This window comes from Oryctolagus cuniculus, chromosome 6 (genome assembly GCF_964237555.1).
Source record: "Oryctolagus cuniculus chromosome 6, mOryCun1.1, whole genome shotgun sequence".
NCBI lineage: Eukaryota > Metazoa > Chordata > Mammalia > Lagomorpha > Leporidae > Oryctolagus > Oryctolagus cuniculus.
Genome location: NC_091437.1, coordinates 31,106,126 through 31,250,304, shown reverse-complemented (window position 1 = coordinate 31,250,304; position 144,179 = coordinate 31,106,126). Strand labels below are relative to the sequence as shown.

The 144,179-nt window shown below is 42.8% G+C and overlaps 2 long non-coding RNA genes across 4 annotated transcripts; one reads left to right on the top strand and one right to left on the bottom strand.

The window, feature by feature from the left end:
• Positions 1–42,474: 42,474 nt before the first annotated feature.
• Positions 42,475–94,263, top strand: LOC103347907 (uncharacterized). Of its 3 annotated transcripts, none has more exons than XR_011389785.1 (3): positions 42,475–42,902; positions 80,229–80,364; positions 92,753–94,263. It is a non-coding gene; the product is annotated as an uncharacterized lncRNA (long non-coding RNA). The 3 variants fall into 3 exon arrangements; XR_007918496.2 differs by lacking the exon at positions 42,475–42,902 and adding an exon at positions 70,451–70,531; XR_007918495.2 differs by lacking the exon at positions 42,475–42,902 and adding an exon at positions 77,207–78,700.
• LOC138850175 (uncharacterized) lies at positions 90,742–112,053 on the bottom strand. Its single transcript, XR_011389786.1, has 2 exons — positions 111,799–112,053; positions 90,742–94,667 (listed from the first exon to the last, which is right to left on the bottom strand). It is a non-coding gene; the product is annotated as an uncharacterized lncRNA (long non-coding RNA).
• Positions 112,054–144,179: the final 32,126 nt, after the last annotated feature.

Below are 144,179 nucleotides of genomic sequence, written 5' to 3'. Positions count from 1 at the left end.
GGTGCACTTTGATATTCACGAAAGTGTTCTAGAGACATCTGTATGCTAAACAGCCACTTATTTTGCTTGTTGGTATTTTCTCTGTTTTACTTCTCTTTAAAACACAAAGAAAAAGAAGAAGAAAATCGTGTCTAGAAACCATGTCTCTCATCAAAGCACCTTGTTTCCTACCTGATCATCACTCAACTTCTGATGTAGAGAACTTCCCTTGCATCGTGATCAAGCATGATAGGAACATGCCAGTATGGTGCTGGTGTGGATGCAGAGGAGTCAGTTCTGTGCCAAACACAGCAAACATTTCATTAATACAGTTAAATGAGTGAATCAGTGAGTGGACAAAAAACAAGTTGAACCATATTTACAAAAAGAAAACACTGAAGAAGGAGTCATCCGGACTGTGTGCTCGGTCATAGGCTCATTTCATCATCAACAATTTACTGCATCAACAAATAGAACAGTAAAATGAATCCAAACTTGCAGATAGGCATGTCTCAACTTCAAAAAGGAGACAGAAATGTCAGGATTTATGCATGGGGATCCTAGTTTTTAAGAAATCAACAAAGCAAAACTAAAAGTACTACTCCAGTCTGTTGGGACACATGGTGAAAATTGAGAGGATGTTAGTTTGGATTCTTGCTCCATGGCTCCTAACCATTTGCTTCTGGGATGTCAGTTCACTCATTGGATCCTGCTTTCTTTTCTGTGAGATGGGATAATCATACTCACTTGGGAGTGTAATAAGTTAATATATAGACTCAGTTCATAAAGATAAAGGTTCTACAAGGCTTTTACATTTGATGAGGATTTTTTTACTTTGTTTCTTCTCTTGAAACAGGTTCATTAATGTTCCCTCAGCTGCTACAAAGTAAGGTGCTCAAGCTACTAAGAGAAACAAGAATTTATTAGATTGTTGATCAGAAAGTAGTGCAGTAAGAATATATTATGTATACTTACACTGAGAAAAGACTGCTTCCAGTCTCATCATGGATGTTGTTTTCCTTGGAGGATTCATCTCCGTGCTTACCTCACATTGATCATAGATCCTCATCCAGCTGTCCTTAGCAACATGGATGGAAGGAATGGCTACACAAATGCCTAAGGGAGTTAGACCACTTCTTTCCTCAGCCTGTGGTGCCAGATGGCTAGAAATTTCTCTCTGGGTCACTGTGAGTTTATATATATGTATACAGTTCAAGTCAAGGAAACCGCATTTCAGTTCAGACAACTGTGTCTTCCACTCTCTTGGGGCAGAAAGCCTTGGTTAGTGCCAAAATAATGCTAAGAGATGATAAGACCATGGAGAAGAGTTGTGGCTCTCTTTTCATTAGACCAGTAGGTCCAAAATCTCAGTCAATGTTGTTTTTCACACTACCACACCAAATCATATCATCCTTATAATTTTTAAAGATTCATTTATTTATTTGAAAGTTCCAGACATAAAAGGAGAGACAGAGAGAGAGATCTTCCATCATTTGGCTCATTCTCTAAATAGCTGCAATGCCCAGGGCTGGACCAGACCAAAGCCAGGAGTCAGGAGCTTTTCTAGGTCTCCCACATGGGTGGCAAAAGCCCAAGCACTTGGGCCATGTTTTGCTGCTTTTCTTAGGCAATTAGCAGGGAGCTGGATCGAAAGTGGAGCATCCAGAACATAAATGGATGCCCATATGGGATGCTGGCCTTGTAGGTAATCGCTTTACCCTCTATGCCACAATGCTGGCCCCTCATCCTCATATTTTTAGCATTGTTGCCTAATATTTACTTAATATTCTTATTTAACTCTTTTATTTTCAAATTTTTAACTAACTTGCAATGCTTGTACATTTTCATGACATACAGTGTAGTATTTTTTTATTTTTAAACTATTTTTAAGATTTATTTATTTATTTGAAAGTCAAAGTTACACACAGAGAGAAGGAAAAGCAGAGAGAGAGGTCTTCCACCCCCAACTGGTCACAATACAATTCGAAGCCAGGAGCTAGGAGCATCTTCCAGGTCTGCCAGGCAGGTGCAGGGGCCCAAAGACTTGGGCAATCTTTAACTGCTTTCCCAGGTCATAGCAGAGAGCTGGATCAGAAGTGGAGTAGCCAGGACTCAAACCAGCACCCATATGAGATGCTGGCACTGCAGACAGCAGCTTAACCCACTACGCCATGCACCAGCCCCAACAGTGCAGTATCACAGCCTATAGCCACAGCATAAACCAGTAAAATCAGGCAACATGGCTTTTCCATTTGTCTTTTTTTCTTGGATTTAGAGCCTACTAGCTCATTTATTCCAGTTCTTTCTACAGTATCTAATATAATACTGTGAACTATAGTTACCCAACTCTGCAATGGAACACTAGAGCTAACTATTTCTGCCTGACCATGTTTTCATACCCATTACCCAACCTCATTCTGTCTCCATCCCCCCAATATTCCCAACCTTTCATAATCAGTGTTATAAGTTCACATCAACTATTTTTTTTTAGCTTCCAGATATGGATAGAAATGCAATATTTGTCTTTGTGTGTCTGGCTTATTTCACTTAGCACAGTAATCTCAATTGCATTTTTTATTGGCCTCAAATGTCAGGAATTTATTCTTTCTATGATTTATATCTAGTTGTGTCTATACACAGCTCATCATCTTTATCCATCTAGTTGAGTCCATATTTTGGCTATTATGGATAGTGCTACAATGAACATTGAAGTACAGGGATCTCTTTCCATGCTTATTTAATTTCTTTTCTATATTTAACCAGAAATGAGAAAGCTGGGTCACAGTGTATATATATTTTTAGTTTTTGAGAAACCTCTGTCCTGTTTTCCACAGTGGTTATACTAATTTATATTCCCAGTGATACTATATAAGGGTTTCCTTCCTTCCATATCTTCATCAGCATTTGTTATTTTTTTCTTTTGATAATAATCATCCAACTGGAATGAAATGGTACCTCATTTTGATTTGAATTTTCCTGATGATTTCTGATGTTGAGCATTTTTTTTTCATTTTTTTAGCCATTTGCATTTCTTCTGAGAAATATTTATTTGATTTTTTTTGCCCATGTCTTAACTGGACGTTTCTATTGCTGAGTTTTTGAGCTTCTTTAGCATTCTGGATGTTAACGCTCTGTCAGATGCAGAGTTTGCAAACCCTGCCTCTCACTCTGTCAGTGGTCTCTTCACTGTATTGCTTCTTTTGCCATGCACAGGCCTCTCAGTCTGCTATAACCCCATTTGTCTATGTTTGCTTTTGTTGCCTATGCTATTGGAGTCTTGTCAAAAAAAAAAAAAAGTAAAAGAAAAAATGTTTGTCAGTGACTTCAAGCATTTGCTTTCTTCTAGTAGTTTCCTAGTTTAAGGTCTAACATTTATATTTGGATGCATTTTGAGTTGATTTTTGTATAACGTAGGAGACAAAAATCAAGTTAAAAATTTTCTGTATATTGATATTCAGTTTTCCCAGCACCATTTATTGAAAATATTTTCCTTTCTCCAGTATATGTTTTTAGCACCTTTGTCAAAAATCAGTTGGCAGTAGATGCTTAGATTCGTTTCTGGAATCTCTGTTTCATTCTATTGATCTGTGTGCTATTTGTATGTCAGTACCATGTTGTTTTGGTTATTATGTCTCTGCAGTAATGTCTAGAAATTAGGCATTACAGTGCCTCTAGCTTTGTTTTGTTGTTATTGTTGTTTAAGATTGATTTTGTAAGTCAGAGTCTTCTGAGCTTTATATGAATTTTAGGAGTGATTTTTCGGGTTCTGTAAAGAATGTTATTGATGGTTTGATGGTGACTAAGTTGAATCCAAAAATCACTTTGGGCATTATGTGCATCTTAACAACATTGATTTTTCCCATCCATGGACATGGGAGATCATCTCCGTTTTTATGTCTTTAATTTTTAAAATTTTTAAAAATGTCCATAGTAGAGGATATTTACTCACTGCTTAAATTTCTTTCAAGGTATTTTTGTAGCTACTGTGAAGGGGATTACTGCTATAATTTCTTTCTCACTGAGCTCATCGTTAGTATATGAATATGCTTTTTGTATCCTGAAACTTTACTGAGATTGTTTATCAATTCTGGTAGTCTGTTGGTGAAGTCTTTCTGTTTCTCTGGTTACAGAACTGTATCATTTGCAAACAGGCATAATTTGGTTTGTACCCCTTTCTCTGGTCTAAAATTTCCACTACTGTAATGAGTAAGAATAGTGAGAGTGGATGTCCTTGTCTGGTTCTGTAGGAATGACTGTCAACTTTTCCTCATTCCGTATGGCGACGGGGTGGTCTTATACAGACTTTATGATCTGAGGAATGTTCCTTCCATATCTAATTTGTTCAAAGTTTTTGTTATGCGTGGAGGTTGAATTTTATGAAATGCTTTTTCTATGTTTGCTGATTTGTATCCTCTACTCTTTGGTATGATATATTTATTGATCTAACTATCTAGAACCATCCCTGCTGCCCCATCTCTAGGACACACATCAGTTGTTCAAGATGAGGGATGTTCTTTGTGATTTATTTCTTTGAAAGACAAATGGACAGATAGAGCAAGAGACCTCCCATCTGCTGGTATACTCTCAAAATGTGCACAACACCTAGAATTTGGGTAGATTGAAGCCAGGAGCCTAGATCTCACACACAAATGACAGAGACTAAAGTATTTGAGTCATTTCTGGCTGCTCTCAGGGTATGAGTTAGCAAGAAGTTGGAACTGGAAGCAGAGCCAGGACTCAAAGCCAGGTACTAACATATAGAATACAAGTATCCCAGGAGGTATCCCAAGCACTACACTAAAAGGCTATCCCAAGATAAATGGTCTTTTTGATGCACTGTAGGACCTGCTTGGCTGGTATTTTGTTGAGAATTTTTGCATTTATGTTCTTTGAGGAGGCTGACCTGTGGCATTCTTTTCTGTTGTGTTCCTGTCTGGGTTTGGAATCAAGGTAATGCTGATTTCACAGAATGTGTTGGGAAGTCCGCTCCCTTTCATGTTTTTAATGAATACTTTGAGAAGAAGTCATATTAGTTCTTCCTTTAAAGTTTGGTAAAAGTCAGCAGTGAGGCCATCTGGTAGCGGGCTTTTCTTGCTGGAAAATGTTTGATTATCCATTCTATCAAATATTCATTACATATCTGTTTAGGTCTTCTTTGTCTTCATGGTTCAGTTTTGATAGGTGACATGATCTTAAAATCTATACATTTCTTTTAGATTTTTCCATTTGTTGGTATATAAATCATAATAGTCCCTAATGATCCTTTGTATTTCTGTGCTATCCTTTGTAAGAGCTCCCTTTGTACCTATGATTTTATTCATATGAAACTTTTTTCTCTTTGTTAGTTTAGGTAAAGATTTATCAGTTTTGCTTATCTTTCAAAAAGCTAAGTCTGCATTTCCTTGACCTTTTTCATTTTAGTTTCTCTTTCATTTGTCTCTTCTCTGATCATCATTTCTTTCCTTCCACTCACTTGGAGTTGGTTTGTTCTTGTTTTTTACTTGTTTTGCTTTTGTTTAGTTTCATTTTTAAGATTGTATTTTTTGGCCGCCGCCACGGCTCACTAGGCTAATCCTCCGCCTGCAGCGCCGGTACTCCAGGTTCTAGTCCCGGTCGGGGCGCCAGTTCTGTCCCAGTTGCTCCTCTTCCAGTCCAGCTCTCTGCTGTGGCCTGGGAATGCAGTGGAGGATGTTCCAAGTGCTTGGGCCCTGCACCTGCATGGGAGACCAGGAGGAAGCACCTGTCTCCTGGCTTTGGATTGGTGCAGCGCAATGGCTGTAGCAGCCATTTGGGGGCTGAACCAATGGAAGGAAGACCTTTCTCTCTCTCTCTCTCACTAACTCTGCCTGTCCAAAAAAAAAAAAAAAAAAGATTGTATTATTTATTTACTTGAAAAAGTTACAGAGAGAGAGAGAGAGAGCTATCCCCTTTATGCTGGTTCACTTTCCAAGTGGCCAAAGCCAGGAGGTTCATCTGGGCCTCCCACATGGGTAACAGGGGTGCAAAAACTTAGACCATCTTCTGCTGCTTTTCCCAGGCCATCACTAGGGAGCTGAATCAGAAGTGGATCAGCTGGGACAGGGACCAGAACCCACATGGGATGCTGACATTGCAGGTGGGGAGGGGGCCTGGATGATGTATCCATTGAGGAATGTGAGATGTTAAAGTCCACCCCCATTACTATATTGGAGTTTGTACATAAAATTGGGTGCTCCAGCATTAGCTGATTATAAAGTTATAATTGTCATACCTTCTGTTGAATTAACTCTTTAATCATTACACTCTGACATTCTTTGTCTCTCTTAAGGTAGTCATCTTAAGGTCTATTTTGTCCTGCTTGCTTTTTATTTGCATTTGCATGGAGTATATTTTTGCATGCTTTCATTTTCAGTCTATGTGGATTTTTTTTTAAAGATTTATTTATTTGAAAGGTAAGGTGACAGAAAGGGAGGGGAGAAACAGAGAGAGGGAATAACCTGCTGGTTCACTCCCAAAACTTGCATCTGCTGGCTCATTTGCCAGATCTGGCACAGGCAAAATCCAGGAGTTAGGAACTCCATCTAGATCTCCCACGTGAGAGCGGATGCCTAAGTCCCTGGGCCATCCTCACTGCCTTCCCAGGTACATGAGCAGGAAGCTGGTTTAGAAGCAGAGCAGCTAGGACAGGAACAGGCACTGCACTATGGGATGGGATTGCAAGTGGAGACTTAACTTGCTGTGCAAAAATTCTGGCCTGCAGTGTATGTGCTTACTGGTGAAGTAAGTTTCTTGTAGGCAGCGTGGATCTTGCTTTTTAATGCATTAATCAGTCTTCGTATTTTAATTGGGGAATTTAGTCCATTCGCATTCAAGATTGTTATTAAGAAATAATGATTTGTTCATTTTTTAAAAATTTCAATTTATTGTGAATACTCCTTTAAAATATTTATTGTTTTTATTTATTTATTTAAAAAGCAGTCTGTTTCTAATGGGCTTTACACTTTCACATGTTTTCAGGGTGTTTTTTTTTTTTTCTTTTACTTCTATTTGTAGAGCTCCCTGAATCACTTTTATGATTGGGTGGTGATGGGTTCCCTCAGTTTTTGCTTGTGTTGTAAAGTATTTTTTCTCCTTCACTTATGAAAGATAATTTTCTTCGTAAAATATTCATGGCTGGCTGGCTGTTATTTTATTTCAGAACTTGGAATTTATCAGTCTATTCCCTACCTGATCTGTAATGACTTTTAATCTAATGGGAAGTTCCTTAAAAGTGACCTGGCATTTTTCTCTTGCAAATTTTATAATTGTCTGTGTTCTACTTTTGAGAGTTTGAATATAATGTGTCATATCTTTTTGGGGTCTATCGTCCTCCTGTATACAAATGTCCATATCCATTTCAAAATTGAAGAACTTTACAGCTGTTATGTCATTGAATATTTTAAAGCTTCTATTCTTCTTTTCCTCTTCTGGAATACCCATAAATCTAGTATTTGTTACTTAACTGTGCTCTAAATGTCCTGGGAGTTGTTTTCCTTTCTATCTTCCTTCCTTCCTTCCCTCCTTTCTTCTTTCCTTCCTTCCTTCTTCCCTCCCTCCCTCCCTCCCTCTCTCTCTCTCTTTCCCTTCCTTCCTTCTTCCTTCCTTCCCTCTCCTTCTCTCCCTCCCTCCCTCCCTCTCTCTCTTTCTCTTCCTTCCTTCCCTCCCTCCTTCCTTCTCTCTCTTTCTCTCTTTATCTTCCTTCCTTCCCTCCCTCCTTCCTTCTCTCTCTTTCTCTCTTTATCTTCCTTCCTTTCTCCCTCCCTCCTTCTCTCTCTCTCTTTCTCTTCCTTCCTTCCTTCCTCCCTCCTTCTCTCTCTCTTTCTCTTCCTTCCTTCCTTATATATCTTGTATATTTTTAAAATACCCATCTTCAATTTCAGATAGTCTTTCTTCTGCTTGATGAAGCTTGCTGTTGAAATAATCCCGTGTGTGTGTTTTTTTAATGACTTCATTTCCTCCAAGATTCCTCTTTGTGTGTGTTTTTTTTTTTTTTTTTTTTTTTTTTTTTTTTTTTTTTTACAGGCAGAGCGGACAGTGAGAGAGAGAGACAGAGAGAAAGGTCTTCCTTTGCCGTTGGTTCACCTTCCAATGGCTGCCGCAGCCGGTGCACTGTGGCCGGCGTGCTGCGCTGATCTGATAGTAGGAGCCAGGTACTTATCCTGGTCTCCCATGGGGTGCAGGGCCCAAGCACTTGGGCCATCCTCCACTGCACTCCCTGGCCACAGCAGAGAGCTGGCCTGGAAGAGGGGCAACCGGGACAGAATCCGGCGCCCTGACTGGGACTAGAACCCGGTGTGCTGGCGCCACAAGGCGGAGGATTAGCCTAGTGAGCCACGGCACTGGCCTGTGGTTTGTTTTCAGAATCTCCATCTCTTTGCTGAATTTCTCACTGACATCATGCAATGTTTTCCTGACTTCATTCTGCATTCTGCTCTGAAGCTTCAAAGGAAAGCCCCAAGTTCACTTTCCCACCCTGCTTCTCAGTGGCTGGCAGAGCCTGGGGAGAGGAGGTGAAGGCAGACACTTAGCACAACTTCAGTCTGCAAGTTACGTCCCCTTGAGGCAGGGGACAGGGGGCCATGTCTAACTCCAGGTTTCACCAGGCAGATCTCATACTGGGTTTCCAAGTCTGAGATATGGTCTTCATTCCCTCTCTTCCCGGAGTGGGAGGCATCACTGTCCACAGTGTGCTAATTAAAGTCGGGCAAACGGTGATGCAACTCTTCTTTCCTTCTTGCACTCCTCAGTGCGCCTTTTCTTATGACTGCTGAAAGCAGGTACTGGGACCTTTTACCTTGATTTGCTGCCTTTTGTGAAGGTGATTTTGTGTGTGAATATCTGTTCAAATTGGTGTCTCTGTGGGGAGAAACCGCTGGAGTGGGTTATTAAGCTACCATCTTGCTCTACCTCTTCCTTAATATTCTTTTAGATCACATCCCCTGTTAGGAGAAATTATTTAAAAGGAAACTTTACTGTTTGAAAACTATTTATTTATTTGAAATACAGAATTAGAGAGAGAAAGAGAGAGAGAGAGAGAGATATCTCATCTGATGGTTTATTCCCTAAATGGCCATAATAGCCAACACTCGGATAGGCCAAAACCAGGAGCCTGGAACTCCATCCTGGTCTTCCACAGGGGTGGCAAGGGCTCAAGTGCTTGAGCTCTATTCCACTGCCCTCCCAGGCACATTAGCATACAGCTGGATCTGAAGTGGAACAGCTGGAACATAAACCAGTACTCATATGAGATGCTGGCTTTGCAGGTGGCAGTTCAACCTGTTATGCCACAATACTGGTCCCCACATTATTTTTAACTTATAAAATTTAATGCTTTCTCTTTTTAAATTTAACTTTAATATTCAACAATTTTAACATTTTGTCATATTCACTTGATATGTAGATATTATATGCATACACATATATATTACTTTTTCTTGAAAACAGGGATATTAATATCACATAACATAGAAGTCATGATAACTATTCTAAAGTGAGGATAGAAGGGTGTCATGTAGAAGATATAATTCAATGAAGACAATATTTGTAACTATATTCCAAATAATATGACATCCACATATTTATATATATTTTTTCTATATATATTAACTTCCACATATGAAAGAAAACATACACATTTGTCTTTCTGTGTTTGGCTTATTTCACTTAGCATAACAATCTCCAGATCCATAGATTTTGTTGTAAATGTCAAGATTCATTCTTTTTTATAGTTGAATAATATTCTTTCTGTGTATATATATGTCCCATTCTCTTTATCCAGTCATCAGTTTAGATTGACTCCATATCTTTGCTATAGTAAGTTGGGCTGTTACTAACATGGGAGTGCAGGTGTGTTTTTCATATGCTGACTTCATTTATTTTGGCTATATTCCCAGAAGTGGAATAGCTAGATCATATGGTGGATCCATTTTTAGTTTTTGACAAATCTCCATAGTATTTTCCATAATGATTATATTAATTTGCATTTCCAATAGCAGTTTGTTATGGTACCCTTTTCTCCACAACCTTACCATCATCTGTTATTTTTTGACTTCTGGATGATAGCCATTCCAACTGGAGTGAGATGATTCCTCATTTTGGTTTTTATTTGCATCTCCCTCATGGCTAGTGATCCTGAGATTTTTTTCATGTGTCTGTTGGCCATTTGTCTTTCTTCTTTTGAAAAATGTCTTTTCATATCCTTTGCCCATTTCTTAACTCTATTGTTTTTATGTTGTTGTTGAGTTTCCTGAGCTCCCTATATATTCTGGTTATTAATCCTTTAGCATATACATAGTTTGCATATATTTTCTCCTGTTCTATTGGTTGAACCTTCACTTTCTTAATTGCTTGTTTTACTGTGCAGAAGCTTCTTAGCTTGATAAAATCCTATTTGTCTATTTTTGTTTTTGTTGTCTGTACTATTGGGGTCTTTACCAAAAAGTCTTTGGCTAACCCAATGTATTGCAGAATTTCCTCTGTTTTCCTCTAGATGTCTGATTGTTTCACATCTTCAATTCAGAACATTGATCAATTTTTAGTTTATTTTTTCATAGGCCATAAGGTAGAGATCTTGTTTCAAACTTTCTTCTTGTGGAAATTTTCCTAAATAGAATTTTCTGAAGGGACTGTCCTTTCTCCAGGAGATGTTTTTTAGCACATTTATCAAAGATTAGTTGGTTGTAGATGTGTTTCTGAAGTGTTTATTCTGTTCAATTAGAGTACATTATCATTTTAATTGTAAAAACTCACTATAAAAATAAATCTAAAAATCTAAGTGTTTCCTAGACCATGCTCTGGCCAGGCTTCTGAGCTTGTGATTTCCTCTTTGTAGTTGAAGGTGGAGATTAGGAAGTGTACAGATGCATTAAAGGTTTAGTAAGCCAACAGAGACTTCCAGTTTCATGAAATCAGTATTGAGAAAGAGTTAAGAAGGCAATCACTTCCTCATCCTGTGGCTCATGTTGATTGAATGCTTGAAGGACTACAAGTAACCACAAGTGTATGTTGCAGATGTAATGCCGAGGGCAGCACAGTTTATTGCTACAGGTACCTGTGAATTCAGTGGGGCTCAAGGACTGTACCTTGATGTCACAGCCTGTGTGTGTGTGTGTGTGTGTGAGAGAGAGAGCTGTTTTGTAAACACCCTGGCACAGTGCAGATGTTGCCCTAGAAGCGACTCCCACCTTTCTTATCATTCTTGCCCATTCACCTCAAGTTCCACCATAATATCAATAACCATGAACTCTTACTGAGGGCTCCCTCTGTGCCCGCAACTCTGTGTATCAAAGCATTCTATATCCACAACATTTTTGTCATTTTAGAGTTGAGGGAGTCTATTTTATACTTGCAGCAACTTGTCCCAAATTACCCAGAGCAGGAATATCTCATGGTTTGGGGCTCCGTCACCATGATACTATTAGAAATAAAGATGGTACTCAGTTCATTAAGTGAAACAGACACAACGCACCATTTTTACCTAAATGAGCTGAATTTTGGTTCACCATGACTGAAGATTAGCTCAGAAATTATACTCTTCTCTCTAGCGCCAGTGTTTTGTTTTTGGCTTGGGTTATCTGGCTTCTTGCTTTGCTTGTCTCATCAGTGGCTACCGTAGTGCTGCCCGCAGAAGCATTTCATCAGTACGTATTGGGGGAGGAGGTGACGGAGAGAGGGACAGAAGAGAGGGGTGGGGTGGGAAAGATGCTTCTCTAAAAGCAAAGCCCTGGGAATATACACTGAGAACTGAGGCTCGAGCCGAACGATTGTGCACCAGCTCACCACTCTTCGTTCCTCTTTCCACTACACTGCTGCTGCCTGCGTTTCTGCTGCAGCCTCTGTCCCTGAAATGGAGGCCAGAGCACTGGTCGTACCCTTCCACCAGGGCTGTGTGACAGTCTATGAAAGACATATCCGCAGAAGCATTGCTTCTGATGGGTGTTGCTCATTCCCAGAGACCTAACTGGACACTCCACCCACCCCGGAAGCTGCAGCATTACAAGGCTCTTCAGAACTAGGGCCACATCCAGCTGTGGCCTTTGGAGGAAAGCTAAACCAGAAACATGTGATGCTGCCTGGTTTCTCCCTGCTCTGGATTTGGACATGTGAAAAATCCAGAAACATCCTTCCCAGCTTCCAGGACCTACTATTAATATTCTTTCAGTCCTCAAAGAATTTTGTCACTCTGAATGGAGTTAAGATACTTTTGCTCCATTATTCAAATTCAAACATTGCCTCCCTGAACAAAATTAAACAAGACAAATCTCCAAGAAGCAAAAAGATGCTTTAGCTTAAATATCTAATTTGGGTGTAATAATTAGGTAAAGGAATGTCAACTGTCTATTTCATTATGTTATGTGTGCAGGTACCCATGCTATACTTAAACACACACACACACACACACACACACACACACACCTTCTATATTTGTATCTGATTTTTAAAAATCTAGCGCCTTCTATAGTTCTGCAATATTTATAAACAAGAATGTTTGGCCCTAAGCATTTTTCCATTTAATTTAAAAGTCTCTGAGAAATTTAATCAGTATTGGGTCCATTTGGTTCTTATGTGTTTAAAGGCATATTATCATCACAATAATGCCTTTATTCTCTAGTTATAACACTGTCTGCAATTTCTATTTAAACCTCTGCTCAGAGCTGCTAGGATTTATGACAGTCTTTTGTTTAACCTGCATACTGAAGTACTGAGCCTGCAGAAGTCCTGAGCTGTCCTGGACTTGCTGAACATAGATTTTCTCAGCACCTACTGTCAGTGTCGAGTAAGCTCCACCACTTTGTGAAGATGCAGAGTTCTGCTGGCTGCAGGTTACCTGAATGTGTCCCAAAGACTGCAAGAGCCTAGGCAATCTATGGTTGTAAGAAACAACACATCAAACTTCCCATCCAGGAGGACGTGAATATGAAGCGTGGAAGGCGTATCCCCAGAGGCTTACAGACATACACCAAAGCCACTCAGAGTGGAGATAATTTAAAGACTGTTTACTGTATACATTGTGTGAATTTGCACTCAGAACTGGAGTTGTGCACCCAGTTCCTCAGATTCACATACCCATTTATTGGTCTCTTCCTCCCAGGTTGCCACCCTGGTCCAAACTCTCTCCTGGAGGGGAACCATAGCCTTGGATTTGGCCTCTCCACAGCACCCTGCCCTCCTGCATTTCACCATCTACACGGCAGCCACCGTGACCTTGGAAAGCACAGATCCAGGCAGGTCACCTAAGGAAAAGACAGGGGTTTCTCTGCACTCTTAGAAGTCAGTCCCACCACCTCAGCATCGGCCCTCCCACCCTCTGTGGTCTCACCACACGCTGCTCCCTTTCTCAATGTGTACTTCAGCCATGAAGCCGTGTGTCTGCCAAGGAGTGCTCCTAGCACCCTCCATGGGCAGCAGTGGGGTACTGGGGGGCAGTGGGGTACAAGTAAGGGCACAATTTCTGAGTCATACTAGGCACAGCTGGTCAAGGATTCAATGAGTTTCTCCATGAAATGTACCTGGTTCTGAGCCTGGCACCCATGGCATGCCCACGGTAAGCAAGAGCTGTTATTGGGGTCCACCCATCCTTCAGCTCAACTCAGACAGTACCTCCGTGCGGTGACCTCTCCGCGCAGTGACCTCTCCAGCTGCCCCAGATGAAGGGACAACTTCCTGCCCCTGTTCCTGGTCCTTGGCACAAGTCACACGCAGTCAGACTTTTGTGAGACTGCTTGATTAATTTTTCTCTCTCCCTGTAAACTATAAACTCAGTGAGGTCAGATACCGTGGTTGTTTTGTTCACAATTTCTTCCAAGCCAGTAACTCAGTGCCTGGGTGGTCAATTTATATTCATCACAGGATGTTGGAGGAAGGAAAGGATGGGTGGAGGGAGGGATGGAGGGATGGATGGATGGACAGAGGGATGGACAGAGGGATGGATGGTGTGTGTGACAACGTGTGAAGCTGATATGGATAAAGCACCAAAGAATAGTGGAGATCTAAGTACAGCCTGGAAGCTGTGAAAACACAGATGTCATGTGCTAACATATTGCCCTTTTTTTTTTAAAGGAAAGTTTTCTTAGATTTGTTTAACAAATATTTACTTCCTGTGGGAGAGAGCACTCAGCGAGTCTTGCATGGCCAGCAGGGTGACAGGAAGAGAGTGTTCCCAGAGCTGGGCCGCAGGGCATCCACCGTAGCATCTGTCAGACCTGACTCAAACTCGGCTCCCAGCCCCCCACAGCACAGACAGCACGCTCCCCACATCTCTAAAGTCCACTCCTCCGCCGGAGCAGGGGGCGATGCCGATGCCCCTCGCAATGTAGCCTGGAGTATGTATATAAGAAACTTCAGGGTCAGCATCGTGGTACAGCAGGTTAAGCCACCACCTGCCATGCTGGCATCCCATATAGACACTTGCAATCCAGCCCCATGCTAATATGCCTGGGAAAGCAGTGGAAGATGACCCAAGTATTTGTCCCTGCCACTCAAATTGGAGACCAGGAAGAAGCTCCTGGCTCCTGACTTCAGCCCAGCTCTGCCCTGGCTGTTGTGGTCATTTGGGGAGTGAACCAGCAGATGGAAGATCTCTCTCGCTCTGTAATTCTGCCTTACAAATAAAATAAATCTGTAGAAACTGCCACATCATGCCCGGGCCTGTACATTCAAAAGGGAAGCAGTGTGTACTGGTGCTTTGTAAGGGGCAGGCACGTGCCAGTGAATCACGGACCTGCACGTGACCTCCCGCTGCTCCTGCCAAAGTGGACGCAGAGTGCGTTGCTCTATCTGCTTCCTGCTGAATTTCTCCTCTGTCCACTTCTACCCTCTACGGGGACCCCTGGGTCCTTCAAGGTCTCAGCTGGCATTTTCCCCACTGACAGAATCATCTTTCTAATTCCTCAATTATTAGTATAACTTGACTTATTTCTTTTTCTTTTTTTAAAAAGATTTATTTATTTATTTATTTGACAGGTAGAGTTATAGACAGTGAGAGAGAGAGACAGAGAGAAAGGTCTTCCTTCCGTTGGTTCACCCCCCAAATGGCCACAACGACCGGAGCTGTGCTCATCTGAAGCCAGGAGCCAGGTGCCTCCTCCTGGTCTCCCATGCGGGTGCAGGGCCCAAGGACCTGGGCCATCCTCCACTGCCTTCCTGGGCCACAGCAGAGAGCTGGACTGGAAGAGGAGCAACCGGGACTAGAACCTGGCGTCCATATGGGATGCCAGCACCACAAGTGGAGGATTAACCAAGTGAGTCACTGCGCCAGCCCCTTTACTTTTTTCAAATCTAAATAAATCCAGAGAGACCAATGCATTTTCTCTTAATAAGATAAAATGTTGCAACAATCTGGCTCTACCCCTTCCCTCTCACACCTGCCACAAAGAATGGGGAACTTGTGCTTTTGAAATCATCTTGCGTCTATCAGATTTCCTCACTCACCAGCAGAAAATTCACTAACAGACCCAGTGCAGTTCCCAGGGAAAGGAGGAAATCTCCCACGCCAGTCCCCAGGGGCAGGGACACGAGCCTGATTGAGAAGTGAACACTTAATAGCTACCTGGCATTCTGAAGCGAAGGAGGCCTCCTGTACTGTTTGTGCTGCTGCAGACTTCACAAGTGGGTGATGGTGTCCTCCCTGCTGGCTCAAGGAAGCTTTTCACTCCTGTGCTCAACACAATGGCTGCAGGGACCCCGGGGGGCACAGCACCGTCAGCTTCCCGGGGCAGGCAAAGTGCACTTCTGCTTGGCGATGTGCTGTTTTGGCTGACAGACGCAATTAGCTATAACCTTGATAACTGCAGTTAGTGAGGGACCCAGTGCGGCTTTCTGTACTATGGATAGATCTTAGGTTTTGCTAGAAACAACCCTCGCTCCTATGGAGACACCCGGATTCCCTCCCGAAGGCTCAGATCCCGTCAGATCCGTCCCGGTTCTGTGCAGGAGAGACAAACGTCACTGAAGTCACATCTCTGGCTAAGACGATTTAACTGCTCAGACCCTTTTGACTTTCTCTTCCTTTTCTGCGCGGGGACTAGCAGTTGGCTTGCTTTCAGGAGTGATTTTACAGAAAGGAAGAAATGGGATTTCTCTTTACTGTTTCCCAAGAGTCAATGCTGCTGTTGTGTGGAAGGAATAACAAAACGCCGTGCTGAGGTGTGGGGATGGATGGAGGGCAGGAGGCAGGGTCGGGGGAAGAGACGCACGGAGTCTCAGTGGCGTCTCCATTGCCGGATGCGCCGAGCGTTCTGCTGTCATCCCGCGGTCTTACTCCAGAGGTTACATCCATACACACTGCCCTCTACAGCAACCCCAGGCTGGTTTCACCCTGTGCCCATTTAAAAACAAGATAATGGAGGCCTCAGGAAGGTTATCAAGGGATGTCTTTTAGCAATAAGCAGGATCCCTGTGGGGATTCTTGTTGGCAGACAGTGTGGAGAATGTGGCCACATTGCCCAGAGCAGTGGTCTCAACCAGAGATCTGCCTGAGAATCACTCAGATCTGAAAACAACACAGCGCCCACGCACTCTGTCTGATCTGCAGAGCTGGGATCCTCCATTGTGTGGTCTAGGGATCTGCATTGAGATGGTTACTCGGAGAGATGTTTGCCTTTTGGGCCAGGCAATGATTGCGTTCCATAGACAACCCTGCTAATTATGTGGCATAACCCACTTACCTCTTTTAATTTTGCAAGGGCCCTTAAAGGAGCCACTTTTTTTTTTTTTTTTTTTTTTTGCAGGCAGAGTGAACAGTGAGAGAGAGAGACAGGGAGAAAGGTCTTCCTTTTTTTGCCGTTGGTTCACCCTCCAATGGCCGCTGCAGCAGGCACGCTGCAGCCTGCACACCGCGCTGATCCGACGGCAGGAGCCAGGTACTTCTCCTGGTCTCCCATGGGGTGCAGGGCCCAAGCACTTGGGCCATCCTCCACTGCACTCCCTGGCCACAGCAGAGGGCTGGCCTGGAAGAGGGGCAACCGGGGCAGAATCCGGCGCCCTGACCAGGACTAGAACCCGGTGTGCCGGCACCGCAAGGCGGAGGATTAGCCTAGTGAGCCGCGGCGTCACCCGCGAAGGAGCCACTCTTAGGACTCCTGTTTTACTGGAGAGGAAACAATTACAGAACTATCTAGGAACTTGCCCAGGGTCCCGCAGAAAAGAATTGGTGAGGCCAGGGCTTCATCCGCAGGAGTTTGGTCCCCGAGTTTTTCCCAGCACAGTAATGTCTTCCCAACATTGCTACTTCATCCTCACAACAACCTGTGATGGGAATGCTGTCTTCCTTATTGCACAGGCAAGAAGCAGGTTACGAGGGACCATGGGACCTGCCTTGGATCCTGGAGTCATAAGTGACAGACGCCCGAGTCAAACCCATGTCCTCTGTGCAGCCCTCCCCCGCCTTCTGGGGCTCGCTGTCGGTTCTGAGACTTGAGAGCAACAGCTCGTTCGTCGTCCCCGCCTCTCCTGCCTTGCCACGCAGCCTTCGTGCGTCTCCGCGCTTGCTGATGGAAGACGCAAGCACAGGTAGGTAAGAGCCTGGGGCGATGCCAGACAATCTGATGCAATCATCTTTCTGACGGCAACCTCACCAAATAAATGGTAGGAGGCAGAGCTGCGGGGCTGCTTTTTGTTTTGCTTTAAAAAATCATAGATGTGCAAGTCGCTGATTTCCAATCAGCCAAAACTGTCTCCTTTGTTCTATGTACTGACCTTCTAGGCCAGTCAACCTGCATAATTATTGACTTCTGCAGAAGTTGGTGTTTGCATATTGTGCTGGGGACATAGTTCTGACACATCGGGAACAGCAAGTATGATAAATCATTACGGGGCAGGCTGGCTGGGAGAATGGCACTTGCAATTGTACCAGGCAAATGGCACACAGATGAGTTTATATCAAGGCTAGAAGTGAATGTAGGTTTGCTCTACACACTCAGCCTCCAGATCAAACCAGAAGAGCGATTTTTGTTTCCATCAATGAGAGGAGACAGTCTCAAAGAGGTCAAAGCTAGTTTGTTTGCTTTGTCTGTGACAGCAATTGCGCCGACAGAAGCTGGTGTACGTCACTCATTTAAATGAGAGCATACAGTCTAGGTTTTATTTGGTGAAACCTGCCATCAAACTAAAGTTAAAATCAATCAATTGCTTCTTCTTAGATGTCGTAGCAAACCAAGCAGCCCTTTCATTTTTTGCAGAATGACTTATCCTATCTATTAAACGTTACTTAACATACTCCCTGCTTTTAGCTTATTGATTTCAAAATATCAAGAACTGTGTTTGTACTGTGATAAATAACATAGAATAACGTAGGTGATGCCCCTGCCCTCATAGGGCTTACAGTGGAGGAAGGAAGAGAGGGAGGGAAGAGAGGGAGAGAGAGAGATGAGAAGCAAATTAGCAAAATTAAATATGACCTTGAATGTTCCAGGAAGAGTTCTCTAAAGAATGGTGTTTGGTCCCACACTGGATATGAAATGCCGATTAGGTGATGATCTTGGGAGGGGCGTGCCAAAGTCCCAGAGCAGCAGGTGAGCTACGGTTCTTAGGAAACTCACATTCTGAGAGGTTCAGTCACCCCTGGGACTACAGTCCTTCATCACTCTTTTCTTCCTTTTTCCTTCCTTCTCTCCCATAAGTATCTAAGGAAAACCTGTTATGCTCCAAGCTTTTGGTTGCCTTTGCAGATGGAGTGGTGAGCAGGACAGTCCCACACTCTATGGCTTATTTTGTACTCTAATACTTGGTGGGGGGAAGGAGAGGGAGAAAGAAGTAGATGGTCTGAGCTTGCATCGCCTAATTTATAACCACACTAGAAACTAAAGTTTGCATGAAATTATTTATCATCCTCATAAACAGAGTTGAGATCTGGTCCTAGCCCTTGAGAAGAATGGAGAAAATCACCAATGGCTATGGCACAGGCAGGCGGGCTGGTAATAACCCAAGATTTCATTAATCTTGCACAAGGCACTTTTAAAAGTTCGTCAAGCAAGTGGAGTTAAAAAATAAGTTAATTTTGATGCAAAAAATTTTGAAATCTATGCTTAGTTTTCTCACAGTACACGTTTTTCATGAACTTTTTGAAAACCCCTCCTATAGTTAGGGACCACAGAGGAAAGAAATTAGGAAATATCTTACATTTCTCCATTTATGCTAAGACGTAGAGAGAAAAAGCCAGCAAATGAACCTGCTCTCCACCGAGCTGTTTATACCTCCTAAGTGTCACACCACCTTTTGTCCATCTAAAACCATAACGCCCCACATGCTGTGAGGAGACAGTGGAATAAACACCCTGAACAAAACCAGGTCAGATTAGCTAATCACTGTAAGATCTCCCCTTCTGGGAGTCTTCATGAAATATGCAGATGTTGCAAAATCCTGAAGTGTTGTGCTCCTTAGCACCACCCAGGAGCTCTGCTGGAGCTGAGCTGAGTCACCCGGGGCCAAGAATCCCGAGCCAGCGCCTACTGAATGGATACCCAGCCCCACCGAGATCTCACAGCTAAGCTCCGGTTTTGTTTCCCAAAAGTTCCATGAGTTGCTCATCATCATCATATTATTTGTCATATCTAGTTGCCATTGGTTATTACTTAATATTTTCCTCAAAATTCACTTACTGCTTTACACTATAACCATTTACTTAAAGAGGAAAATTATGTTCTACATTTTAACTGAAAAATCAATATCAATTACCATAAATAGAAGGTAACCTTAAAAATAAATATTGGAAACAAAATAATGATGTGAATTCTAGCTATACATATTCTTCCAGTCATGATGAAGTCATTGGAACAAAGTCCACACTCGTACTCCAAACAACCAAAACATGGACACTAAACATCAGACAGCAAATGACAATGATCTCTGGGAGACAGAAACACGTGAAGCGAACCCTACAATTTCCTCAGCTTACTGTCCAGCATCCCCAAGCAGTAGACCAGAAGGAGGAATTCCGGTAAAGCCTATTAGGAGTCCTTAAATTGAGATGTTGCTGAGAGTCTAGGGGAAACAAGGTGTCTGTAATCCAGAGGACAGAGAACCAGAGAGGAGGAGCTGCATGGGGGGTGTACCCAGGAGATGGGCAGAAGGCGCCACTCTAGTCAGCACACTGCTAGCAGCATATTCGTGTGAGGCAACTACTAGAGAATGGAGCAAGAACCACCCAAAAGGATTAGAAGGAATGGTGTCTGGAGCTCACACAGGGCCAGGAGTAGACTGTTCCTGCCAGCCAGAAAGGAAGAGTTCAGGATTCACAAGTTACTGCATACACTACTCAGAGGAATATTGCCTTCAAGGTGATGAATAATAATCCCAACCCCGATCGCTGCTCTAGTACCACCTAATACATGAGAGGCAAAACTCAAAAATGTAAAACTATTTTCACATAGGTTAATTGTGACTCAGAACAAAAAGTTAGGAATGTTTATAGTCATACAAAAATATTCAACACCCAACAAGGTAAAATGCAAGATGTCTTATAATTAATAAAAAAAGTAGACATACAAAGAGGCAGGAAATCAATACCAATAATAAGGAGGAAAATTGATCACTTAAAAACAACCCAGAAGTAACACAGATGTTGCAATTATTCTATAAGGATAGGAAAAGATACTAGGACTATATTCCATAATTTCAAAATATTAAGTAGAAGCAAGGAAGATATGAAAAAGACCAAACTTAAATTTTTATAATGAAAGAGACAAGGTTTAATTTTTTTTTGTTTTTCATTTACTTGGAAGACAGAGAGACAGCAACAAACAACAGAGAGAAAATCAATAAGGCTTCACAGATTTGAACAATTCTACCAACCAACTTGACCTAACTGACGTTTATAAAACACTTCATCAACAATAGGAAAGCATATCTTATCAAGTGCACATGGCACCTTTTCCAAGATAGACCATATTGTAAACATATAATTATCAAACAATTTAAAAGGAATCCAGTTCATACAAAGTAATTCTCTGGACACAATGGAATTAAAACTGAAATCAGTAAGAGAGATCTCTGAAAAATGCCCCCAATATTTGAAAACTAATGGACACACTTCTAAATAACCTGTAAGTCAAAAAAGGAAATCAAAATGTAAATTGGAAAGTATCTTATGCTGAATGAAATTCATAGCACAGTATATTAAAGTATGCGAGATGGCTTTTAAGTACTATGGAGGGGAAATTTTTAGCACTTAATGTCTCTATTAGAGCAGAAATAAGGTCCAATGTCAATGACCTTGACTCCACCTTAAGACACTAGAAAAAGAACAGCAAATAAAACCTAAAATGATCAGGAGAAATAGAGATCAGTGCAGAAATTAATGAAATGGAAAACAGAAAAACATCAAAGAAAAATCTGTGCAACTAGAAGGTGACTCTTTGAGAAGATCATTATGATTTTTAAACTTCTGGACAGAATGGTCGGGGGAAAAATGCAAGACACAAACTATGAATATGAGGGACAAGAGAGGTAGTCATCACACACTCTACAGTTATTAAGAGGATGATTAGGGAACATTATAAACAACTTTATGCCAATAAATTTGACAACTTAGATGAAACAGAGTCCTTGAAACAAACTCTCAGAGTTCATTCAAGAAGTAGAAAATCTGCATAGTTTCATGTTTCTTAAAGGAATTGAATTTGTAATTATAACCCTTCTCACAAAACTACAGCCTCAGATGGCTTCACTGGTAAAGTTTACCAAACATTTAAACAAAAAGGAATGCTAATTCTACAAAAGCTTTTTCCAAAACTGAATAGAAGGAGATTTAACTTTTTTCCTGAAAGTAACATTAGAGTGGTTCCAAAACCAAAGACATTGTAAGCAAGGAAAACAAGGGGCAGGCATTGGTGCAGCAGTTAAGACCCTGCTTGGGATACTTGGATTCCTGGCTTGGAGTCCCAGCTCCACTTTCAACCTCAGTTCCTGCTAATGCACACACCCTGGGAGGCACCCAGTGATGGCTCAAGACCTAGATTCCTGCCAGCCACATGGGAGACCTAGATTGCTTTCAGATTCCTGGCTTTGGTCTGGCCCAGCCCTGACTGTTGGGTGCATTTGAAGAGTGAAGCAGTGGATAGACAATCGCTGTTTTTCTATCACTCTTTCTCTCTGTCTCTCTGCCTTTCAAATAAATAAAAATAAATTTAAAAAGAAAATAGACTTCAGAACAACAAATCTCAAGACTATAGATGCAAAAATTTTAAACAGTATTTTAGCAAATTGAATTCAACAATATATAAAAATGACCAAGTAGAGTTTATCTCAGGATTAAAAAGTTTACTTAACATTTGAAAATCAATGTAATTCACAAATATTAATGATTAAAAATTTTTTAAAAATCATACCACATCTCCATAGATCCAAAGAAAGCTTTTGCTAAGACCTTCATCCCTTCCTCACTTAAAAAAAAGTATTCTCAATAAATTAGTAAGGAAGCTTCCTCAGTCTGATAAAAAGTGACTCGAATGTGAAGATAACATCAAACTTTGTGGTGAAACTCTAATGCTTTCCACTTCACAGGCACAGGAATAGGATGTCTGCTCTTACTGCTTCTGTTCTACACAGGACAGATAGTGATGGCCAGGAAAACAGATGAGACGGGAAATCAGAAATCTTCCTCCTGTTCGGGGAAGAAATAAAAATGTTTTTACCTGCAGACATGATCATCTACCTAGAATAACTGATAGTCTCCAAATAACCTTCAAGAGCCAAAAAGTGTAGAAGGTTCTACTAAACAAGATGAACATATAAAACAAGTTTTATTTACACATTCTAGTGACAGGGGCAGGCATTTGGCATAGTGGTTAAGCCCACCCCCGATGCCTGTGTCCCATATTGGAGCGCAAGGCTTGAGTCCCTCCTCCGCTTCCCATTCCAGCTTCCTGCTAATGCATACCCTAGGAGGCAGCAGATGATGGTTCAAGTTCTAGTTCTGCCACCCACACAGTGTACCTATTCCTGGCTCCTGGCTTCAACCTGACCATGTCCCAACTGTTAAGGGCGTTGGGAAATGAATTGATGAATGTCTCTCTATATATATTTTTTTAAAAAATTAAGGTTTAAAAAATGTTCATGTCTTAAAGAGATTACAGGAAGTGTTGATGAGAATGTGAAAGAACTGGCACTCTCCTCCACTTCTAATAGGAAAACAGAATGGGACGACTACTTTTTAAAAGAAAAGATTTGTTTATTTTGATAGGGTTACAGGGGCGGGGAGGGAGAGAAAGAAAGAGAAAGAGAGCAAATCCTCCATCCACTGGTTCACTACCAAAATGGCCACAAGGCCAGGGCGGGGCCAGGCCAAAGCCAGGAGCCAGGAACTAGGAGCCAGGAACCAGGAGCCGGGAGCCAGGAGCAGGGAGCCAGGAGCTCAGTCCAGGCCATCCTCCACTGCCTTTCCCAGGCACACTAGCAGGGCCCATATGGGATGCCAACACCACAGATACTGCCTTAACCCACTGTACTACAGCGCCAGCCCCAGGTACAACTACTTTTGAAAACAGTTTGGCAGTTTCTTTACAAAGTAAGCATATACCTACCACATGATTCAGGCATTCCACTTTGGGATTTTATCCAACAGAACTGAGAGTACATGTCCTTATAAAACCTTGAACCTGAGTGTTCACAGGAGCTTTATTTGCAGTAGCCAAAAAATTGAAAACAATCCAAGTGTCCGTCAACAGGTGAATGGATAAACAAATTGTGGTATGTTCATGTCATGTAATACTAACCAGAAAGACACAACAATGTGTATAAATCTCAAAATAAATAAGTCAACTGAAAAAAGCTTGACCAACAAATCAGACTGGCACATTCTTCATTATTTTATTTATATCAAGTTGTCAAAAATGCAGAAAAGTCTAAACTCACCTTTCAATTCAATTTTCTGTGGACTTTTGAAATTCTCTTTGTGTCAAAACTTCTCAAATTATACTGTAAATATGTAATTTGTTGTTATCTCAAATATAAACATATTAATAGCTCAATAAAGCTGTTGCAAATATTCTGCTGCCTGACAGAGGCCTGCCTCCTTAAAATGAAAAAGTAGATTAGTGCAGTTTGGAAAGAGTTCATTCCTGTTAAAAGCACAGAGCATTTAGCTTTAACGCACAACAAGAGCCTGTAAGAGAATTTAAAAAGGAGTGAATTTCACCCTCCACGATTCAGCGTTATTGGGTTCTATCCATCAACTGCTTTTCATAGCTCATCTACCAGCAAGTGGGAACCATATGCATCTCACACTAAGGGGAATGCTTGGATCAAGAGAACACAGGATAAAGTTGTAAAAGTATAGCATGCAGTACCAGGTGATTTTATTTAATACATCTTTGATTGAAACTGGGGCCTGTGGTCTTGCTTCATTTTAGTGCAACAACTAAAGACCAACATTGCTTAAGTGAGGAATCCAAGATAGCCTTCCACCTGAGCCATCCTGACTAGCTGATTATGGCTTCTTGGATTTTCTTCATATCCTACACTTCTGCAGATTTCAACATCCCGTGGGATGCCATGGCCTCTTTCCCCAAACCAAGGCAGATGGAAGGCTTGGGTTCAAAGTAAGAGCTATAGAACACAGTTAAATGTGAACACAGATTTCAAAACAACTGTGAAGGGTGACTGAGCTGGCCAGGAGAAGGAAAGCAGCACTCTCTCAAACCATAAAGTTCAAATCTTCCCCTAGTCGGCTGATGCCCTCAAAGCACGTAAGATGTGCACTGACACAGAACCACACTGCCACATAGAACAGTGGCCTTCATTCCAGCTGCAGGAGAAAGGTGGTCTCCCCAGGCACCAGAAGCCAACATGTTCAAAAGCTGACTTGAAAACAGAAGTCACAATGCGTGTGGGAAAACATAGGTCAGCATAAAAGCAGAAACTGGCTGAGGCTGACAAGAGGTGCGATAAGGTGAGTCCCACAGACTTAGCTGGGCTTGATGCTCTGAATAGCATGCTTTTTTAAGAAGTTGGAAAACATCATGTGTAAGTTTTCTAGTGAAGCTGTCACAATTGACCGCAGAGAGTGGCTTAAAACAACACAAATGACTCATTCTGCTCTTCTGGAGGTCTGATGTCTAACACATGTCTCCTTGGGCCAGGACCTTGGTGTCAGTGGGACTGCATTGCTTCCTGGAGGCTTTAGGGGCGAATCTGTTTCCTTGTCTTTTCCAGCTTCTGGAGGCTGTCTGCATTCCTTGGCTAATGGCATCTTCCATCTTCAGAGCCAGTTAAGGTCCACTGAGTCCTCATATCCTCATGTCCTTACATGATGACGTCTCTGTCATCAAATTTCTCTGCCTCTCTTCTATGTCCGTCTCCACTTTTAAGGGTCTTGGTCATCCCATTGGACACATAATCCAGAATGACACACCTGCCTCACGACCTTAACTTAAATCATGGTTGTGTGCAAGATTCCTTTTGCCATGTCAGGTAACATTCTCATTGGAAAGGAAGAAAAGATGCTGTGGCATACATGTATTTTCAAAAGTTTTCCCCATAAACACCATAATGCTTAGGCCACCATAATCCTATTGCGTAAAAGCTGCAGAGGTCTGTTCATGGAGCGGTCCATGCTCTGTGCTTGAAGACAGTAAGGGTGAGGGGCAGCCGTAGAGCTGACTTAGGATGGATTCAGGCCAACCTTGTTCACAAGTCTGTGCTGAATGTCCCCCATCCTCACCATCCGACTTGCTCTAAACCAACAATGGAATGGCACAGGCATCTTGTCCCTTACTCAGTATTTGTGCTTTGGGTCCATGGAAATGCAGATCCCCCTGGATGTGACAGCATGTGAGCTGTCTCCGGTATGGAGACGTACTCTCTGCTTGGTTTTCACCAGCCCCAGGCCCGGCAACAAGAGCTTCCAAACCTCTCAGATTCCAAAACACCTCTTGGTTCACATTTATTCACCAGCAGGTCACTGTGAATTCAGTGGCTACACACCTGATGGACAAATTTCCTTCTCTGCAGAACTTGTAAGCTGATCCAGACTCCCTCTAGACTCTGAGGACTTGCTCTGTACTATGACTTCCTCAAGTGAGTCTGCCCATCTCCCTGCTTACTGTTCCAGTGCCTGGAGCCCAGTGGAACATGTAAGATCCAAGTATCCCGGCCACATGTTCCACCTCGGTTTTGTCAGGTACCCATAACCCCGCTTGTAACTTCTCACATGTCATTCAGTCTTTTCCTACCTGAACTCTTCCCTTCTTTGAGACTCCCCAAGAAAACTATCTCTGAATGCATGCATGCACACACACACAGTTGCACATGCACACTCACATGCACACTCACACACATGCACACCTGAATTTCCCTCCACACCAAGGAGCTGATTCTGAGGCCAGAGTGGTGTCAATAAACATTTTTTAATATGTTACAGCTCCTTCCTTTTTCTTCCTTAACTCCTTTCTCTATTGGTCCGTGGTCACATTTGTTGTTATCTGCTTGGGCATCTCTCTGCTCTATGGGCTATCGTTTCCTTGAGCACAAAAACTAGGTCACATCTCTCTTCTTCTCTTTGGCATTGAGTCAGTCCCTGACACTTAGGTACTCAGTGAATGTTGAGTGAATAAACAAAGCACTTAATGAGAAATATGTGTTCCGTCTGAGCTCAGAGATACCACTGGTAATGGGTGTGTAGAAAGTTTAAGGACAGCTTACCTGCTACACAAAAGAAAACAGAGTGAGAGGAATTACAGAAGATTGTTCAGTGTGCATATCCTTTGTAGGGAGATGAGACACAACTCATTTCTTCATTCTACTTTTATGTCTTCCTATAATGAGGGAGTGGATAGGGTCAGACTGGGCACACAGCAGGAATCATCTTGGTGAACATGGCACTATCTGCATTAGCAGATAAACTTGGAAATTCCACTATCTTAATGTGATAGAAATTTATTTCTTAGTCATGTGTGTAGAAAGGGCTGTGTTTTCATGTACTCCATGCAGTCACTCAAAGACCAAGCTCTGTAGTGGCACTGCCGTCAGCCCATGTTCCTGGGTCACTGTGGTGTCAGCACTTGACTGATGAGCTGAGGAAGAGAGGGTGCCTGGAGGCTCATGTAGGAGGTGACCCATGGTGTGCCTCACCTCTGCCCACATTTCCCTGGAGGTGAGGCTGGGAAATGTAGTCTAGTTGTGGATCCCAAAAGAGAAATGGGCTTGGTGCATAGGCAGATGGTGAATCGGCTTTCCCCCCACTCACTTCCCATTCTGCTGCTGCCACCCGAACACAGCTCTGGTGACTAACAGTCACCTCCTATTGTCTTCCTCCTCAAGTCTCTCCCCATCTGAATCTGCCTTTCACACTTCTGCCAGAGTGACTTTCCTGAAATAAATATTTGGCACATCATTCACCTTGCTTAGTTCCATATCACCTACTAAGTAATGCTCAAGTCTCTTAAAGATACATCTCTTAGTCTGTAAGTTCAAGTGCACAGATACTATGTCTGTCTGACTGAATGTGAGTGTTGAGCTGCCATTCTTCCAGGTGGTAGAAATGTTGTGTTAATTCAGAGTCCCTCTCCCCACAACACCACATAGGCAGGCCAAGGTTGAATTCTGGTTCTGTCAATACCACAGCTTTGGATGGGCATATGGTTCTCAGTGGTTATCTCAGGCGGGTTTGCTAAAAGAAACAATAAACATCTCTTTCTTTTAGAACAGTCCAGAAAACCACATCTCGAGAATCTCATTCAAATAATGAAAGGCAGCAAATCAAGCCCTACCACACAAAGGGACAAAAAGTAAAAGCCAAAAAAGGAAAACGAAAATGAGATGTCTCTGTGGGTAGAGAGGTGGGGGACCATTCAGAAACAACTCCTGTTAGAAGCTGAAATCTCTTAGCTATGTACCTTGATAATAGACCAGTAGAGCAATGACATGAGAAGTCTTGGATAGTTGTCAGCTAGTTAGTAGATAGTGCAAAAACTAGTAGCATCACATGTGTTAATGCTTTTCATTGGTGTACTAAAAATCCTAATTTATATCTAGACTTCATATTTGCATATTTATACAGTTCCAATCAAAGTAGCATACAACCTGTACTGTAATTTTTAGGCATGCAGGTAATTCCAACAAATCCTAAGCATTTTATCTGTTTACTGGCTTACAGTCAAATGTAGGAAGGAAGAGGATGTGTCTAGCTAAGGGCACTGTAAGCTCTTCTCTCAGGATGAAGCTTTGATTTTATACTTGGGAAATCTGAGATCTGTAGAAACAATGACCCACCCAAGTTCATGCAGCTAGTAAGTCACATGTCAGAGACAAGATCTACTCTACAGCTATGGAACAGTGTGGATTCTCAGGAAATTACCACATTCCACTCAGAGCTTCAGAAGATAGTAGCCCTGAGAGCTGCTAGGAAACTATTAAGAGTCAGGGCTTCATTGTACTCTGAAGACGCTTTGCTGCCTTCTAATCCAAATCAGTACTTCTTGGGTTGTCTATCTCCCCATGACTAATTCATTTTCTGCACGCATTTATTGTGAGGGTTAATTGTATGTCAACTTGACTGGGCCAAGGAATGCCAGGATACCTGAAAAAATATTTTTTCTGGGTGGGCTTGTGAGGGTATTTGTGGGAGAGATTAGCATTTCCATCAGTAGCCTGCACCAATGTTGGTAGGCTCCATCTGATCCACTGAGGGCCTGAACTCAACTCAAAGACAAAAAGAGGGTAAATTTGGTCTCTTCTGAAGCAGGGCATCCATTCTCCTCCTTGGACCCTGACTCTCCAGGATCTCAGACCTTTGGGCTTAGACTGGAGCCATACCCACTTCTGTCCAAGGCTGCAGCTTACAGACAGCAGATCATAGAATTTCTCAGCCCCCAGCATCACTGAGCCAATTCCTCAGAGTGAATCTGTTTCTACATGAGTGAACTTCAGAGAGTTGGTGGCAAATGGAATTTGAGGATAAGTTTGTTTTGGTGCCAAATATTTTTAAAATCCATGCGTAGATTTTTCCCAGCATGCATTTGAAGTTCTGAGAAGCCCTCATATGCATGGATTTAAAACTTTTTTGCACCAAAATAGTTATCTTTTAGTTTCACTTTTGATGAACATTTTGAATAAAGCATATACTCTGTTGGTCCTGTTTCTCTGAAGAAGCCTAACACACTTAGATACCTAGGTCTACCACGGCACAGTCCCCTTGCTCTCCCAGCAGCAGTTCAGTTTGCTTTTGGAGGCTGACCTCTCCCCAGTACACACGGTCTTCGGGAGGGGTCCTTCATGGTGTCCGATCCTTCCTTGCTTGAGGAGATTCATGTGACCTGTAGGCCAGTCAGAGTCCTCCATGTGCAAATCCTGAGCCTGAGCAGAGTGATCCAGCAATGACAAGACAGAGCCATTGTATTCAGTGATGGTGCCCTCAAAAGACTGTGTGTTAGTGCCCATTTCCAATACAACCGGTGCTTCCCCAGTTCCCACTTTGCTGAGAACTGGTGACTTAGCTTTTCCTTTCATTTATTTATTAGGATTGGTTTTGTTTGCCTACAATAATCCTGAAATGATGAACCATCCTGTTAGCCGTGTGATCAACTTCCAAATACCTGACTTTTTATTCAAGTAAGCCCTAACTGGTGCCTGTTCACACCGATTGCATGAATGAGAAGACTTTCAGATAATTGGTACAAAAGAATACAAGTCTAGAAGGGGTTTTTTAGTCAGATTTCTGTTTGATGGTTGTTGGGCTCTTGCTCTTCATTAGTTAAACGGAAACTGGAAATCAGAAAGTTCCTAATGGGTGACCCTAATCAGCAGTCTCAAAAATCAAAGAAAATTTTAAAAATGGAAAATAAACGAATATTTATGTGTTGAATTCAAATATGTAAGGCATATATTATTTCTTATGATTTCTCAGTTCAAATAGGTTGGTTTTAATTAAGTGATTAGGTTACATTAGAAGTCTTTACCCAGAGGGAAACTACTAGATCTATGTTCATGTGTTAGCACTCAGTAACACTAACCCATCTTGAACTTAAGAACATCCCTCAGTTCTTTGCCTCTCAAAGTATAAGAACTGCAGAATATCTGAGGGATTATCTAGTCTACATCTTCTCTTTGGAGCCCATGAAGGGGAAGTGCCCACGCTGTGTCATATGGTGTCTGAGGGCAGAGCTGATGCTGCCCTGGTCTCCTTAGTACATGAACTCATCCTGCAGCACAGGAATTTGGTCCAAAGGATTTGATCCATTTGTTTATCCCTTTATAGACATAACTTTAATGCAAAAAAATTGATTATATAATAAAATTGTGAAATAAATTAGAAGGCCATTTTAGGAATAGTGTCCTGTCACAAAGATGAACCTCATTAATCAGAAAGGCAGGGAATGGGATTGGTTTACTGTGGGAACCCGTAATAAAGCACAGTGAGCTCACTTGCAAGCGCTTTGTCTGAGCACTGATGGCCGGTGCCGTTTGTCAGCTTTCTTCTGTGTCACACAGATTCTCACTTATCCAATTCACTTTATCTGAGCAGCTTTATAAGTGAAGCAAGAAATCTGCTTGCTACAGTGAATGAGCAGACCAGCAAGACCTTCTTAACTATCCCAGAAATGAAAGGGTCCTTTTCAGCAAAGTAGATGTGAGTAAGCGGGTTAGTGGTCAAGTAGGTCACAAAAGCAAGACTGGCTGCTCTTTCTTCACTGATTTTATTTTTCATCATAGAATTGGCCATCTTTTTGCCATCAGTGGGAAGACTGAGGATGCTTTGGTGTTGGGTAATCAAGGGCAAAGAGCTTTTATTGCCCACCTGCTGTTCTGTTGGAGGTGTGTGGCTGGCTCAGCTCTCTCCTGCCTGCATTCCTACCTCCTCTTGGAGGATAGTTGCCACATTGGAGGCGCACTTACCACCATCCTTAGGGGAACAGTGCATCTTAAAACCAAAGATTTAACTCACTCCCTGAGCTGGGGTGAGAATGTATGTGCCTATTGACTGATACTCTTTCTTGAGAGTATCTAGCAAGCTAGATTAAGCACAGATTGCAAAGCCAAATACTTCGGGGCCAAGCAAGTAGTGTATGTGGTATGGTAGATGAAGTTGTAGGCGGATTGAGGAAGGTTCTGTAGGACCTGGGGAACCCATGCATCATCTAACGGGACAACTTAGATGCAGCTTGAGTCCTGTAGGAATGTGAACCCAGGCAACCAGAGTTATAAATTCAAATATTTCATGTATAGTTCTCTTAATTTTAAAGTTATTTGCAATTTAACATGTATTGATTTATTTGAGTGGCAGAGGGACAGACACAGAGAAATAGTCAAACAGAAAGAAAACTTCCATCTGCTCGTTCAATTCCCAATATCTGCAGTAGCCAGCACCAGGCAAAGCCAAAGCTGGGACCCAGGGACCCAAAGTAGGGCTCTCATGTGGTTGGGAGGAGCCCAGTTTCCTGAGCCAGCATCTGTTGCCTCCCATGGTCTGCATTATCAGGAAGCTGGAAATTGGGAGCAGAGCCAGGACCTGACCCGGGCACTCCAGTATGGGATATTAGCATCCAAGTAGCAACTAGGCCAGACACCCACCTTTGCTTAAACTTTTAAATATTGTAAAGGCAAATACAGTAGTATGGGGGGCCAGTCACAGACTATGGACTACTCCTGGGTGACCCCTGATTTCCACAGCCTTCCCTTACTGTCAGGTGTACTCCAGGTCAGCCAACCCCATGTGGGAATGATTAAATCTTGGAACAGAGCCTCGAGATTAAAGGGAAAGTCCAAGTGGCAGCCTACTTTCTGTTCTGTATACTTGAAACTGCCTATACTCAGCAGCAATAGTTCTTCCTGTTGTCCAGCTAGCTAATTGAGTTCAACATTAGGACTTGGGGCTGAAATTTGAAGAAGAAATTAAAAAATTAAAAAATATGGTCGGAGACCTACAAGATTCAAATGGTGTAATGTTCAGATAATAGGAGTCCCTGAGGGGGTGGAAAGAGAGAATGGATTGGAAGGTGTTTTCAATGAAATAATATCAGAAAACTTCAAACAAAGGCAGCTGGATAACAACAGGCAAATTCAACAGATAGCCAGGACTCCGAACAGGGTAGACCAGAAGAGAAATTCACTGTGACACATTGTGGCAACACTCAGCTCAGTGACACACAAAGAACAAATCCTAAAATGTGCCAGAGAAAAACGACATATCACATACAGGGATAAGTTAATCAGACTCACCCCAGACTTCTCATTGCAAACACTACAGGCAAGGAGACAATGGCATGATATATTTCAAGTTTTAAAAGACAAACAACGCCAATCTAGAATACTATACCCTGCAAAGCTATCATTTATGAATGAAGGGGAAATAAAGATCTTCCAAGACAAACAGAAACTGAAAGAATTTGTATCCACGTGTCCAACCCTACAACACTTGCTCAAAGACGTGCTGCACACAGAAATACAAAGACAAGAACTTCACTACAAAAAAAAGCGAATGTAGAATAACCTACAAACAAAGTTCAAAATACATAAACAGCTCGTTTAAGGAAACGTGAAGGGGAAAAGACAGTACTTAACAATAATCACACTGAATGTGAATGGTCTTAATTCTACTACCAAGAGACATAGACTAGCTGATTGGATCAAGAAAGAGAATCCATCTATATGCTGCCTTCAGGAGACACACCTTATCAGCAAAGATGCATGCAGACTGAAAGTGAAAAGATGGAAAAAGATACTCCAAGCTAATGGAAATCAAAAAAGAGCTGGTGTGGCCATCCTAATATCAGATAAAATAGACTTTAACATAAAAACTGTTAAAAGAGACAGAGAAGGGCACTATATAATGATTAAAGGATCTATCCAACAGGAAGACATTACTAATATAAATGTATACGCACCTAATTACAGGGCGCCTGGCTACCTGAAAGAATTACTAATGGATTTAAAGGGAGATATAGATTCAAATACAATAGTAACAGGGGACTTCAACACCCCACTCTCACCAATGGACAGATCAACCAGACAGAAATTCAACAAGGAAACAACAGAGCTAATTGACGCTATAGACCAAATAGACCTGATAGATATCTTCAGAACCTTCCACCCCACAGCCACAAAGTTCACATATTTCTCCCCAGTACATGGAACATTCTCTAGGATTGACCATATGCTAGGCCATAAAGGGAGCCTCAACAAATTCAAAAACATTGAAACTATACCATGCAGCTTCTCAGACCATAGTGCAGTGAAACTCGAAATCAACAACCCAAGAATTTCTACACCATATGCAAACATATGGAGAATGGACACATGATCCTAAACAAACAGTGGGTCATCGAAGAAATTAAAAGAGAAATCAAAAGATTTCTAGAAACAAATGAAAATGATAACACAACCTATCAAAACCTGTGGGACACAGCAAAAGCAGTGCTAAGAGGAAAGTTTATAGCAATTGCTGCCTACATCAAGAAGCTGGAAAGGAACCATACAAATGAACTCTCCATGCACCTCAAGGATTTAGAAAAACAGCAGCAAATCAAGCCCAAATCCAAAAGGAGGAAAGAAATACTAAAGATCACACAAGAAGTAAACAGAATTGAAACCAAAAAAAAAAAATACAAAAGATCAACAAAACAAGGAGCTGGTTCTTTGAAAAAATAAACAAAATCGACACACCATTGGCCCAACTAACCAAAAAAAGGAGAGAGAAGACCCAAATCTGTAAAATCAAAGATAGTAATGGAAATGTAACAACAGACACAACAAAAATAAAAAGAATCATCAGAAACCACTACAAAGAGAGGTATGCTAACAAATTGGGGAACCTGGAAGAAATGGATAGATTCTTGGACACATACAACCTTCCTAAACTGAGCCATGAAGATATAGCAAATCTAAACAGACCCATAACCATGGAAGAAATTGAATCAGTAATAAACGCACTACCAAAAAAGAAGAGCCCAGGACCGGATGGTTTCACCACCAAATTTTACCAGACATTTAGAGAACAACTAACCCCAGTTCTTCTCAAGTTATTCAAAATGATTGAAAGGGAGGGAATCCTCCCAAATTCTTTCTACAAAGCCAATATCACCTTAATTCCTAAGCCCGGAAAAGATACAACAGAGAAAGAAAACTACAGACCTATCTCCCTGATGAACACAGATGCAAAAATACTCAACAAAATTCTGACAAACCGAATCCAACTGCACATCAGAAAGATCATTCACCCAGACCAAGTGGGATTTATCCCTGCTATGCAGGGATGGTTCAATATTCGAAAGTCAATCAATGTAATACATCACATTAATAAATTGAGAAACAAAAATCATATGATTATCTCAATAGATGCAGAGAAAGCATTTGACAAAATACAACACCCTTTCATTATGAAAACCCTAAGCAAATTGGGGTTAGAAGGTACATTCCTCAACACAATCAAGGCAGCCTATGATAAAACAATGGCCAGCATCATATTGAATGGGGAAAAGTTGGAGGCATTTCCATTGAAAACTGGCACCAGACAGGGATGCCCACTCTCACCATTGCTATTCAGTATAGTCCTAGAAGTGTTAGCCAGGGCCATCAGGCAAGAAAAAGAAATTAAAGGGATACGAATGGGAAAGGAGGAAGTTAAACTATCCCTATTTGCAGATGACATGATACTATATATAGGGGACCCGATAAACTCCTATAAGAAACTATTGGAACTCATAGAAGAGTTTGGTAAAGTAGCAGGATACAAAGTCAATGCTCAGAAATCAACAGCCTTTGTATACAGAGATAATGCCAGGGCCGAGGAAGAACTTCTAAGATCAATCCCATTCACGATAGCCACACAAAAAAATAAAGTACCTTGGAATAAATTTAACCAAGGATGTCAAAGATCTCTATGATGAAAATTACAAAACACTAAAGAAAGAAATAGAAGACAACACAAAAAAATGGAAAAACCTGCTATGCTCATGGATTGGAAGAATCAATATCATCAAAATGTCCATTCTCCCAAAAGCAATTTACAAGTTCAATGCAATATCAATCAAAATACCAAAGTCATTCTTCAAAGACCTAGAAAAAACGATGTTGAAATTCATATGGAGAAACAGGAGACCCAGAATAGCTGAAGCAATATTTTACAATAAAAACAAGGCCGGAGGCATCACAATTCCAGACTTCAAGACATACTACAGGGCAGTTATAATCAAAATGGCCTGGTATTGGTACAAAAACAGATGGATAGACCAATGGTACAGAATAGAAACACCGGCCATCAATCCAAATATCTATAACCAACTCATATTCGACAAAGGACCTAAAACCAACCCCTGGAACAAGGACAGCCTCTTCAACAAATGGTGCTGGGAAAACTGGATGTCCACATGTCAAAGTATGAAGCAAGACCCCTACCTTACACCTTATACAAAAATCCACTCAACATGGATCAAAGAACTAGAGATGTGCCATGACACCATGAAACTAATTGAGAGCATAGAGGAAACCCTTCAAGATATTGGAACTGAGCTGCAATAAACATTAGGGTGCAGACCGCTTTTTTGTTTGCCAATTTAAATTCCTTTGGGTAAATTCCAAGGAGTGGGATGATTGGGTCGAACGGTAGGGTTATCTTCAGGTTTCTGAGGAATCTCCAGACTGACTTCCATAGTGGCTTGACCAGTTTGCATTCCCACCAACAGTGGGTTAGTGTCCCTTTTTCCCCACATCCTCGCCAGCATCTGTTGTTGGTAGATTTCTGCATGTGAGCCATTCTAACCGGGGTGAGGTGAAACCTCATTGTGGTTTTGATTTGCATTTCCCTGATTGCTAATGACCTTGAACATTTTTTCATGTGCCTGTTGGCCATTTGGATTTCCTCTTTTGAAAAATGTCTATTGAGGTCCTTGGCCCATCTCTTAAGTGGGTTGTTGGTTTTGTTTTTGTGGAGTTTCTTGATCTCTTTGTAGATTCTGGTTATTAACCCTTTATCTGTTGCATAGTTTGCAAATATTTTTTCCCATTCTGTCGGTTGCCTCTTCACTCTCCTGACTGTTTCTTTTGCAGTACAGAAACTTCTCAATTTGATGCAATCCCAATAGTTGATTTTGGCTTTGACTGCCTGTGCCTCCCGGGTCTTTTCCAGAAATTCTTTGCCTGTGCCAATATCTTTAAGGGTTTCTGCAATGTTCTCTAGTAACTTGATGGTGTCAGGTCGTAGATTTAGGTCTTTAATCCATGTTGAGTGGATTTTTGTGTAAGGCGTAAGGTAGGGGTCTTGCTTCATGCTTCTGCACGTGGAAATCCAGTTTTCCCAGCACCATTTATTGAATAGACTGTCCTTGCTCCAGGAATTGGTTTTAGATCCTTGATCAAATATAAGTTGGCTGTAGATGTTTGGGTTGATTTCTGGTGTTTCAATTCTGTTCCATTGGTCTATCCATCTGTTTCTGTACCAGTACCATGCTGTTTTGATTACAACTGCCCTGTAGTATGTCCTGAAATCTGGTATTGTGATGCCTCTGGCTTTGTTTCTGTTGTACAAGATTGCTTTAACTATTCGAGGTCTCTTGTGCCTCCATATAAATTTCAGCACCATTTTTTCCAGATCTGAGAAGAAGGTCTTCGGTATCTTGATTGGTATTGCATTGAATTTATAAATTGCTTTTGGGAGAATGGACATTTTGATGATATTGATTCTTCCAATCCATGAGCATGGAAGATTTTTCCATTTCTTGGTATCCTCTTCTATTTCTTTCTTTAAGGTTTTGTAATTTTCATCGTAGAGATCTTTAACGTCCTTGGTTAAGTTTATTCCAAGGTATTTGATTGTTTTTGTAGCTATTGTGAATGGGATTGATCTTAGAAGTTCTTCCTCAGCCATGGCATTGTCTGTGTATACAAAGGCTGTTGATTTTTGTGCATTGATTTTATACCCTGCTACTTTGCCAAACTCTTCTATGAGTTCCAATAGTCTCTTAGTAGAGTTCTTTGGGTCCCCTAAATAAAGAATCATGTCATCTGCAAAGAGGGATAGTTTGAGTTCTTCCTTCCCAATTCGTATCCCTTTAATTTCTTTTTCTTGCCTAATAGCTCTGGCTAGAACCTCCAGAACTATATTGAATAGCAGTGGTGAGAGTGGACATCCCTGTCTGGTACCAGATCTCAGTGGAAACGCTTCCAACTTTTCTCCATTCAATAGGATGTTGGCTGTGGGTTTTTCATAGATTGCTTTGATTGTATTGAGGAATGTTCCTTCCAAACCCAGTTTGCTTAGAGTTTTCATCATGAACGGGTGTTGTATTTTGTCAAATGCTTTCTCGGCATCTGTTGAGATAATCATATGGTTTTTCTTCTGCAGTCTGTTAATGTGGTGTATCACATTGATTGTCTTGCGCACATTAAACCATCCCTGCATACCAGGGATAAATCCCACTTGGTCTGGGTGGATGATCTTTCTGATGTGTTGTTGCATTCTATTGGCGAGAATTTTATTGAGGATTTTTGCATCTATGTTCATCAGGGATATTGGTCTGTAATTCTCTTTCAGTGCTGCATCTTTTTCCGGCTTAGGAATTAAGGTGATGCTGGCTTCATAGAAAGAATTTGGGAGGATTCCCTCTTCTTCGATTGTTCTGAATAGTTTGAGAAGAATTGGAGTTAGTTCTTCTTTAAATGTCTGGTAGAATTCAGCAGTGAATCCATGTGGTCCGGGGCTTTTCTTTGTTGGGAGGGCCTTTATTACTGTTTCAATTTCTGTCTCAGTTATGGGTCTGTTTAGGTTTTCGATGTCTTCCTGGTTCAATTTAGGTAGGTTGCATGTGTCCAGGAATCTATCCATTTCTGATAGGTTTCCCTGTTTGCTGGCATCCAAGTCCTTGTAGTAATTTTTGATGATTTTTTTTATTTCTGTGGTGTCTGTTGTTACATTTCCTTTTACATCTCTGATTTTATTGATTTGGGTCTTTTCTCTTCTTTTTTTAGTTAGTTGGGCCAATGGGGTGTCAATTTTGTTTATTTTTTCAAAAAACCAGCTCCTCGTTTGGCTGATTTTTTGTAATGTTTTCCTTGATTCAATCCTGTTGATTTCTTCTCTGATTTTAATTATTTCTCTTCTCCTACTAGATTTGAGTCTGGTTTGCTGTAGGTTTTCTAGATCCTTGAGGTGAATTGAAAGCTCATCTAGTTGGTGCCTTTCCAATTTCTTGATGTAGGCACCTATTGATATAAACTTTCCTCTTAACACTGCTTTTGCTGCGTCCCATAAGTTTTGGTATGTTGTGCTGTTATCCTCATTTACTTCCAGAAAGTTTTTGATTTCTCTTTTGATTTCTTCTATGACCCATTGTTCATGCAGGAGCATGTTGTTCAATCTCCATGTGTTTGCGTATGCTCTAGGGATTCCTGAGTTGCTAATTTCCAACTTCATTCCTTTATGGTCTGAGAAGCTGCATGATATGATTCTAATTCTTTTGAATTTGCTGAGACTTGCTTTATGGCCTAGTATGTGGTCAATCCTAGAGAAGGTTCCATGTACTGCTGAGAAGAATGTAAAATCTTTAGCTGTAGGATTGAAAGTTCGGTATATATCTGTTAGATCCATTTGGGCTATAGTGTTGTTTAAATCTACTGTATCCTTGTTGATCTTCTGTCCTATTGATCTGTCTGTTTCTGAGAGTGGAGTATTGAAGTCCCCCAGTACTATTGTATTGGGGTCTAAGTCTCCCTTTAAGTCCGTTAATAAATCTTTTAGATAAACTGGTGCCCTGTAGTTAGGTGCATATACATTGATAATTTTTATATCTTCTTGTTGTATTGATCCCTTAATCATTATATAGTGCCCCTCTTTGTCTCTCTTAACAGTTTTTGTGGTAAAGTTTATGTTGTCCAATATTAAGATGGCTACGCCCGCTCTTGACCTGGATCCAACCTAAATGCCCATCAACGGTAGACTGGATAAAGAAATTATGGGATATGTACTCTTTAGAATACTATACCGCAGTAAGAAACAACGAAATCCAGTCATTTGCAACAAAATGGAGGAATCTGGAACACATCATGCTGAGTGAAATAAGCCAGTCCCAAAGGGACAAATACCATATGTTCTCCCTGATTTTGACAACTGACTGAACACCAAAAAGGAAACCTGTTGAAGTGAAATGGACACTATGGGAAACGGTGACTTGATCAGCATAGCCCTGACTGTTAATGAACAACTTAATACATTAACCCTCTTAGTAGTTTTTTTGTCTGTTCTACTTAATATGACTGGTTTAATTCTGTAATTAATACACAGTTATTCTTAAGTGTTGAAAATTAACTGAAATGTGATCCCTGTTAAACATAAGAGTGGGAATAAGAGAGGGAAGAGATGTATAATTTGGGACATGCTCAAGCTGACTTGCCCCAAATGATAGAGTTAGAAACATACCAGGGGATTCCAATTCAGTCCCATCAAGGTGGCATGTACCAATGCCATCTCACTATTCCAAGTGATCAATTTCAGTTCACAATTGATCATAATGAAAGGACTAAGAGTCAAAGGGAGCACATAAACAAGTCTAGTACCTGCTAACACTAACCGATAGAATAAATAAAGGGGAGAGTGATCCAACATGGGAAGTGAGATACTCAGCAGACTCATAGAATGGCAGATGTCCTAAATAGCACTCTGGCCTCAGAATCAGCCCTAAAGGCACTCGGATCTGGCTGAAAAGCCCATGAGAGTATTTCAGGCATGGAAAGCCAAGACACTCTGGCAAAAGATCTCTGTGAGTGAGATCCCAGTGGAAAGAACAGGTCTTCAAAGAAGGAGGTACCTTTCTCTGAAGGGAGGAGAGAACCTCCACTTTGACTATGACCTTGTCTAAACAAGATAAGAGTCAGAGAACTCAGAGGGCTTCCATAGCCTTGGAAACTCATGACTGGAGCAGAGGGAGATTACTGATGCCATAGACAGGAGTGTCAATTGATAAAGTCAACAACAGGAGTCACTGTGCACTTACTCCTCATGTAGGATCTCTGTCCTTAATGTGCTGTGCATTGAGATTTAATGCTATAACGAGTACTCAAACAATATATTTCACTTTGTGTTTCTATGGGGGTGCAAACTGTTGAAATCTTTACTTAATGCATACCAAACTGATCTTCTGTAAAAAAAAAAAAAAAAGAAATTATCAATTCCCAACTTGACTCTCACTGGGATTAAACATGACAATAGGTCTGATCTGATTTCATCATCATTTAAAAAAAATCATCTATTATTTTTCACTTTATGTTTCTGTGTGGGAGCAAACTGTTGAAATCCTTACTTAATGTATACTAAGCTGATCTTCTGTATATTAAGATAATCGAAAATGAATCTTGATGTGAATGGAAGGGGAGAGGGAGTGGGAAAGGGGAGGGTTGTGGGTGGGAGGGACGGTATGGGGGGGAAGCCATTGTAATCCATAAGTTGTACTTTGGAAATTTATATTCATTAAATAAAAGTTAAAAAAAAAAGAAAAAAAGCATAAAAAAAAAGATATTGGAACTGGCGAAGAATTCCTGGAGAAGACCCCAGAGGCATGGGTAATCAAAGATAAAATAAACAAATGGGATTACCTCAAATTAAAGAGTTTCCTTACAGCAAAGGAAACAGTCTGGAAAGTGAAGAGGCAACCAACAGAATGGGAGATGTTATTTGCAAACTACACAACAGATAAAGGATTAACAACTAGAATCTATAAAATGATCAAAAAACACCATAGAATCAAAACAAACAACCCAATAAAAAATGGGCCAAGGACCTTAACAGACATTTTTCAAAAGAGGAAATCCAAATGGCCAACAGACACATGAAAAAATGTTCAGGATCCCTAGCCATCAGGGAAATGCAGATCAAAACCACAATGAGGTTTCACCTCACTCCAGTTAGATTGGCTTACATACAGAAATCTACCAACAACAGATGCTGGCGAGGATGTGGGGAAAAAGGGACACTAATCTGTCTTCCCCCTCTTCATGGAGGAACGACACTAAACCCTGCCTAGGCTTCCTATCCGAGTCACGGCACCATTATGTCACTCCCCCTCTTTGTGGAGGAACGACACAGGACCCTGTGCTGTTCTTTCGTCTGCTCGGCCCTCCCCGGGTTTGCTGCTGGTTCTTCCCGGGTTGGCTACTGTCCCTTCCACCTCCGTGGAAGGGCGGTTCCCCCTGCCACTTTCCCCACTTCCGCGGGGGAGCGGCACACTGCCGGCCGGCTCTCTCGGGGGCTGCACAGGTGTTCCCCTTAGATGTTCCTGGTGCATGTTGTCTCTCTCCTCCTTTATAGTCCTCTTCCGCCAGTCCCAACTCTGCTACCCACACGCCGAGTACGCTGCTCTCCTCCAATCAGGAGCAGGTCCTGCTGTTTATTGGTTGAACTGGAGGCAGCTGTGTAGAAGCTGTTTCTCCCTTCTCAGCGCCATATTGTGGGAGAGCAGATGCATAGAATAAGTCTTAATTCCAGTAACTTAGTCTAGTCCGAGTTGCTCCCCACACTAATCCACTGTTGGTGGGAATGCAAACTGGTAAAGCCACTATGGAAGACAGTTTGGAGAGTCCTCAGAAACCTGAATATAGCACTACCACAGGACCCAGCCATCCCACTCCTTGGAATATACCCAAATGGAATTAAAGGGGAGAAAAAAAGAGCCATTTGCACCTCAATATTTGTTGCAGCTCAATTCATAACTAAAACATGGAATCAACCTAAATGTCCATCAGCGGATGACTGGATAAAAAAACTATGGGATATGTACTCTATGGAATTTTATATAGCAGTCAAAAACAATGAAATCTGGGCATTTACAACAAAATGAAAGAAGCTGGAAAACATCACGCTGAGTGAAATAAGCCAGTCCAAAAGGGACAAATATCATTTGTCCTCCCTGATCGATGGCAACTAAACAAGCATCTAAAATGATACCCATTGAAGTGAAATGGACACTATGAGAGACAATGACATGATCAGCCCTTGTCTAGACTGTTGAGGAACAACTTACTATTTTATTCCTTTTAGTATTTTTGTTGTTGTTGTTGTTGTTGCTCTGTTTGTTCTACATAAGACCACTGGTTGAACTCTGTAATCAATGCACAATCATTCTTAGGTGTTTAAAATTAACAGAAAAGTGATTTCTGTTAAACATAGGAGTGGGAATAAGAGAGGGAGGAGATATATAGGTCGGCACATGCTCACTCAGACTTACCTCCAATGGTGGAACTAGAAATGTGCCAGGGGATTTCAGCTCAATCTTACCAAGAAGGCAGGTACCAATGCCAGTGCATTTGGTAAAGTGATAAGCATAAATACACAACTGAGCAAAAAGATAGGGTAAGTGTCGAAGAGATTTCACAAATAAGACCAGTGTAAGCAAATAATGAAGGACAGAATTAAAAGGGAGAGAATGATCCTGCGGGGGAAGCAGGACACACAGCAGACTCATAGAATTGCAAACGCCCAAAACAGCACTCCTGCCTCAGAATCAACCCTTGGGACATTCGGATCTGGCTAAAAGGTCCATTAGAGTCTCACAGGCATGGAAAGCCATGACACGGTGGCAAAAAGCAATTTAAATGAAAGATCCTGGTGAACAAGACCCCAGCAGAAGGAACAGGCCATCAAGGGGAGAGGCGCCTTTCTCTGAAGGGAGGAAGGAACCTCCACTGTGATACGGCCTTGACTAAACAAGTTCAGAGTCGGTGAACTCAAGGGGCTTCCATAGCCTAGACAGCTCATAGCAAGAGTCTCGGGTGATTGCTGACGTCATAAATAAGAGTGCCAATTGTTAAATCAACAATGGGAGTCACTGGGTACATGCTCCCCACGTAGGATCTCTGTCCTTAATGTGTTTTACTATGAAATTTAAAAACAACACTACTAGTCGAACAACACCCTATACCTTGTGCGGTTGTGTGAGTGCAGCCTGTTGAAATCCCTGCTTAGTATATACTAAGTTGGTCCTCAGTATATGAAGGTAATTGAAAATGAAACTTGATGAAGGGCGGGATGGGAGAGGGAGTGGGAAAGCGGAGGGCCACGGGAGGGAGGGAGGTTCGGGGGGGGGGGAGCCACAACAATACAAAAGTTGAGCTTTGTAAATTCACATTTATTAAATAAAAAAAACTATATAGTGGGCCGGCGCCGCGGCTCACTAGGCTAATCCTCCGCCTAGCGGCGCCGGCACACCGGGTTCTAGTCCCGGTCGGGGCGCCGGATTCTGTCCCGGTTGCCCCTCTTCCAGGCCAGCCCTCTGCTGTGGCCAGGGGGTGCAGTGGAGGATGGCCCAGGTGCTTGGGCCCTGCACCCCATGGGAGACCAGGAAAAGCACCTGGCTCCTGGCTCCTGCCATCGGATCGGCGTGGTGCACCGGCCGCAGCGCGCCGGCCGCGGCGGCCATTGGAGGGTGAACCAACGGCAAAGGAAGACCTTTCTCTCTGTCTCTCTCTCTCACTGTCCACTCTGCCTGTCAAAAAAATAAAAAAAATAAAAAAAAAAAAACTATATAGCAAACAAAAAAAAGAAAAACAAAGAACTTAATACTTTACCCTTTTAGTATTTTTTATGTTCTACTTAAAACTATTGGTTGAACTCTGTAATTAATACACAATTACTCTTAGGTGTTTAATTAATGCTATAACTAATACTCAAATAGTATTTTACACTTTGTGTTTCTGTGTGGGTGCAAACTGTGGAAATCTTTACTTAATATATGCTAAACTGATCTTCTGTATATAAAGATAATTGAAAATTAATCTTGATGTGAAGGGAAGGTGAGAGGGAGTGGGAGAGGGGAGCGTTGTAGGTGGGAGGGAAGTTATGGGGGGGAGGAAGCTATTGTAATCCATAAACTGTACTTTGGAAATTTATGTTAATTAAATAAAATTTTAAAAGGCAAAAAAAAAAGAAAGTACATGCAAAAATATTTTTAAAAAAAGACTACTTGTTTTCCAGACTGCTTTTCTTGCTCTATGTTAATTAATTTTCCCCAAAGATCTCTGGGAAAATCAGGCAGCAAGAAACAGTGATTTGAGATCCCATGTCCTGGCCAGCTTTGATTTTTTTATTTGCAAGTCATGCTATTTACTTCTCCCAAAGCCTCCTTTGCATTTATGGGTGGGCAGAAGGTGAAGATCAGCGTATCTCCATGAATTCCATTAACTGCATTGCCCACTTCATTGTCTGCGCAGGCAAAAAATAAAGAAATAAAATTAGAAGACTTCACTATTAAAGCAGCACTAATCTCACTTAATGAGAACTTTCCATTTATTTACCGCCTCTAATATTTTAGGGATCATAGCATTCCTGCAAGTAATCAGAATGCAGTAGGACTAGTTGTTGATCATGGGGAGATAAAAACACTTTGCATAGCCTTTAATCACAAAGACTTCTTCATGTAATTAAAAAATGCTATATTGTGGCCTTCAGCCTTCCTCAATTAATTAGTTTTTAACTGAAAATCATCTCAGTGAATGAAACTACAATTTTTTAACTGAACCAACCAATACCTGATATTCACCATGAATTGTGTGAGATATCAGATACTATATTATGCAAATTACTGAGCACTTATTTCATGCAACTCTTTGTATTATAAGAGTCAGAACCTAGTCTGCCATTCTCCTGGAAAGTATTCTGCATGCCAGCACCAGGAAAAATCTTTGGGTAAGATCAGTCACATCACAATACCTATTCCTAGGACTTCCTTTCATGCCCTTTCATAGCACTAAATTTATGAATAAAGTTGAGCTTTGGACACCAATTTTTGGGTTTGAGTTTTACTCTACCATCAACTTATTGAGTGGCCAATTTTTATATCACTTAAGTGGGAATAAAAATATTACCCAATGTTTTGTGTAATGATTAATAGTACAATGTATGTGCTTGGCACAGTGGTTGTTGTGCGATAGGCATTCCTCAACCACCCGAATGTTAACTTATAATATTCTGTTGCCTGAAAAGGAGGCCTTGCCCATTGAGAAGGAGCCCTAGCTACCGGTCCCAGCTCTGCAGTCAGCAAACTTGAAGCCAGAGCAGCTGGTCTGACAAGGCCCTTAACTTTGCTTTTGAAATGAAGATGAAGGCCTGGCCTCATGATTTTAACAACTACTGATGGATACCCTCCCAGGGGTGACATTAGAGTGCTCCTGGCAATTCGGAAGTGTGCATTTCTGTCTAGGTTAACCAACCTCAGCCCAAGGATGTCATTTACAATGAGCAGATCTATCACGTTGTCGATCATGGAATACCATTTCTATAGAGGGAAACATTCCCTCAGACAGGGGCTGTGTCAGAAAAAGATTCCCTGCTCCCTTCCACCTCAACCCCCTTCTTCCTGAGCAGATGAGAGAGTTGGGGGAAGGAGGTAGGTGGTTCAACCCTGACTGGGTCGCTGTGTTTCCTTCATAGAGAAGAAAGTATTGATCTTTGTAGATCCCAGCTGTGTCCCAACTCAACTTTATCAGTAAACCTGGCCTTTTACTCTTGAACTACCTCATTTCCAGGGACACATTTCCCAGTAAGGTTTAAACCCAGAGGGGGAATTGTGCTGTTCTTTATGTAGCCCCAGAATCTCAATAAATATCTTAGGGTCTATTTGAATTGCTTAGAAGAAAAATACTCAAGTCCAGTCTGGCTTGTTTACAATACAATGCAATTCCCTAGCCAGACCAGACTGCAAGGGTTCAAAATTTCCAAAGACCTATAAACAGATTTCCTCCGTTAAAAGGCACAAGTCTTCCCACCCAGCAGCCCAGCCACTGCTTTCGGAGCCAAACCTCCCTGGTTGAGGACCTCTTCCTTGGAATGTGATGGCCTCCACAGTTCCACCCTGCCTCAGCTAAAAGATTCTCTGTTCCAGCACCAAAATCCTGAGAAACTATCCATGTTGTTCTTATTTAAACATTCTAGCCCAGAAATAACTTGCAGGATGAAAGGGAGTCTTAGTTCAGCTCTCCTTGGGCTGTTTTGCATGTGTACAAGCATTTCCTATGTGCTTGCTTTCAGCATTCCCTACAGAGCAGTAATCAGAAAAGTGTCTCCTCCTTCCTGGCTTAGTGTTAGCTGTTTGAACATCCCAAAGTATTCCAGCAGTGAGGTGATTGCACACATCCCTGCCAAATTCATTATATTTTATGTCTTTCTACTCTTTCTGCTGGTCTTTGCAAGTGGGTTGAGAAAGATTTGAAATTTTTTCATAAGGGTTGTATTAAACTATCTAGATAACAAAAGTAAATCAGCATTTTTCCCCTATTAGACAAATGAAAAGTAAGCTCTCTCTTGTATATGATGATCACATCTAAGTCAACGTGATGCCTTCCTCTGGGATGATGCCCTGGATGGTAGATATGGGACCCTTCTAACTTTCCCAGGGATATAGGTATTGGTAGGCATCCATTGATTCCACAAATTGTGTCTTCTCTAGGTTGTGAAAGGAGTTGATAAGCTGTTTCCTCCAGTCACTGGAGCACTTCATGCAGAACTGAGCCGTCTTTCTTCCTGATCCACCCTCTTCACTCACAACCCTCACTCCAGCCCCTAGACAAGGCAGAATTTCCCTTACAGCCCTTCAAATAATTCCAGTGAAGTTCAAAGAAATCCAATTTTTTCTTTAGATTCTATATTTCATAACACCAGGGCTCTTGAATTACCTGTGAAAAAGGGGGTTATTGGATAGGCAAACTCAGAGAAACAAGTGTCTATTTCTAATGTGTGTTTTTTTTTTAAAGAGATAACCATCTACTTTTTGAGAATTATATTTTCCTAAGAATACCAGCTAATGCTGCAGATGAAACAAATAGGAACAAGTCTGAGTATAGAAATGCCTCATTTGGGTTCTTTTGTATTTAGATAGTATTCAACATTTATCCTACAATATATTTTAAAACTAATATGTAATTGGAGATGAATCACCATTTTAAGTATTTCCCCCTTCCCCCAAACTGGATTGATACTGTATTTCAAAATAATTAACATGTGCAGCTGAGTGGAATGTCCAGATCAAATCAAGAGTCTGCAGAACAGCTTTCCAAGTACAAAAAGGATGAGAGAGCCAGCCCCTCCATGGCCTTCTGGTGCTCTGGAACTTCCAAGCCCCCAGAGGATTTAGTGATAGGAGAGCAATGACTTACAAGTAAATATCCAGGATAATTTTAATGAAAAAAAAAATCAAACTAACATTTACAAAGGAAATACAAACACTGATGTACCCATCAGTTCAAATGAACATTTTGTAATATTTACTTCAAGATCTTTTCTCTTTATTGATATCTCCTCTCTTCCCCTCCTCAGAGTTCACTTCTAATTCCAGAGTATGAAATCTTACCCTAAACAGAGAACATGAAATCCATGTTCATAAAATTTTACTGTGAGTAGGCATCTCTAAACATATTCATGAATATTGTATAGCTTTGCCATATACACCATTTTTAATTTAAGTGGATGGTATCAGCATTTTTTTTTTTTTTGCTATTTCTCATTCAACATTGTCTTTTAAAGATCTTTCCATGTTGACATGGGAAAATTTTGCCTGTTTCAACATTCCATCTTCATCAATATATCACAACTTATTAATTCATGTTCCATTACTAACAGTCATTTTCAATTTTTGTTATTAAGAAGAATATTGCAAAGAGCATTTTTGATATTTCTCCCAGTTGCAAATGTGCAGAAGTTTTGACCCCTTCCTCCCTCTCTCCCTCTCTCCTCCTCCTCCCTGCTTCCCTCTCATCATCCCTCCAAAATAAGTAGAATAGATTTTTAAAAAGCAATTCATATTATAGTCATGTTGAGGAGCTTCTTGGCCTGGGATGGCAGGTGTTCAGGGGAAAGGTATGGAACCTACAGGTTTGATGAAAAGTCTCAGGTACACAATTCCAGCATGATTTCAGGAGTACATCATATGTATGACCTAACTAAAATAACATTTCTTAGACAATGATTAGAATCTAAACTGTATCACTCCTCTAAGCATTTCTAAGCCATGGTCTGAGTATCACTCAAAATTTCTACCTGGGTGTAGATCATTTATTTTTCAACATTTACATGGCCACCCAACTGACCTGCAACAATGATGTCATAAATGACATTCCATCTGAAATTTCCTGCTGTGGATTGAAAACATGGGATTTCCCTCAGCAATGTCAACATTTATGTTGTTGGGCTGATTATCCAAAGTGTCATTTTAGAAAAACTGTATTTCTAGAAATTTCCTGGCTTTTTTTTTTTTTTTTTTTTTAGTTTGGTTGGAGGGAACTTTCTGCCTAAAATTGTAGGAAGGCAATTGCATGACAGTTAAATTTAGAAATTATTTATTAGTTCAATAGGCAGAACCTACACACATTCCCTAAATGGAGGAAGAGGAGAATGGATTGAATAGAGAACTTGCCACCAGGAATCTCTTCGCTACTGTGGATAAAAGCTTCCCAAGCAGTTCTCTGGAGGTGGGAAAGGATCAGTGCATCCCTATCAAAGGAAAAGCCCAGGGCAACTGGCATTTCCTAATGTGGCAGAGCCCTTCCAAGACCCTGGGTAGTGTGAGGAAAGCAGACACAGGCATGGAGCATGGGGAGTGCTGGTTCCACTTCTGTTCCATATACAAGGGAAGAAATGGTCCAGAGATAAAGTGGTTCCTCTGAACCTGCCCCACGTCTTCTCCCATTCCCAGCCAGCTGAACCAATTGTGGAAACTTCTACCAGCTAGCCCTCCCATGTGAACATTGCAGAGAAGATCCTAGCATGATATAGGTACATCATGAGGGTCCACACAGATTCTGGTTATTTGTTTTAGAGTAAATACAACCCATTTAACCAGTTCACATTCTAGGACAAATAAACACTCAGTCTGTAAGACCATTCTGTAAGATATAAACACTGTATCCAGAGGAAGAAAAAGTGCATCCACCTGAAGAAAAAAAAATACCACATTGACACAAAAATGAATTACAAATGGCATGTGCTTTGTGCTTGCAATAAAATTCAGTAAAACAGCCTTTGAGACAAAGACAAGATGATGGTCTTACACTGAAAAATAAGTAGACATGAAAAAATACAAAGAAATGAATACTATTGTGACTAACTTTTAAACTGTATTATCATCAATAAAAAGTAGAATTATTACTATAGAAAACTGAATTTTTTCTGTGAAGGGAAGAATTACATCCTCTCTCAGGTCTCAAAGACTAATGACAATGAGACAGAAGCACATAAAATCAAAAGTTAGACCCAGTAGAAAAATACTTTCTTGAGCTGACAATTTGGGTTTACAGATCAAAAAGTGTTCATAAGTAGCAAGCAAAACTATTAAAATGAGATCAGTGCTTAGATATATCCTGGTTAAATATTTGAATTTCAAAAGTAAAGATAATTTCTTCCAGTGAGGCAAAGAGCGTTGGGATCTACAGGGAGAAAGGATTACCTTTAAAGATGGAAAAATCAACATGGCCCTAAAAGTCTGCTGTACAGTGAAATTCAGATAATAAGTAAAAAAAAAAAATAAAATTTAACATAAAATCATAGTAAAGGAAACACCACGGGCTTCTGAAGTCAAAAATCCTTAGGACCAAAAAAGATGTATCAAAACAAAGAACTTATGAATAAGTTATTCAACAAAAGGTTCATAAAGAAAACTAATGCCATTTCAATATAGAATTATTTAATTTTTACATTAGTTTAAAATGATAAAAATGTAATAATTTTTGAAAACAAAGATGTAAAATACTAATAAAAATTGCAATTTTGTGTATAAAGCCCCAGAATATACAAGAATGAGAAGAAGAAGAAAAACATTGGTATGGTTACAGCAATGAATAGAGTTCAGAATTTTCATGAAGGAGCATAACATATAAGGTTTCATTCATAAGGTTTTTACCACACTTGCTGGGGGAGGTGAAAAGACAGGCCGAGGGAGAGCTCTTCCGCTGGTTCACTCTTCACACCCTGAGCTGGAGCAGTAGCCAGGAAGCCAGTAGCCAAGAATATAGTCCTGGTCTCCCATGCGAGTGCAGGGACTAATTATTTCAATCACCCCCACTGCCTCCCAGAGTCAGCACTGGTGGGAAACACAGTCAGAATCTGCAGCCCTGATTCCAACCCAGACACTCTGATGTGGGCCACGGACACCTTTAACACCAGGCTAAATGCCTGCTGCCACGCTTTTTGATAAATTATTTAAGATTGGGGCTGGTGCTGTGGCATAGCAGGTAAAGCCACCGCCTGCAGTTCTGGCATCCCATATGGGCGCCGGCTCCTGTCCCGACTGCTGCACTCCCCATCCAGCTCTCTGCTGTGGCCTGAAAAAGCAGTGGAAGATGGCCCAAGTCCTTGGGCCCCTGCACCCACGTGGGAGACCTGGAAGAAGCTCCAGGCTCTTGGCTGCTGTTGCAGCCGATTGGGGAGTGAACCAGCAAAGGGAAGACTGACCTCTCTCTCTCTCTCTCTCTCTCTCTCTCTGGCTGTCCTTCTATGTGTAACTCTGACTTTCAAATAAATAAACAAATCTTTTAAGGTTAATAATTAGTAAAAAAAATTAAATGAGGATGTGTGCCATTCTCGTTATTCAAAGGAAAAATCTTAAACTAAAAGAGGCTCCCTTCCCACCACTATCACTGGCTAGTCCAAAGCCTGCTATTACTGAGGGCACTAAGTCACAGTTAATAAAAGTTTATGGGTAGCACCACCTCTGTGAGGATACATGCAAAAATTTTAAGTGTACTAGATAGAGTACACAGGAAGTACCAGTAAGCTATGGTTCAGATTAAGAAGAACCCTTTGATCTTGATGAATAAACAAATGGCCAAGTATTGTTGCTGCACTTCTCTGAACTGAAACGAATTTAAGGCTTGTACTATTAGTTCAATGAGTTAATATTCCTTCTCCAGCTGACCTATCCAACTTGTTCTTGAATGTTATTCATCCATAATTTTTATTAATAAAACTACTGTATCAGTGTCATGAACTAAAATTTCATTAATGACTTGAGAGTCATAATAATTCCAGAAGGGTCAATGAATGAGCACTCAAGTCAAATGGATTGTAACGAATACATCCTAGATTAATAAAGATTCAACCTCCATGTCCTTGGCTTCATGCCTCTGTTTTGTTGTTGTTTTTTTTTTCTTTTTTTCCAGTTAATGACTGAACTTCAGACTATCTTCCAATTTTTGCGGAGTGAGATGGACATGGATCATTCACAACCCCCAAAATAATTAATGGCAGACAGGCAGACAGATAGATTTTTTTTCCCTAAAATAGATAAATTTGTGATGTAAACAGACAATTTCATAAATGCTGAAATATTTTTTGTATCCCTGATGAATTGAAAACCTTTGTTGGTCATTCCAAATACAATACCACAACTGTGGAGTCTGAAGAGGCAAAGCTACACCCAAGAAATTTCAGAACAGTACTTAGTTTCTTTTATTGGCAGATATGATGACCTCAATGTATTTGCTCTTAGACCCAAGGAAGAGGAACACAATGTTGAAGCAGCCATCTGTCTTCAACACATAGAAGCACAATATTTCCACATACGGAGCACAAAAAATTTCAGAAAGTTTAAAGAACTAAGAAACCAAAAAGATAAGCACACATTTTTAAAGCTATTTTTATTTAATTTGTTTGAATCATGAATAATGAAAGAAGGCAAACTTGGTAATAGTGTAAACTATAAGAAATTTGTTCATGACAACCATACTGTAATGGCAGGGTTTTAATCGTCTTGTTTTCCTAGCTCAATCATGGGCGTATCTCTGACCTGAGAATTCATGGGTTGTGATAGCTCTTCTTGCCTTCTGAAAGTGGCAGCCAGGTGTGGCCGTTACTAGGATTTTCTTCCTTACAGTTTGTTATTTTATGCAATGAGAGCCATGGTAAATATGGAGCCTTACTTAAGTTAACAAATCAAAATCCTTCAAATTTTAACCATCATCCTGCTAATCATTAATGTATTTGCTATATACTATTATTATGGACATTAACACAGTTTAACAAGGATCTTGAATATCAGATTAGGGATATTTTGCTTCCATTCTATAAGCAGGGATGAGAATGAAAAGGAAGGCATGAGTGACTAGAGCCAAGCTCATTTCCTGGCATGTAGTAGAAGGTAAACACAAGTTGCATGACCAGGATTAGTGTTTATTGAGTGTCTACTATGTGACAAGCAGCACTGGGCACTTTATATCGTTATCACATCTAATCCCCCAAATCTTGTCATGTGGCTATTGCTATTCCCATTTTTCCATTCTGGAGACAGAGATTCAGAGATAAACATATTTGCCTATAGCTTAGCTGCATTGTTAAAGTTTGAATCGGGGTTCATGCAACTGTAAATTCTAGCTCTTTCTGCCACATTCCTGATACCTAAAAATATGGCCACTGAAAATGATCCAGAAACTACATGAAGGTGGTTTGAAAGATTCTAGCAGATAGTTCAATGGTAAGCAGTAATTCAAAGATTTATACTTGAGCAGTTTCCTTAAAGTAAAATCATTTCTAGTGAAAAATGATCTGAGCTTAAATTGCATTGAAGTTAATATCATGTCATTTAAAAAAAATCCTTTAACAGAATTCTGCAAACTGAGGTCAAAGGGACTTCAAACTTTATCTAGTGTAATGACAATGGGAAATGCATGTTTGATCAGGATGTTGAACTTTTTTTAAGCTTTATTTATTTATTTGCAAGTTGGAGTTACAGAGAGAGAGGGAGAGGGGAAGGAAGAGGGAGAGGGAGGGGGAGGAGGAGAGGGAGAGAGAGAGAAGAGAGAAGAGAGAAGAGAGAAGAGAGAAGAGAGAGAGAGAGAATCTTCCATCCTCTAGTTCACTCCCCAGATGGCTACAATGGGCAGCACTGGGCTAGTCCAAAGCCAGGAGCCAGGAGCTTCATTCAGGTCTCCACCATGGGTTTTAGAGGCCCAAATACTTGAGCTATCTTCTGCTGCTTTTCCCAGGCCATTAAGCGGGAGCTGGATTGGAAGTGGAGCAACTGGGACATGAACCAAATGGGATGCTGGGGTCACAGACAGCAGCTTTACTCACTACACCACATTGCTAGCCCCCAGGTGTTGAACATGTTTAATATATCGTTAGGAATTCTCTAGGTATGCTATTTGCTGAACAGAGAGAAACCATAGGTAAATCCAGTTGCCAGAGAATCAGTAGCAACTGAAGAAGAAAAACTGAAGGAGAAAATGAGATGTAATTCGAGTGCTTCATTTGCCATCTCCAGGTCGGCAGACAGCAAAAATAAAAATCCAGTGATGCTTCTCTAGATGAAAGTTAAGGTCAAGTTAGACCATGAAGTTCTGTGATGATACTGAGGGCCCTTCTAGAATACTAATGATGAGGATGCTGATTTTTCAAAGACTCGCATTAACTCTAACAAAGCTGAGGGAGTAAGGAAGACACCCACATCTGAGAGTTCCATAATGGGTTCTTGTCTTCAGCCTGGCCCTGTCCTGGCTTTTACAGTCATTTGAGGAGTGAACAAGCAGATGGAAGATCTCTCCATGTCTCTGCCTCTCAAGCAAATAAATACTTTAAAAAAATAAAGTTAGAAGGTATGGCGATTTTAAAATATATACACTTATTCTTTAATATATGTCTCTCCAGAGGGGGGAGTTGAACTCACTTCCTCTTGTGTGTAGGTTAAACTACAGCTTGCTTTCAATGAACAGAGTATGGTGGAAGTACACTGTAAAAAGGTCATAGGATGCATTTTGGCGCGCCTGCTCATTCGCTCTCTCTCTCTTCTCTCTATGAATGATAAGGTCTACAAAATAGAGAACAACTGGGCTATGATAACATTCACTAATCTGCCCAGCAGCACTGGGGAAACTTGTAAGCCCTAAGGAATAGGAGTCCCCACGTGGCAATCCAGTGTTTTATTTATTTATTTATTTATTGACAGGTAGAATTATAGACAGTGAGAGAGACAGAAAGGTCTTCCTTCCGTTGGTTCACTTCCCAAATGGCCACTATGGCCAGAGCTATGCCGATCCAAAGCCAGGAGCCAGGTGCTTCCTCCTGGTCTCCCATGTGGGTGCAGGGCCCAAGCACTTGGGCCATCCTCCACTGCCCTCCCTGGCCACAGCAGAGAGCTGGACTGGAAGAGGAGTGACCAGGACTAGAATCCGATGCCCATATTGGATGCCGGCGCCTAGGCAGAGGATTAACCAAGTGAGCCAGGTGCCAGCCCCTGCAATCCAGTGTTTTAAAGAGGTTCTAGGGCAAGAGTAAAACCCAGCAGTTAGAGAGTAAGCTCAGATGCTTTAAGAGTCTCTGGCTCTTATGAATAACCGTGCAGCTTCCTTCCTTCTCTGACCCTCCGCTTCATCACCTGACAGTGGCTATAGCAGCTTTAGAATGGATTGAATGAGCTAACACATGTGAAATACCTGGAACAGTGCCTGCCGTGTTGTATGTGGGCAACATACAACATACATACATACATAGCCTCTATGTTTTGAGTCCTTTGCCTGGTCAGTTACTAGATTCTAAATCAGCAGAGCCAGCCCATCACTTTGAAGTTCTGGCTCCATCCCACTGTGCAAGACAGCCATGAGTCTGGTTTTGTTAACACAAAGCTGTGAGCAACCCGGTTCTAAGACAAAACTTAGTGCAACACACTGAATGGACACCTAGAATGGAGGATTTTGTGATGGTAAAAACGAAAGAGCACCTGGGAAATCCTTAGAGGAGTCCATGCATCACAGGGTTCGAGAACAGACTTGCACAAACACCACAGATGCTTTGCCTCCAGACTTGTACAATTTGCACAGTTTTTGGTCTTATGCAACTTAGACTTGTAATATGCCAAGAGGCTTCCATCAAGATCCAATTAAAGGCTTGTTTCTGTCATCATTGCGTTTTTCTCTAAATGCTTAAAAAAATGCTTGTCATGCAGTGAATTGCAATAGCGCACTGAAGGAAAAAGAATTAACGGCAAACACTTTGGTCTTTACAAATGAATTGCGATGTATTCTAAAAGGATCTATCCAGGCAAGATTAAACCTCAGAATAGCCTGTACATGTGGTATGAATCAGCAGCACACAAATAATGTGGTGATAAACTTGGCACCTCCTGACACAAGAGCGGAAGTGCTTATCAGATATTCTGAACTGACAGGTGGTGCGTGTAGCTGTAGCGACAAAATTAAAACACACACAAAATGATAGATGAAGGGTAAAAAATCCATTCAAGCAAATGATGGTGTTGTACCAACTGATTTCGGTAGAATTTAAACCTCCTTTTCCCTGTCTCTCCCCTGTCCTGTCTTCATGCCTACCCCGAAACTTAGGCACATTTTTATCAGAAAAGCACTAGGATAACAAAGAAAAATATAAGTTCAACTTCTCCCCCATCCTGCTAATTTGCTGATCTGTTCCCAGTCATATTGTTTGATGGTTTCTCTTCCCACCCAGTCCTTTAACAACAATGGAAAACCCGGCCTTGGAAGGGATCCAACACAATCATTTTTAATGGGATGAGGAGACATCATCATTTTTCTATTCAAAAGGATTTCCAGGTGAACATTCATGACTTGGACTACTGCAACATACACACCATATTCCTTCAGGCACTTTGGGCACAAGAGAGACTCAATCATGACAATTAGACTGTTGGATTCCTTGAAGCGTTTGTTAAAATGAACCACACTACCACACATGGCATACAAAACCAACATGTTCTATTAGCTCACTGGATTCTGGAGAGCTGAAATTAGAGATTTTTCTTTGAAATGAATCTGGGCTCCTATCTAATCTCTGTCAGCAAAACTTAAACCCATTCTCCCTGAATTAATTGCAACATTTTGTGTGGATTTGCAAAATATGTGGTTATGTGGAGACTGGCGTTGTAGTAAAAAGTACACAGCATTTGGGCAAGAGCTTGACGTGTTTCTCTGATTCACAAAATTTGTATCAAGATAAGACTTTTCCCCTCAAGAAATAGAAATTCCAGTTGACTTAAATAGGAAGGGAGGATGTGTTTTAAAGGCATGGAGTTGGCTTAAACGTCAGGCCAAGATGCTTGATAGCTTCCTCTTTCCCTGGTGTCTGTTGCCCCAGCAACTGCTTCTTTACCTTGACTGTGGCAGACCTACCGAGAGCTGCCACGGAATCCAACATGCAGTTTTTCCAACACATGTCCAGCCAGTTTCATCGCACCCCCATCAGGACGGTGAGGCCAAGCACTAGCTGGCCCACGCTTCTGCTGGAATTGCATAGCCAGCCCCACGGAGACCCTGCTCTGAGCTCAGGGAGAACTGAGCAGTTCTATGTCCTTAGAAGTCTGAGTCTCAGCTTTCCAGATCCTCCTAGAAGCTTCTGAATTTTAATAATTCCAGCCTCTTCTTGCTATTCCTACAGCTAAAGGTTATAACTGCTTTCTGCCGTTGCTCCCCGCAAGTCTTTATCTTTAACATAGTTGACCACTTCCTACCTCATGAACAATTCTCTGTGTTAAATTGGCTTTTGTTCAAATTACTGGTGGCTTTTCAATCTCCTGATTGAATTATGGGATTGCTGCAGCCCTGTCTGCCTTAAGATTCTGTAATACCTACAAAGGGACTTTAAAAATGTATAGAAAACATAATCAAAGATAGATGTTTTGATGCGTGAAAAATTCTGAAATCCGTGCATATGGAGGGTCTTCACACAGTGTATTGCAGATGCATGTTATGAAAAAACTAGGGGTGGGTTTCAAAATTTTTTTAACCAAAATTAATTCATCTTTTCATTCCATTTTTCAGAAACTTTCTGGAGTATACTCATGGATGTACTTGGGTAAATCACACAAGTGCCATACAGCAATAATAAAAATAGCTGAGTGCTACTAACAAGTGCCTATCCACTAAACACCATGGCAAAAGGTTTCCTTTGGTTATCTCATTTCATCCTCACAATAATCCTTGAGGTATAGGATACTATTATTCTAGTTTTACAGAGGAAGAAAATTGTATAGTCTGTGCAAGACAGGGGCTGGGAAGTGAGAGAACAATATTCAAGCCTCGCTACTGGTTCTTCTCTTTGCTCCTCTCTGTCATCTGTCTTAGGACTTCTGCACATGGTAGGAGTTGTTCAGTTTCACAGCAGTTCCCTTCAGCCTGTGAGAGCAGAGCACACAGCTTTTTCTAGCTTTTGCAATCCAGCACAGTCACTAGTGTAGAAGATCTACTATAAATGTTTCTTTAGTTGAAGTTGGAATCTTGAAGAAACTGATTCAGAGGATTGGAAAAGGCAGAATGACTCATGAAGGGAAGTCAGGTCCTAGCTTTTCAGGCCGGCCCTTGCAATGGCTCTCAGACCACATGCAGGACTTGGCATCCGCACAGTGGGATTGTGTGTCCAGGAAAGGCGAATTTGGTACAAGATAGTCTTACGCAGAATCCGAGTGAGTTCTGAGAAACATGTCAACCCAGGGAAGGGCGAACCTAAGCCCAGAGAGGAAAACCGCTCTGCAGTGAGCACAAGGTTACAAGACCCTTCTAGTGTGACCTGGAAACTGGAGCTGGTATTCAATTGAGGACACGGAACTTGCCGTATTCAAGTTCAGTTTTTGTCCTAAGCGGGGGTGGGAGCATCCAAACTGCGGGCTGTGTGAGCCCTCAAAATCTGGCCCTGCCAAGGCAACCACCGGAAAGGCTGGAAATTCAATAAATCTGTAGCAGGCTAATTTCTAGGTTGAAAATTTTGCATGACCCTTGAGTATTATAAATATCTACACGGCCCCTGATAGAAAGATTCCCCACCCTGCTTGAGAACAGCAGTGGCTCCAGTTTTACAGCTATAGAGGGCACCCTGCCTTTTTTTGAGTAATCAAAGCCCAGTTCCTGGAAAGTAATAACCAACCATTACCAAAACTGTAGGAACACTGGCAGGAACCCTTCCAGTAGGAAGAGTCACCCAGTCCTTATGCAACATTTCCTCTGGAGAGATGTACAGCGATCTTCCTACACAAGGGCTGGCTTTACTGTGGCCACACTGGTACGTTATATAGTGGGAGACTTAAACACTTCGAATTTAAAACACCAGACTGACCTAGAGAATCAATAAATCTGTTTTTCCGCAAAAATGTCATTTTATTTCAGGTCCATCAAAATGCTGTTATTGACATACTGAAAACTAATTAGTTCAAAAATGTTAGAATCTTTCATATTCAAGTACTTGTGAAATTATTTCCCATTTTTCCCAAATGTACCCATTTGTTTGGTGTTAATAAATACTTCGGCATTCAGCTGCTCACATATTTTTTGCAGCTGTTTGCTGAGAGACCCTGAGAATGGTCCAGAGTTCAAGTTGGTGTCAAGCTGTTGCAAGTTCTCAAATTCAGCTCCTAGGCGTCAAGAGCCAGAGTTCCTCAAGTCTGTTCTTACAGATTTTTTTTGGTATTTCAGTGCAAGAAATCCACTTTTTGTTTTGTTTGATTTTGCGTCAAAAGTAGATCATATTTCTTGTCCATTAAGCCATGAATCTCTAAGTAGAACTGAATGGTTGCAAAAGTGTGAATTCCATTATTTATATTATAATGAAATTTTTTCCCTATGGAAATATCTGACCCAATGAACTTAAGTAAAATATCCAAAGTTTTTCCAAACCCAAAGAAACTAAAAAGCTTAATCCTTCTCAGCTATCTAGGCCTCAGTCTCTTTAGAGACAAAGAGCAGGAAACATGAAATAATAAAACAAATTACAATTGTGAAGGCTATCTTTACAAGTGCCAGTTGATGAAGTCATAATCTTCAACCGAAGATTGCAAATCTGCATGCTGAAAATTGAAAATCTGTATATAAAAATGTATGAAGATTTGAGACCCAGCCAGCTGGCAAAATTGACTTTAGGCTACACAGTACTTTTAAAAAGAAAAAGAAATGAGGATTTGATTCAATATTATGGTAGAAAATCTAAGCACTTTAGCTAATATTTAGAGCTTGTTGGCTGTTAAAACACTCCCTTGGATGTCAGCTGGTTCCAAACAACATCTGTGATCCATATCCCTCAAATCTACAGATGCATCAGATACATAAAATCCACACATTATTTAGTTTCACAATCGAGTATTTTGATATTTGGCTTTTATTTAAGTAACGAACCCAACTATAAAAGTCATCTTCAAAATTTTCATTGTTCATTAGGCAGCCCTACCTTTTTCTGCCAAGCATCGTAAACACTAGCCTGCTACAGATTAGTACAGGCCCTGCCTTATTAGCAGCACCAAGTCATCTGCAAACTTCCCTAAAATACGTCCCTCTACCTCCTATCGTGTATACCCACTGAAAAGAAAAAAACACACGTGTTAAAGAGTGCTTTGCCATTTTTTAACCAACTGAAAAAAAAAAGTTATAGAATTGTTGCAGGCAAATAAAATATTTAATGTTTTTCCTTTTGTTCTTACCCATAGCAACAAAGGAGCATCCCTACAATCACTCACATTATTACAATGCCCTTTCTTTAAAATGTAATAAAGTGCATTAGAATGCCATGCATTGGTGTATCTACACAGTGAAGAATGCCAGTGTTAACAAGGGCTGCAAGAAATGGTCACTAAGTCGCCTTCTAGTTCAATATTCTATGATTATCCAATATCATGTCATTATTGACCAAGTTACCAATTTGTTCTAAAAATGTCAACTAGAAACATGCCACAATGAGGTAAGCAATTATTTCCCAGTAGGATGCTGGCTCCATAAATCACTGGTTATGAAAAAAAAAACCCAAACGGCTAATTTCATAATTAGATGGCCATCAAGTTTCTATTTTGAAGGGGACCATTTGCCCTTACATTAGGTCACATTGTTAAAAGACTGTATTCCTTTTTTTTAATCTTTATTTAATAAACATAAATTTCCAAAATACAGTTTATGGATTACAATGGCTTTTTCCCCCCATAACTTCCCTCCCACCCGCAACCCTCCCATCTCCTGCTTCTTCTCCCATTCCATTTGCATCAAGATTCATTTTCAATTATCTTTATATACAGAAGATCAATTTAGTATAGATTAAGTAAAGATTTCGACAGTTTGCACCCACATAGAAACACAAAGTGTAAAATACTGTTTGAGTACTAGTTATAGCATTAATTCACATTGTACAACACATTAAGGACAGAGATCCTACATGAGGAGTAAGTGCACAGTGACTCCTGTTGTTGACTTAACAAATTGACACTCTTGTTTATGGCATCAGTAATCACCCTAGGCTCCTGTTGTTGACTTAACAATTGACACTCTTGTTTATGGCATCCGTAATCACCCTAGGCTCTTGTCATGAGTTGCCAAGGCTATGGAAGCTTTTTGAGTTCACCGACTCTGATCTTATTTAGACAAGGTCATAGTCAAAGGTACCTCCTTCTTTGATGGCCTGTTCTTTCCACTAGGATCTCACTCGCAGAGATCTTTCATTTAGGGTTTTTGTTTGTTTGTTTGTTTGTTTTTTTGTTTTTGTTTTTTTGTTTTGCCAGAATGTCTTCACTTTCCATGCCTGAAATACTCTCATGGGCTTTTCAGCCAGATCCAAATGCCTTAAGGGCTGATTCTGAGGCCAGAGTGCTGTTTAGGGCATTGCCATTCTATGAGTCTGCTGTGTATCCCACTTCCCATGTTGAATCGTTCTCTCCTTTTTAATTCTATCAGTTAGTATTAGCAGACACTAGTCTTGTTTATGTGATCCCTTTGACTCTTAGACCTATCAGTGTGATCAATTGTGAACTGAAATTGATCACTTTGACTAGTGAGAATGGGAGAGAAAGAAGAAAGAAGGGTGGGAGCATGGGTGGGAGGGAGGGTATGAGGGGAAGAATCACTATGATCCTAAATATGTATACATAAAATACATGAAATTTGTAGAATATTAGATAAAATTTTTAAAAAAGAAACTAGAAAGTTGGGGACATGGAAAGAGAGTGGATAATGGGCACCAAAATGCAGCTAGAGTCAGAGAAGGAGTTCTCATGGTCTGTGGCACAGTAGGGTAGCTGTAGCCTGTAATTCATTATACACCTCAGCACAGCCAGAGGAAAAGAGTTCAAAGGTTCTCAACACATGTAAATGATAATATTTAAGGAGATGGAAAAGAAACTACCATGATTTGGTGATTACACATTGTATACATGTATCAAATTATAATATTGTGCCCCATAAATAAGCAGAAATATTATAGTTCAGCTAAAAATGAAAAATTATTAAATAAATCATGGTCTAGAGAAATTAGAATACTTTTCCTGGAAGAAAGAATTATGAGGAACAAGGAGGTAGAAAGAAAAAAAAAAAAAACATAGAACAACTGCGTTGTGGATGCAAGAGAGCCCAGGAACATGGAGACTGACATTTCTCTGACGTAAAACTTCACCCGTCAGATGAGACACAGGAGCCCACCCAGCTCTTCCTCGGGACTGCTCCATATTTCAGTAACTTTGAGAATGATCCCTCAGTTCTTCTTCTTGAAGCCATTCCCCTTCCTACCAGGCCGCGGAGCCCTCAAGGCGCTGCCAAACACTGGTGCTGTGCTGGCCTCCATGCGGCCGTGGAGAAAAAGACAGCCAAGGAGCCAGGCCTGTGCCGAGTCACGTTTCTGAGAAGGCAGCACCAGACACCTGTGGATATGCAGGCACCTGCGCATAGAGCATTCCCTGCCACTCTTGCTTTTTCTCCTTGAGATCAATGTCTGGAGACACTGAGGTCCCTGGTCGAGGCTCAGCTGGGCACCTATGACATCCGGGCCCATTATTAACAAAGGTCACTTTTACTTGCAAACTGGGAGTCCTCATTGCTGGCTTATTTATCATCACATGAACAATGGTCCCCAAATGCCCCAGCTTAAAATAGAAGGTATTTTATTACCGTTCATCATGCTCTGGCCTCTCTGGGGCTTGGCTTGTTTATATTGTACAGTTTTCTGTTTTTCCTGCTTCGTTTCTCTGGTTCATCTGTAATCCAACGGGAGCTGGCCTGGAACATTCGGAATGGCCTCACTCTCTCCCTTTTCCCTTTGTACCAACTTTCTGCACATGCTCCGGCTGTGTGCAGAAGTGTCACTTCCTTCTGGAAGGTGTTCCCAGCTCCCAGACTGGGCTCCTGCCCTTGTGCCCTGAGCTTCTTTTTCATGGCCATTACCACCATTACAGTGTCTGCTTTGTTGTCTGTCTCATCCTCAGATTGTCTGCTTCATGAGGTCAGGGCTGTCTCTATTCGTCACTGTATTGTTGGCATCATACATAGCACCCCAGCAAGATAACTTTCCACAGATATTTCAGTGACCACTTCAGAGCCATTTTTTTCTGCTCAGAAGACATCATTTCTTTAGAATCTCAAATGCTTTTTCTTTTTTAAGATTCTAGACAGTAGCTTTACGTATACTAAATGAACGAGAAAGATGAAATGCTACCTGAATTAGCCCAACAATAATGCAAAGCACTCCATTCCTACAAAGTTCAGGTGAAACGGATTTGTGAATTTGACAAGAATATCTCCAGAATTCCTTCAAAATTATGTGTTCATAATTATGTGTATAATTATGTATATAAACAGAAAAATCAAAATCCTTAAATTTGATAAAGTTGGCTTTTTTAAACTCAGTATCTCTCCAACCCATTAACAGGCAGAGTTTCAGTGGAGCGCAAAAAGCTGCAGTCCAAACTATGGGGGAAATGATTCTTAATCCTTGGAAAAAATTAAGTTTCCTAGCTTGTGGGAGCTGGCAATGTCAGGCTTTGTCTCCAGAAATACACTGGAGCTGCTTCATTTGATATTTGAGATAAATGCCATAATCTGCCTTCGGAGTGCCAGCCCCTAAGGAAGTGCAGCTTGTCAAATAATTGCCCTGTGATGATCTCAGGCAACTCACTGATTCTTTTTGTCAAGGGGTTAACGGGTAAATAAGCATGCTATAAAAGATACAGACAAGAAGAGCAACAGTTACTTAACCACATTAGAACCCAGGTTGGCCACGTTTCTTTCGTTTCTTTCGCTGGAGACATTTAGATAAGCAGACACCATCTTTAATCTTTGTTTATATTGTCACAGACTTGTTTTGAGTCCTCATTGCCTCTTAAAACTAAACTGTGATTATTCCTTGGACATTTTTCCTGACTTACTCATTCTCATCGGGCTTTCTTTCAACTCTGCCTGGCAAATCGAGTTCTCAAACGCAACTGCAGTGAGCAGCAGGCGCAATCCCACCAAGCAGTTATTTCTGTTTATCAGTTTCCACTTCTTGGAATACAGAGCTGAGGACTGGAGAGACGTAAACGAGGACACAGGAGTCCCTGCCTGCCCGATCCAGAGCGGTGCCTGTGCCCACCGGCGCCTAAGGGCTTTCGTTTCACTGTCTTCACTACTGTGTCCTCTTCACTTGCTGTTCTGTTCTTTGAGTTCTTTGTCTTGTCCCTCTGGGAAGGCTACAGTCTTTTTCTCTACACTTTGAGGATAGGCAAATTGGATGTTTTATATTTACCTTTGTGAAGTATTCCCACACTGCAGTCTGCATTAGATGTAGCACCACATGTATTATTACGTATTAGACTTACACTCACAGAAATATGAGGAACTGGTTTGAGTCTTGCCAGCAGCTGAAGTTGCATCCAGTGCATTAATGGGCATCCAGTGCCTTTTGTTGCAGGCAAAAACCGCAGCACTGTAAATGTGGACAGTTGTCTCCTTTACTGGCTTTGCAAATCTGCTGCCATAGAAATGAGTGAACAGATTCCATCCTGCAGTGTCTGTCATTTATTAACAGAACAAATTGATCTCATGGGTTCTGTTGGCCAAATGAAACAGTGTTAAATGCACGAGTGCCTTCTACTACTCTGAAAAGTCCAGATAAAAGCAATGGAAAGAGGTGGATTTCAGGTTAGGATTCACTTCAGAAATAAGGGTTTATAAAGCCCTAGGATTAGGCCTTGAATATCCATTTCAGTTTGCTCCCATCAACTTAATTTCTATCAAGATTAGCCAAAAACACTAACAAGCACAGGAAGAGATGTCTGGTTTCCAGAAGTGAATCCTTGAGCCACTGCCAAAACTATCCCCTCAGTTGAAAATAACATGATTTACGGAAGAAACATTTCTGTCTCCCATTATGTCATCCAGTATTCAAAGTAGGGGCCCTGAGTAACAAGTTTATCAGACTGCTAAGGACGCTAATCCAGCTCACAGGCATCTAGAGCCTAAGATGCTGAGACAGGTGATGCACACGGATGGTCTGGAGATGGAATCTAGCCCACAGATACACTTTATTTGGACACATGATTGTTTTTAGTGAATAAAGCCAGGTGTGTTCACATACATCTCTGATTTTCTCTCTTTTTCCTTGGAAAATAAAAACCAAGATACAGCTACATTGGACCTACTATTCCAAGTTGTAGCATAAACTGACTGGTGCTGGCATCCACATTGCTGTCGTCCCACACAATTTATTTGTTTATTTGAGAGAGAGAGAGAGAGAGAGAGAGAGAGAGAGAAAGAGAGAGGTCTTCCATGGTTCATTCCTTTAATGAACATAATGGCCAGAGCTGGGCCAATCAGAAGCCAGGAGCCAGCAGGAGCTTCATCCAGGTCTCCCACACGTGTGCAGGGGCCCAAACACTTGTGCCATCTTCTGCTGATTTCCCAGGAGCATTAGCAAGGAGCTGGATGAGAAGTAGAACAGCCAGGACTCAAACCAGCATTGCAGGCAGTGGCTTAAGCCACTGCACCACAAGGCCTGCCGCAGGAGCACCAATTCAACATGATCATTGATGTTGCTTTGCTGATATCAGCATTAGTGACAGAAGGGCACTCTAACTACATGACTCAGAGTCTTCTAAGGAAATTGCACTGTGCAAGTCCACAGTCCCTTCTGTGAAGTCCTTGGGACAAGATTAACCTCAGGATTTGGAATTTCTCATGTTTAAAAAAAAGGGCAGTGCCCAAATTGAATACATTAATTCTACAGTACAACATATGAAAACTTGAAGTCAAGGTAAACTGGATCATTAGAAACAACTAATACTTTCATGTCAGTTCACTTAATGAGTTTGTCACAAAATTTCAAAAAGTTTTCGGTTTATGGAGCTTTTGGATTTGTCATTGTGTGTATGAGGCTGTGGGCTGTGTAGCACTCATTCACATTATTTTCGCAAACTATAAACGTTAGAAGAAGAAGAAGAAGGAGAAGCAGAAAAAGAATTTTTTAAAAAGCATTAAAAAATGGTTACCCCGGATGGCTTTGATGTTCTGGATTTTACATTATTGATATTCCCTGTAACCCTGCAAGATAGGAGTAACCATCCTAAGTTTCTGGAAGAAGCCAAGCCTTTGGAGGTCCTGAGAGTCCATAAAATGCAGTCTTGGAGCTGCTGACTCATAAGGACTGTGACCTGGGAGAGTCACCAGGACTATTGCTTCAAAATCGTCCATTAACCTCAATAAGGAAAAGGGGTAGGGCTGCGTTAATAACAGTGGCACTCAAAGCAATAGTGTTTAGGCATGGTCAGGTCACCTGTGTTTGAGTAGTACCAGTATGGACCACGGAACTTTAACAATTACAAATTTTGATGCTAATAATTTAGAACTAGGCAAATATTTAATTTGACCTGTTAAGAAAAGAACTTTTTAAGGAAATCAGTAGTACAAATTAGATGGTTGTTATGGTGATAGAATATCAACTAAAAAATCCATAAAGAAAAAGACCTACAGATGGGCCAAAACAAGATCAAAATATTCCATATGTCAAAATTCATCTTTGGGCCGGTGCCATGGCTCCCTTGGCTAATCCTCTGCCTGTGCACCAGCACCCTGGGTTCTAGTCCCGGTCGGGGCGCTAGATCTGTCCCGGTTGCTCCTCTTCCAGTCCAGCTCTCTGCTGTGGCCCGAGAAGGCAGTGGAGGATGGCCCAGGTCCTTGGGCCCTGCATTTGCATGGGAGACTAGGAGGAAGCACCTGGCTCCTGGCTTCAGATAGGCACAGCACACCGGCCGTAGCAGCCTTTTGGCGGTGAACCAACGGAAGGAAAACCTTTTTCTCTGTCTCTCTCTCTCTCTCTCTCTCACTGTCTAGCTCTGCCTTTCAAATAAATAAATAAATAAATAAATTCATGTTTGTCAAAATTGAGAGAAAAGCAACAAGCCACATAAGTATTTTTCAGATAAAGGGTAAAATATTCTTTATATATAAGGAGTACCTCTAATTTAACAATGAAAATTAAAAGCTTCTAATAAAATTATGATGTCAAGAAAGAATAGCCTGGCCCAAGGTGAAGAAGTCAGGTTGTCCAATATGTATATGAAGATATTTTCAATTTCTCCAGGAATCAAAAATGAACACAAACATACATTCAGACATATATGCATACATATAGCAGTGCTACCTAATAGATTACAAGCAATGAAAAGAACTGACAATGGCAGGTGTTGGTGAGAATGTGGAGATTTATCCACACTTACTTGAAGTATAAATTAATATAAAGCTGCCATTATGCAGTGCTAGTTGTCTTATGTGTAAAGTAAATACGTTTAGCACAATAATCCCACTCCTGGGAATATATCACAAAGGTGTCGTTTTACCATACCAACCTGTAAGTTTAAACTAGGAGCCTTAATTAAAACATACTACATTTCATTAGGAAGAATATAATGCAGCCACTTAAAAGGATGATAGATCTGAAAACTCACTAACAAGAAAGAATTTTATAGCACTTAGTAGATTCAAAAAATGTTTATGGGAAGTAATGTCTAATACGATTTCATTTATGTTTTTATAGCAATACAGAAATCAACAGGGTATGAGACAGAAATATGTATTTCTTTCTTCCACCATGCCTGGTCTGATCTCACCTCTTTTGACAACTGTTTCAAGTTAGATTCTGCAGGAATCGGACTCTGAGATGGGTCTAGTTGTAGAATGTTTATTAGGAAGAGCTCTTGGGGTCAACAGCTGTTAAGGAGGAAAGAGAAGTAGACTTGGCAAGGAAAGCAGATGAGCTGCAGAGCAGGCCAGTGACAACGTGGCCACATTTATGCAGCCCTAGAGCAAAAATGCCAGCAGCAGGTACTGCAGTCGTAGAGCCTCTCCTCCCCCAAGCTCAGACTCTGGTTGTGGGAGGGGCCTGGTGACCTTGGGCAAGGTCTCCATCTGCGATCCTCTCCAAAGGAGGCTGATGCCAGAGTGTTCTCTCTTGACAGCTTTTCCCAGTGGCTGGGGCAACAAGTGCTCCTTGACAGGGATCCGGGTGGCATTTCACTGGGTCCTCCAAATAATGCCTTGGAACCTCTCACTGTTTTCACTTGTGTTCGATTTGAAAACATATGGCGATTTTCAATCTCACACCTCAAGTAAAGCTTCTGCCCTTCCCTTCCACCCCACTCAGCTTTAACCTGAGGTTCATGGCCCTGCAAGAGACAAGGGAGACACAGACCTCCTCATCCCTTCGCTTGCTCTCCTTGCCATTTACTCTTCCCTCCTCAGGCTGGCGAAGGTGGGCTCCTTCCAGGACAACTGGTATGTGGTGCTCCTAATGGCATCCATATGACAAAAGAAAATTCCGCTGGCCCTAGCCTAGGCATGGAGCCAGTCCTGCTGCAATCCTTCCTCTCCCTGAAGGGGGGCTTTGGGATTCTGCCTGAGAAAGACAGGGCCCAGACTGTCTCCAGACTCTGGGGCCACATACACCTGTCATATTTTTGCCAGGGAGCAGAGCAGGAAAAGCCTCTGTGTTTTCTTCAACAACAAGGCACATCCCTGGGAATGGGACCTCGCATCTCTTGGATCCCTCGCCTGAACTCATGGGAAGAGCCCTGCCATGACATTGCTTCCTGTGCTTTCCCTATGTCAAATGGTTTTCCCCAGGATGTAGCTCCAGCCACTCACTTAACAAGGGCTGGAGGAGGGGTTGCATGTTGATTGCAGACAAGCAGATGAGAACCTTTTGGCCAGCCCTTGAGAATGTTCTAGCCCCCTTTAGAATATTTGAGCACTTGTCTTCCTGAACTTTGAAGCCTCTGCTAGAATTTTACGACAAGTTGAAGAGTACCATTTGATAGCTGGTTACATTTGTAAAATTATATCCATAAACACATATACACAAATGAAAGGGATATTTCCCAAAATGATAATGTTGGTTGTCTTGGAGTGGTTGAATTTTGGAGAAATTTTGTTTGTTCTTTAACCTTCTGTTCCGGACATGTGTTAGCTGCTTTTTGTTTGGTTGGTTTGGTTTTCTTGTTGTTGTTATTTTGTTTTGTTGGAAGAAAGAAAGAGCAACAGAATCAGAGTCCTGTGTCCTTGGATGCTTGTGTCTTTATCGTGACTGAGCCATTTTCAAAATTCTACAGCCTTGGGAGAATTATTTAAACTCAATGAGCTCATCCATGAAATAATTTAATTAGATTAAAATAGCTAACCCATGACCTGTAGCCTGAAAGAAAACCAGGACATTTATTCATGGCTACCAGAAGTTTTAGAATAAAAAAATGTACTTAGGCGCTTCTTTATTAATCAGATCCATACCAAACATTTGCAATGTGCCAAATTCTATGTTAAAACAATGACCCAGAGATAAATGAAACTAATACCTAGACTCAAAGACCTCAAAAAGAACCTGCCAATGACCTTGTGACGATTCAGTCTGGTGCAAGTGGCAGTAGCCCCACATGGAAACTGTAGGCTAATTCTAGAGAAAGGGGAGGATTGGTGTTGCTTTTTTGGTCAATGACATGGGTACCTAAGTGGGTTTTGAAGGATGAGTAGGCATTCACAAGGCAGACAGCAGGATGCTATTAAAAGTACTCTAACATTTTGCAGACAAATTAAATAATCCTGTAGAGGGCATTTAAGGAGAAATTGATTCTTCCTTGATATTTTCCAGCCTAATCATTTAGAGTCTATGGTGAGACACTGCCCAACCCAATCTGAACATCTTTCTGCACCAGTCATGAAGTCTGGGCAGACATCAGTGTATAGAATCTCTTTACTCTTAATAGAAAGAACACACAATTCGCAAGCCTCATTTTGGTGTAGCTTCTTTCTAATACTGAAAATGCTAAGTGAACAAGATTCTTATCTATTTATTTAGACATTCTCAGGGCTCTCTGAGACACGTGGCTTCTCCTTTTCCCTCTGACCCCCCAACAAGTTCCTGCAGGTAGAATTTTAAAATAATCAAATCTAATTCAAGTCTCTTCTAATGCTTGAACTTTGACAGCTTGGTCTCTGTGCATGGCATAAATTAATGAGAATAATTCCATTAATGGATGTGGCATCACTGCACAGAGCTGCTACAAGTGATCTAGGTTCATGATGGGAGTGGGATCCATATGGATCCAACAGAAGAACTGGTAGTTAGCATGCATTTAAACAAAGATGCTCTAAATATTTGTTCAGCATTTATGCAGCAAAGAGGCAGGAACCTGCATGAGACTAGGAAGGGAAAAGAGTCATTGGAGACAGCAAAAGAGAGGACCTCCCAAAACAAATGGGATCATGCTTTGTAGAAGGCCATTTAACCAGCTAATGCAACTGCTCCCGTACCTCAGACCATTCCCAAGTGTTTCATTAGAATATCCATCCAAGTCGATACAGTAGACTTGTTCAGGGAAAGCATGTCTCTTCACACTGGTAACATGTTGTAGTGCCACCTGGGTGACTCATTCAGTCCTCCAGTCTGTAAAGATCAACGCATTTGTATTCTGAATCAAAGCAGGCTCACTCCCAAATCTAAGGATATTTTTTTCTAAATGAGGAATCCTGTAGCTGAGCTGATGAATGATTAATCTCTTTCAGGCTGGATATTTTGCTCAGGGCTACTAGCACAAAAATGAGTGAGTGAGGGTCCCAGACTCATAACTGTAGATTTGTCTCTCGGCACAGTGATGTGCCTGGGTTCCCAGAGCTCAAATGCCAGTAACCTTATGGTTCTTTCCCACACTCACATCTCGAAGCTCAGCTTCACTCCAGTGTGGGATATGGGTGTCCCCAATGGCACCTTCACCCCTCTACAATCATGCACTCCAGCGCAAAGAGTGTTTAGCACCGAGTGTCAGGGATTTCTTTTTTCTCTAACATGAAACATTTACAAACAGAAAACGAACCTTTTACGAAGTTACTGATTGTTCTGTAGAAAAATGACAATTAAAATATTAAAGTTGAATAAACTGTATCTTGGTGAAAAACAGATTAAAGTGTTGTGAAGTTTGTAGGGGAAGTTGGCATTTGGCAATGTGGGGAGAAATCCGGACATGTAGGAATTTACTGTCAGGGTTAGTGTTATGGATGACCATGGTTTGTCCCCCTGACCATCATGGGGAAATTGAAGCCCAATTCTGAGCTATTAGGAAGTGAATCTAAGTGATAACCTTTTAAGAGGTGATTTGGATAAATCTGATTAATGGGTGATTGCCACTAAAACTCGCATTGGATTGGCCTCCCCTGTACTTTCGTTTGCTCACATGTCTCCATGTCACCCCAGGCCTCTGCCAACAAGGACACTATTAGCAGATGCTGCTCCCAACCTGGGATCAAAACCTTGATCCAAATGACACTGTTTTCTTTATAATTTCAGAAGAAGTTCAGCCTCTACTGTGATGTGTCGCATTGCCAGTCCTACTCAAACTGGTTTAGGGGGCTCGGGCAATTCTGAAAGGTAGGGAGGATTTCCTTGGCAATGGATTCATTTCATAGCTAACAGAGATTCTGGAGAACTTGTGTGGAATCTGGAGTTTAATCTAAGTCTGTATTTTAGAGTCTTAACTGTGACCGTACTACTGCCCTCTTTACAATCTGTGGTATGGTTCCCTTCACCAAACGGCACACCTGTCTGTGCAAAAGTCATATACAAGGAAGAATGGCGTTACAATGTGTAAACTCTGTCTAGCCCTTGGATATTGCTACTAGTCTTTGATTTCAAAAGCAGCCAAAGTGAAAACCTGAGTCTAGTCTAATTGTAGCAGAAGTACATTGCTCAAGGGGCTGGAGTTCTGGGGCAGCAGGTTAAGCCACCAGCGTCCCATAGGGGCACTGATTTGAGTCTGGGCTGTTCCATTTCCAACACAGTTCCCTATTAATATGCCTGGGACAGCAGTGGAAGATGAACCAAGTCCTTGGGCTCCTGTACACCATGGGAGACCTGGATGGAGTTCCATGCTCCTGGCTTTGGCCTGCCTCAACCCTCCCCTTTGTGGCCATTTGGGGAATGAACCAGTGGAGGGAATCTCTCTCTCTCTCTCTCTCTCTCCCTCCCTCCCTCCCTCTTTTTCTCTCACTTTCTCTCTTCCTGTAACTCCACTTTTCAAATAAAGTAAATAAATCATTTTAAAAAGAAAGAAATAGGGAACATATTTATATTTATATTTCTTTTCAGAATTTTTTTTCGCTCATCCACAAATCCCAGTGAATTATTTCCAAAAATGGAAAACCCTAGAAGAAGGATTACAGCTTAGGGGCAGTGAAGAGATGGTTACTCTAAGCAAAAGTTGTCAGAGGGAAAAATTATGTCCAAGAAGAGACAGACATAGAAATTGATTAATTTTTGCCCTGGGTGAAGAAGAGACACTCTGCTAGGGAAAGCAAAGTCATCACACCTGTGGTTCCTTGATGCCCTCTGAGTTCAGAAATTATCTACGAGTGGACCCTGAAGAGAGCTGTGAACTCTTCTTACTTCACACATACCATGGAAGAATCACAGGGCAAATCTATTTTGAGGGCTGGAAATTGGCTTGGGTAAAATTTGCTGATACTGGGAATGAAAGAAAAAAAGAGTCGTAACAGCGCTCTCCGGGATAAGAAAGAGGAGGATAAGTGTTACAAATCACAGTGTCTGCGCTGGTCAGTGCAACACAGTCTGGAACTAGGACAAAGTCGGTGACTGCCTCCTGCCTTCCTCTCTCCCTCCCTTCTTCTCTCATTCAACAGGTCAACATTTAGTATGTCATGGGCTCTGCCCCAGGACCTGGGACCAGAATGTCACAAAGGACATTAGTTTGTAAAGAATGAGAAGGAGACAATTGTTCACTGAATTTCTCTTAGAAAAGAAACAGTAAACGTTATTTGTTTGAAAAAAATATTCTTGATGAATGAATGGGATAGAAAGCAGTGCCCTGATAGGCCCAGAAGTTGCCTAGGACCAGATAGGAATGCGGTACAGGGGTGAGGGGGAAAGCTTCCCCCCCGCCCCCGCCTTCTAAAGGTTCCATGGGATGAAATGACAATAGACAGATTAACAGAGGAAAAAGGCATGCGAGTGTATGTACTTGCAGGGGGTAGCACACAGGTGAGTAACAAATAACCCAATGAGGCATAGATTCTTATTGATTTTTTTTAAAGATTTATTTATTTATTTATTTGAAAGGCAGAGTTACAGAGAGGCAGAGGCAGAGAGAGAGAGAGGGCTTCCATCTGCTGGTTCACTCCCCCAGAGCTGCGATGATCTGAAGCCAGGAAGCAGGAGTGTCTTCTGGGTCTCCTACGTGGGTGCAGGGGCCTAAGGACTTGGGCCATCTTCCACTGCTTCCCCAGGCCACAGCAGAGAGCTGGATCAGAGGTGGAGTCACCGGGACTCGAACCGGCGCCCATATGGGATGCCAGCACTGCAGGCAACAGCTTTAGCTGCTAAGCCACAACGCCAGCCCCAAGGCATAGATTCTTAAATCTCTTTTACATAGCTGGGAGGGAGATGGAAGAATCCGAGCAATTGTGAGAGGTAGTAAATGATTTTAAGGGAATGGAATGATTCCCTTTGGAAATTGGATGGGCCCATGAGACAGACAACAGCTTGTGGCAGAGCTTGTGCAGCTGTGGTGACATTCCTCGGTCTTCCTTCCCCAACATGAGGTTAGTTCATGAAAACACAGGGAGGGGACAGAGACAAGTGTTTCCTTTTTTGGCATTTCTCATCTTTAGGCAGAGGAGGGAATATCAGAGTGAGCCCATCCCAGGATCTGCTGATCTCCAAGGGGCTTTAAAGTATTCTACAGACCCAGGGTGAGGGTTCCTAGACACCGTCAGAGGCAAAGGGAGAAATCCTGTTACTGTGCCAGAGAGAGAGGAGGGGGGCCATCAAGACAGGGAAGCACTCTCTTTCACAATGTGGCCCTTCACCAAGTCCATCACAAGATATTCAATGTAGATTTCTTGCAAAAACCAGTACCGGATCTGAGTGCTATGTAGAGGGTGTCACAGAGCACACCCACAGGGACCAGGGAGAAACCACGGAGAAAGATAAGGGCCAGCCACAGGGATTCATAGGAAAAGCTTTGCATTTTGCAGGCCATGTCATTGGGAACTGGGGTGAATGAATGTGGCTAGATCTGCAAGGGCCAGGTGGCTACATAGGAGTTCACCTTCAACTCATCATAAAAAATACGTGTGAAAGCCCACTAACACATCATGTGAGGATAGAGGGAGAAATACACAGCCACACCCAATTCCCTTAATGGTGAACCGACGACAGTATGTGTGGAACACAGTTTGTACCAAAATGATCTGGAGCCCAGAGGCTCCAGTGTCTCCGGGTGGGAATCCAGGAAAGCCATGAACTCTGAAATCATATTCAAAATGCATATTTGGGGGAAAAAGGATCGTGAACCTTCATTGTGTTTCTGTAATGGCTAGATGGTGAAAATAACTACAACTTATTGAGTGTCACTGTGCATTCCTGTGCTAAGAGCTTAATACACAATTGTTTTACACTCAGAACCAATCTATATTACAAAACCTACCTGGAAAATCAGGGATCTTGGGAAACCTCATTAGTGAGTGGCAGAGCAAGGACCTGCACTGTTGTCAAAGATGGAAGCCTGCATGCCTGCTCCACAGTCTCCCACTGATGAGAAAGAAATGAAGTTAGGCGCATAATAGGGCTCAGAGCCCACTCGCACTTTCTGAGGTTCTAAACATATGTGACACTTTGGAGGATGATATCCCATTCTATCTTTTTCTATCATCCTGTCCAGTACAGGGCTCTAAATATGTCTGGCAGCTGAGAACACTAATTTCATAGTGGTCAAGCCACACTGCTTTGGTTACCTGGTACAGTGTATTTCTCTCCCAGGGCTTGAGCTCCAGCACCAACCACCCAGTCCTAAGGGAGCAAAGGAAGGCTTTCTGAGAGACCAGCAATGTTTTTCATGCTCCTGGCTTGAGGACTGTGAGAGGAAAAGAACTCACCCAGAAGGCCAGTTGAAGTGCTATTATGAGATGCCTCCAATCAAACTGTAATTTGAACCCTGCAGAAGAAGAGGCCTCAGATCCTTGTGGCTGGGAATGGAGATCTGCAGAATGTACCCAATGTACCAGGAGAGAACAGTTGAAGCCACCAGGGACGGTTAACTCCAAGGTTGCCCACTTCGTTTTGCTGAGAGAACTGCCATCACACCCTTTTGAGACTTCACACGGCCATCCTGCTCCTTTGACCCTCGCTGATGTTCTTTCTGCTCACGCAGAATAGCCCAGCAGGCCACCCTGCAAGTCCTGGGGAAGAAGCAGGCAAGCTGCGGCTGGAATAGACCCTCCTTAGCAGCAGGCTGTCCGCTGCCTGGGGTGGATGACAAAGCTCCTGGTCTCAGTAAACCTCAGAGTCCCGCAAGACAGTCACAGGGCTATCACCATAGGGGACCTGAAATCCAGCCCTAGTTGGAATTCTTACACCAAGCCATATGAGGAAGAAGGCAGAGGGGCTGGGTCATTTCCTTGGCGTCTGGTTAGACAGAACTGAGGCATTTTGCTAACTATTGCTTAGTTGGAGTAGAGGCACAGTACAACAGTTCAGCATTGTTATAACAGATGAAGGGAGAAGTGTTCTTTCTGCCTGGAGAAGATGGCAGGCCCTTGCGGCCATTTGGGGAGTGCAACAGGGGATGGAAGACCTTTCTCTCTGTCTCTGTCTCTCTGTCTCCCTCTGTAACTCTACCTCTCAAATAAATAAATAAAATTTAAAAAAACAACTTCAAATGCCAAAGAAGTAACACCTGAAGACCCTTAACAACTGACTTAACAGCAATTTCACTGGCCGTTTGCCATGTACTTATTGTCTAAACAACAACTGAAAGAAAAAGAATGCTTTTTTAAAGATTTATTTATTTATTTGAAAGTCACTGTTACACAGAGAGAGGAGAGGCAGAGAGAGGTCTTCCATCTGCTGATTCACTCCCCAGATGGCTGCAACGGCCGGAGCTGTGCCAATCCAAAGCCAGGAGCCAGGAGCTTCTTCTGGGTCTCCCACATGGGTGCAGGAACCCAAGCACTTGGGCCGTCCTGCCTTCCCAGGCCATAGCAGAGAGCTGGATCGGAAGTGCAGCAGCCATAACTCGATCTGGCGCCCATATGGGATGCCGGCACTGCAGACGGCGGCTCTACCCGCTATGCCACAGCACCGGCCCCCAAAAAGAATGCTTTTCTAAACTGTCCTGTGGGAGTGGCTAGGACTGCTACAGAGACACAGCATCCAGTTCCCAAAAGAAGACTCAACAGCTGACTCTCAGACTGCTGTTCTCAAATGGCATCAGCATCACTTGGGTACTTGCTAGAAATGCGAGTTCTCAGGGGCCACCCCAGACCCACAGAATCAGAAACTCAGGGGATGGGGCCCAGCAATCTGCTTTACCCAGCTTTCCAGAGGGCTCAGAGGGTGCTGCAGCTTAACCAGCTCTGCGTTAGAACAAGTAGACTCAGACCCACTCCATGCTGGGGTCCCACCTTCGACCCTAACCCACGGAAAATATGGGGCAAGGTGCTCCCAGAGCCCTGATTTCATTCTGCTTGCTGAGGACTGTGATAGTGTCAACAGAGCCGTGCTCACTCAGGAAAGGGTGGCTTCTACTGAGGTCATTAGAAAGAACACAAGTTGGTCATCTCACACTGAAGTCTGGGCAGCTGTTCCTGCTGCATTAGCATGCTGGCTAAGCCTCATTCCTTTCAAACTCTTTAGAAAGCCTTCTCATGGGCCGGCGCCGCGGCTCACTAGGCTAATCCTCCGCCTTGCGGTGCCGGCACACCGGGTTCTAGTCCCGGTTGGGGTGCCGGATTCTGTCCCGGTTGCCCCTCTTCCAGGCCAGCTCTCTGCTGTGGCCAAGGAGTGCAGTGGAGGATGGCCCAGGTACTTGGGCCCTGCACCCCATGGGAGACCAGGATAGGTACCTGGCTCCTGCCATCAGATCAGCACGGTGAGCTGGCCGCAGTGCGCTGGCCGCGGCAGCCATTGGAGGGTGAACCAACGGCAAAGGAGGACCTTTCTCTCTGTCTCTCTCTCTCACTGTCCACTCTGCCTGTCAAAAAAAAAAAAAAAAAAAAAAAAGCCTTCTTATGGAATAGAGCACCTGTTTCAGAATTACCTGACTTTGCCATTTTAAAAAATAAAGGTCTCCAGCGGTCATATCAGAACTATCTAGCAAAGTGGGGACTACCTGGTTACATGCTTTAAAATTTTCCCCAAAGATTCTTCAGTACACTGAGGTAGAGGAATCATGGGTTAGAAATGAGAAGGTGAGACTGAGCTTGGCTGTGGCTTAGCTTTCACAGCCTCTCTCCTCTTTACTGAGGCTGAGGTGGGCATATGTGTCCCTTCAACCTCACCCCGGTCAGGGAGGTGGAGCCAGGAGGCAGAGCGTGCTGAACATTGCTCCCCGGCTCACCATCCTTGGCTATGATGCTTGCGTGCAGCCTGCTAGTCCCTCTCAGCCAACCTAGAGCAGAAGCGGTTTTACTGAATCTGAGGGAGCCTGTGATTATAGATGTTTGAAGGAGGAAGTTCCATAGTTTCGTTTATCAAGAAAGATGTGATTTTTCTTTAAGGAGTTGATAATGTGTCAGCATGGGACACAACTCGAAAAGTTGGTATTCTCTCTCCTCTTCCTACCAAAGTCTCCATTTACGTGTGCCACATTGAAGGCACTGACAGGTGAGGTCATTTGTTTTTGTTTTTTTTTTAACTTTTATTTAATGAATATAGATTTCCAAAGTAGAGCTTATGGATTACATTGGCTCCCCCCCCCCCATGATTTCCCTCCCACCCGCAACCCTCGCCTTTCCCGCTCTCTCTCCCCTTCCATTCTTATCAAGATTCATTTTCAATTTTCTTTATATACAGAAGATCAGTTTAGTATACAATAAGTAAAGATTTCAACAGTTTGCACCCACATAGAAACACAAAGTGAAAAATACTGTTTGAGTACTCGTTATAGCATTAAATCAAAAATGTACAGCACATTAAGGGCAGAGAGGAGTAAGTGCACAGTGACTCCTGTTGTTGACTTAACAAATTGACACTCCTGTTTATGGCATCAGTAATCTCCCTATGCTCCAGTCATGAGTTTCCAAGGCTATGGAAGCCTTTTGAGTAGGTGAAGTCATTTGTCCAGACTCACAATCCGTGAAATACACAGCCAAATTTTGGCCTACGAAGGCTGACTGGCACATCATGCTGGTTACTCAAGGAGCAGCTCATGGCCAAGAATATTCCAGGAATTCTGAAGAATCTCAGACCTCACCCCATAGCTACGCAAGCAGAATCCACATTTTATCAAAGATGTGCAGACACACGCACGAACTTTGAGAAGCACTGCTCTAAATCATAAGAAATAAATCCAAGTGTTTCTGAGGTATCACTAGCATCAGAAATCACCTACAGGTGCTGATTAACTAACAGCGTCCAGAAATCCTTGCAGCTGGGGTCAGTGATGCTGTACCAGCAGTGAGGCCTCCAGATGATTGTTACGTAGGCTTCATTTGGGGGAAACATTGCTTTTGGTTCTGTTGCTAGGCAGTTAAGTGTTAGAACAAGGAAGTCAGATTGGAGCAGGTGAATGTTCACGTGCTGATGACAGGGATTTGGGGAATCGCAGAGGCAGTGACTTTAAGGAGGGCCATGAGAAACTTTGGCCCCTGTGACTCTCGTATTACATATTTTTTTTGACAGGCAGAGTGGGCAGTGAGAGAGACAGAGAGAAAGGTCTTCCTTTGCCGTTGGTTCACCCTCCAATGGCCGCCATGGCCGGCGCACTGCGGCCGGCGCACCGCGCTGATCCGATGGCAGGAGCCAGGTGCTTTTCCTGGTCTCCCATGGGGTGCAGGGCCCAAGCACCTGGGCCATCCTCCACTGCACTCCCTGGCCACAGCAGAGAGCTGGCCTGGAAGAGGGGCAACCGGGACAGAATCCGGCGCCCTGACCGGGACTAGAACCCGGTGTGCCGGCGCCGCAAGGCGGAGGATTAGCCCAGTGAGCCGCGGCGCCGGCTCGTATTACATTCTACAATGAGTAGAGGACCCAGAGTGTGCCGTGGCTTTTATTTGACATCTCTTTTAAAATTTTATTATTTATTGATTGGAGAGTTAGAGTTCCAGACAGAAAGAGGGAGAGGGACAGAAAGGTCTTCCATCCACTGATTCACTTCCCAGATGGCCACACTGCTGAGCTGGGCCAATCAGAAGCCAGGAGCCAGGAGCTTCTTCCGGGTCTCCCACTTGGGTGCAGGGATCCACGCACTTGGGCCGTCTTCCTCTGCTTCCTCAGACCACAAGTAGAGAGCTGGATCAGAAGCAGAGCAGCGGGGACGGGAACCGGCGTCCATATGGGAAGCCGCTGCCGCAGGTGGAGGCTTAGCCTCGTAGGCCACAGCGCTGGCCCCTTGTTTTGTTTTTAAAGAAGGCCTTCCGGAAAAGCCTATCATATTCCTATTTCTGACTCCAGTGCTAAATCTCAAGTTAATTTTTTACCTTGGACTTGTTTACATAACATTTTTCTCCTGCACAAACCTAAACATGGGAGGGAACGTCTCAGCATGTTTCAGAACCCTGCAGAGGAAGGTGCCGTGAGGAGAAGGTATGGATCACACCCGAGGGCTAATGTGCATGACTGTGATGCTTGTATCCTTATGATGACACAAAGAGAAAGTTGATATGGTTAGTCACGTCCATGTCTACGTGGACACCATGAGAGGGCCCAAAGGTGGTAGAAGCAGTGAGAAAAAAAAGTATAAAGAACCATCCTTGGGCCGTGCATTGTTGTCCTGCTCTGGCACTTTGTTGACTGGAGTCTTGGTTTTTCTGTTTGTTAAAGGAGAGGGTTTATGAGGTACAAGTCTTGTAAATGAATGGAATCAGCTGTTAAGGGCCCTTGAATGCAGTTCTTACTGAAACATTGTGCCAGCCGAACAAAACACAACTGCAGCCAAGTTTCACCCCAGAGAGACTATCTGTAGGAGCCTTCCAGCACATAACCACAGCTTCACATTTGGGTTTGGTAGTCACTGGAGGTCGGCGTGCCCACTGCTTACTGGTATTAGACCAAGATGAGAAGGAAATTGCTGGCCGGCGCCGCGGCTCACTAGGCTAATCCTCCGCCTTGCAGCGCCGGCACACCAGGTTCTAGTCCCGGTCGGGGCGCCGGATTCTGTCCTGGTTGCCCCTCTTCCAGGCCAGCTCTCTGCTGTGGCCCAGGAGTGCAGTGGAGGATGGCCAAGTGCTTGGGCCCTGCACCCCATGGGAGACCAGGAGAAGCACCTGGCTCCTGCCTTCGGATCAGCGTGGTGTGCCGGCCGCAGCATGCCGGCCGCGGCGGCCATTGGAGGGTGAACCAACGGCAAAGGAAGACCTTTCTCTCTGTCTCTCCCTCTCACTGTCCACTCTGCCTGTCAAAAAGAAAAAAAAAAAAAGGAAATTGAAAAGATGCAAGAGAAAAGGCTGATGATCTCATTCCTGTGACTTAAACTGGGATAAATGGCAAACTGTTGGGTTTCCTGTACACTCGATGAGGACATGGTGCTAGAGAGAAAACTTGTATTTCTCCTCTTAAATATAATGAGACTTGAAAAAGATTCTGAAGACTGATTATTTTGGTATAGCTTCCAGTAAGGCTTGGTGTTAGGGCATAGGAAGGGGTAAGGTAGCTTTTGGCTCATTTTGTCAGATGGCAAAAGGGGGAACGATATTTTAAAGAGATGTAGATATGACAGGGACCAACATGAAACTGCATGTTTTGGGTAACATTTTCAACCTTTTTAGTGCAAAAATAAATTATTCTGTATATCCGGGCAAATAGATGATCTTCAGCTGGAGTTTGGATTATTCGTTTAAAAGCATTTGTTAAAGTGTGGCCCCTCAGCCGACTGCATCGGCACCACCTGACGCTGTTAGAGCTTGTTAGCACTGCAGCTTCTCGGACTCCAATTCTCAGAATTAGACACTCTGGGAAGAGAGCCTGGCCACTGGTGTGTTAAGAAACCATGCAGTGATTCTGTTGTTCCCTAAAGTTTGAGAACCACTGACTTCACATTGTTAATTGGAGCTACCAACTAGGCTATGAGTCTGAGTACTGCTCACTTCTTGCCTTATATTCCCCCCATTTATAGGTATTAAATTAATTCATGTCCAATAAGTGGTTGCCAGCAGCAGTAAGCACGAATTCGGCGATCGAGACGCCATGACCATAGAGGAGACACAATCAACTCAGACTGCCTTTGAAGAGAATCCGCACCACTTCTGACAGTAAGTTTACGGCCATTGTGATCATTCATTCATTGCCTTGGTTTTCAGTGCTTGTCCATTACAGAGATTTTATTCTGTAGAATCAGGTTAAATGGTTCAGAAATACCCAGTTTAAACGTGATTTGATGTAGCAGGACAAATATATAGCCCTTCATACAACATCAGCTGTCCATCATCAAGGGGGAAAGCAGAACTGTCCGAATAAAATGGTCCTGTCACTTCATCATTGTCTAAGCGTGCAGGGGCAATGAGTGCATCAGTTTCTCTGGTGCAGGCGCAATCTCTGCTGTATCCTGGTCCACTAGTGCCTATTATTTGGGGATAATTATGGTTTTTTGCTTGTTAATATACAGTTGTTCTCTTGTGATCTTAAGAATGCAGCCCATTAGTCATCACTGTTCTCATATTGTACCTGAAAGAATTAAGCACATCTCCAGAGCGTCTACAGTGGTGTTGCATTCTGGGATAAGGAGAAATGCTTGGAATTAGAATACAATGTGCTACTGCCTAGCAGTGATTGATTCCTGAGGGCTTATAAACTGGTTGCTAGGTTTGCTGGGTGTCATGCAATACTAAGGACCTTCAAGGGAGGTTCAAAACAGAATATTTGCTCCCTTTTATTAGAGTTGTTTGTATTATGATCTTGAATTAAACTCTGCTCATTATAAGTGTGTTTACCTGTCCTCTCTCTGGTCTCTGAAAACCATACAAATCATTAATTTTTTTCTGTTCATATGCATGCAAATCACTTCTGTAATCAAATATATATGCATATGTTTGTATAAACTGATGATTTAGAAATTTAACAGAAAGTGCAACAGTTTTTGCATGAATTGCAATGAATCGATCTTCATTTAGAAATCTGGACAAAATGAAAGTCATCAGCTTGCATGGGATGTACTGGCTCTCAGGTTTTCAGCAGGTGGGCCCATCTAGATAAGATAAGACTTGCTTGAAGTCTTCCATGTTGACTTCAGGCTTAATATTCCTGTATTGTTCCTAAAATGTACACTATACCGTCAGTGCTCACTAAGAATGTACAGTGTATGTGATGCTGAATCAAGCACAAGGTTTTCAGCAGTAACAAGACTCAGCGCATCTGGCCTCTTAGCACCTTGAGGCACAGAAGAGACCGCCAGCTGGTCTCTCACATGCGTTGCCTCTTCTGCCTGTTGACATGTGGCTGCCTCCCTGGCTGCTGGATGTGGCATGTAACCACGCTCTAGCAATGAGTGTGAATACGAATGCGGGTATGATTCTAGGTCTGGCTGCAGAGCCCTCCCATACACCCATCTCCACACATGCTTTCAAGTTCTTCATACTTCCCTAACAAGAATACTGGGGATAAGGACATTGAGAGAGTTCTTGACAGTGTTTCGAGAGAAAACATAGCAAGTTATTGGACATGACTTTGTATGCAGGGAGCCTTGTGTCACAGGAAAGCCCCAAAGAAAGAAGGGTATTTTCACATGACTTGGTGATTGGTTGTAAATAGTTAATAGTTTTACTCAAATGAGGGGAACTCTTAAAAGAGATTCAGCTGCATATAGCAAAGACAAACCTAAGAAATTAAGAAGTAGAAAATTATACAGACTGTTAGAAAAGTGGTTCATGTCTGGCTCATTTGTGTTAACACAGAAGGAACATGCTAGGGCATGAAGACCAATGCAAGTGCCTTTTACAATTTTAAGGCCACATAAAAATACCTTCAATTAATTGAGCACACAGAATGGTTGGCTGTTGTTCCTATAATCTTTGAAATCTTTGACTGTGTCAGGCGAAATATGTAGTGCGGTGAGAAGTATCTTCCAGAACTGCTTTATTTGCGAACAGCATTTGGTCGTTGGTGGTCTGATGAGAACTTTAATGTGCCAGAGTGGATGAGGTGAGAGTGGTCTGCCGGTGGTGGCATTTAATAAGGGAGTTTGCTATGAAGGATTTAAAGGCAATATTAAAACCAACTCCAAGTTGGTCAACTTTTTATCATTACCATGCACCGGTAATTCTAGACAGAGCTGGCAAGGAAGCGCTCTTTCTGTAAAGGCAAACTGCTCATGTAACCCCCTCCTTCACCCCTAACCCAGCTTGATGGACTTCTGTGCAACTCACGTATTGATTAAGGACTTTGAGTAAAACAGGATTTGTTCATCAAATCACATTATTTTTAGACTGTGTTTTCCAGGAAAGTGAACCAGGGACTATGGTTTCTGACTTGAGCTATGGAATCAATGATTCCAGGAAGGCTTCACATGAGAGTTTGTTCTTGAAATATTTTTCTGGCCGGCGCCATGGCTCACTAGGCTAATCCTCCACCTTGCGGCGCCGGCACACTGGGTTCTAGTCCCGGTTGGGGCACTGGATTCTGTCCCGGTTGCCCCTCTTCCAGGCCAGCTCTCTGCTGTGGCCAGGGGGTGCAGTGGAGGATGGCCCGAGTACTTGGGCCCTGCACCCCATGGGAGACCAGGAGAAGTACCTGGCTCCTGCCATTGGATCAGTGTGGTGCACCGGCCGCAGCGCGCCGGCCACGGCGGCCATTGGAGGGTGAACCAATGGCAAAAGAAGACCTTTCTCTCTGTCTGTCTCTCTCTCTCACTGTCCATTCTGCCTGTCCAAAAAAAAAAAAAGAAATATTTTTCTAAGATGTTTATTTAATATATTTGAAAGACAGAGTTACAGAGAGAGGGAGAGAGAGAGAAAGATATAGAGAGACCTTCCATTCCCCTGGTTCACTCTACAAATGGTTGAAACAGCCAGGTCAAAGCCAGGAGCCAGAATCTTCATTCCAGTTTCCCACATGGATGCAGGGGTGCAAGGACATGGGCTATCTTCCACTGCTTCCCCAGATGCATCAGCAGGGAGCTGGATCAGAAGTGGAGCAGCCAAGACTTGAACCGGCCCCTATATGGGATGCCGGCATTGCAAGCAGAGGCTTAACACATTATACCACAATGCCGGCCTCTGTTTTTGAGATTTTGAAAGGACCTGAGCCACACCATCCAATGAAGTACAGGACGTATTAGATAAAGGGGAGAACAAACCCCAAAGCTAAGTGATGAACCAAAATGGAAGGTGACTTCTGTGTAGAATCCAGCAGATTATAACAGCAGATCAATCAAATTGGTGTAGCTAATAAAAGACTTTGGTGCGACAAGTATCAGAATTTTCTGTTGTGTTTGGAAGGAAGAGAGCAAGTCCCTATGAGTATTAATGTTGCAAGGTCAAATCAGTAGTTGTAGGAATAACATCAATTGTGAAAAGCCAGTTCCATGGTTTTGGGCAGGGAGAGAATGGGATGCGCCCTGTTGAAATTCATAGAGAGCGTGCCATCAGTGTTAGTGGCTGTGGGTTTTGTAGGTGATGACTGCAGCTCCCACTGCACGGTGTCTGGTCCTTCGCTTTGTGGTTGTGTGAAGCAACTGGTCCTAGTCCAGTAATACAGGCGTATGTGCTGGGCTCCACATGCTGACACCAAGTCCCAGGGGCTCACTCCGACCCCGGCTTCACCAGTTTATAGCTCCATAAGCTCTCTCTGACCATCTTCAGACCTCATAGGATTGAGGTATCATTGAGTCTCATGCCTCTTTCAGATGCTGACCTTGGTCAAAGTCTTTACAAAGATGCATTTGAACCCTTGAGAGGCAATATGACATCCAGGTGCAGACACACAAAAGAAGGTTTAGGAAAAAAAATTGGAATGGCGAAAATAAGCAACCAGTATCACTTCATTGTAAACTACTTTAGTATCTAATAAAGCATTATTTCCCATGGCATAATCCATAATCATAAAACCTCAATAAAAACATAGAACAAAGTGATTCTACCTCTCATCCCTAAGCACTGATCTTTATTAATTCTCAGTGAGCTGTGCTTTTGTGCATGTTCCTCACGCATCAGCCATTCCATCACTGGATCAGCCAGTTTCAGATGGGAGACTGAGGTGATGCAAGCAAGCTATTCCCACGTGCTCCTTACCCTACTGAAAATGCATATTGCTCTGTAGAGTACATGTAGGGTGAGACCAGCACCATCTCATCTGTTGTTACCTCCCTCTATGCGAGACACAGCACCAGGACATCATTGGCAGAGACCAAAGAGAAACTACCTCAACAAAAGCTTTGCACAAATTCCCATCTCAGCTGTGCCAACCAAAGAGACCAATGCTTTGTGGAAACCCTTTCTCTCGGATTTTTAGCATAGCTTCCAAAAACAGAGACACAGAGGGGAAACCACCCAGCAAGGGTGCTTGGGCAAGGGACTGGGCCCAGTACTTCTTATTGAGGGAAAGCCAGGCTTCTAAACACAATCACAGTTCTACTGAGATCTCCACTGATGGGCCCAAGGATCCCAGAATCCAAGGTAGAAGTTTGTGCACCAAGACATGGTAGAACTCTAACCACTGAAAGCCTTTACACAGCCAAACTGGCAAGCAGAGTTTTAAACACACTTTTGGCAAGTTTCCAAAGTGCTCATTAAAAAAAAAAAAATTAAATCTTTTCAGAAGATCAGCATTTCTTTGAGAGTCGCTGAAATTTTTTAATGTACTTCTCAGATATAAACAATCGATGCAGCCATTAATTTGGAGGCCTCTCTCTCTCTGGCGGTGGTGCAAATTGAAAACTAATCTTTTGAAAGACGTTCTGACTAATCAGGCCAGGGGGTAAATGAATAGTGCGCCTCATAGCCCAGCCAGAGGCTTTGTTTTGCTGTGAGTTTTCATTTAAGGGGGACAAAAAATGCAAGGAGAAAGAAACAGCAGCAAATGTCAGTACCACTTTTTCCAGTGACACGTTGGTAAATCTTCCCAACAATGCAATATTTTTATTGGTTTTAAACAGCTGGGACGCAGCAGGCATTTGGCACACTTGTTAAGCTACTGCTTGGAACATCCACAATTCAAGTACCTGGGTTCAAGTCCCAGCTTTCACTCCCCATGTACACCCCAGGAAGCACTTGATGGTGACTCAAGTATGTGGTTCCCTGCCACCTGTATTAGAGACCCAGACTGAGTTCTGTGCTCCTGGCTATTGAAGACATTGGAGGAGTGAACCAGGAACGGAAGATTTGTTCTCATTCTCTCTCTCTCTTTCTCTGCCTTTCCAATTAAATTAATTAATTTGTAAAATAGAAAGTTTAAAAATAAAAACCTGGGAGCCCTTTCAATTTATTTTAGCCTCATTTTCCTTTTGCTTTCTTCATAAATGCAAACACATTTATGTTTGCTTTTTTTTTCCTAAAGATTTATTTATTTATTTGAAAGAGTTACACAGAGAGAAGGAGAGGCAGAGAGAGAGAGAGAGAGAGATCTTCCATCCGGTGGTTCACTCCCCAGTTGGCCCCAACAGCTGGAGCTGTGCTGATCCAAATCCAGGAGCCAGGAGCTTCTTCTGGGTCTCCCATACGGGTGCAGGGGCCCAGGGCTTTGGGCCATCTTCTACTGCTTTCTCAGTCCATAGCAGAGAGGTGGATTGGAAGTGGAGCAGCTGGGACTTGAACTGATGCCATTATGGGATGCCTGTACTACAGGTGACTGCTTTTACCGCTACACCACCATGCTGGCTCCTATGTTTGTTTTTAATATAAAAAGTTCTGCAAGTTTCCAGCATTTGAGACTTACTTATGTAGCTGCATTTTTCAATGACTAAGGCTGCATCTATGAATTGTAGAGCTGGGAATTTTTTTTTTTTTTTTTGACAGGCAGAGTGGACAGTGAGAGAGAGAGAGACAGAGAGAAAGGTCTTCCTTTGCCGTTGGTTCACCCTCCAATGGCCACCGCGGCCGGCATGCTGCGGCCGGCATACCACGCTGATCCGAAGGCAGGAGCCAGGTGCTTCTCCTGGTCTCCCATGGGGTGCAGGGCCCAAGCACCTGGGCCATCCTCCACTGCACTCCCTGGCCACAGCAGAGAGCTGGCCTGGAAGAGGGGCAACCGGGACAGAATCCGGCGCCCCAACCGGGACTAGAACCCGGTGTGCCGGCGCCGCTAGGCGGAGGATTAGCCTAGTGAGCCGCGGCGCCGGCCAGAGCTGGGAATTTTTTAAGTTCCTAGTTATCATTCAGATTTTCTGCTTCTGACTGAATCAAGTTAGGACCTTTTGTAGAGAGAGTACTTTGAAAACACTCTTACATTTTCTATAATAGAGCTGAAGTTTTTATTCCATGCCAACTTCTTCCTGGGTGGTGGCCGGTGGCCCACAGACAGAGAAAACAGTATCTTAGTCACATTTTATAGGAAGCTAACTCTGAAACAGTCGACAAGCTAGAATTTTGAGCATTGTGTATAAACAAAGCATTTTCTCACTCAGAACAGTGCATCATTGGTTAAAACCTGGCACTGTTTGAGCATCAGTCATAGCACCTCATCTTTTATGTCAAGGAAATGTCATAGTTAGTATCCGTTATGTAATTTCAGAAGATCATCTCTTTTAACATTGCTGGAATTTTTTTTAATATGCTTCACAGAGGTGTGACCCATGAATGCAACCATTAATTTGGAGGATTACAGTCACTTTTTGAATAAAAAGTAAGAGCTTGGAGAGGTACAGGAATTGCCGTACCCATTTGCTTCCAATGGCCCATTGAAAATTCAGATTAAGAATTAAGAAACATGGAGGTTCATGTTGATCTCTAAGACCCTATTGAACTACTCTGTGTTAAAATTAATATCACTAACAAAGCCATCCCTTTTTTTCCAAGCTTGGAATTTCTGCAAAGCCTAGGAGTTGTGGGTAAATAAGAGATGCTTTGGCTGTGGCTCTCCATTCCTTTCCCAGTTATCAAGGCAAGCTATCCCTCTGTCCCTCTACAACCTGCCCTGTCTCCAGCACCAGGTTCTCACATACAACATCAAGTCAAGTCATGCATCTTTCAGCCTCTTTGAGACTCCCTATCCCATGAGATGTTGTCATGATTAGCAGCAGTGTCTTTTGTGCAGCCCCCATTAGTGACATGTATGTCTTAACAAAGCAGGAGCACTACCTGTTTGACACTTCTTCCATCGAATGGTAGTAATTTTGTCACCTCATTAATGATGAGGAAGATTGGAACTTGGTGACTCTCCGTGATGAAAGTGGCCTGCAGGAGGGATTGGGATCACCCACTTCCTTTCCCTCCTAGTGACTTCAGCTCAGGCATACACAGCCAGCCTCACAGACAGACTCTGCCTACCTGGAGCATTGCCCACTGTCTCTACTCACCTGGCATTTATGCATTCCTGGAGGCTAGGTTTTACTGGTTTGGATGCCATTCAACACTGGGCGCTCCTTTTGGGTAGAGTTCATACTAAGCAATTTTAGGGGCAACTGACTTCCTTAAGTGCCAGAGCTGAGCATGTGATTTATCATCTAAGCCAAGACACTCTGGAGAGAGAGATGGGGTAGTATTAATGATTATTCTGGGAGAATGGCCCAGGACTACCTTGAGAAACCAGAAATGGACCAATCATCTGTGGTCAGTTTCTTTCCCTGAATACTAAAATTATCCATCATAGTTACAAACTTGGAGGAGATGGAACCTGTTGAGAGAAGCACCATGAAGAGGGAAACATAATCCCAACCCTAAAATCCCTCCTACATAATTATCAGGTCTCGCTGATTCTAGCTCCTCAAGATCATCCTCATCCATTCACATTTCTCCACCCTGTGGACCCCACTTTGGTTGGAGGCCCCATATGGAACAGTGTCTTCAATGTTCTTCCTACTCCACTCCTGCCCTGCTCCAGTCAGTTGCTATAGATACCACAGAAAGCAAAGTGAGGTGCTGTTTGGGCACACAGCACCCAGAAGTGAATGAGCAAGTCAGGGGTCACTTCAAAACCCTCTCCTCATTGCAGCAGAGATAGCCCACGGACAAGTGAACTTAGACGTAATAACTTCAGACCTTGGTAAGAGTCAGGGAGGTAAGCCACGCCGTGGGGTAACAGAGGGAAAGGTGGGGCAGAGGATACTGCTTACATTAAGGTGCTCAGAGAGCCTCGTTTGGGAAGGTGATGTTGCACTAGGTTTGAAGGATTAGACACCATGCTGAGAGCCAAGGAAAGGTCACTCTGGGCAGTGGGAAGAGGAACATTAAGCAGTAAACTACAGAAGGATGCAGTCTGATGATTCCAAGCAGGAACAAGAGACCTGTGTGACTGGGACATACTGAGTATGGTCCAGAGTGGTTTGCAATGAACTTGAAGGGTGGAAAAGCGTCAGGTCATTTCTTAGAGGCCAAAGAATCTGAATCATTATCCTAAGAACAATGTGAAGCCATGAAGGAGGGTTTATAAGATGGATTTATTTTATTTGAAAGGCAGAGTTAGAGGGAGATAGAAAAAGAGAGAGAATCTTTCATCCACTAGTTCACTTCCCCCACCCCCACCCCTACCCCCGCCCAGATGGGTGCAATGGCCAGGGCTGGGTCACACCGGAGCCAAGAGCCTAGCACCCTGTCAGGGTCTGCCACGTTGGAGGCAGGTCAACAGCACTTGGACCATCCTCCATTGCTTCCCCGTGCCTATCAGCAGGGAGCTGGATCAGAGGTGTAGCAACCAGAACTCAACTGGGTGCCCAAATAGGATGCTGGCATCACAGGTGGTGGTTTAACCTGCTGCACCACAACATCATTAAGGATTTTAAGCAGAGAATCTTAAAATTGAACTAGTTATATTTTTAAGCTGACTTCTGAAAAGCAAATGGCAAAAAAAAAAAAAAAGGGACACTAGTTGCAATCCTTAAGTTCTCATTCCGTCAAAAGAGGATGGTGGCTGTGGGCAGAGAACAAAGCACTTTGTCTTATCACAGGGTGGTGTTTCTGAACACTTAGAACAGTCTAATTTACATCTTTCAGTTCCATCCTCTCCTTTCATTCTCTCAAATGCATGCATTGTGCCATGCTTTTGTTTATTTCCCCTAGTGTCTCTTTGCTAAAGCACTATTCCTTAAAAAATCAAGTTTTGAATTGTTTTTTCTTGTTTGGCTTTGTATAGGTTTTTATACCAGCCGACTATGAGGTATTTAATTTCACAGAGTATCAAAATTACAGAAATGTCTAGAAAATTGATCTTGGTGAGTCAAAAGCTTGCTCCTGAAGCTGAGTTTTACAGAGCATGGAACATTATGATAACTATTGAAACTCAACTGTTTTCTTAACTTTACCTCTGTCTCAGTGGTTTTGTAGTGTTTTGCTGATTGTTAATATAATAAAAAACGTGTCCAATTCGGGGTTAAGTGATGACTTGTTCCAGGGTCAGTAACTGTGCTCTTTGATACCTGGTGAAAGAAGCTGCAAGCACGCCAGGCGAGAGTGCATGCAGGCCCCGAGGTCTGTGGACATGGACGTGACCACAGGTGTGGATCTCTGCATACCTGAGTGGATCCAGCCAGGATCTCTGTGCTCAGATGGAGATGTCCAGGCTGTGGGTGAGGGGTGTCTGTCCTCTTTAGAGACTGTAAAATAACTTAGAGTCCTGCTTACCTTCCGTTCCTAGAAAAGCGAGACGTGTGTTCTTTGTATGTTCGCTTGTTCTCTCCAAGGAGTAGTAGTAGCCCCTACTTGCCTGATTGAACCCTAGCTCTTGCCCATTCAAGGACTGATCATTCGCTTGTCTGCAGAGCAACAGAAAGGCCTCTAGGACCTGTGTTGATGTGTCACCGTGTGCACAGAAGACACATGCAGTACACATGTGTCCGGGTGCATTGCCGTGTGCTGGCTGTCGAAAGTCTTGCAGGAGGAAATACCTTCTTGATTAAATTCTCCAAGGCTGACATTTTTTGCTGTTCAGCCTGCTGAATGATTTCACATGGGCTTTTTTTTTTCAGAGAGTTCTTGAATGATGTACAGGACAATTATTTTCCTGGCAGCATCAGGATCTCTTGGCCACCAGGGTAGGGAAGTTATTTTAGTTGTGGGAATAACAGGCATTTAAGCAAGGAAAAGAGATGTGTTACTTCTTGGTCACTTAAAATACATTTTAGGTCAAATAATTATGACATGAGGAAAAGATTGCACCATCACTTAATGAATTTCATATTTTTACAAGAGTTTTGCTCCTACCTCCCGTTTTTCTTCCTAATGAATAGCTCTGAAATAGTGTGAAAAGATTTTTAATTCTCAGAACCCGCAGCCCCTCAGGGGTTCCCCTTTTGGTGGGCGTATTACATTAACCTTACCTGCCTGTTATCTCCTTGAACTGTGTTTTCATCACACATGATCCTGGGGGAAAATATTGTCAAAAAAATAATAAAACCCTGTTCTAGACCCACCCAGAATGACATAATATTGTTTTCCCTCTTCCACAGTGATCCTGTTTTGAGAACTCACAGCCGGTTTGAGTTTAGTGAAGCCCGTGTCAGCTTTTTGCAGCTCTGGTCTAGCGGACGCATTTCCTGGGGCAGGAGATGCTCCGTGGTAAAGCCAGTGAGAGGTCTAAGCAGAGCAGGGTGACCGCTGTAGCGTGGCTGTGTCCTGCAGTTCTGTGAACTGACGGTACAATGCTGCTGGGCTGTCTGGGGGGCTGTGTCTGGGGCTGAGCAGGCTGGGTTCTCTGGAGCAGGGCAGAGATGGCTTGGGCTCCCTCTGTGTGCGAGTCTGCTTCAGACTTGTTCAGGGCTCAGCGCACCAGGAGGGCAAGTTTGGGGGTCTCCTGAAACTGTGCTCACTTGAATCACATCAGCCTTGAAGACGGAGAAACTCAAGGCCTGGGGAAATGACACCTACGGTGGAAGGAGCTGCAGGGGATGGCCGTTTTGAATCCCCCCACAACCTCATTGCATGCATTAACACTCTGAGACTTACTAAATCCAAGTAACTTTTCCAAGACCACATTGCTCCTAAGGGGCAGCTTCAGGTTTTCAGCCATGCCTGTGTGGTTGAAACACCCATGCCCTGGGTCACCACGCCCTGCTGCTTGCAGCCGGAGCTACATTAGCCTACCGTCTGATAATTCAGGGAGCGCGAGGCACTGTCCTGCTCTTCTGGGGTGATAGAGGACATGGCGGGTGGAGAAGGAAGAGACAGAGAAGCAGGGGTCTGGGATATGCAGGACACTCCCAGCATCATAGAATCTGTGCTGTTTATTTAAAGAATACAATGCTGCTTTGAAAAGTCCTCGGACAATGTAATTAAGTGAGAAGTGTGGTGCAGAAAAATTCTGAAATCCACGCATATGAAAGGCTTCAAAGAAATTCCTGGGCAATGAGTATTTTTGAAAAACTGTGCAGAGATTTGCAAGCAATTGCCCAAAATTAAATGATCGTTTAATTCAATTTTTCCATGAACTTTTTGAAGTGCCTTTGCATGGTTCATGCTTGCCCAGTTCTGTAAGCTACTTCCGGGCTGCTGCTGCCTTCCCCCTCCTGGAGGAGTTCAGCCCTACTCCCCCAGAAGACGCTGGGCAGTGGCCTCAGACTGATGATGTTCCTGACTGTGACACTTGTCTCAGGCTCTGTGCCTGACTCACTCTTTCTCTATGTAGACACCGGGGTGGCCATCCACAGTTGACGGTTGCTCTAAGTCACTTATTTTTGAAATTATAGAAGTTCCTGAGGTCAAAACTTCTTTATAGCACTGAGATATTTTTTACCTTGTTGCACTCATTGGCTAAGGGGAAGGTGGAGTTTTCCAGATGTGTGACCCTGCAGCAGCTTTCCAGAGAAGCAGATGTGACATTTCCATATTTTCTACTAAGATGGACATTAAAGATTTAAAAAAAAACAGCACAGCACCATGCTTCTGCTGTTGCTTATTTTTAGAAAGCAGTTCTTTTTTCATTAAAAATGATATTTATATTGACATGTAAAAGGTTAGCTATTATTTTTTTTTTTTTTAATTTTTTGACAGGCAGAGTGGACAGTGAGAGAGAGAGACAGAGAGAAAGGTCTTCCTTTGCCGTTGGTTCACCCTCCAATGGCCGCCGCGGCCGGCGCGCTGCGGCCAGCGCACCGCGCTGATCCGATGGCAGGAGCCAGGAGCCAGGTGCTTTTCCTGGTCTCCCATGGGGTGCAGGGCCCAAGCACCTGGGCCATCCTCCACTGCACTCCCTGGCCACAGCAGAGAGCTGGCCTGGAAGAGGGGCAACCGGGACAGAATCCGGCACCCCAACCGGGACTAGAACCCGGTGTGCCGGCGCCGCAAGGTGGAGGATTAGCCTACTGAGCCACGGCGCCGGCCTTAGCTATTATTTTTAAATAAATTAACAGACCATGTAAGCTTCTCAGTTAACGTACATTATTTCAAATATCACATAAACTAAAACACATAAACTAAAGGTCTTTTGGGTCTTCAGTCACTTAAGAGTTCCAAGAGGAAAAAGGTTGACAGTGAATTCCATCCCTGTTTCACCAGTGACTACATTCTGAGCTCTTACCCACACAAGGGCCATTTCTTAGGCTTTTGCCTTTCTTCCTCACAGCAACCACATCGGGAAAGGATCTCACGAGTTGGCAGCTACCAGAGGCGTGCCCGAATGGTGCTCACAATCCTTCGTCACAACCAGCACAGCGCGCAGCTAGGCTAGCAGGTGGTTCTCAGTGCAGGGTCAGACTTGGAGCAGGAGACAGCCTCCTTCCCAGCCGTGTGGCTGCTGCTTTTCTACCCAGAGAAGTGGAAGCCGAGAGGACTTGGGCGAGCCGGGCAGTCGCACACCTCCGCCTTCTGTCGATCTGTCCCGTGCAGAGTCCACCTGTCATAGCACCTTGACTTTTCAAATTGGGCTTTTGTGAGAAGAGAATGCCTTCAGATCCCTGTGGTGTCCTGAACCTAGTGGGGTTTGTTTTCCTCTGAAGAAGCCTTTTTAGTAACTCATTACGCAAACTCTGCTGAGCACTCACCAACGAAGAAGAAGCACTTGTTTGTCCAATTAGCACAAGCTGAACTGCAGAAATAAACGTTTATTGCCTTAAACAAATTGCCCAATTACTTTACAGATCAGCCTGTGTGTTTTGTTTGATTGGGCCTCATTTGTAATAGTAAAACAACAATTGCCACCATTTACGGAGCGTGTCTGTGCCGGCTCTGAGGGAGATGCTGCCGCCTTTACAGTCGCTGTTTCCCTGCAGTCAGAACGTCCTTTGGGGCAGGCAGTGGTACCTCCCTCTCTACCCTAGGTAAGGAGAGGAGGCTGGCATAGCTTTCCTTCTTGCCTGAAGTCACTCAGCTGCGAAGCAGGTGTCTGTTCAGGAATGGAACCCAGCCCAAGGTCAATTTCAGCATTTTGCCCTTAGCCATTATGCTCTGCTAGTCCCTAAAAGATAAAGTCAACTTGTCCCTGGAAACGAGTTCTCCAAAATAGCTGCGAAGCAGCCCAGATAAATTAGGAAAGAGCTGTTGTTTTACCTTCTGGGATTCCTTTAAGGGAAAAACTGAGATACACAATCCAGCTGTGTGATGACATCACACAGACATTTTTTTTTTTTTTTTTTTTTGACAGGCAGAGTGGACAGTGAGAGAGAGAGACAGAGAGAAAGGTCTTCCTTTGCCGTTGGTTCACCCTCCAATGGCCGCCGCGGCCGGCGCACCGCGCTGATCCGATGGCAGGAGCCAGGAGCCAGGTGCTTTTCCTGGTCTCCCATGGGGTGCAGGGCCCAAGCACTTGGGCCATCCTCCACTGCACTCCCTGGCCACAGCAGAGAGCTGGCCTGGAAGAGGGGCAACCGGGACAGAATCCGGCGCCCCGACCGGGACTAGAACCCGGTGTGCCGGCGCCGCAAGGTGGAGGATTAGCCTAGTGAGCCGCGGCGCGGGCCTACAGACATTATTTTTGTCCCTAACCCTTCGGAAATACGCAGTGATATTTGAAGGTGACTGACGGAGCTGGCCAAGTTCAGGTTTAGTTGGGCTGGGCATGTCTCCCTTCCACCTGGAAGGGCCATCCTTCTCTCAGTTTTAAAATGTCACGCTCATTCCCACGGTGTTAGAAACGCTGGGAAAGCTGAAGCTCCAGGTGTGTCAAGTATAGGCGCAGGCTCCCTGGGAACACAGGAAAATGAGATGGAGAGAGTCTCCCTTCGGGCTGCACTCCAGAGAGGATGACACAGAAGTTTCTCTAATTTATGCTGGGTGCTGTGCTCACCACGAACCTTCGACAGGAATTCCCATCGCAAATCTGGAGTTTCACAACCTTGACAACAGCTTGATGATTCGCAATAAAGATACAGGTGGCTGCTACTGTGCTAATAGCTAAGCACGTTGGCATAGGAAAGGCGCACTTCTAGTGCAGCCTCTTCCACCATTTGAATAGCACGGAGAAGTGTTTCGCAGTCCTGTGGAGGAACTCACCCTGCTGTGAAGTCATACCTGACCAGAGCAGCTTGTGGTTGCTTGGGAACCTAATATTAGAGACACGAAACAGACAACTTTTGTCGTTCTAAATCCATGCACTTAATTATCTCCACCCTAAATGAGTTCCAGAAACAGAAACGAGTGAACGTGTAGAAATCTGGTTAATGCAAGCGGATGTCAGGAAGGTGCAGAGCGGTGTGTGTGGAAGGCTCCTCCTCTCTGCACCTTCTGCCCTCCGAGATCTCCTGGCCCAGGAAGGCAGTTAATCCAGCCAGGGCTCTAGGTCCAGTAGTGCTGTCCGGCAGTTTGTCGAACAATGATGCCTGTGAGTATCTCTTTGGCCTTGTGTTCCCTGAGCAATTTTGTTGAATCCCATAATTCTTTACAACTTGTGATACTTCAAACTGCAATCAAATGCGGAATTGGTATACTCATTGGTTCCTCCACTAGATTTGAGGGTCAGAGCTGGGTTCTTCTCTCTTTCCCATTAATGTCCCCTCCCTAAGTGCCTTGAAAAGGGTCAAGTAAGTCAATCATATAACAAATAACAGTAACAGCTATAGAGCTCTAATATGTATTGGATTGTGCATCAAGGGCTTTATCGAACTCCCCTAAGAGGAGGATACCAATAATAGGCTTTTAGTAGTCCCATTTTACAGACTGGGACATGTCGTCCAAGGCCCAGGACCCGAGTTAGTCAGCTGCAGGACTATGCATTTAACCATTGGTATCACACAGCATCCAAAGACTTGTTGAATAACAGAGCATCTTTGCAACTCCTTTTCTCTCCCGCTTTCTCCCCTCCCTCCCGTTTGTCCTTCCATGAATCTCTGTGAGCTGTCTGCCTCCCTTTTTCCACTGAACTCACTGGCTGGTTTGGAAGAACAGGGAAATTGTTACTGTTGTTGACCTCTGAAGTCTTCAGTTACTTTCAGCTTTGTTGTTTGACATAAGGACAGGATTTTATGTAATTCTTCTGGGTTCTAAAATATGCCACTCATTTCGCTACCAGCTCCCGTATCCGAGTTCTTTATACCTAGGGACATTTCAGCTCTCTGTTCCTTTTTGTTCCTTTGGCTCCTCTATGCCTGAAGTCAGGATGAAGTGGCCTTGTTTGTTCACCTTCCTAGATTCCCTCTCAGGTGGAATGAGCCTGGGGGAAGACAGGCTTTTTTTTTTTTTTTTTTTTTTCCTCCAGATTTAGTTTTGTTTTTGTTTTGGAGCCATGGGCAACGTTTTTGAAATTCTATTTGCTGGTTTCAAATCTACTTAAGTTCTTAAGCAATGGCAAAGACAACATTGTTTGCACCCATGCAGTAGCTTTAGGGAGGAGCTGGGGACAGGAGCAGTCAGGCCAGGGTGGTAGGAAAGCAGGAGTCTGGAACCCAGAAGTGCAGAGAAGATGTTGCAAGAAGAACCTGGCACTAGGGCAGTTACCATCAGCAAAGAAAAAAGAGACTTCCATTGCGACTCACATGTTGTTCAGTCGCCACACAGTATTCACCTATGCAGGTGCTATGCATATAATTCAAAGAGATCTCTCACTCTGGAAACCTCGTTTGGGAAGAATATAGGAAAACAGATGCTGATAGTGACCGCCGTGCAACTTGAAGAGTTAATCTACCATACCTGAGTTCTGTCATCTGTAGAGAGGAAGTAATAAGAGGTCTACTTCTCAGATTTATTATGGAGATTGAATTACATAAGCCGTACAAAACACTTAGGATGTTGCCTGGCCCACAGCTTAAAACAAAAGGTAGAATTGTGTCTTCAACTGGCCCGATCTGCCATCTGACATTCTCAGAGCTTTTGTGGGTTTAGGCACTGCCTCTATTTTTAAAGTACCCTTTTCAAGATTATTTATATAATATTCCTTGATCACATTAATGCACATTAATTTATCTGCATTAGTAGATGAAGGTCTAAGCCCTCCTGGAAACAGAAAATAATAACAGTAACAGCCATTATGGAGCATGCACTGTGTGCAGGCAAAAAGGTAAACATTCTATGGCCAACATCTCATTAAATCCTCTCTGAAAGCCAATGAGGTACTATTTAAAAGCTGGATAACTCTCCCTAGCTTATTGGCTCAGAATTAATGAAAATGAGATGTTAACCCAGGGCTGTCTGACATCACAGCTAATTCCCATGTTACTAAACTCTGTGACTCCAATATATTTGAATTGGTATAGACGAAGTCCAGAGAACAGCAAGAGAGGCTGGGTCTCTTCGAAGTGCCAAGGCAAAAGTACAAGGATGGTTGGCAGGGGCAAAATACAAGGATCCTGACACTAGGATTGTTAGGCAGGAAGTTAGGTATGAGCTTATGTGTGACAAAGGCCTCCGGAGAAGACTTCTACATCCAGCATATGCATCTACATCTTAAAGTTATCCCGATAATGCTTCAGGGGCAGCCCAGTGTTCACATCCTGCCCTGCCCCCTTCTACCTGATAACCTGCCAGGTGGGGGTCCCCGCCCCTTCTGCCTGACAAATCTTCCACAACCTCCCAGATGCAGCCCAGTATCTGCATTTCAAACACCCTGCTCCAGATTCCCATTCTCTAGGGGGTCCTGCTCACCCTTCCTCTGAACCCAGGATGGCGCCAGCTAGGCTTCCTCCTGTCTGATACCTTCAAGGGAAAACTCAGATAGGAGCTTCTTAATATTTACAGCCATAAAATCCTTTGTTTCAGGAGGAGATGTGTGAAGACAGAGACCCATCTCCTTAAAAACCCCCGGCCTCAACCAGACTGCCCGCTCAGCCCTCTGCCTCTCTGCTGAGCCACCTGCCTGGCCTGGTCAGGTGTAATCTCTCTACTCAACCATGTAACCTGGCTCCTCCCCCCCACCCCCCCAGTCTCTCAGGTCCTGTCTGGAGAGGTGCCTATCCGTTCTTATGGATGTCCCTTCCCTAATAAACCTTGCTGTTTTACCTCCCACTACTCTCTGTCTCATGCCTAAATTCTTTCTTGTGCGAAGACAAGAACCCTGCAATTTTTCCGGTAACAGGATGGCAGTGGAAGGCACAGAGTAGAAATCCAGCGGGACTACTTGCAAATTGCACTTCCATAAACACCTTTGCCCTGGCTTCTAAGTTCCTCCTGCTCTGTCTACTGTCCTTTGGTCTCAACCCCCATGGCTGTCCCACCTTTCCCTGTGCCTCTGGCCTGGCCCTGTTGTTCATATATTATTCTGGATCTATCCATGTGCTATTCTGTATCTACCAACAGATTTTCTAACAACAGACCATGTCTGACTTGGTCATCATTGGTCCCCAGCACCAATCCACCTTCCTAGCCAGAAGTAGTTGGCCTATATATGTGAATGAGAAAAAAAAAAGATTCATGAATGAACACACAAATGGAGGTTATTAGGACTTCTTCATCTAGTGCCATTTCTCACCAGCTTCTGTGTCCACGACATACAACCTGCAATTGTTCTTTTTCTTGAACTTTATAAACTCATTTAAATAGCCACTTAACTATTCCACCATAGGTAAGTAGACAAAGAAAGGAGTTAAAACAGGCTTGTCACATCCCCTCCCACCCACCAGTGCCTGTTGAAGAGGCAGCACGGATCAGGCCACTTCCTCACAAGGCTTTCTGTCCCTCTGTAGCATCAGTTTCCCTGAGCAAGATTCTTTACCTTACAAGAGGCATTTGGGGCTCTGCAGAAATCAGCGTGCTTACATACTTTGAATTCCTTGGGAGAAGAACTCAATAAACAAAGCCCAACAACTTTCAAGTTGCACACACCAATTGTGGAAAGTAATTCTATACATCATCCCAAATATACATTGACAATGTGAAACACCGTTTAGTTTGTTTGCTCTAACACACAAAAGTAATTAAAAGGATTCATGGAAAATGGGATTAAAAAATAAGTGAATTTTATTGCAAAAAAATTCTGAAACCCATGTATACTTTTTATAATACACATTTAGCATAAGCTTTTTGAAGACCTCTTGCATAATTCAATACAGCTAAATACCAAGGCAATGGTAAGCAGAGTGCATTCTTTCCGCTCAGATAACTTGGGCGAATTGTTAACTAATATGTGTAAGGTCAGACACTTTTAATTTTGATTTTTGAGCATCTTTTTGTTAAAATAAATTGCAATTAGTGTGACTGATTACTATTGTTGATCAAAGGGCAGAATAGATCTTGGGGGAAGATAAAGCAGATCATTTATTCAGATGAGTGTCATGTGAACCAGTTCTCTTTTCCCAGAATTATGACTTAGATCGGCTGATGAATGATACTAGTTCACTGGGTTAAAAAATACTGAGAATTACAGGTCACACAATATCTTTAATTAGTCAGCAGCAGTATATTAGCTACCTATGGCTGTGCAGCCATTTGCCACAAACCCAGACAGTTAAAACAGTAAGTTACAAGCTCATGCTTTCTGTAGGACAGGGATAGGATAACTGAACGAGCAATGCAAGGAAGCTTTGTCAAACTGGTGTCCCGGATGGACCTCTGGCACTCAATTCTATTACACCTCCTGGGGACATTTGTGAAATGTGCTTCCAAAGCAGAGACCAGGGCAAGGTTGGGGGGAGGAACATATGATTCCATAGCCCCCACCACCATTGATCAAGGAAGGGGGGAGGCTACAGGGGTCACCTCCCCCACAACTCTGGGTCTTGTATGGTGAAGGCAGAGTGGGTTCCCCTGAGCACTTGGGGCCACAGCATGAGAGAAGCCCTGAGGCCCAACCAGGCCCTCTGCAAGGTGGCCGTCAAGATGTTCCTGGGTTGGAGCTCACCTGGGGTTCAGCTAGAGAAGAATCTGGTTCCAAGCTCAGGTGGCGACAGAATTCAGTCCTTTGTACAATTTCTTCTTGGCTGTCAGTTGCAGGCTCCCTCTAGTTCCCTGCCACAGGGCCCTCTCCATAGGCAGCTTGCATTTGTGCTTTCAAAGTCAGTCAAGGAGTTCCCTTGCAAGGCAGGTTTACACTCACAGGCATGGTAATCACATACATCCTGTAACCTTCCTCCTCTTCAGTTGGTTAGGTCCTCTCCACATTCAATGAGAGGTTACATTATGACCCACACACCAGGAGGACCTATCTCTGTCTGCCATAGTGGCTAAGAGGATCCAGTGGTATAATGTCAACAAGAGCAGGACAAGTGAAATCAGTGCCTAACCTGAACTAGCCCCCAATTCAACTTCATGTAGCATCTGTGACCTCAAGAAAGCAGTCAAGGTTTAAAAAAGGTTTTGAAAAAAATTATTTGAGAGAAAGAGGAGGAGGGAGGGAAGGAAGGAAGAAGGGACAGAGAGGGAGAGAAACACTTCTATTCATTGATTCACTTAACAGATGGCTGAGGCTGGGAGTCCAGACCTGAATGCAGGTCTCAAGTGGGTGGCCGGAACCCACAGACTTGAATCATTCCTTGCTGCCTTCCAGTGCACATTAGCAGGAAGCAAGATCAGAAGTGGAGCTAGAACTTGAACAAGGCACTCCAATATAGGTTGATGGCATTGTAATCACTGCACCCAACAGCTATCCAACAGTCAAGTTTTCAAAAACACAATGTACTGCCAATTTATCATATGGTCCAACCCCCTCCTTAACAAAAGTTTCTTCTTGGTATGTAAAACTTATTAATCCCCAATACCATAACTTCTGGTGTTTAGTTTCCCAGATTATGGAACCGAAATTACTTTCAGTTAAGCTGAACACTTTAGTGTTGGGCTCTTTAGCATAACTTAATTAGAGTATTAACAAATTATACAGATAAACACTAGTTCAGTCAAATTGTTGAAACTAAAAAAAATTCCCCCACATCAATTTCTTGGCCCTGGATTTTCCCTTTAATTAGAACTGGAAGAGCCACTGTATAACATGCTTATTTTTAACAAATGTTGTTTGCAGGCACATGTTTATTTTTTCTTTGTTATGCTTACTGTGGTTCATTTTGCAGATGTTGAGAGAATATTTCAGGATGTCTTGAAGAGACAATGAAAGATTGTGGTTTAACAACCAAGTCTCTCTCAGCACTGAGGCCAGTTGGGTACAGTTGGCTTGTTGAAGTGTGAGATCCTCAGTTAGTCTTGAAAAGGAATGCGCTCTTGGCAGGCGAGAGAGGTGTACGCTCGTGTGCGCTTCAGTGTCCTTCACTGGTAGCTTTCCCAAAGCTTTACTGGGCTTATTGCATCATTAGTTTTCATCCTGAGAGTGTTTTAGAAGCTCCCAAATGACTGTAGCCTCATTACTGTTTCTGACTGAACAGGTGAAGGGTCCTTAGTGTTTGAACTGTGCAGGGCTGTAGCCTTGTTGCTGTGAGTTGCTGTTGTTGAGTGAACAGTTGTTGGGTCATTGCTGCTGCTAACTGTGAATGGTTACAGAGCCGTGACTGTGTCTAGTGGTAAACAGAGGCGTTAGTGCCTCCATCTGAACACTTGCACAGTTGGTGCTGTTCCTTGCTGTGAACGGATATGGAGTCCTCCCCGCTTCTAACTGTGGAGTGCTTGCTGTGTGGCTGTGTCTGAGGGCGGCCGTCAGGACTGGGTCTGGCTGTGGAGGGTTGTGACTGCCCGTGGGTACTGCTTGAAAGCAAAGTGCCTCCTCTGTGCCTTTCCCCTGTCTCTGCGCTTCCAGCCACTCTCTGCGAGGAACTCGGCTCCGTGGCATCGCCTAGGCCCAAGGTTCCACACCGGTGTCGCAGCTCATTCTGACTACAAACCACTTCGTCTCCCAAGATTGTCTGCATGCGGGTGAATCGTCTGTCCTGAGCATGGGAACTGCCATGTTTCTTCTGAAGCCCAGAGGAGACTTAATGACCCTACAAAATTCCAGACCCATCAGTGAACTTTTCTAATCCTTCAAGTGAGATCGCAACCCGGTTCTGACCCAGGCCTGGAAGCTGATGCTTTCCTACCTAAAAGCTTTAAAATGGGTGACTTTTAAGCACACAGGAAAACCAGTTTGTCTTAGGAAAATGGGATTGGTTATCACTATATTATTAAGCACTCCAAATCACTCTTAGGCCCAGCCAGTTAAGCACCCAAATTATTTTTCAATATGCTTAATTTTTTTCCCAATCCCAAGTAGAGCTTAAAAGAGAGAAGTCTTTTTATTAAAAATTGTATTTTTCATTATGTACAAAAAACAAAGATTTGCCTCCTGCAGTGCCCTGGTTGCAGTTTTGCGTGTGCAACATGTTATAATACTGTTAGCTGTGCTTCTATTCATATTTTGAGTCATATCAACATGCGTTGTCTGATGCACATCTATTGAGTAGGAGGTATCAGGCACTGTGGAGACAGTTGTGGGAAGCCCTTTGCTTCAAAGAGCCTCCATTCTACAAACACTCATGACTCTGACCTTCTTAAGTCTCTCAGAGGATTCCATTATTCTTGAAATGAGATGCACCTCCTAACCAAAGCTCCTAAAGTTCTTTATCAAGTCACCACTGCCTGTACGTTAGGAGCTGCAGCAGTTCACATCAGTGCTGTATTCCCATTTGACAGGTGCAGAAACGGAGGCCCAGAGAGGTTAAATTAGCTTGAGAACAATTCCCAGGGAGCAGAGTCATTGTGTCCTTTATCCTTGACCTTCTTTCAGTAGAACTAAGCTGCCATCCCATAATATAACTCCACATTTCACTGATTTGAAGAGGAATCACTCAAAACACATATTTTATGAAACCAGGATAGTGTAGCAGCCTCAACTGGGAAGAAGCAGGTCCTGCTTCTGGTTCTACCAGTTGCTAGCTGTGTCATTCTGTACAACTTGCTTTATCTTGTCTTCTTCACTTTCCAAATGATGGCAGTCAACTAATGATGTCAAGGCGCTGGTTCCCAAATCTCTTCTGAGCAGTCAGGGGTGGCTGCAGGGGATGAGACTGTGTCTGCAGACTGAGAGCGAACATTCATTCCCACCTCATAGACAGCACAAGGCCCTGCGTGAAGAAGGCTTTGTCCACTTTTTTGACCCTAGAGCGCTTAGTTATGTCCAATGGAGCAAGTGTTCCCTAGAAAATAAGTTGGGAAGATGATCTTCCATATTCTATTTTGACTGAAATTTGATCATCGACATTTTCAGAAATGAAATGTTTCATGCCTTCAACCCATTCTTCTTTCCTTGTGATTTTACGCCCTACTTGGGAGTGAACACAGTAGGCAGCTAATAAATGCTGTTGACTGATCTATTCACTTCTTAAGGTTAATGTATTCTAAACAGGCCTTATTTCATGTTCGGCAAAATTTAGTCTAACATGGAACAGTTCTGGGCCCGGAAGCATTGTGCTCCGGGAACTGGGTGAAAACCACCAACTCTGTCTAAAGCCAGCCAGAGAGGTCCCAGATGACATTTAAGGGCCATTTGGCTCAGAGTTTCAATCAAAGTCAAAGACAAAAGACAAGTTCTGTCTCTGGTTTGCTGACTTCTGATGTGGCTGGCTGCCTGAGTCTGTTCGATCAGGAGTCAAAGCATTTGGTCTTGGGTGTGACTGAGCAGGCGCTCAGTTGGCACAGCCATTTTATTCATCCTCCCTCTAGTAGCCTTCAAGATACGTTGGCTCTGCCAGATTCGCCCAGGGAGAAAATCCTGTTTTTCATCCCTAGAATGCCACTTGGTGTCTACTTCGGCAGTAAATTACCAAAAGCCACCCTCATGGTTTGAAAGAGCTTATTCACAATGAAAGTGCCAAAGAGTTTCCCAGGAACTAACTGGACTCTTGGACATTTCTTATTTGTGTTTGCCCAAGGAAACAAAGCAACTTTAATACCCAAAAGAATAAATATACAGAAATAGACTTTTAGAAAGGACAATTGTTTTTTAATAAACTATCTTAAAATAGCATTGTTTTCATCTTTGGAAAATGTGTGTGTCCAAGTGATTTAATATTGTAATAAAACTTTTTTTTACAATACACCAAAAACATAAAAATGCATAATACTGTAGGATCTATATAATTCTTCCTGCACCTATTAAAATGTTTCTTTCATTTTATGCTAAAAATAAAGTCTTATGTAGATGATTTGGTGAGAGAACACTCTTATTACCATACGTTTTATAACTAAGAACACCTAGGGAAATGTTTTTGTTTCTTCCTACTTTTCTAAGTGCAAGTAAATTGTCAACAACAGACTCCCCTTCTGAGCAAATTGTGAAAATGTCAAGTGTGACGTGGCAGTACGTAGCTGGAAGCTGTGGCTTAGATCAATAATCAAGAGCACAGGACCAGGGTGTGGGTCACAGCTCTGCCTGTTACTAGCTATGAATGTTTCTGTTTCATGGTCTCTCCCCTGCCAGGTAAGTTTGAACGTTTCTTTTTCAATCATTGAATCTCCGTTTTCTTATCTGTAAACAGGAAGTAGAACTTTTCATAGGTTGTTTGAAAACCAAAAAGTTGCAGTTCATAAAATTCTTATCCTATGCCTGTCACATAATAAACAGGTAATAAATGGTTATTATTTTATGGAGATAGTCGTTTTTAGTTTATTTGACAGGAAGACCAACGGTAAGGTTGACGTACCAGCACCATTGCCTAGGCCTCTCTTGGTCCCAACCCTCTTTCACTTCATCTGTAGCAACCCTAGGCCTTCCATTCATCAGTAATGATGCCTCTCTGAAAGCTCACGCTCTGAAACTTCTAGAATAGCTTTGTTCATGTATCACTCCTTCAAATTGGCAAGTGGGCAAATTGGATTGCATGGGCTACCCTGAACATATGACTGGAAAGAAGATAGCGGGATCTTCCAATCAATTAAGCCACATCTACAGTGGGGTGAGTTTTCCAGGCTCACCTGGGCTACGTTGAAGATGGGTGAGTCTCCTTCAGAAAATGAGCACTGTGCTAGGAAGGAGGAAGTGTGGCTGGCTACTAGCTAGACAACAACAATGTCCACTCTACTAGTGCTTCAACAACTCGCAAGCAAATCATCTGGGGCCTTACTAAAATGTCAGCTATAATTTGATTGTTTCAGGATAGGGCCTGAGATCATGCATTTCTGACAAACACTCAGGTGATGCGTTCTGGTACCCTTACTTTGAGCAGCAAGATAGACTACCAACAAATAGCAACACCAACAATCTAGAACCAGCAGCTTTTAACTGCTAGAAAGCTGGTTGAGATTAGTGGCTAAGGAACACACTGCACCTCAATCCCTAACTGATCTGTAAATAGGTTCTGTTTTATTAACTAAATCTGCCATTTCTGTTCCTCTGTAAATTGGGTGACATAGTGCCTACCACTCCATAGTCCATACTGAGAATTCTGGATAACTCAATTCAACAAGTATTCAGTTCAACCTAATGCCTCTATCACACATTATACTTGGTCTTCAGGTTAAAATGACATAAACCAGGGCTTGATAAACTTCCTAAAGGAAGTTCCTAATGGACATTTGTATTTGCCTTATGTAAATGTGAAGAAGGAAGAATAGTGCATACGCGCTTTGGAGTTAAATCCCCAATTCTCAAAAGTACAAACTCTTACCTGGGCCTACTTTTTTCATCCGTACCCTAGGGATAAGGACCACACCTATACTTGGTGTGAGGATCATGAATACAAAGCTTGTAACCATAGGCATGCCTGTTAAACACTAAGCACAAAGTAACTACTGACCTGTCACAGTTTCCCACCCACCCCCTATCAAAAAAAAAATACTCTTAAAAATTGAGTAATAATTTGAAGTTAAGACATGTTGGAATAGACAACATAGTAAAACCTACTTCTAAGCTTTGAAACAAGCCCAAAGCCAGACAGTTCCCCTTGATTTTCAGAAAATCCAGTAGACAATCATCCAGTGTTTCCTTGAGAATAAAACTTCAGGGTGCTTACTCATTTTTTTCCCAAAGGAACTAAGCATAGAAGTTCCTAAAAGCAGTTGATGGTTTGGGTGCAAAGTCTGCTTTCCAGACGGCATTCCATGGACAATGTCTTACTTAACACTCTTGCATGTAGGAAAATTCCTTGCATTACCTTTGTCTGTGGGTCCTCTCTGGGAGGCTGTCCTCAATTTATGAGGCCTCAATTTGTGGGAGTAGATACAGAAACACAAAAGCAAGTCACCAGCTGGCCTCTGGTCCGGCTTCTAATGGGCGGCAGAGTTGGCTGCCACTGCTTCTTTAAGGCTCCCCTTGAACTGCCATCGTGGCTTAGGACATTGTCCTGCTCTGTTCTGCAAGGTTTGGTCTATCAAGAAGTGTCTACCTAGCAGTGGCTTAATGAAGCGCATCTCATTAGCTTCTGCAGATCTTAAACACTGTCTTGGAGTGCAGTTGATTCTGCTGGTTGGAAAGGACAGAAAATAGAATGCAAAGGCAAGTTCAGGGAAAAGTTGAATGTGCTGGGTTGTCTCAGTGGAAAATCCAGCAATGAGGGGGTTTCAGGTGTTTGAATGATGTCAGCATGGCTGCTGCTTCTCTCTCTTCGGACTTCCTCTGAGCATCTTTCATTCCCAGGTACACATGGTGTGAGCTGGCCATCATTGCTGGATGGCACACAAACTGTCAGAGGGATCAGAGTCCCCTGCTGACCACTGCTGCCCTGAGCCGAGTGAACAGCGTCCCTTTCCAAACCAATCCGCAGGGCTAGCAGAAGGTGATGCTCAGGTGCACGTAGGCCTGGGCAGGGTGTGCACCCCATTGATCCACTTGTAGCGGGGTCAGTTCTGCTGAGGCCCTCAATCTAAGAGTTGAGAAAGTTACCTCCTAACAGGGAAAATGCTGATGCTATTTCTGAAAAGCATTGAGTAGCCAAGAAAGAGGCTAAGGAAAATCATTTGGCAAGCAGCCCACCAGGGGCTGGAGGGCACAAACGCATCTGTGAGTTTCTCGTGTCAAGTCGTTCATTAGTAATGTGCTGTCCTCATTCCCACTTCTTAGAATTTTGGGCCAGCGCACAGAGCCGGCCACAGACTAAAATTAGAGCTTTGTGGGTGAGCCTGGCTTCGGGGGATGGGAAAGAGCACATTAGTGGTCAATGTGGGAGTAGAATTCTCACCTCAGTGCTTTTGAAGTTGTTTTCTGTAATTTGAGAGGAAAACTTCCAGGAAAGTGAGGCCATTGAGAAAGGAGGGAGGCAGGAGTGTGGACTTGTCACACCCTGTATTGTGCCGTGGAAACCCAGAGGCGGCAAGTCTCAGATTTTCCATAGTTCAATGTTCTGTCCAGACTACACAAACAAGATGCCACAGTGCCACGACCAGAAAACAGGTGCAGAATTGTTTTCATGGTCACAGAGGGGATGGCTTTGACCCCTGACAACCAGTGACACCTATTTGTAAGTGTCACCGTCTCCACAAAGTGTTTTGTTGTCCTATCCATTGTGATCTTTGTTGTTTTAGTAGTTCATGGGCTTATAGTTATACAGTTGTTATTTATTGAGTTTGTGCTTGTCAATTTTCATGCCAGGAGCTTTGTACACCAAGTAAAGCTTACGATGAATCTGTCAAATTGGTATGATTTCCATTTTACAGAGCAGAAATCTCAGCGAAGTCAAGAAACATGCCCACAGATAAAGAACATTAAGTGTTAAAATTAGTTTCCAGACAACTTAGAGGCATAACCACCACGCTATCCGGTCATGCTTGCCCATATCCCAACATAGAATGGCAGCTCATGGGTACTGACCCCGCTGTTGCACTGTCAGTATCACACTGGATCATTATATCTTTAGAGGCATCGTCTCCTTAGCATTTGTGGTAACTCCGTGATACGCACTCTAACAATATCCCCACTTTACAAATGAGGAGATGGAGGCTGGCAGCAGCTCAGTAGTTCACTAAGAGTTACACAGTCTGAGTCCCAAATCTGGCACCCAAGTTCATGCACAGCTGTGAGCCCGTACTGTCTGTGCCCTTTAAACCTCATCTCACTATGTTACACTTGCCTGTTTGGATGCCAGCTGTCCCAGACAGGTTGTGAGACCCTAGAGGGCAAGGACTTGGCCTTAATCACCTCATCCACGACAAGGTCTTAGTAAATGTCTTAGTCATTTGTTTCATTGGTGCCAAATTTAACATTTAATACAGAAAAGGTGAATGAAAGAACAAGAGGATATGAATGACGACAACTGTGGTTAAAAGAAAAAGGTTATATTAGAAAACTTAAAAGAACAAATCACCTGTCTCTGTGAACTGGAAATCATGTAATTGGTCTCTTTGAAGGTTGAACCCATGGTCTATACTTTGCAAAAGTCAATTCAATCCAAGTGACTTCATATCAAAATCGAAATGACTTGGCCTTGGCCAGGCTGCACAAATGCTAGAGGACTTCTGTCACTTCCCTGTCACTATAATAGCTCTTTTTAAAAATAAACACTCAGGTGTTATATAAATTCAGCTAAACAGCAAGACTTGAACCTCACGCCTGTTTTTTTCTAGTCTAGTCTTGGCTGGAGCTCAGTACCCCTGACCTTTTGCATTTCTTTCTACAGTAACTTCACAGGTATCACAGAAAATGCTATTCACATCACAACTAGCCCAATCTCCTGAGAACCAGGACCTAAGCTGCCTCAGGGCCAGGTATTAAATGTGTGTGGAACTGATAGAAAACCAAAGAAACAAATATACAATTTCCCAGTGGGAGAGTTTCTTCCAAAACAGGTTTATTATAAACCCTGAAGCTGACAATTAAAGCAGGTTGTGGTTTCTAGCCAGCTGGAAGGTAAAGAATTGAAATAACTGGAGATGCATTTGCAAAGAACCTGTTTGGGAACCCTGGGTGAGCCCAATATAGTATCAAGTCCCTGCTTGCAAAACTCAGTGGGAACAAGACTATGTTCAAACAGTTGTGGTTTCTTCGAGCTCAGAAGACAGCTGTCAAAAACGATTCACGAGAGGGGCCAAGTGCATTGTGTTCATTGCCTAAAAGCATCTATGTACAGGTGGGAATGAAATACTCAACCCACTGTAGAACAATAGATGGTATTTGCGTTAAATTGAGAGAACAAGCCTGTTGTAGATCATGGTCCACCAACAACCACCTGCATCCCAATAGGCAGATGTGTTCACCTCGCTTCCCTAGTCACCTCCACCTTTCCCACTGATTGTCTGCGTGTTCTGTGACCGACACAGATCATCCTGCAGGGATTCTGTCCTGTGGCTGACACTCTTGGCTCCTTGGTGCTCAACCTTTTCTGAACTATTTCCTTGCTGGCAGAGTCCTGACTTTGTTAGGGCATTCGTTCCCCATGGCTGGATGCACAGTCTCCCAGGTGATGAATGTTCATCTAAGCCATGTATGGCAAGTCCATTCTCCTTGCCAGACATTGGTATAAATGCATACCAGGAGCCAGCATCGTGGCATAGCAGGTAAAGCCTCAGCTTGCAATGCTGGCATCCTATATGGGTGCAGGTTCCTGTCCCGGCTGCTCCACTTCCAATCGGGCTCCCTGCTAATGGCCTGGGAAAAGCAGCAGAGGATGGCCCAAAGTGCTTGGGCCCCTGCTACCCTCGTGGGACACCTGGAGGAAGATTCTGGTTCCTGGATTTGGCCTGAACCCAGTGCTGGCTTTTGTGGCCATCTGGCGGATTGGAGATCCTCTCCCTCTCCCTCTCCCTCTCCCTCTCCCTCTCCCTCTCCCTCTCCCTCTCCCTCTCCCTCTCCCTCTCCCTCTCCCTCTCCCTCTCCCTCTCCCTCTCCCTCTCCCTCTCCCTCTCCCTCTCCCTCTCCCTCTCCCCCTTCTCTGTATATAAGGTATAAGGTATGAGGTATAAGCTGTGAGCCTTGGAGGAATGTTTTTCCCTAATGGAAAGATACATAGGATGGGCGCCGCGGCTCAATAGGCTAATCCTCCGCCTAGCGGCGCCGGCACACCAGGTTCTAGTCCCGGTTGGGACACTGGATCCTGTCCCAGTTGCCCCTTTTCCAGGCCAGCTCTCTGCTGTGGCCCGGGAGTGCAGTGGAGGATGGTCCAAGTGCTTGGGCCCTGCACCCCATGGGAGACCAGGAGAAGCACCTGGCTCCTGCCATCCGATCAGCGCGGTGCGCTGGCTGCAGCGTGCCAGCCACAGCAGCCATTGGAGGGTGAACCAACGGCAAAGGAAGACCTTTCTCTCTGTCTCTCTCTCACTGTCCACTCTGCCTGTTAAAAAAAAAAGATACATAGAAGGAAATACCAAACTTATTCTATTGCTAAATATTCTGCATTGGGTCTGCATTACCCCCTGTAGCCATTGGTGCCATGAGAGTTCTCCCTGCACCCTGAGGGCAGCAGAGTACAAAGATAGCAAGTACCTGGGATGACAGTGCCATACTGCTGAAATAATCATACTCAGAGACTTCCTCCTGGGTGAGACAACTCTTGATGTGATTAGGCCATCTTTAGCTGGGTAATTTGTTGCTCACTTGTTAAAGGCAAATCTGATCCGTGTTTCAAGACAGATTTTTATTTTACTAAATATTCTTGTTTTAGCAATTGTGCCTAGTGTCTTTTAAGAAAGTGAAACCAGCATGTTCATTGGTTCTGCAAGAACCAAATGCAACATGCAGAAACCCATCAAGGGTACGTGGTCTAAAACCTGGCTTGATAAACCTTTTCGGTAAAAAGTCAGATAATAAATATTTTCAGCTGTATGAGCCAGAGGACCTCCAGTGCAGCCATGCAACTCTGCCATTGCAGTGCAAACGACTTCATAGGTAATACAAAGATGGTGAGCCTAGTCGTGCTTTGGTGAAATCTATTTACAAAAATGGGGAGTGGGCCATATATAGCCTGCAGCCAAGAGTTTGCCAGCCATGGTCTAGAGTTGCTCAAAAATACATCCCTGTACTGTGGAAAACTCGGATGGCTTCCTTGTAAGTCTTGGGCCTTGTCTATCTTTCTGACTTCATCTTACATCACTCTGATGGCAACCACCATGGCTTCTTTTGGTTTACCTGCCAGGCTTCACCCACACCTCAACATACCCCTACCCCATCTTCAGGGCTTTGTATTTGATACTCTCTCTTGCAGGCTCTTGGCATGGCTGTCTTTTTCTCATGGTTCAGGATTTAACAACAATGCCATCTTCTGAAAGTGTTGAATGTGAATACCTCACTATCTCCTGGTCACTTCCCCACCCACTTATCTGCTTTATTTTTTTTTTCTTTATCTTAACAATATCCACTTCCCTATTATCAACCTTTGACCCTATTAGAAGTTAGGAGAACAAGGACCTTGATGATCTTGGTTGACATTTTATTCCTCAAATTCAGCAATGAAGTAAATAGTAAATATTTGTTGAGTGATGAATGAATGAAATTCTTGTGGCCATTTGTTTGCTCCAAGGAAGTTTTATGGAGTTTCAGAATATGTTCCATGAGACATAGATCTTATGTAATCCTACAGTACAGGCTTACTACAGAAGCTCATTCATGACTTCCTCGGAGATAAACTTGACTTAGCTACAGTAAAATATGTTCTCCCAAACACATAGTCATATGACCTATGAAAGTGCTACTAATTATTAACCACTTTAACTAAGGCTGGTAGTTAGTTAAAGAAGCAGGGACGGGTACCTCCCTATTTGGGCAACTGACCAAATGGCTCTGGACCAACTAAAGAGGCTGCTCATCAAGTTGTGTGCTTGCTCCAGACTCCCTTTCTACGAAAAATCAAAGCAGGTATCTCTTGTCCAGGACAGGTCAAGGTCTGTGTGCACATCTGCTCAAAGCTGGAGTTGTGTTTCGCAGCCAGGAAATGCCTGCTTCTCTGAGTGGCACAAACAAAGGAGAGGCGACCCCACACCTGCTGATTGTCCAGCAGGAGCCTGACGTGGGTAGGGACAACAGGTAGTCCTCTGCTTCTCCATATACCGATTGACAAAGCCCAAAACACAGCTCTGTAGAATCCAGCACAATGAGGGCAGAGAGCAGGGGCCAGGGCTGGGGAGTCCGTGTGGGGCTTTTTCCTGTTATGGGTTAATAGTAGATTTTTCCAAGCTGTGGATCACCCTCTTAAGGGATGAGTCATCCCCAACCTTGACATTCGCCTGCCTGGCCGTGGGCCACTTGCCCGGACTTTTTAAGACCAGGAAATCTGGTCAAAGTATGACCTCTGGCACTTGACTAACTTTTTTTTTTTTTAAGTTCTCACATGGAAGCCTGTGACTCTGCTGTGAACCCCACCCCCACCCCCCAAATATTCCTTTTAAAACCCCCAAGGGATAGGGTAGGAAACGAAACTGTCCTCAACGAAGGGAAGAATCCCACAGAAGGAAACGAGAATGACAAACCTCTCAGAAATGCTTTTCCTTTTGTTGAACTAGAACTCACTGTCCTGAGGGTCATTCTCAAGTCTTCTTTCAATTTCTGCTGTCACCCTTCTCAGGAGAGTGCTGAACCTCTTTGTCGCTCAGAAAGTGAGATCAGTCGATGTATCCATGAACCTTGATCATTTCAGCTGACCACAGCTAAGCCTCCTGTTTACGTAACAGACGTTTTAAGGCACAGTGGAAAAGGCTGACTATTTTGGTCCAGCCCTGGCTCCAGCAGAGGGAGCCAGCAAAAGCGCCTGTGCGATAACCTTAAAGGGAGCCAGGAGCCAGGTGGGAGCTGCACGCTTTTGAGGGTAGCTACTCCTAGTTCCTGCCAAGTATGACCACACCAGAATGCAGATCCGCAGTTTCCAGATCGTTCCATTTTTCAAGAACAAATCGAGAAACCTGGATTACACTTTCAGTTTTTAACTAGTAGAAAAAAAAAAGGGACCCTGCCAAATGTGTCTGCAGAGGTGGATGCAGCCTTTGTGTTGCACTTCAGAGCCACTGTGCAGTAGGCACATAAGCCCTTGGGGCAGCCCAGGGCCTGGCATGGCCACCGGGAATATCACCATCCTCTTCCAGGTTTGCTGCGAGTTCCTAGCACACCCAGAGCAGCGGACACTAAGGCTTCGGAGTTCACCGCCAAGGACTTCGCTGCTTTGCTCATTTCCCAAACTTTGTGGCACACAGAGCAGAGAGCAGAGCACAAAAATGAGGCTAACTTTGTGAGATTCTCAACCTCTTTTCTCTCCGAGTTGACACCCTGGAGGTGAGAAAGATGCAAACCTGATTGTGTTCAATGAAGAATGTTGCTCACCATCATATGGAAATGGCAGGATTACTTGGTCTGAGTTTAGACTGCATCTCAAATCTGCCGTTTTTTCTTCTTAGACCCTTATAAAACATGAACTCCAACTTGATGTATTTTTTAGATGTTTATTTATTTGAAAGAGTTATTGAAAGTCAGAGTTATTATTTATTGAAAGAGAGAGAGGGAGAGGCAGAGGGAGGGAGGGAGAGGGAGGGAGGGAGGGAGGTCTTCCACCTGCTGGTTCACTCCCCAGTTGGCCGCAGCGGCCGGAGTTGCACCAATCCAAAGCCAGGAGCCAGGAGCTTCTTCAGGGTCTCCCACGCAGGTGCAGGGGCCCAAATACTTGGGCCTTCTTCTACTGCTTTCCCAAGTTATAACAGAGAGCTGGAGCGGAAGTGGAGCATCCTGGTCTCAAACCAGCGCCCATATGGGATGTCGGCACTGTAGGCGGCGGCCCGCTACACCACAGGCCCCAGTTGATACATGTTTTGTTTTTCCAGTCTTATTCCTGGGGCACTCCCAGAGCTAGAGGCATAGCAGAAAAATGGAGACACAGGCTGTCTATTTGTAAAGCACAAGATTTTGTTAGTTAGAAAGGTGTGTTTGTTTTCATTAATTTTCTTTTAAAGTGCTACGATCTAAATTAAAGAAAAATGAGTTTTGTAAAATGAAGAACTTAAGGTTAAAAACTTTTATGTAGAGTAGGAGCAAGTTCACGGTCAGTAAACCTCTGTCTCCAACTCATTCTCCTCTCTCAGCGCTCTCTCTGCTTCTTCTCAGTGTTCCCAGTGGAGTTCCCTGCAGCTAAGTCCCTTAAGAAATGCCGCATTTACCATCGAGGGCTCCCTGTAGATTCCTTCACATTTACAGTTCCTCCAGCAATTCCTGGAGGCCCCAGAGTCACACACTAGTACTGTTGTGCTTATTTGACCTCTGTGCCAGTTCCCCAAACGCCGGAGTTCCAGCTGTCACGCTCTTGGCAAATGTTTTCATCAACATGTAGTCACTGTACATATTTATGGGGTACAATGTGACTTTCAATCCATAAACATGGTGTGCAATAATCAGATCATGGGAGTTGGCCTGTTTATCATGTCAGACATTTATCATTTCTTTGTGATGGAAACATACACAGTCCTTTCTACTAGCTCTTTGGAAAGAATTAGTTTCGGGGGTCAGCCATAGTTAGCCTACTGTACCATAGCTGTTAGAAGTTATTCCTGCTAATCTGGAAAACATTATGCTGAGTGAATTAAGCCAGTCCCAAAGGGACAAATATCATATGTTCTCCCCGATTGGTGACAACTAACTGAGCACCAAAAAGGAAACCTGTTAAAATGAAATGAACACTATGAGAAATGGTGACTGGATCAGTCCTTGCCCTGACTGTTGATGAACAACTTAATATGTTATCCCTCTTAGTATTTTCTTTGTTTGTTCTACTTAATATTTTTGGTTGAATTCTGTAATCAATACAGAGTTATTCTTAAGTGTTGAAACTTAACTGAAAAGTGATCACTGTTAAATATAAGAGTGGGAATAAAAGAGGGAAGAGATGTACAATTTGGGACATGCTCAAGCTGACTTGCCCCAAACAGTAGAGTTAGAAACATACCAGGGGATTCCAATTCAATCACATCAAGGCGGCATGTACCAATGCCATCTCACTAGTCCAAGTGATCAATTTCTGTTCACAATTGATCATAATGATAGGACTAAGAGTCAAAGGGATCACATAAATAAGACTAGTGTCTGCAAATACTAACCAATAGAATAAAAAAGGGAGAGAACGATCCAACATGAGAAGCGAGATACACAGCAGACTCATAGAATGGCAGATGTCCTAAACAGCACTCTGGCCTCAGAATCAGCCCTTAAGGCATGCGGATCTGGCTGAAAAGCCCATGAGAGTATTTCAGGCATGGAAAGCCAAGACACTCTGGAAAAAAAAAAAAAAAACCAACAACAACTAAATGAAAGATCTCTACGAGTGAGATCCTAGTGGAAAGAACAGGTCATCAAAGAAGGAGGTACCTTTCTCTGAAGGGAGGAGAGAACTTCCACTTTGACTATGACCTTGTCTAAATATGATCAGAGTCGGTGAACTCAAAAGGCTTCCATAGCCTTGGCAACTCATGACAAGAGCCTAGCGTGATTACAGATGTCATAAACAAGAGTGTCAATTTGTTAAGTCAACAACAGGAGTCACTGTGCACTTACTCCTCATGTAGGATCTCTGTCCTTAATGTGCTGTACATTGTGATTTAATGCTATAACTAGTACTCAAACAGTATTTTTCACTTTGTGTTTCTATGTGGGTGCAAACTGCTGAAACCTTTACTTAATATATGCTAAACTGATCTTCTGTATATAAAGAGAAATTGAAAATGAATCTTGATGTGAATGGAAGGGGAGAGGGAGCGGGAAAGGGGAGGGTTGCGGGTGGCAGGGATTTTATGGGGGGGGGCGGGGAAGCCATTGTAATCCATAAGCTGTACTTTGGAAATTTATATTCATTAAATAAAAGTTAAAAAAAGAAGAAGCAGCTATTCCTCCTCCCTGGTTGCACCCTGGTTCCTGTTAACCATCGTCTGCAGTTGCTTTGAGACCTCTCAGATCCATTGGACAATCCCGCTCCAGGGCACCATTGTTTAGAGCTGGTTGAACGTTGCTTCCTGTGTTGTGATGTAGCTTTTGCTATGGGTTACGTAGCCTCTTCTAGACATATTTTAAGTTATTCTTTTAAGTATTTCTTTCATTAAAATATGGAAATTTAGACAGTGGAAAATGGAGTTAAAGATTTTTAACTATATCCAGAGCTACCCCCGGTAGGTATCTCAACTTCTTGTCTTAAGACAATTAAACTAGGCAGGCGCTTTCTTGTTTCTGTGACAGTATCTATTGGAAAATACACCATTGATTTAATTTGTACTCCTATAACTTAATGAGACTGGTTCTTTCTTGCCATTTTGTCTTGTTTTAAATGTCACCGCCTCATATACACCTCCCTGATCACTTTCTGAAGTAATCAATGCCCCGTGACCGCCATATGCTGCACACTGTCATGGCTCCTGTTGCGATTTATTCTTAGAATTCAGTGCTCGCTGAAGTTCTCTGTGTGTCAGCTTGTGCATTAGCACTTCCCACTAGAACACAAACTCAGGAGAGCCAGGAACTCCCTGTCGTGTTCGAGGCTACATCGTCAGAACCTACAATACTGCTGCTTCTCTGTTTTAAAGACCTGCAAACATGATAGCACATTAAAAGAAAACAATCTATCCGTGTGCAGGAGCGGGAAGAAGCGGAGTGAAGAGAACTGTAAGGAGGCAGGGGTTGGTGCTAGACAATGTGAGTTGGGTGCTGATGTGATTTTGGTTGATGACTCTCTTCCCAGGCCTGCAGGGTCCCAGCCGGTCCACCTCCACGTGGTCTACACCCTCACTCTGCTCAGTACCCTTCTGTTTAGATGGTGCCGATCCTGGCTGTGGTCTGAGGATCATGGATGGAAATCTGTTTTCCATCCCGTCAAGAGATGAAAGCGTCAATTCCTTCCTTTAACCCCATCTGTTCAGAGATAACTGCTGTTAACATTTCAGTAAACTTCTAAATTTGTTTCTAAACTTTTTAAACAGACTTTGCGATTGGACTAATCCAAATAGAGCCTGAAGTCCCGGGCAAGCTAATAAAATCGACTTCATGTTACGGTTGCTTGGCAATCGCCTGTTTGACCCACCAAAGATTTTTCTAAATAGAAAAAATCAAGTCAATAATGTGAAAAGAAATACAGAGACTGAGTGGAAAACTGGCAGAGAAGTTCCTATTAATTTAGATTTTTAATATTTCTTATCCTCTGTGTCTTATTACAGATGACATTTATGTGATTAAAAACAGGTTATTTCCTAGTAGCCCATCTTCTCCTATTATATATTTCTCAGCTGAATGCATTAATTCTCCGCTTGTGTCACACAAGTCGGTGACTGTGGAAACAATTATAATGTCATTGAGCGCTGTGGCTTGAGGAGAGAAATAACCAGCAGGCTCTAGAGCCGTCAGCTGCAAGGGCTCAGTGTGCTGATGGATCTCATTAAGAAGAAAAGAAAGGGGGCAGGGTAAGGCTGTGAGCCGAACCACAGTGTAAGTGGCTTGAGCCCTTTGTGTGAGCATCTCTGTAACTCCAGGCCAAGTAGCCACAGAGAAACCAAATGGAGAGGCTCAAACTCCCACCAAATCTTTGAAGTGAATAAGGGGTAATTTTGGCAAACGGGTTCATGCACCAGATCAATTTCTGAGAACTAAATACTATCAAAGTGAAATAACTCATTTATTTTACAGTTCTGGGTCTGGTAACTGTGGAATAAGTAAACTATGTCTAAATGGCTGTATCTAAGTTGCTTATCAATGAGGAGAAAAATGATCCTCTTGAGCAGAATGGCTTACATGCGTCCTCAGTTTCTTCTCGGTAATAGGGCTTCCTGAAGTATCCCAGCTTTCCATGTTTACAACACATGCCCAGAGGTCTCCTGCTTCTGGGAATGCAGGCATCAGACTCTACTGAATAACTCACCTGCAGAAAATAACTCTAAGCCTTGACACAGTGTCAAAAGCTGGAGATACCGGAGAACCAACAGGAAAAGACGAAGTTGGCGTGGAGTTCACAAGGAAAAGGCAGAAGATGAACTGAGCAGAGTGAGTTCACATGTTCATGGCTTACAGCATGAAGCTAAGTGCAACTGGTGCACTGCAGCGAAAGTAGTGGGGAGACGTGTGGAAAAACATAAAAAACAAAAACCTCAATCTGTCCAGCCAGGGGAACCAAGGTGCATTTTAAAGAGCGGAGAAATCACCAAAAAGAAAGATTTAGAGAGGACATTCCCAAATTCTGTCCACCCATATCACTGACTCTTAAGCCAAGTATTTGTAGTATAGGCTTAAAGCAACTAAGCTAAAAACAAAATAGGGTAATTAAGACTGCAGCAGCCACCCAAGAAACAGTTTGAAATTTAAGTCCATATGATAACTGCCAGCTAAAATGAAAGGAACAGCACTTGTTAGAGGTAAATAATAGCATCCAGAATGTCCACTATTTAGTATTCAAAATGAATGCAATCCAAAATTACCCAACATACAAAGACTCCCAAAAATAGACACGTTCTCAAGAGAAAAGAAAATCCATTGAGTCTGACCTCAGGTTGAACCAGCTGTTAAAAGATAAGAATTTTTATCATGGTTATCATAACTATCCTAAATGATGCACTAGGTGAATAAAAATATATACAATCTCAAAGAAACAGAGACAATAAAAAACCAAATGAAATGTCCAGAACATAAAAATACAATATTCAAAGTAAGCTATTCCCTGGATAGAGTTAATTGTTGAATGGAGATATGAAAGGAAATAGCAGGTAAAACTAAAGCTCATAGGAAATTATCCAACATGAATCACAGAGAACAAAAGGCTGAATAAAAAATGAAACTTGTTGGATACTATCCAGTAGTCTAATACATGGGTAATGAGCATATGTAAAAGGCAGAGGAGAGAGAATGACGTAGAGGAAACACGTAAGAACAATAAATTGTGAAACTTGATGAAATACAATGGGCAGATACACAATGATCAATGAAAACCAAGTAGAATCAGTACATAAAAGTACTCATGGAGGCTCATCAGAACCAAACTGTTGAAATTTAATGGTAGAAAGAAACTCCTGAAGGCAGCGAGAGAGAAATGACTCATATCATACAAGGAAGCAGTGATCTGAATACTGATCAATATCTCAACAGAAACTGAAGAGGCCAAAAGAGAATGGAGTGACATCTCTAAAGTGCTGAAACAGAATGCAAACTGTCAAACCAGAACTCATCACCCAGCAAATGTATCCTGTGAAATGAAGACACAGAAAACAAAATGAAAATAAGTTGTCACCAGCAGACCTGAACTTTAAGATAGGCTGAAGGAAGTTGTCCAGGATGAAGCAGAATGCTACCAGATGGAAACTCAAATACTCAGAAAAGAACAAGGACCATTGAAAATAAATATCTCGAAAAATATGAAAGACTGTTTTAAAATTACTGCCTGTCCCTCTTACTTACAAAGTAAATAACTGTTTAAAACAAGAATTATTGAATTGGAATCCCCTGGCACGTTTCTAGCTCTACCTACCAATGCCATGTTATTGTTAAAGTGATCAGTTTGTTCATAATTGATCAAAAAGATAGGCTGAAGTGTCAAAGGGATTGCATAAATAAGACCAGTATCTGCAAATAATAATTGGTAGAATTAAAAAGGAGAGAATGATCCAACATAGGAAGCGATACACAGCAGACTCATAGAATGACAAATGCCCTAAACAGTACTCTGACCTCAGGATCAGCCCTTAAGGCATTTAGATCCAGCTAAAAAGCCCATGAGAGTTTCTCAGGCATAGAAAGCCAAGACATTGTGGCAAAAAAAAAAAAAAAATGACCTATATGAAAGATCTCTGTGAGTGAGATCCCAGTGGAAAGAACAGGCCATCAAAGAAGGAGGTACCTTTCTCTGAAGGGAGGAGAGAACTTCCACTTTGACTGTGGCCTTGTCTAAATAAGGTCAGAGTTGATGAACTCAAGAGGCTTCCATAGCCTTGGCAGCTCATGACAAGAGCCCCAGGTGATTACTGATGTCATAAGAGTGTCAATTGTTAAATCAACAACAGGAGTCACTATGCACCTAATCCCCATGTAGGATCTCTGTCCTTGATGTGTTGTACTATGCGAATTAATGGTAAAACTACTACTCAAACAGTACTTTATTCTTTGAGTGTCTGTGTGGGTACAGTCTGTTGAAATCTTTACTTAGAATATACTAAGTTGATCTTCTGTGTATAACGACAATGAAGATGAATCTTGATGAAGAATGGGATGGGAGAGGGAGTGGGAGATGGGATGGTTGTGGTGGGGTGGGAGGTTATGGGGGGAAAAGCCTCTATAATTCAAAAGTTGTACTTTGAAAATTTATATTTATTAAATAAAAGTTGGAAAAAAAAACAAGAATTATTGTCTTTAATTGTCTTTAATTGTCTTTAATGTAGAAGTTCTTCAAAAAATTTGTGGAAGGATACAATTAAAAATATAAGTTTGATACAAACACATTTTGGAAATTTATGCAGAATTTTTTCATAATATGCCTTGTCTGAATACCACGAAAAAAATTACACTAAAATAAGCTGATACTTTTAATTCCATTTTTCTATAAACTTTTGGAAATACTTTCATAACAACAATCATCATGAAACAAAGGAAGGGAAGGTAAACATGGACCTATATGAGTATAAAATATCAACAATTTATAAGAAGCAGTAAAATTTTAAACGCATATGGACAGAAGGACGCTTAAGAGGTATGTTACAATCCTGGGAAACCACAGAAGTATAGGGGCCAGCACTGTGGTACAGTAGGTTAAGCCTCCGCCTGCAGTGCCAGCATCCCATGTGGGTGCTGGTTTGAGACCCGGCTGCTCCACTTCCAATCCAGCTCTCTGTTATGGCCTGGGAAAGCAGTAAAAAATGGCCCAAGTCCTTGGGCCCCTGAACCCACATGGGAGACTTGGAAGAAGCTCCTGGCTTCTGGCTTTGGATAGGCGGAGCTCCAGACATTGTGGTTGTTTGGGGAGTAACCAATGGATGGAAGAGCTTTGTCTCTGTCTCTCCCTCTCACTGACTGGAACGCTACCTTTCAAATAAATAAATCTTTAAAAAATATAGAGAAATATAGCTAAAATCCAATAGAATAATTTTAGTGAATTTCTAAAAATTAGTAATTCACAAATTCAGGAAGACAGAAAAAAGAACAGAAAGCAGAGTCAAATAGAAAATAAAAAAATGGTAAAGTGAAATAGAAATGACAAAACTGCAAGTATATTAAAGTGATGAGCATTCTAAGTAAAAGGCAGAAATTTTCAAAGTGGGTAAATGAAACATCACTGTTTGTAAGACATGCACTTTAAATATAAGACACAAATGGAATAAAAGTAAATAGATGATAAAAATAGGCAGATTGAGTGTCCATTATCCAAAATTCTTGGGGCCAAGGATATACAGGTTTCAAAGCTCTGGATTTGGAATTTTTACATTGACTCTATCAGTTGGGCATCCCTAATCTAGAAATTCAAAAATCTTAAATTTGAAATTTCACAGCATTTCAGATTGTAGATTTTTGGATTAGGGATGCTTCACCAGTAGTATGCAAACAGTATACATTAGAGGATTGGAGTAGCTGTATTATCACCACAATTAACTTTAACTTAGCTTAAAGAATGAGTAGAGGAGAGCTGGTGTTGTGGCTCAGCAGTTTAAGGCACTGCTTATGATGCCAGCATGCTATACCACAGAGCCAGTTGGAGTCCTGGCTGTTCCACTTAGATCCAGATCCCTGCTAATATGGCTGGAAAAGTGGCAGAAGATGGCCCAGGTACTTGGGCTCCTGCCACCCACCTGGGAGAAGCAGATGGAGTTCCAGACTCCTGGCTTCAGCCTGACCCAGCCCCGGCTGTTATGACTACTTGGGAAGTAACCCAGCAGACAGAAGATGTCTCTCGGTGCCTTCCCACGCAACCACTCTTTCTTGCATTTCAAATAAATAAATAATCTTAAAACAAATTGGCGAGGAATTGTCACATTTTTGTATAGTGAATATCTTGGATATTTCCATCCTCCTTCTATGGTCGTTAACATTTTACATTGTGTACTACTGTGTGGTATACTGTGGCCTCTCTTACTTACCTTGTAGTAAGGGCAAGGCAAGATTTTGCCCCACTTTAGAAATAAAAAAACTAATGATGCAAAGAACAGTGAATTAATTCCTCCCAAAGGAACATGAAGTCAAAGAATCACACTTAATACCCAGGCTGGGAAGTTTCAGGTCTATATTTTTCATGAAGAGAACAGATCATAGATAGAATGATGTCTGAGACAGTCTACATATCTAAGAGTCATATGTTTAGGCAGAGAAAGCTGAAGACCACTAATGCTAGTTGATTGTGCTAAATTTATATTTTCTTAAAGTGAAATTTATAACCACTGATCAAGAGAGGAAAGACATGGAACCAATATAAGCTTAAACTCTTCTATTCACAATCTACAGAGAAAGACTTACATAGCCTAATAAAGCATTTGACTAGATGATTTCTAAGATCACTTCCAATTTACAAGTCTTCGGATTTACCTAAAAGTTCCCCAAAAAAAGAGAATGATGATATTAATGTATCGGTTCAGTCCCTGTTCTGTGCTGTTCATTCTACTGAGGGCTTCACATTTGTGGTTTCGCTTCATCCTCACATCAACTTGATGAGGCCAATGGTGTTATGTCCTTCATACAGAGGAAGGAAGATGGCCAACTGTGATGGAGTAAAGATATGGAACCAGATCTACCCACTTCTCAGGCGCACCCTGCTCTTACTTCCCTTCTCTTTCCCTTTCCTTTTTGGATGACTGATTTAGAGGATCCCAGCGTTGTATTACAGGCACCTTGATGATGTTGTGAGAAGAACCAGGGGCATTTTAGAACTTAAACCAAAACAAACATCTTTTGGATGCGCTGAGAGCAAGGTTTCAAATGACAAGTTTGTGAAATAGACCCATCTTCATGGAGACTGCCCTCCATGCCTGGTCAGGTCCCTGAGATTTTTAATTCCCTTGGTGTTTGGCAGAGTGATAGAATCAGGAAGCTTCTCAATAATATTGGAATGCAAATGCGCTAAGCACAGAAGGGGTTGTTTGATGAATGGCTCACTTTGTTTATGTCCACTAAAATAGAACACCTTTTCCAGGCTTTCTGTCACATAACTACTGTTATCACTCTTGGTCCCAGTGTTCCCAGCTAGCACAGTGGAAATCACTTCTATTTGTACAAATGGAAAGCATATTTCTGTCCGAATAGCAGGCAAGTGTTGCTTTCTGTTAGTTTGTATATGTATTTCTAATACCTATATATATATATATATATAAGAGAGAGAGAGAGAGAGAGCTTATTTACCATCCTATATAGAAATTCATAGATTATATAACCGATCTAAATTTTTTCAAATAAATAAGATATTATGTATAATACAAAAGAGAGGTTAAAGTCACTAAGGTAAAACAGCACATTTCATCAGTACAAGCCTCAGACATGAGGACACTGGAAGCCAATTCTAAAAGATGCAGTGTATTCCCAGGGATGTGGCTTTACTGATCCGGATGGTATGACCATGAATTCACAGCCACAGTGCAGATGCCTACAGCTGGGTTACCCTGAGCACTCCAGGCCTTGCTGTCAGTGATGTGCTTTTTTTTTCCCCAAATGATGAAAACTTCTAGATACCGCAGTAGCTAAGTCAGTTACAATCCCCTTTGAGTTATATAATAACACCATGCTAGGAAATTCACGCTGTATAAAAACAACATAAAATACTTGAGGATGAGATCTAAAAGAGGTTTTAAACTCCAGGATGATTGCTAAGACAGTTCAGTGTTGAATAAGAGTCTGTGATGTGGCCTCCCCAGGAGCTGCTCCCTGGATGCCACTCAAACCACATTCACTTCAGTCACTGGGGCTGGTAAAAATGCTGCCACAGACTTCCTCAACATTCTAGAGAACTGGGAACAGCCTCTGTGAGAACAGCTGCAGCAGCCCACTCAATCCCTAGAGGCTCTGTGGAAATCTCATGCTCTTACCCGAGCTGGATTTTCCATATATTATTTCAATATTTGTTTTTATTTGCACTGAGCGACAGGAACAAAGAGGGAGATCTTCTACCCACTTGTTTGCTTCCCAAATACCTGCAACAGGTAGAGCTGCGCCAAGCGAAATTCAGGAGCTATGAACTCCACCCAGGTCTCCCTCGCTGGTGGCAGGGACTCAAGTACTTGGGCCATCACTTGCTGCCTCCAGGAGTGCACATTAGCAGGAAGCTGTGTCAGAAGCAGAGCTGGAACTCAAACCCGGGTGATACGAGACTAAGCATCTCACCCAGTGTGCTGGATACCCACCTGCTATTAAATGTTTCTTACATGAGGTTGAACTTGGATAAAAAGATCAAATCATTTTTGTGGCATCCACAAAGGTGAGCAATGCTTTTGGCTCACCCTAGATGGTAATGTAAGACACTATTCACTAAGGCAACTCAAGTGAAGAGAATGCAGTTAATTTACGGGTGTAGAGATGCTGATAAACAAAGAGCAGGTGGACCACAAATATGATAAAGATTCACTGGCACAGCTACAGGCAGCTGTGTATTTAGCTGACTCCAAGGCTGGGCAAAAGCCCTTGGCTGTGTCACAAGTGAATAGGGTCAACTTAGGAAAAAGGTAAGCTCAGGGGATGGTGGTTGTCAACAGTTGCTAAGCGACCAGCAGGCAGTGGAAAAAACATAAGGAATGAGTTGGAGTAGACTGAAAGTGTCAGTGTAAGCAAAGGGTTAAGAATAGCAATGATACCATAGTCCAGGAGAAGGTGACCCTGGCTCTAAGAGCCATCTTCTCCCCATGCTCCTTGAATTAAACCTCTTGCAGGTGCATCCTGACCTGGAGTGGCTCCTGCTAGGTGGCACACACCTACGTTGTAGTTTATATACTTGAGTGGTAGCAATGCCTGCTTGATGAGCTTTCTCCCACCCTGTTCCCATGACACCTTCTGCTACCTTTAGGTCTCTGGATGTAAAGTCAGCTCCCAGCACCATGTGAGGCAAACATCTGCTCACCATATTACACTGACCGCAGAAGTGTCTGCTCTCTGTCCCTTTGGGGGAAGGAACAATGGGTGTGCATTCATACAGAAATCTGGCAGGCCTTGAAAGACCACCTTCGGAGTTCCCTCGGCTCCTTCTCAGGAGCTAACCATGCACAGCTCCGTCTTGCTGTGCTTGCGTGCCCGCCTCACATCCCCTTCTGTAAGAAAGCGCTGAAGATCAGGCCCGGACAGACTCCAAGGCCACTCATGTGGAATTCACTAGGGTGCGTGTCTGGCGTCATGTGGGCAAACTTTTGGGCAGCATTTTCTTTTGCAATGCCATGATTGCCTATGCTTCCAAACCCCATTATGAAACTTTTTATCCTCTACTCAGAGTTTTAAAAAAATCATCTGCCATTTTAGTTTGATGGTGAGAGATGTTGCAGAGAAATATTTGGAAAACGGCACTTTGGGGCCAGAAGATGCCATGAGCATCTTTGGAAGGACTAATCACTGAGCATATGTGGAAGGACCCACAGTCATCCCCATTCTTTGCTTACTCACTTAATGACAGTCACAGCTGTTAGGGAAATCATCCCTGGTGTGGAGAACAAGAGGGAAGGACCAATTCCTGGAGAAGATTTTGAGATTCAAGAGAAGATCAATGGGCAAGAGAAGCCTGCCCAGGTCCTTTCTTAAGGCCACCTCCACCCTCCTGGCGGCGCCCTTCTCTGCTTTCAGGACCCTGCCTTGACGCAGCCCATCTGTTGTTAGCAGCAGCATTGTGCTGTGGCTGCTGCTTTGCTCTGCTTACACTGAGCTTCAGGGCTGCCATAGGATCCACTTCACACCAAAAGAGGATGCAGCCAGCACCTTGTCCACAATCTCCATGGCCACAGGGGCTGCACAACAGGCATTAAGATACTCTGCTCTGTATTCTCACGAATACAGCTGTCGCTGCTGACAGCTGTCTCTGAGTTCTTCTCTCGCATCAGCTTGTCTAGGGAAATATGGTCACAGCATGGTACCCATGTCCCTTCAGGAGTCACACACATTTGGTTTACTGGGAAAAGTGGGTGTCCCATCCCAAATCACTTAACTTTAGGAGAACAAGAAAGGTATTTTTCTTGACAGCTGTGTCCTAGCATCTAGCGTGGGCCTTGCCACAAGCAGGAGTGAATAAGTATGGAAGGCATAAAATGGCAGGAAGAGTGAGCCATCCCTGCTTCTCTCCTCTCCTCTCCCACTGTACCCCACTCGCATTTATGCAGAAAGCTGGGGCAAAAGGTATAAAATGTAGCTGTGAAACAGAAATAGTCGATGTTAAGGGACTAAGAGAGAAGGAATGCCCGTATTGTTTAAAAATGGGAACTTGGGGCATCAGGGAGAATTTAAGTCTTATACTCTGCCCTTTGTTCCTAGAGTGGCCTTGGACATGTTGTTTAATGCCTGTTTGCTCAGTTCCTCATCTCTAACATGGGGGTGATAATATTCCCTACCTCATTGGTTGGTTATATAAAGATTACAGATAATTCTTATAAACTGCTTGGCACACTGCTTCAGATTTCAATATTTAGTAAATGCTAACTGCTTTTGTTATTTTTCTATATGCTCATTAGCACTAAATAAGAGTTAACCCAGCTAAATGACCACAGGCAGATCTGTACCTCACCGAGGAAAATAGCTATTTTATTAATCTCTGAAACATCTTCATTCACTGGAATTGCTCTTAGTACAGACTTGACCATTGATTAGCTTAGTTGTCATGGTTACGTTAACCTAACCTTTTGGGCACCAGCTTCATCACTGTTAGTAGAAATGGTTGCTCTGCCTATGCTCAAAAACTGTCACATGTGAAAATGATTGGGAGGAGTCTAAAAGAATAAACATGGGTTGTGGGGATTTGCTATTGTCTAGGTAGCTAACATTTTAGAAGTAGGTTAGGATGCAGGAAGAGATAAAAAACTGAAGGCACTGGGTGATGTATACCCAAACTTGCTTATTCCGATTACACTGACTCCCATGCATCAATGAGTTGGATAATTCGTGATTCATAGGAACTATGCAAGCCATTCTAGCTGTGCATAGATCAGTAGACATGTCCTCTTTGGAAAGCCAAAGAACTCACAGGGTCTTTGTTTTCATTACATGATGCTCTATGGCGTTTACAAAACAGATTTTATAATTAGATATATAACAGTGTTAGATAAGTAAAAAACTCAAGCCCTACTTTGACCCATATGCAGTGAAGCATGTAAAATAAGAAGAATGTAAATTACATAACAAATAAGGGAAATAATGTGTATAATAATCTTTGTAATTTTACAGTGATAAGCATTTTGCATATATCATATATTATAACATGCTGCCTCACTTAATTCTAGCCTGTAAGTAGATAGTATTATGTCCGTTCTATAATAGAAAGAAGAAATGATGACTTGTTGAGGCTCATCTCACCAATCACCAGCTGTGAGTTGTAGAGCCTTGCCCTTTTTAATGTCTACTTTCCTTGCTTTGTTTCCTAAAGGATGGTTGACTGGAACTGGCCGGCCTGTGTCACCCTTTGTGCTGACAGAGCATGAGATAGAGTGACATTTAGAGCACAGGATGACTCAGGCTGCTGTTAATCTTCTCTTGAACTGGCACAAATTCAAGAATGAGCTTGTGCCATTGACACTCAGAGTCTCTAGAAACCCAAATACTTAACTCCATGGCTGTAGATCCCTGCAGTGACAGAAGACCCTACTCTCCTTACATAACAGTAGCCCTTTAATTCCCACAGCAGTCTTTTTGAAATTGTCATGCCATTTTGTGTGTGATCTTTCCTTAAAAAATTAATTGAGATGTATTGGGACGGTACAACATCTAAAGAGTAAATTTGGAAAAGGCTACTTTTTGGAAATTAAATTAAAGGACTTTCATTAAATACCTGATGCCCATGTACCTACGCCATCATCTATGGAGCATGGCCCCTATGTAAAGCCCATCTATACTGAGAATGTAGGGGACAGAAAACTGAAAAAATTATCTCTGCCCCCCCCACCCAGCAACAGCTGTTATTTTAATGTAATTGAAATGAGTAAGTAAATAGATAAATAGGGAGGCAGGGATAAGGAGAGAGATGGGTGGATGCAGATTCAGTAGCAAATATGAGGATAACGGCTAAGGAACTGTGTTAGGTAGGAGGGTGACGAATTTTGCCTTAAGGCTGGAGATCTGCAAAGCCATCTTGGAAGAGGTGGAGTTAGATCTGGGCTTTTAAAAAGGATTGGGGGGAGTGGGTGTAAGAGAAGGGTCATGCTGCCCAGCAGAGGAGGCTGTCTTGATAATCAAACCCACAGATGGCCTTGTGGTCTTTCTTTTCACTCACCTGAGAAACAGTTGGAGCTTCCTTCACCACCAGTTCCTTCTAACTGATTCAGGTATGGGATGGATCCCTCTTAACCATCTCTGGCCGATTCCCCTGGGGACTCCAAAAACAGAAATGTTAAGGCAAGAAATAGGGAATGGTTACACCCTGGCAGACCCAGGTAGCTGGCCATTTGTGTTCACAGAGGGTTTTCTGATAAAGTACACAGTACACTATAAGCACCTGCTAACAAACATGTCCTTAGAATACCTTACCTCATTTCTTACCTCTCTTTTATCCATGTCTCTCATGTTGTTTAATTTAACAGACATTCATCCTATTTTATACAGGGTTGTTTGCTGAGTACCATATAAAAATGTACTAATGTATAGCTTAGGGGTGGGCATTGTGGATTAAGCTGCTGCCTTGGGTGCCCGCATCCCATATTGCAGTGTCTATTTGAGCCCTGGCTACTCTGCTTCCCATCCAGCTTCCTGCTAATGTGTCTGAGAACACAGAAGATGGCCCACATCATTGTGGGCCTTTCATACTTTGGTCCCTTTTATCTAGAGGGAGACCTGGTGGAGTTCTGGCCTTCTGGTTTGCACCTGATTCAGGCCTGGATGCTGCAGGCATTGGGCATGAATCAGAAGATAGAAGATTGATGTGTGTGTGTGTGTGTGTGTGTGTGTGTGTGATCCTGCCTTTCAAATGAATACATATTTTAAAAAGATAGGCTTCTATCCTCAAAGCATCATCAAGTAACTGAAAACAATACAAAGCTATATATATAAAGACATTTTATAGCATATGTCTACCACAAAGTGAATAAGTTGGGTAAAAAAAAAATACACACACACACACACACACACACAATGTAAAAGAGCATCTGAAGAGAAAGTGGTCTACACAACATTTTTTAAGCTCCGGCTTCCTCAGATTTCTTCCTTCTCTACGATCTGCATTCAATTTAGACTTTTGATGTGGATCCTCAATTTCCTTTTGATTTGAGCAACATTATATGCTATTCATCCCAAGTGGTCATTTTTTAGAGAGAGAGAGAGAGAGAGAGAGAGAGAGAGCGCGAGAGCGCTTCAGTCTGCTGGTTCACTCCTCAAATGGCTGCAATGGCAGGAGCTGGGCCAGGCCAAAACCAAGAGCCATCAGTTTCCTTTGGTCGCCCGTATGAGTGAAGGGGCCATTCTCCTCTGCCCTCCCAGGCACACCAACAGGAAACTGGATCAGAAGTGGATCAGCAGAGTTCGACCCAGCACCCATATGGGATGCCAGCTGCTCAGACAGTGGCCTAGCACCACCCCCCTCCCGCCCCCAGTCTTCCATGAATAAAGAGCCTCTGTGGAGGTATAAACATAACAAGACAAAAATCCCTCTCTGGGAGCCAAATGGAAAAAATGATTTTTACATCAGACTGAGAGTTCAAGAGAAAAATACAGAGCCTGTATTTTCAAGTAATTTAAATAAAAGAAGACACTGGAACAAAACTAATAACCAAATTGATTATCTTATTACAAAGAAAGCCTAGTCTACTTCATTATTATAAAGACAAACATTTTTGGAGTGAAAACTGACCAGTATTCTTAATATTAAAAAAAAATTCTCATTCCTGATTTCCAAGGAAGTGGTGCTCATGTTCAGCTCTGCCACATCTCTGTAATGGATTATGAGCTGTAAGGATTCGTTAGCACATCACAAATGTGTGTTTCAAACGTCCATATTGAATAGCGTAGAATGTTTCCGTGGTAGATAGAGTGTTAGAGGGTCGAGTCTAGTATTCTATTTTAAAAGTGAATTCAATTGCATTTATGGATATTTGATAACTATCAAGTGAATTTGAAATCACAAAGAGCTGAACATCTCAAATGAAAGAGCAAATCGGGAAGCAAAGGGTGTAAGAGAGAGCAATCATTATCTTTTGTTTCCAGAGCAACTCTTCCCGGATAAAACACCTGACTGATCAAATCATGGGGTCAAGAAGTTTGATCCTAGCTTCATCAAACTGGATTATAATTCAGGGTCTACTATGTAAAAACTGAGTTTCAAACACCTTCCTTTTCACATAATGCATTGTCATCATATTCACTCATAATTTTATGATCTTGGAGTGCTGTGAAATGAAACATACTAGCAAAAGTTTAACAAAAAACAACATGGCCAAGACAACTACTCAGTAGTAAGATGCATGAGGGATGACAGAGCACAAACATCACAGCCTTTCTGTGACGGTGCTTTGTGCCCACAGCTTTCCAGTCCCTTTCCCAGCCTGTCATTAATATGTGCTTCATTTGGGGCATGCAAGTGAAAATGCTCTGGCAAGTGAAACACGGGCATCTCAGTGTGGAGGATGTAGCAGCATAGGGCCACGAGAGCAAGGATAGCCCTCCCACCTTACCGTCATTCTCTTCCCTGCTGTCCCCATCATGTCACAGGCAGAGCCACCTCCCAAAAGGCAGGCACTGGAGGGTACGGAGGTGCATTCAGGACAGAAGAGAGGCCAGTGTGTGTCGATGTGTATGTTGAGTGGCAAGTGTTACTGTTTCCTTTGGATTTGGTTCAGTCCTTGAATGTTTTGTTCTAATTGATATGTTTGTTTTCTATGCTATGCATGTTGCAATAGGCAGAATTTTTAAAAATCAAATTCATCAACTTAATAATTAGCTTAAGGTGATAAAGTACAGTACTTTAAATGATTGAAAATACCTATTACAAGCTCTGAATACAATAATTGTTTAAGAAGAGAATCACACTTTTAAACTCCAGCCTCAAATGAACACTGTGTTAGTCTACAAATAGAAGGTTGATGCCAAGCCCAGGAGATTGTCAAGTGCAGCTTTGATAGAGCATGGCAGGCAGGGGGTTCTAGGGCTGAAGACTCCCCTGTCAAACATGCTCTTCCTCTAGTTGCCTATGGTGTACATTGGGGATCCCTTAGCAGAGACCCACAATCCATTTCAGCTGTCACTTATTTGTGTATACAGAGAGAGCTTAGCTTTAGCCAGGAAGGTGACTTAGTACCTGTGACTGAACAGGTTTGGATTTTAGATAGAATTAAAGTTCAGAAGAGAAATGAAGAAATTTCTTTTGATTGGGAATGCATAAGTGTACATGGTGGGGGGCAACACAGAAATTGGTTTCTCAAGTCATCTATTTGCTTTCCTTGTATATCTACAATTAAATGAGTCTAATTTTTACCAGCTAGCAATCAGGGGTGACTAAAATACCACTTATTTGAAAAATTCAGTCTTCATAGCTAAGTTTGTCCCTTAGGCCTCCTTGCCCATGTCCTAAAGCTAGTGATAAAAGCACAGTGCAATCTGGGCTCTTGCTAAGCCTATGCTTTTGTGTTGTTTTTGTTTTGTCCAGAAGTCTCTTCAATAAAACGGTTTTGTTAGCCATAAAAAAGTAAGATTAAATAGACTTATGTTTGTAAAGATATGTGTAAGTATAATATAAATATCAATTGTATGTAGACACTATGGATATATTAATATAAAAATACAAAAAATGTGTTTTATGACTTAAATTATACAATTTCAATGGGTGCCGAGAGGTTCTAGTAATGGCTAATTTTGGAGTTTGCATCCTCAGATTCTGAGGGCTAGAGTTATGTTAAATTCAAGAATAAGGCAGAGAAATAGGAATATCCTTGTTCTGTTTTTCCTTGAATTTCTCTTTCCTTCAATTATATTCTTCTAGATCGAATTTAATATAGTAGGCCAGTTTTTTTTTTAAAAAAAAACCTCTAAAATCTGTTGACTATTTTTCATTTGCCCTTATTGTCACAGAGAGGTTCTTCTACTTTTTTAAAGTTAATTTTAAATTTTTTAGTATTTGAAAGGCAGAAAGAGTGAGAGAGTATTTGAAAGGCAGAAAGAAAGAGTGGGAGAGATTTCCATTTGCTGCTTCGCTCCCCAAAGGGCTCCAACAGCTGGGGCAGTACAACGCAAAGCCAGGAGCCTAGAACTCCATCCAGGTCTCCCTTGTGAATGGCAGGGGCCCAAGTTTTTAGACCATCATCTGCGGCCTGCCAGAGTGTGCTTTAGCAGGGAACAGGATCAGAAGTGGAGCCAGGATCAATTCCCAGGCACTCTGACAGGAGATGCAGGACCCCACGTAGCGGCAGCTTAACACACTGCACTATAACAAGTATTCAGAAAGGCTCTTCCTATGAAATGTATTGTATGGCCTTGAACCCCAAGCTGTTTCTTTATCCTTTACTAGAATAAAAATAATTCCCCTGCTTTCTTTTAATGAGTGAGAGGTAGCCCTTGATTGGCCATTGTAAATATTTAAAATACACAGCACTACATAAATGTAAGGTCTTATTACTCAGTGCCAATCCTCCTCCTCTTTGACTTCTTCCATGTGTTCAGGGTTTTACTAAGTGTCCCATACCCTGCCATGGCTCTGTTTCAGTAAAAAAGCACCAGAGATAAGGAAAAGGGCCATAGTCAAGTTTTCTGCTTTGTCAAGGAGGGGAAGAGGGAGACAATCTCGACACTCTCCAGTCCTGTGTTTGAGTTTTGCATAGAAGTAGCGTGGAGCTGTGCAGGCCTATTCACTGAGGACAAAGCTGATCGGGGGAGATTCTGTTCTCCCCAGCAAAACAAGAGACAATGAAAGAGGTGATACTGGAGAGTTACCATGTCCGGCTGCCTTGTTCTAATCAGGAGAACTTGGCTTGTCCACGGTGTTGAGTATGGGAGTCACAAAGTCATTATCTGTTCCAACACTTGGAGAGCCCATTATCTGAATGCAGAATAAGGAGCTGGAGTTTAACCCCTCCTTCCTGATGATGTCTGTCTTGAGTGCGCTGCATGGAGTTCATAGAACTCGTCACAGAGCCAGCTTCAAACATGGTGCCCAGAGAGAAATGGGCAGCTGCTCTTATTCTACAGCCTGTAGAGTTTGCTGAGAATTGGGCAGGTCAAAGAGGTGGCTTTCTAAAGGACGCTCGCTTCTGCCAGGGTTTTAAAGCATCTGTAAAAGGGAGGAAAATTACCGTGTAAAGCCAGAGACTTGGCTGTGGAAGGCAGAATCCACCTCCGGAGAGAGAGCATCTATTCAGAAAGCTGCCTTGCTGGGGTTCTTTAAAGGAGAAATGTGAACTGCCACTCCCTTTTCTGGGGGTCATGTTTCCCGAGGACCCATTAAAAAGCAGCTAAATCAGTGCACCTAATGGAACTGGAGTCAAATGCTGGAAAGATCAGAGGTGAATCCAAGGAGGCCAGGATGATAGCAAGAGTCCAAGATCCGGGAGAAGACAGCGGAGAGGAGCAGCTGGGGGCCGGGAGTCCAGGCTGCTGTTCGCCCCTTGGTCTCTCTGTTACTCCCCAGAGCTTTCAGGACACTGGAAGAAATTCAGGGATGTAGTTCAGGGGAGGACTGTGCCTTTTCTGTGGTTCTGATCATGGAAATACAAAGCAGCGCAGGAGCATCAAGAGCCAACGAACCAGTCCTTGCTTGGGAAACCTGGACTCTGCCTGGAAGGTGCAGCATGAGGGCATATTTGGTCAGGAACAGCTGGCACAGCATCTCTTAGGAGGTGTGGCACATGCAACGGCATTGAGGTCAGAAAGTACTTGAGCTGCTTAGAGTCAAGCCGAATGGTAATGGTTCTTTTCAGTCAGGCAACAAGATTTTTTTGTTGACTGTTTAAAAGTGAAGAACTTAAGGAGTTCAGGAAAGAGAAAGACGCAAACAGATTTGTGTCATAAGAAGAGAGCTCAGAGTGTGCCTTCCAACCATAAATACACATTCACATGCTGTTTTATGCCAGGAGTCTGCTAGGCACTAGGGACTCAGTGATGGGCACGTGGACTGGTCTTGTGGGGCTCACAGCTGGGTTAGGAGATAAAAGTTATAAAATAGCCACAAAAATTAATATTTCCCTACAGCTGGTAAAAATGCCATGAAGCAAAGTCAAGGGGTGCTTTGACTGAGATTAAGAAGGAAGATCTAACGTTGATGGGGGGGCTTCAGGGAGGCTTCAGGGGGGCAGTGGGAGGGTGAAAGTAAATCCTCCCAGGTGAAACTTGGCAAGTGAGTGGGCCCCAGCCAAGCTGAGAGAGGGTAGAATGGCTTGGTAGAGCTTGAGGAACCAGAAGCTTACCAGTCCAAGAGGAAGCTGTTTTAATGGGCCGGACAGGATCCTGATTTCTCATCTACAGAATTTCAGGGATTGGTTTGTTCTAGCCTATAAAGCCATCTAAGCCATATAGTCTGGAGCAGATAAGTACCTGCTGTGTATTTGACATGGTACTCAGTACTGATCAGGAAGGAGGTAGAAATATGGAAGATACAGGTCCTTGACAAACAGAGTGACTACCCAGAAAATTAAGTATTTGAACCAGGGTGAGAGGTTTAGCTATAGATATGTATAAATATAGAGACTTTAGTTTCATAAAGTACTTTTCTTTGTTTCTCATTGGCATGGCAGAAACATCTACCACTCCTGATTCCAGCTTCTATTCCTTAGGTTTCTTCTTTTGGCTAAATTTCTACTTGGGGTGTGTACATTGGAAACTCATATAATACAACATTCAACACCTAGTGATGCCATGCTAATCATCTTTACAGTGCACATAAAGGTGCTGTCAACTGCCATGTAGTTGCTGACTACCACAACCTGCAGGAAGAGTGCCACGCTCAGAAAGGCACTCAAAGTACTGAGATGCATGGATGAATGTACAAATGACTTCCGCTTCCAAGTTTTCAACTGTAAAACAGAGTTTGAGCTCTGCCAGCAGCTCCCTCGAGCTGTGGTCTATGCAGTGTGGGTTGAGGGCTTTCCCTTATGTGCTTTCTCCCAAGTGATGAGCAAAAGCCAGGTGTGTTCCTGCTCTTTCCATATGCACCCAAGATCTTTCTTGTTCTGCCCCCGAGTTTATCTCCTCAGCCCTGATCAGCACCAGAGAGTTTCTTTGCCAGGTTTTCAGGATTCTTATATTAAAAACTGGGAGAAAAGTGAGTAAAGGAGTTTGGGCTAGGAGCTAGGGTTGAGGGAAGAAAAGTTTTGCTTTTTCTCTCTATGGGCCATCTTTTTGATAATTCTGATACTTTTGTATTGATAGGATCATATAATAAATTCTATTTTCATTGTGGACAGCATTGTAAATTCATAGTTACTTCGCCTGTTAGTTTGACTACCTTCCCATCCGCAGGAAGAACTTACGGTCTGATTCTCCTCTCCCTTCTTTGTGAAACAGCAAAGCAGCAAACCAGCTGCAATGGGCAAAGGAAGAGGACTGCATTGAAGGGGAGTTTTAAGCAGTGTTACTTTAATGCATGAAAGCTCTTTACAGTGTCCAAGAAAAACAAGCGAAGGAGATGAGCTATGATGAAATTCTGCCCTGGCTACTGGACCATCTGAGTAATCAGGACGTGTCTCTGAAATGAGCTGGGGACCGCTCCAATGCTCAGGTGCTGTCTTCACTGCGAATCCTCATGACCACACTTCCACTTCCTAAGGGTACATTCTAATGGCAGGCTGAGACAAATGCAGGTGGCACTTATGGGAAGCATTACTGGGAGGAACATTTGCATTCAAAATTCTTGTAACAAGTAGAAATAATTCATGAAAGAGTGAGTCCCCTGTTAAATCATTAAAAGCACTGAGGATTTCTGATCGTGGGCCGGCGGTTAGGCTGACGTCTCAGGTCCTCTGCTTCTCTAAAGTCACACTCCTCTGGGCATTCACTGGATGCACATGCAATGGAGATAACTGCAACCGTGTGTGAACCCAAGAGGGAGCCCTTCTGCTGCCCCGCATCAGTTCCCCAGAACACTGAGGAACCAACTGCTTTTCAGTCACTCGGATGGGCACGGATCAAAAAGCTGTCTGTCAGCCTACAACTACCTCCAAACTCAGCACCAGCATTTCACTATAGAAACAAGTAAGCAAAAGTACAAAGATTCGTGCAAGTCAAATACAATGGGAGTACAACTGGTGATAAGATGTTTGCATGTGTCTGGAAAGGCTTCCTTCCTGGAGCAGGGAGGCAGAAGTTCTGTCAGTGCGGACAAGTTGAGCTTACACTGCCCTATGGTTCTTCGGGCGAGGCAGAACACTTAAAATATAAGGTTGGATTGAGAACACTGCGATCTGGTGCATCTAGTAACTAACTAACTGAGCACTTACCGAGTGCCAAGCCCTGATCCTCACAAGCATTGGGTGTTGCAACTCCCAGCATCACAGATGAACTTGCTTTTCTGTAGTACTTGGCTGTACCCTCTGGATGGGTCTTTATCTTCCACTGTTGTCCTTTGCCACCTCTGAAATGGGTATTGTGGCAAATGCCCTCGTTAAGGGCTTCCTGATGAAGGAACTTTGAGGGCTGCAAGTCATTTTAAGTTTCTCAGATTTTAGACAAATGCAGCTTTCTCCAAAATGCAGATTTTCCATCTATGTGCTTGTAGTCAGTCCCATGTGCCTGTAACCACATCCATAGTTCTCGTTTGAGACATGGTTTTCAAAGCTGCTTTATTTCATTGTTGATTCCTTTAAGGTTAAAGCCACACACTAAATTTGATCTTTGCCATGAGTCTTTCAGATCCTTGGGTTCCTGGGCATTTGTTATCTGCAGCTTTTTTTTACTTCATATTTCTCATAGTTTATGCTCCATATACAGTGAGTTTTCCAATCTTTCAAGACCTCACATTCCTGGGCACCTTTCATTTCTACCAGTTTTTCCTAGAATGTGTCTTTTTTCTCTCTCCCTCTCTTTCTCCCTTTCTCTCTTCCTCTTTCCCCCTCTCCCCCCCTCTTCCTCCCTCCCTCTCTGTTGCTATAGCCTATACACACACTAAAACACAATGCTAATGGTATGTCTGCTAAAACACTCTCCTGAGGCTGCCATCTTGGTACCCATGTGGCCCCCTACAAAGATAGCACAGGTGAGAGTTGTAAAAATAAAAATTCCCTTTGCTACCGAGTGGTGTCATTTCCATATCACCCATCCCTGTGATCAGCTTCCTCCGACTGCTAAGCCATAGACTTGGTGCATTCTAGCTTATGCCACAGATATAAACCCACCCCTCAAATATAATCTGTGAAGTCTTTAGAAGTTTATGATTTCTGCCAAGTATACCGGGGCTCTGACAACTGTGACACCTCCTTTCTTTTTTTTTATTTTTTTTAATTTTTTTTAATTTTTTTAATTTTTTTTTTTTTGACAGGCAGAGTGGACAGTGAGAGAGAGAGAGAGAGAAAAGTCTTCCTTTGCCGTTGGTTCACCCTCCAATGGCCGCCGCGGCCGGCGCGCTGTGGCCGGCACACCGCGCTGATCCGATGGCAGGAGCCAGGAGCCAGGTGCTTTTCCTGGTCTCCCATGGGGTGCAGGGCCCAAGCACCTGGGCCATCCTCCACTGCACTCCCTGGCCACAGCAGAGAGCTGGCCTGGAAGAGGGGCAACCGGGACAGAATCCGGCGCCCCGACCAAGACTAGAACCCAGTGTGCCGGCGCCGCTAGGCGGAGGATTAGCCTAGTGAGCCACGGCGCCGGCCTTGTGACACCTCCTTTCTAAGTAGGGATTTGGAATTCTGGGCATTTCTACCTTTAGTTATACAACGGAACACACAGCTTGCAAGGTCACATGACCAAGGGGAAAAGACAGCTTAATGTGATCACGAATCAGCCCTGAAAGACTTTGGCAAAGCAGTGACACATCCTCCTTCCTCACACAGCCCTCGGCCTTGCCAAATAGTGTTTGGTCAGTGACCATCAGTGCCTCTGGCACACATATTAAATCAAACTCGGAGGGTAGGGTTTGGAATCTTCAATTTAGCTTGTATCCCAGTGTTGGAGAACACTTGTTCCAAGATAGGTAATGGTATAACCATGCTGTTCAAAATACAAATGAGGCTTAGATATACTGCAGGCTATCAAAGGTCAGCCAGAGTTGATGCCAAAGCTGCCTTTGCCTCCTAATTCAGGTCCATTGCAAACCTCTAAAGTACAAAATCCCCATTATAATACAAGCCGAGGTCTTTATTTAAGACCATACAATGAAGACCCAGGATTTGCTTTCTTTCCCTGGGGTCCTGAGGGTTGAAAGAAATTGTGAAGGAAGGCATATTAAAGCAGGTTATTAGCAAAAATCCAACAAATCCCAGAAGGACAGGAGCAGAGGAGGGAAAAATATTTCCCCATAGAAGAGAAAACAACTTGGTCAAGTGCAAATGTGCTAATGCTTCATGCTCAAAAAGCTTAAAACAAGTGAATCCCTGTGATCAGGTTTTCCCAGTCCTGAACTGGACCAAATGACAGGGTTGGAGCGATGCGTGAGGGACTGGGCTATCCACATGGTGATCACAGGGTTTGACACTGTTCTCTGTACTTCCTCAGAGCTGACTTCATCTGTGTGCTCCATTCTCACACAAAAATGGCTTCTATACATCTGCACCTGATATTACGTCTGTTGGAGTCAAAATATTCTGTCAAGGTGAAGAGATAATCTTCAGAACTATGGGAAGTTGTTTTGAAATTTGCAAATTGTACTCTTGGATCCAACCAAAGAAGGGAAAACTAACATCAGGCAAGGAAGAGGGAAAATCTTCCTTGCTAAAAGGACAGAAATAGCTTAAGCTAATTATGTGAGCCTAAAAAAGTAAGTGAAAATTAATGAGAAATAAGAAGAATCTTAACTCTGGAAATAGCCTCTCTTCTTTGTCGTTGAAATCCTATACCGCTGGGTGGAATTAACTCAGGTCAGGAGCCAGTGCACCAAAATGCAATTCTAGAAACCGGGAATGCTTCAGGCATCTTGAATCCAGCTAAGTATCCTGCAGTATTTTTCCAAACTTGGGAGTTCAATAGACTATGATTGAAATCTTGCCTCGAGCTTTTACTTTTGGAAAACCATACATACTTTTGAACAAATTCAATTTGGATGTTTGTTATTTTCTTACCCTTTAACTCATTACAGTGTTATTTTGTAGGCGTCATTTGTTTGGGAAGCAATCTGATTCCTTTGGAAAATCTTTGAAAGCCTTTGTTGTCAGGGTGTGTATCAAAGTTTTGCCTATTCTTGACTCTCCACATTCAAAGTGAGCTGGAAAATTGTGCAAACTGTCTGAACCAGGAGTTCTTAAAGTCTAGCTCCCATACCACCAGCAGCAACAGCTTCACCTGGACAAAGGGCCCTCACCCTCAGAAAGACTCCAGGCTGGGTTTAATGCTTTTGCCATCTTGAAATGCTTAGCAGTTTTGCCTTTGTAGGTAAAACGCAAGGGGACACTGAGACATGGATGAGCCTTAATGGAGCATGAGTGCATGCAGAGGTGATGGGCCATGCACCTGTAGACTGTACACCTGTGGGTTCTCGTTGCACTGTTCACAGGTGGCATTCACCATTCCCAGGAACATAGAATACAGTGCACCTGTGTGCATGGAAGTTAAGTGAGGATCAAAGCAAGTATGAACAGCATTACCTCTGACACTAAATAAATCCAGGAGAGAGGGTACTGGAGAGGGTGATGGCTGTCCAGAGCGTTCACACTTGGCATTAGAAGCAGAGCTTTCTTGGAACACAGAAAGACAGCCATGACCCACACCACCAAGCTAGATCATCCTATGCTTTCTGATTTGTGTGCTGACCAACTCCTTTCACTCAAGGAAGGAAAGAAAAAGGTCGGGCAACCCATGGGTCCTTGTGCTTTCGCTTCTTCTTTTCTCATCAGTAAGTTAATGGTAGACATTGGTAAGGATGTATACATATGCAGAAGAGGAATAAACAGCAACTGAGTCAGTTTTGCACAGCACTTCTGGTCTTCTGGTGAGAAGAGAAGATATGTACAGTCATATGTCACTTCCTGATGGGACACATTCTGAGTGATGCATCGGTCGGTGATTTTGTCATAGCATAAGCATCAGAGAGTTGCCTTACACAAGCCTAGGTGGTGTGGGTTGCAGTCCCTGGATGCCATCAGGGGGCGGAGTAAACAAAAGATGTGTGAGATGCTGCCAGCCCAACATGGCATACTGTTTTACAGTAAAAAGCGGGTTTTTGTAAGTAGAAGGAGTACATTCCACAATAATGATAAAATTATAGTGTAATAAATATAGGACCAGAACCTAGTCACTTATCAGCATTGTGGGCTGGACATAACTGTATGCGCTATGCTTTTACACACCTGGGACCACAGCAGGTTTGTTGACACCAGCAACACCACAGATAGGTGAGTAATGCCCTCCACTCTTACATTGCACCATGAGTGAGAGAGAGGAATCTTTTAGCTCCATGTTAATCTTCAGAGAGCACCACCGTGCGTGCCGACTGTTGTTAGCTGTAATGTCATTCGGTCTGTGTGTGTGCAAGCTGTGAAAGATGAATTGTATAATTGCGGTCACTCCTCAGACAAGCTGAGTGCTCTTTAAACTTGGCTTTGCACATTCTACATATGAATGGTGAAATTCTTGCTAATCATTTTTACTTTTTGTAAATTTTTCTTTACTTAGACTACCTAGCAAATAAAAACACTGTGACTAGGTGAATGAGACCATAGACAAAGGAAGTAGTTTTATCTGTAGTATCTTATTTACTAGTACCTGTTTCCTGCTTTTTGATTAAGGGCCCCTATATTTTCATTTTGCTCTCCGGGTGCCACAAATTAGCTAGCCCCGCCTGGGAGATGTTAGAGATATACATTCTCAGACCTGTGTTCAAGTTTGAGAACGATAGCTGGAAAACCCATGACTAAATTTATCTGCAAGTTTTGGGTCTGTCTCATTGCCTTCTTTGTTGTGCCTGCTCTACAGCTCTCCAAAGAGGTGGTATGGAACACCACTGCTGCTTGTGAGCCTCTGCTGTGGACTCAGGCACAAATTGTGTCGACACGCATGTATGGGCGGGATTCTCGGCCTCGGTTTTGTGCATTACGAAATGGAGGTATCAATGCTTGTCTCCTGGTATGGTTCGAGGAATTAAATGGGATAATATATGTTAAATATTTAACACAGTGTCTGGCGCAAGGAAACAGTCTCACAAGCGAGTTGATCATTGTTACCTGTGTTGCCTATCTCCAGGTCTGTGAATTTCCCCTAGACAGACCCCTGAGGCATCACCCTTGTTTAGCTCTGTCTGGGTTACCCACCTGCTTCAGGTTGATACAAAACACAAAGGAGTAGAACATTTCCTTTTGCTTATAGAGTGGCCAGAATGAGAAGCAAAATAGGCTGTTTATATTCTTTCTTCTTAAATTTTGCTTGTTTCAGAGACAGAGTTCCTAACTGCTAGTTGGCTCCTCAAATGGCCACACTGCCACAGCTGGTGCTAAGCAAGGGCCAAGGCTGGGAATCAGGATTTCAACCCAGGTCTCCCATGTGGGTGGCAGGAGCATAATTACTTGAGTCATCATTACTGCCTCCCATACTCTACAATAGCAGAAAACTGGAACCGGGAGTAGAGCTGAGACTCAAACCCAGCTACTCCAGTTCAAGGTGTGCGTATCTCAGCCTAAATCTGAGTAGCTAAGCCAAGCACTGTCTACAGTTGTTTACCCTTGATTAGGGGTTTTCAGGTCTGAAAGTGACATGTTCTGTCTTCTTAAATAATGTTCTATTGGAATTCTAAAGTACATAAGGAAGGATTGACTTGATATTCCGTAGAACAAAGATTTCATACCAGCCCCAAACTTGAACTTGGGAGCCAGACCTACTTATATGCTGACGACTACTTCCTCACTGAGTAATCACAGGGTCTGTTTCTTTGAATGCAACAAATATATCAATTTCACAATCTTGCTAGGGAGACCTGAATGAGAGGATGTGTTTGGAATACGCTGCTCACTGTTCAGGGCTCAGTCATCGCTATGAGTGCATGATTGTCATTGCATGGTTGTTTGGGGTCACAGATGGCTCTTGTCCTGCCATCATAAACTTCAGCACTCAGCTTCCTTTCCTCTCTGTGCAAGTAGAGTAGCCACAATCCTTCCTGCCCATCCCTAAGTACCAGCCCAAAGCACTGTTAACATGAGGTCATTTTGTACTAATATTGTTATCTTCAGAACAAAACCAATAAGACTCCAAGGAGGAACATGTTCTAGTTAACATGTCCTTCTGCATTTGAATTCATAGAGAAGTTGTGGGAACCAAGCCCTATTTATTTCTTTGTGCTTATTGCAGTAGGATAAAATGCATGTGATAATGCAACACCACAAGGTGATCTATGAAAAGGCTACACTGCATTGGAGGCACTCGGGGAAGCTGTGCAATGTGACCTCTCAGAACACAGCGTCAAACCCAGGACTGCCTAGAGTTCCCTCTGGGGCCAGTGTGGTGAGCCTGGCTCTCACAAGGATCCTTTCCTACTGCTACACTCACAACATGATTCTGCCTGCATCCTACATCCCTTGGGTATAAATCTTGGCTTCTTAAATGAGTTCAGCTTTGCAATAGCCCATCTCAAACTTAGATGTGCATATAAATCACCTAGGATTCCTCCTGACGTGTGGACTCTGATTCGGTAGGTTAACTTGGGACCACAGAATCTGAATGCCTAACAAGCTCCCAGGCGATGCCAGCGCTGTCAGTTGGTAGGCCACACCCACTGTGAGCAGTCCCAGATGAGGGCTGTCTCTTTGAGGAAGGACAATGAGTAAGATGTAAGCTGGGGACCAAGGAATGATTGGGGGGTGCCTGTGACCAGGTTAGGATAATAGCAATGGCCAGAGAGGTACTGGGGGACATTAGCTGTGCCACCTTTGGCCCATGGTCATCAGGAACAAAGACAATTTTTGACCAGGTTCTTATCAACTGGAGACCAACAGGGTTTCAGGTAGGGATCTCTGAATAATATTTTTCCTGTGGAAACATTCCAGTGAATATGTAGCACACTGTGAAAGTTCTACAGTGATTCCATTACTGCTCAGTGTACCCCCACAACACCCAGCACTTAGCCTGACTTTTCCTACCTTTTCTTTCCGAGGTAGGCTTCTAGAATCTGATAATGGTGGTTGGAGTAATAGAGATAGTGGATATCAGGGCTGTAGGAGTAGCAGCAGCTATTAGTATTTGAGAAATCACCATGCAAAAGGGACTAGGCTTGATCCTTGAATGTTCACCATTTAATACAATTACCCTCCAGGGTAGTTATTGTTATTCTCATGTTACAAGAAGTTAAAACACAGGAAGCATTTTCAATTTAAAGCCACACAACTAATTAGTATATGGCTAAACCCTTTCCCAACCCCTATCCCCACTGTCCCATTGGCTCTCATGCCACATTTGGTCATTTGAGGAATCCCCTTATCCAAAGCATTGTAGAAAATACCCAGTTAGTGACTGGAGACAGAAAAGTGTCCATCAAACATGTGTTCCCTCGGTGTGAGAAGAAGAAGTTGTACAGAAAGAAAAAAAAAAAAAAAAACACTGAGAAAAACAATGGTAGAATCAGTGCTGACACCGGACATATTCTGCAGTTTTCATCGAACTTGGGTGGTGTTAGTAAAGTCCTTGGCCATTTGTGTAGGGGTCATTATTTAAAAGACCCTGAACTGGACCCTCCTGAAGGGGTCAAGAGTATTTTAGCGCAAAATAGCCATCTTCTTCTAAGGGTTATTCTGTGTTCCATCAGCCTCTTGGTATTGCTGCACTTACTGGTCACGTGAAGTCTGTCAGAAACGGCAAATTTCCTAAGATCTAGTAAACTTTTTCTACAGTTGAAAAAGAGAAGAAAGCCATTGTGTCATCTAGACTCATTACCAGATCTTCCCCATAAGGGGCAAAAATGGAAAACACGAATACCAGTTGAACCATGAGCACAAAGTTTTGCTATGCAAGATGAATAAGGCACAGGCATCTGCTATACAGCAGGGGGGCCTAAAGTTAACAGCATTGTGTCTGCACTAAAAAATTTGAAGAGTAGATCTCAGGTTAAGTGTTCTTAGCACAGAAGAGAGGGAGGACAGGAGAAGACTCCTGGAGGTGATAGGATGTTTTCTGCCATAGTAATAGGCAGTATTGTGACAATTTTATGAGTGTATACATATGTTTGAATCTGCCCAATTCTATACATTAGATATGTGCAGTTTTATATACCTGTTATACCTCAAAGCTGCTTAAGAAAGATAAATGTGAAAAGCAGTCAATAACTCAGATGAGGACTTTGGTATAAAAACAGTGGAAAAAGAACATTTGGCATGGAGCCACCACGTGACCTATCTGAAATCTCCCATCTACTCACATACTCCGCCGGCTTCTGACCCCCAGTGTTTACAAACAGCTTTGTCCCTCCTTACCCAAGTATTCAAGAGTTTATCTCTATATAGCGAGATTCCCCATTCTGCATTTTAGTCCTGGCACAGATCCTGGCTTATCAGATGTATCCATCAGATAACATTAATCCATCAGATAACATTTACTAGCTGTGGGGCTCTCTCTACCCAGTAGAGAAGCCTTTGCTTGAGTTGTGAGACCAAATCCATCTTCCTGGACAGAGGACTTCATCTGGGGGCAATAGGGAGGAAGTATAATTAATTTATTCCACAAACATTGC